Source organism: Pantherophis guttatus, chromosome 7 (assembly GCF_059756535.1).
Source record: "Pantherophis guttatus breed Tessera chromosome 7, ASM5975653v1, whole genome shotgun sequence".
NCBI classification, from domain to species: domain Eukaryota; kingdom Metazoa; phylum Chordata; class Lepidosauria; order Squamata; family Colubridae; genus Pantherophis; species Pantherophis guttatus.
The window spans coordinates 38,162,403-38,306,581 of record NC_142069.1 but is presented as its reverse complement, the minus strand read 5'-3'; the positions used below and the strand labels follow the sequence as shown (position 1 = coordinate 38,306,581).

The following is a 144,179-nucleotide window of genomic DNA, read 5'->3' as shown; positions in this document are numbered from 1 at the left end:
ACAAAGCTTATGGTGTGACATCACAATGTATTTTTCACCATTTTGGCTTCCCTGCAGTGAGAAATGGATGCTTATGTTCAAAGGTGTTGAAATAAATTATGAAATAAAAGCAAAGACACATGCCTTTTGAAATGTAGATGTTGAAGACATATCTACTGATAGACATGATCTGGAAAATAAAGAATATGAAACTCTAAAAGTAAATGCTATGGGTCAGCTTGATATTTGATGTTTGGGGTTGATCAAAGCTTAATTCATATTTTAGATCCTTCCAAAATCAAACCCCAGAGATCTTATTTCAGAAAAGAACTCCAAACTTGCAAAAATGATTCCTCCAGCTTAACAAAAGAATCTGTTTGAACATAGGCAGATGATGAGCAGAATTCAAAGCAGAATCCCAAAGTAATATGAATAAACAAAAGTTCTTCAGAGAATGGATACCGACTGAATGTAAAATAAGAGGAGACTTGAAAAGCATATTGAATTGAAATGATGAAAAAGGGCAAAATATAAGCAGGAACCTTTTTTTTTGTACCAGATTTATCCATCAGTCAAGCAAAATAGGTGGAACAAAATAAATGAAAATTTCTTCAGATGACAAGATGCTAGGTCATACTCTATGCAAATAAATTTAGGCATCAGATATAGCCATACATCCTCCAAATCTAAATAATTTTAATTTCACTAATAAAAGGGAAGTTCTGTATGTACAATGCAGATTTCAAAGTATGCTGCTCGGCACCTTGTTGCTTAACAAAGAGAGTGTCATTTAACAAATGTTGTTAAAAGAGAGTTGGCCCAGAACAAAAATGGACAACCTGAGATCCTGGGGCTAAATCTATTCTTAAACTATCCCTTGTGCAGCTAGATATTTCATTTCTTGCCAATTAGGGCAAAACAGAAATGTATTACATATTACATACCTGAATGAGGAATTGGCATATTAACTATTTTTTATTTTAATTTTAATTAAGCAAAGGAAATTAAATTTAATATTTGGCCTGGCACCATCCCTTACTTTTTGGAGTATAGTCCCAAATCATGTTACTGTGGTTGGCAAGAAAAGTTTGTGCCCCATGGTTTAGCTGGGGACAGAACTGAGTGCCAGGGTTCCAAGTAACACCTCCCCAACTAAAGAAACCCTCCCAGTTTCCCACAGTAGAAAATGTGGCAGGCCTGAAGGCCCATTGTAAAAGATGGCTTCCAGGTCTGACACTGACAGCTTCTTCACCACATATACTGTACTGTATATGCCTATATATTTAATTTGCCACACTTTTTAGGATAGCAGGTTTGTTTGATATATATCTATCAACTTTTCTTCTCTTTCTTTTATCTTGATGCTATTTAACAACCAGTTGAGGCAACATTTTTGGTTAATGTGCCTGAAACTGATCAGCATCTAGACTTGAAGTGTTGCTTCATTTGTGGCCTGGAGTTGTTTTCAAAGCATTTTGAACCCCTTTCATAAGTTTCTTTAAATCAGTGATGCTGCATGGAAAATCACATCTGTTCCGGGCTGCAAAACTTGAAACTTGATCTGAGACAGTTTTGAGTAAACTGCCTGATAGGAATCACTATGTACTCAAGCAGATTGTAACGAAGCCTGAGCCATCGCACGTAATCCTGATGAAACAAGTTGTAGCTTAGGGCTTCTTAAAGTGTCTCCAGGAAATATAATAATTGCATTTCTGTGAAGTTGGGAAATAACATTAATCAACAACCTTTTCCTTAAGTGATGAGTCTTTGGAAAAGAAAAATCAGAAGATATCGATAACAGTTAAACAGAACAGTACAAATAATGTATTTTATGCAGACCATCTTAAAAGTTCAAGAAAAAGTGAAGCATAGCGTAGAAAGTCAGAATGGTATAATAGTTAAGGTACTAGATTTGTAGAGAGGAAGAGCAGGTTGAAATCCCCTCTTGAATAATAAATATTTGGGACTGATATTAACTCATAGAGTTATTGTTGGGAGGGTAAAGAAAAGGTTGTCCTACCTACACTGCCTAAAGCCCTAATGGAAAACTGAAACAGAACATGTTTCTAAATATGAAATGCTGCACTGAGTCACATTGAATGAGGAAGACTCATAAAAGACCACCATTAAACTTTCTGTTTAATGGTGACCCAAGACTGGGGGATTTGGGAAAGAAGGCAGAGTTGATTCTTCCTTTAATTCAGAGGTCTTCAAACTTGGCAGCTTTAAGACTTGTGGACTTCAGCTCCCAGAATTCTCTATGCTATGTCAGCTATGTTGGCTGGAGAATTCTGGGAGTCAAAGTCCACAAGTCTTAAAGCTGCCAAGTTTGGGGACCCCTGCTTTAATTGATTCATTCTTGCATTTTATTCCTTCCGTGTGAGGTTCTTTTTCATTTTAAGAATCTGGCTTTGAAAAAAATCAGATCAGATGAAGATTCATGATGTGTAGAGAAGTATCAACTATCAGCAGTAAATATTAAGCAACCCTTACTTGTTGATTCCCTAGAACAAATGCTACCACTCCTACATAAGCATCTGGATTAGAATTTTCTGTTTACTATGAGACTCCTAATTCCATTTTAACCACCACCTAAATTTTGAAAACACTTTGTATCATTTCTGGAACCACCCAGTGGGAGACCAGGCAAATGACTTCACTGCCAGAATGTTTGCATTTGTCTTCCTAACTTACCTTTGAAGACAAGAAATACAAAAAACAAAAATCAGGCTACAGGTTTACCTTTTAAGTATAAAGAACCTAAAAGAAAGATCAGCAGCCATCCAATTTATGTTAATGTACATGTTTTAGGTGCTATTGAGCATGAGACATCATAATGTCCCTGTCAGCGTTCCAGAAAAACCCCAACTCCAAGTAAAACTCTGAAGCAAGCATTTTTCAAAGTTCTATTTACTAAAATAGGTAAACTGGCACATCTGGAAAAACCCGAATCTGAGAGGTCCGGGTTTTCCCTAAGTAAATCAAAACCCCCAAAACCGTCCCCTCACTCCTCAGTTGATCACATGCTCCAATCACCATCGGTCCCTTCTCGAGACAGCACTCTGACCCCTCCTTCTCCTGATGCAGGATCGGCCTGACCTTGACCGACTGGAAGAATGCTATTATGTCTAAAGACAATCTCTCTACAAAATCCCCCTCCTACTTTCCCACACATGAGAAGGTGGAAGCATGGAAGCTTCTGGCCTAAAATGGCTTCCAAAGCTGACAGTCCCATTTTTTTCCTGTGATTATATCATTCATCTTTCAGATGACCGCTATTTCTCTTTAAACCCTTGGTATCCAATTTAAAGCATAACTAAGTTCATCTGTTTTCAGATCTGTTTGAATGTCAGGACACTATGAGTAAGGGTAAATGTATGAGAATGGAGCTCAAAGAAGAGCAAGCCAGTATTTCTTCTTTTTAGTAAATAGATGAGCCCACAGAAAAGTCATCCAATTTGTAACTGTCTGGTTTCCTATCAGCCACCTCAGTTTTAGGCCTAAATATATATCACTTCCCATCTTTACAAAAAGAAAATAAATTGCTAGTGATTTTTTTTTTATCTTTCAGTGCCCGTTGTGGTAGTAAGCCTTCATTATTTTCCAAAATCATGTTCCTGTCTTAGCAACAATTTGACATTCACCTGGTCATGCCAAAAAGCTTCTATAGAGGAGTCCTAAGGATTGGGCAGGGAGGGTTTAAGACCAAAATAAAAACTCACCAAAGAAAATAAAGAATAACTTTTAAAGTATAAAACAGTGATACCATGCTGTTCTTAAAATAGAATTTGCTGTTTTGAAATAGCATTTCTCCACCCCTGACTATATAAACTACCAAAGGGATATATCAAAATTGCTTGTAGGTCTCTGATTTCAATGTCAGATCCACTCAAGTATAAGAATTATTCCTTCATTTGGAAGACATCATTTTTGGGGAAAGAATTTATGTGCAAGTGGAGAATTGATATTCTTAGCCATTTATGATATTGAGATTGCATTATTCTCAACAATCACAATCGTGAATATCTGGCACTCTGTGTATATAGCCCCTATGCAGAGGTTAACAGAGATATTCTACTGCAGCACAACAATCTTTCAAGTGCCATAATACTCTTCATTATTGCTATATGCAATTCAGTTCACAGTAGCCTTTCCTCGTGTAGGATTACTAAACCTGCAAATGTAATTACAGGAAGGCATTTGGCCTTCTGACCTGGTGGCATATCTTCACTCTCAATATTTCATCAAAATAAAAGTTCATCTGGACTGTACCTAAACAGTGTAAATTGAGTCCACCTAGGAAGCTATTCACAGGTAATCTTCCTTTAGCAACTGCCTCAAACAATGATCATTTGCAATTACGATGATGATGAAAAAATAACTTTGCATTCAATGCATACATTTATAATTTTCATAGTGTCTACCTGTTAGTGACATTCAGCATTACTTAGGTTAGCACACATTGACCTGTGCCTTACTGATTTTTTATCTCCTCCTTTTTTGCAGAGTGGAGAGATTGCTTAAACAAGATTTCTGTTCCTGGGGTGCTTTCTATGCAGTGGATCCCTAAATAGTACTAACTGTAAGTTTAAAAGCTCAGTTCTATAACCTTAAACCAGAGGTCTTCAAACTTGAAGAATTCAAGTTTCCAGCTATGCTGGCTGGAGAATTCTGAGAGCTGAGGTCTGCAAGTCTTAAAGCTGCCAAGTTTGAGGACTCTGCCTTAAACAGTTGATTGGAAGCTGTTTATGTTCAAGCATACATATTTTTGGACATATGTAAATCCTTTTATACAATTTTGACCAAAATAGGGTGGTGGCTTGCAGACACTCTTCAGTATTGCTTTCTGTGCATTAATAGAATCTATTTTACAAAATTGCTGACATAGTGTTCATTGAGAATTATATACCCACAGAATCAAATGAACCTGTGAATTGTGTGGTATGGGAAAATAGAGACAGCCCACCAGGAAAGTTCTTGATTTAAAACTTGCTGACAGATGCTATATCCATGACCACACATACTCATAAACACCTTGCCCCTTTGAAACTGAACCACTGCACTGCCCTAATAATGATCAGGTATAGTATGTTGCCTATCTTATTTATGCTTTGCTTCAACCAGCCACTTTGCCAAAAGTGCCAGTGGAGGTGTCTTCTGGGCATCTGAAGGTATTTAAAGCACCTGCTCTGATGTGGCTTGGCTTTGCTGAGCTGTCACTTTGCAAAGCAGCCTCAAAGAGGGCCTTCAATCAGGGCTCTGTTCCACGCAAAGTCCCCCGTGTGGCTTCCCCAGCTCAGTTTTCCAGCAGTAGAAAAATACCTTTTTATCCTCTGCTGCCTTTTAATTCAGATGTTTGCATTTGTTATGCAAAGTTAATTGTGAATACATTTTTTGTTCTTGATGTTTAGTGGTCATTTTAATAGGTGCTTTAATTGTTTGTTTATAGTTGTTTGCTAGGCTGTGTGAGGCTGGTGTTCTTAGTTTATATTTTTAGATATAATTTAGATAATTTAGTACATTTTCCACTTTGGAAAATTTACATTTGAAGGAAATATTTACGTTACAAAATAAACACTTTTTTAGGCCCACACATTTTTTTAATGCATACACTATATATTCAGTCAATGACTCTATATAATAATAAATCCATATTTATAAAATAACTCATGGAATTTGCAATGCCAGGATAACAGATTATAGAAACCAGGCCTGAATGGCAATTAGGTATATAGAGCTTTCTGTATCTGTGGATCACTTTCAGTTCTGATTCACATAAAGGTATGTTTTTCATTGAAATTTTGAAAGCAAATCCAAGAATTAGTATTGCTGGAGAGTATATGTTTCTTAACAGAAAAAGAATAATAGCTATAATAAAAAAACAATTCATTGTTTTAAACTGTAAATATTATTGATCTGATATGGTAATTAAATATAATTAATGTTACAGGTTTTTACTGAGGGATAACAAAACCTCTGCAGCAAATTTTATATCATGAATTACAGAAAAGTGCCTGGAGCCTGAGGTAAAGATTTCATTACAGAAATAAAAATAAATCATAATGCGAAATTTCTGGGAATCTATACATGGCGATGAAAATTGAAGTTGAGATGTCCTAACATTGTTTCAGTTTCACTCTATCAATTGAATTCATGCTTTTTATATGATTTTTTTTAAAAAAAGTGACGGAAACTACCAGTCCATAGTGCCTTGCCATAGAACATAAAATAACCCACGGATTTCATCCAAACCATTTTAAAACGCAATCACCAAGAAAAATGAGATTGAAGCTTAAATGTGAAATTTGCACCAGAGACAGTGCCACTGCAGGCTGTTTTGAAAGGATCTAGTCTAGTACCATTTCCCTGAAATCCGCGTGATCTATTGCTGGTATATGAAAACGCTTTAGGAAATTGGCTGCTACTTCAGACCCTAGCTCAGAGCAATCACCTCAGGCAAGGGATTTTATGGTTTCTGCTTCTTTGGTTTTTAAAAAAATGAATGCCAGTTCAATAGCAATTGATACCATTTTGACTTTCCCCATAAACGTAAACATATGTTAAGAGAGCCACAGATAACTTTTCAGCTCTTTATGGGTTTGGACTGAAAGTTGAATTAATAAAGTAGAGATGGCATGTAGAAGAAACTTCAAAGTTGTAGGGTAAAATGACAGGGTAAAATGTATAGTGAATATTGCCTCAGTTTTTTCTCTCTCTCTCTTGATCCTCTCATTATTATTGTCAAAAAAATTGGAACTCAGTCCAGATTGAGACCACTTGATAGAGGAATCTTAATTCTTCCCAGCTCATTTGTGTTTAAAAACATATTTCCCAGCTCCATGGTGCCTATGCAGTTATTTAATCCTCATTTATGCTTTGCTAGTTATTTTTTTTTAAGGCTACAAAAAAGTTAGGGGCTTTTTTTCTATCCATTGTCACATTCTGCTGATCCAATAAATTCACCATTAATGTTTTGGGGTTTGTTTGTTTTTTTAATTATGAAATAACAACAGGACAAAGGGCAGTGCCATACATCATTTCTGTATCATCTAGTTTGCCCTTCAAAGTCATCATATAAAAATCATAATTTAATTAATCATCAGAGATTTCTCTGCAGGGGCTTCTTAAATGAAACAAATGAATGACACCTCATAAACTGAAATATGAAACAATATAATTATACAATACACTGAAGAAACAATATAGTGGTTAACAGTCAGTTGTCCCACAAGGGGAATGATAGTCACAGCAGCACAAATGAAATATCATCCTTCACTTTTTTTACATCTTCTTTAGACTCCACTGATTCAGCTGCTAACAGCCTGAAGGAACTCTTGTCAGATTGACTCTCCCCTCTCAGAAACTAGACTTCCTCCATTTTACAACTCACAGTTGGAGCTGAGATATGGTGGGCATTCTTTAATAAATATGTCAAATATACTGTCTATTTATCTATTTATCTATTTATCTATTTATCTATCTATCTATCTATCTATCTATCTATCTATCTATCTATCTATCATATTTTTCCCCCGAAATATAGTGATAGAGATTTAAAATCTGAATATGAAACTGTACTGTAGAATCAAACTATACCTAGGAAGGAAAACAATTGATTACTTTCTAGGAAGAGAAAAATGTTTTGCCCCAGGTTCTTCAATAGCATTTACCAGCCTGAAACCTTTTAGTTGTGCTAGAAACCTCTATTCTATCCTGGGAAATATGGAAGTTGTAGTGCAACTAGCTGGAAGGCACTAGGCTGGATGAAGCTTTTTCTGAAGCAAGTGGGGTGGGGGAACCTTTAATACATCCTAAGTCTTCTGAAGAATAAACAGATGTAATTAAATTACATTTCAAAATAAATGATTGCAACTGTATTATTTGGACAAAACCACTTACAAGTCTGAACATCTGTGGCAATTTTTCATCTTGAACCATATAGAACCATGCCAAATCCTCTACCTGATTGAGGACTAATCAAATTCAGTGATCTCAGCTACCATAATTAAGGCTCAGTTTAAATCTTAGCTACCATATGTCGTTACAATGATATTATTTTGGTGTAACAGTAGATTGGTCACAAAGCTTGAAATCTTCAGGCTTCCTCCCAATTGTGATATATATGTTGATGGTTTTAAGACTTTACATAAATTTAGGGTCAGACCAAAGTAAGAACTTTTAAAACGTTATAGCCAAATATGGCATCTTCTGTACAACACCAACATTTGAGAAGCTTCAGTAGGAGAAAGTAGAATAAAGAATGCATAAATTGCATTATATATTGTGTCCTTCTAACTAGATTGGCTGAACAACTGAAAGCACAGGGCCATAATCAGGCATTGACACGGGGAACATAAAGCTGGAAGAGGGTGACGCCATGCACAGAGTTTGATCCCAATCATTCTCCATCCTCCATATATTCAGGGTAGAAGAGACATGTTCTTGTATTTGCTTATCCCAGCTCTCCATATGATTCTGGATGCAAAAAAGTAGCTTCCCAGATAGCACAAATGATACTTGTGGTAATGTATGTGCAATCAGTTCTTTCAGGAACTTTTGTTACACTGATTCCATTTCTGTTAGCACAACTGATTTCAATAGTGGATTGAGAGACAACAGCTGAACTCCTTGGTGTTCATGTTATGCAAACAGCCCTGTAGAATTCTATTTGACTCCATTTGCTATTTAATATCTATATGTAACCTATTATATGTGCATATTAATCAATTACTAGGAACTTTGGAGTTAATCCCCAAAATGCTCTTTGTAGCAGACAAGCAGGCACATTTGTAACAATTGGGTCACCACAATCATGTTGACCCAGATACCAAGGCTAGTAAGATAACCTGTCAGCTTCAACAGATGGACAACACAAATACTTCATTTTAAATTTTATAAATTATTGTTATATTATTTTTATGATGTGTGAGTAATCTACGGTTAGATTCATAGTCTAAGATTACTGAAAACTTAATAATTCAAATCCTAACAAAGGAACTAAGAATTATTAAGGTATGCTTAAGAATTATTATTATTTGACATGAACATCAAGCTTTTATATAACATTTTTGCTATTCCTAAATATAAGAATGCTTTACCTACATCACAGACTTCTGGTCCTTGAAGTTCTGGAGAACAGATAGGATGTGAACAAAAAACAAATAAGTGACTGAATTTCCATCCCACTGGAACATACTAATTTTGATCTTTAAAACATTTTATGACTTAGGACCAGGATACTCAAAAAGCATATGAACCCATTCATACTTTCTCATCATAAGTGAATGAAATTCTTTGCTCACAGGGAAACTCATGCATTTTTCCATCAAATAGTGGGGAGCTGGCCAGCGTTGAAGAGATTTCCATTAGTAGCAGGTGAAATACACCGAATAATTTTCACTACAGCACTAAGAATCAGTGAAATTGTTATTTTTTTCCTCCATCTTCATGACTTATGCAGGTTAAGCTTCTGGGGCTGAGATGGAAACAGATACAACAGGTACATGCATACAAATGAGTGTGGCATTTTCCACATACATGTGCAACCCTGCTCAAGAAATGCTACTGAAAATGTTTGGGGTAATAAATAACACAGATAAAAACCTTCAAGCAGCAATAAATAGAATGGAAGTCCAGGCTGTGATGCCTGGCAGGAGACAAGAGTTATTAATAAGTGCCCCTAGTTTTGCCTACAGAACATCAGAAGGCATGAGACAACTGTTATTTGCCTCAGCCTGTCCCTTCCCTACTTGGTAAACCGAAGCCATTCTTTTTGCTGCCAGATTTTAGTCAATGCAAAAAATAAAAAATAAAAATGAGCATATATACATGAAGGTTAGTAAAAACGAAAATAATGAAGATGTTTTAAAGAACTGGCATCTGCTCATAGAGATTCTGCAAAGCCAATGAAATGCTAAATGCAATTGATGAATTATTCATTGTGAATTACTCATTTCTCATGCCAAGCTACTTTGATCTAACTAGGCATTTTCATTGGAGAGCCTTTATAAGCTTTATCCCTAGTTGCTACTATTCCTTCCAAAGTCCATAAAATAGCATTCAGGGATTTTTTGGCATAACTATTTGCAATGTATTAATATTAGTTATTGATTCTGAATGTAGTATATAATGGATTTTTAAGACATAAAACAAGGTATACTTTGCTATTTTAAGTGGGAGAGTTTTTTCTATCTTGAAACCCCTTAAAGAGATTTAGCATGTTTACCTCAAAGTAAACCGTACTCTCTATAATTAGCTTATTCTCAGATAAGTATGTTTGCTGTCTTAATTGTTCAAAGGCATTTTTGCATGCTGGTGATATTTCTTGAGGCAAATGGATAAGAGCCGATGTACCCCTGTTGAACTCTGAAAACAAATACAGCGAACTACATTGTTTGGACTCTATAAAACTGACCAATTAAACTTGTGTAGCTAGATTTTCCTGCTAGGACTGAATCTTAATCTGGAGGAGCTGGTCTCGGGTGTAAATATTTCTAAAGGAACTCACTTTAAAGTAAGGGACATCTAATTATTATTCTTATAGTGTAGATGGTCAAAACTGTTTACTTCTTGATGACAGTGGCTCTTGAGCCACAAAATACTAATACTCTGCTCCTCTTCATTCATAAATACGCATATATATTGTGCATAATTTCTACTTACTTGGAAGAGTGTCAACTTTAAGCAGCCACATGAGAGATTTCATGATATAAATTTCTAACAGTTTCCATCAATCAATTATTCTGTCTTTTTTAATCAACGATTTGCTCTAAAAAGTAAGGGTCCACAATCAGCCTTCAAATCATTGTTCTCTGATGGTGACTTTTCAGTTGTTTCAGCACTTTCTCCAATTGAGTTAAATCTTAATGGCTAATAGCAATTGTGAGTAGATCTAAAATAGCTGGAGCCAAACATATAACATTCCAGCTTGGTTTATGGAGGATATTAATATTTGTCTTTATACAAGTAAGCCATCAGACAGAGCAATATATTCTATTCCTTGTAGTTCCACATCTGAATTTCCCAAACAGGTTGGGAACTAACGTCCTAGAATTCTCAACTGGCATCAATATTTGCTATTCTGGTTTAAAACTGGGAAAATTATAAGCTCAGCACAACTGCAAGATGAAGAAAGTTGTTTTAGACAACCCAAAGATTTTGTCCACACATTCCAATTTTCCATCAAGGCTTTAATGAATTGTGTTAGTACCTTGATAGTACATTAAACTCTAAATCCAAAATAGCCAAAGGATGCTTTATCTTTCCTAACCTGATCCTTTCACAAAAGGGTATAATCTTTGAAAAAGTTAATTTCTTATGAAATACATAAGGAGACAGTCACATGAAGAGTGTGGCCTTTTGAAAACAATGGACAATGGACAGAAACAAACTTGGGAGATTGACTAAGATCTTGAATTAGTGATTAATTTTTATTCAATGTCATTACTTTTTTTGTTGTCAAATGTTAAATGTAATGTAATATTCTTATTAAACTTTGAAGCATTTCTACAAATAGTCAGACATCTGGCATTGACTGTGTTAAGAGCCCTTGCTATCTTGTCTGAATTTCTATAAGGAAAATAGCAATCTTAGAATTCAGGATGGCATGTTAAAAGCTTAAAACCATTTCCTGTAAATGGTTACAGGGAAATTCATCCTACTGCAGCATTCATGTATAATTTTGCATGCACACTCAAACCCAAGTCTATCTTGATTTTAAGCATAAATTTGCAAGTTAATTTATTAGCTCTTTGGATGCTTTGGCGGCATCCGAATCAACCATTTTTCCAAATAATTTTAAATCATCCTTATGGAGTAGCTGTGAATTTTTAAACTCTTTTTTAAGCCAATTCATATCCAAGTTTGTCTTGTTCAAAACTCTTGACAATGGGATCAGTGATTATACAAAAAATAAAAATGGTAATGGGTCACCTTAAAAAACTGCACATTTAATGTCTTCCCTATTAGCCATCACCTTTTTTGCCAAAATTTCATTGAAGTATTCTTAAATTACAGAATACAGAATAACAGAGTTGGAAGGGATCTTGGAGGTCTTCTAGTCCAACCTCCTGCTCCAGCAGGAAACCTTGTACCATTTCAGACAAACGGTTGTCCAATCTCTTCTTTAAAACTTCCAGTGTTGGAGCAATCAGTGTTCTGATTGCAAAATGTTTCTGCACATTCAAAAACTTTCAAGAGCTTTCTTTTATCTTTATTCAGCAGCTCCATGACCTCTGGGCATGACTTATTCAATTATAAAGTGGTTCTATTGGGTTTCCTTGTTTCAGCAAATATATTCAGAAATTTTAAACCATTTGAGCCAGTACATCTGAACCTAAAATATTAATTACATATTAATACACCGAAGAGCAAACATTGTGGAATTTATTGATCATTATATCCAACAGTTTTAAATTATTTAAAATGAATCTAAGGCTGCAAAGTTTATGATTCTAGGAAACAGTTCCAAGCCTATTCACTGACTGAAATCAATAGGTATACCTCACTTTTTAATACATACATGCAAATGGTGAAAAATATATTAAAAATCATTGAATGGATGAACATAAACTGTTAATTCAAGAGTAGAAAAGGATTGATGTCAAACAGACAGCTTTGACACTTGACCCCTTTCATTTGTGCTCCTGAAGACACTAGTACCTTTCTGCTATTGTATCACTTCTAAAGTTTAAGAATGAAAAGATCTTCCAGAGATCTTTGGCAGATAGGCTAAAGGATTTCCAGGACCCCCAACACTCCCAGTTTCAGACATGCTCCAGAACCAGCACCAGGTCTACACTAAGTATAATTAAATTTCTCATACTAAAATGAAAAGAAATGGGGATGGAGGTGAGATGTGGGATGTGGAAGGGAATGGGAGATGGGAATGAGGAGGAGGAGGAGGAGGAGGAGGAGGAGGAGGAGGAGGAGGAGGAGGAGGAAGAGGAGGAGGAGGAGGAAAGAAGAAGAAGAAGAAGAAGAAGAGGAAGAGGAAGAGGAAGAGGAAGGGAAAAGATTTTTAAAAAAACTACAAGTCTTCCCTTCCATTCTGTTTGCTGGCACAGTTGTAATGTGATTTTGTAAATATGAAAGGGCAGGGTTTGCATTATGATATCCCAATGCACATTTTGTCATTCTTGCATATTGTAACTACTTGTCAATCCTTTGCCCTCTTGAAGGTTTGTTCTGTAGTCATTTGAGTTTAGATATAAGCTGAGAATTGGGCTCAATGATGTGTGCTTCCTCCCTGGCTAATTGGCTGCTCCTTAATAAACAAAGTAGACATAAATATATTCCCTCCCTTTAGCTGGTGAAAGAAAACCAAGTTTCTCCTGTGGAACTATAGTGTTCTTTTCAGATGTGAAGAGAGAGAATGAGAGAGACAATTCTGTCTAGAATCACTTGTTGCATCAATTCACAGCAAAAACAATTTCCTGATATTTTTCAGTTCATTAAAGTATGAGCCCAATGGAAATATGTTCAGTGCCTGTTAATTAATGCCCCTAACATAATAGCACATAAGAGAATGTCTAAAACAATAATAATTAAAACTGATGGATCAAAACAAGCTGAAAGATCATCTACTGGATGAGCAAAGAAAGGGAGGGAAGAAGCCCTATTATCTTCTGTTTTCGGCATTGCTTTTTGTTTATTGTATTGGTACAGCTTTTCCTAGACTAGTACTCTCCAGATATTCTGTCATCTCCAGGTAGTTTAGAGCTATGCTGCCTGAGTAAGATAGGAGTTATAGTCCATCTGGGGATCCAAATATCAGAACAAATTTAGCAACAAGGCAGCACTTGAAAAAAATGTCGAAGCTATTACTAAAGGAGCTATCTTACAGTCTGTCTTACACATGGATTCTGAAGCTAAATTCATTGCATTTCTTGTGCCCTCTGCTGACTGAATACTGCAATGGCATTTAGCAAAATTAACAATAACAACCCACAGTGGTGATCCCACTGATTATTGGCACACTGGGTGCCATACCAAAAATACTTGGACAGCATTTAGAAAATCTAAACATTGACAAAATTTTGTAATTTCTCAATTACAAAAGGCCATACTGCTTGGATCCACACATACAGTATACTACACTGATACATTACAACATTCTAGATTCTTGGGAAGAAGTCAGTGTTAATGAAGGCAGTTGAAGGCAGTGTGAAGAAGGCAGTGTGAATGAACACCAGTTAAAGAACTTGGGGCTGTGATTTCACAATATTATGTATAATAATAGGTAATAATAATCCAAGAAACCATTCTACCCAGGGCTGAAATGCTCCCGGTTCGGACCGGATCGCCTGATCCGGTAGCGATGGAGGCAGGTGGTTCAGAGAACCGGTAGCAAAAATCCCTGCCCCCACCCCATGCCCAGCTGAGCCACGCAATCATCAGAGGCTTTTTTTTTTTAATTTCTAAAAACATTTTTTCTACAACCTCTTCGGCTGAAAAATGCTTTTAAAAGTAAAAAAAAAGCCACTGATGATGGTGCGGCTCAGCTGGAATCGTCAAAGGCTTTTAAAAACTTTTTTTCTTCAACCTCTTCAGAGGTTGAAGAAAAAATACTTTTAAAAGCCTCTGATGATCCCAGCTGAGTTGTCTGATCAGCAGAGGCTTTTTTTCTTTTAAAAGCCTCTGACGATCCAAGCTGAGTTACTGATCAGCAACTCAGCTTGGATCTGAGATCAGGCAACTCAGCTGGGATCATCAGAGCCTTTTGAAAACATTTTTTACAACCTCTTCACCAAAGAGGTTGTAGAAAAAATGGTTTTAAAAGTTTTTTTTTAAATGGCCATGCCCATATTGCCCACCACCACTACCAAGCCACACCCACAGAACCTGTTGTAACAAATTTTAGATTTCATCACTGGTTCTACCTTATCAAATACATTCAGCTGTTAATACAAGCATTTGTCCGATCAAGTGAGAGAGAAACTAATTTGTTAAATTATTTTGCTGGCCAATTTAAATTAAATATTCAGAAAATACTTTAAATTGTAAAAGAAATGCAACACTTACAGATGTCCAAGGCTGTACAGTAAATTTTATATCTCTTATATTTTTCTGGGCTTTTTATTTATTAATAGGAATCTATTGTTTTAATTTTTATCTATTTTTTCCTGGGAATTCTAGAAAATATTTTATTTAAATAAAATTCTAGTTGAGAACTTTGGTCATAGGACATATTAGAAGAATAAAGAATGAATGACCTTCAGAATATCCTTCCTTGAAGGTTTTAAAGCAAAGGATGAAAATTATTGCTTTGGAAGTAATAGGGTAGAATTGCTATTTACCTGAGGTTTTTATCTTAGCTCTTATTCTATGGAAATAGGTGACAATCAGTTTGAAATATAGCATCTTTGGCCTGTAGTAGTACATCCTGAAAGGAATGGAAATCTGGCAAAAGGGAATGTTTTATAAGACCTACACGTTGTAGAGATACCATGTTAATCTTGCACACTGTTTATACTCATATCTGTGAACTGAGAAGCCAGAAGTTCCCCAAAGGTGTTGGTAGAGACACTTCTCTACCAACTTCTAGGAAGCATCTAGGAACCATCAGGCAAGTCTTTAAAACAAGAGAAGCTCAGAACATAGTTCTCTGCATGTTTAAATTAGCAAAGATGATAATTTTAAAAACAATTATAACCTGACGATGCTGGGAATTAGCTACAACAATTTCCACAAGTACTGCTTTTTCTATTATCTTTGCCATACATCACCTTATGTTTCATTTATGCTTAGTGATTTAATAATTTATATCTATTAAAATGTATAAACCACTGTTAGTGGCTTAATGTGTGAAGGTGAATAATTATGATTTATTCAATAAGTCATAGTTAAGCAAACTAGCATAGTTTAATGTGTAAATTCAATTCTAGGTTGTTTAACTTAATTTTTCCAGTTTCTACCATGCTGTTGATTCACATTCAGTTCTCAGTCAACTCTTACTCCAACTTTTTTCACAACTATTGTTCTTTTTCATGAAGCTACCATTCCCCTCCAAGGGCATCTGAATTTTGTTTTCTATATGAAGAAGATTCTGAATCAATGTTTCTCAGCCTCAGCAACTTAAAATGTGTGAACTTCAACTCCCAGAATTCCCCAGCCAGCATGAGTTGAAATTCACACATCTTAAAGTTGCTGAGTTTGAGAAACACTGTTCTAAATGAATGCAATCCATGGGGGAAAATATTCTGCAGGTATTATTTTTCAAACTGTGGGTCAGGACCTCAGATAGTGTTTGTGAGCTATTTAGAGAGAGTGGTCATTATTCTTTTAAAACCTGAATGATATAATGATATAAACCAGATTTAGTTATACAATGTATCCTTTTTCTTACTTCAGGGTTTTTATTTTATTTCTTTTTATTATTATTATTTCTTTTTTGGGGAGACAGGGGTTTACTATTTCTTACATTTTTTCTTACACAAAAATGGAATTGTGGAATGAGTACATAGATGTAAATGAAAAATGTATAATGCAGACCCTATCAGTTAAAGAATTCTGACTGGTGGGGTCAAAGACGAGAGCCTTCTCTGCCATTGCCCCCGCTCTCTAGAGCACTCTTCCCCCCACAGACAGGGAGGGCACTCTCTCCCAGCCTTTCAGAAAGGTGTAAAAACAGGATTCTGTTGCCTTGCTTTGGCTCGCAAAGAAACGTGCGCCTGTGGGACTGGTTAGTGCACTGGAAGCCCTCCCCCCCCCTACTTTTTAACTATTAATGTTGAATCTTAATTATTCTAGCCTCTTTTTAAAATTTTAATTACTGTTTTTATGCATTAATATTTTATTTGTACACTGCTCAGAGTTCCTCTGTGAGGGAGATGGGCAGTTTCAAAATTAGAGATAGATGATAGATAGATAGATAGATAGATAGATAGATAGATAGATAGATAGATGATAGATAGATAGATGATAGATAGATAGATAGATAGATTATAGACAGATAAATACTCTAATTGTTTTAAGTTTCATGCTGTCTGTTTCAGTCCATTTCTTTAATCTTTGACATTCATTTTGAATTTTATTTCTGCTACCATTTTTTCAGCCCAATTTTGTGACATCTCAGATTTAACAACCCTTCCCTCTATCTATTCATCAAAATAAATAATAAAAGTATTGAGGAATAGAGGAATAATTAATGAGAATAGTTTATACCCACCTTTTATCCCATTAGTTGCAATGCCACCCAGTGCAAAGCTAACAACCTAACTAATCAGAATGCCAAAGGGTATATTATCAAATGCTCTGCTGAAATCAAAAAATATTATACCAATAGCTTTACCACAATCTATTAAAGAAGCTACTGTTGGAAGAAATATCCATCTGGTTCAGTTCCAAGCCGGGAGAAAGACATTGTAAACATGGAGGCTGATTGGAAAGATGGTTTAATGATGAAGCAGAACCACCAAGTACATGGTTCTCTGGTGCAGCTGACCATGTGGAGTTGAGAGTGAGGGTTTTTTATACCTTCTCTTGGGCTTTCACTTGAGTTTCCTGTTTCTGTGCAAGAACATGTATTCTATTGGCTGTTGTCAGACTCTCAAGGAGCCATGTGGAGTCATGTTTGTCTGAGTCAAGTTTGGTTGAAGTTTGCTGGCTGATGCAATGTCCTTAGGATATTGTACAATGCAGTGAGCTCTGCTGCTAGATAATCCTATTATGTCCTGGAGGGTCATGTCTTAATCCCATCACCCTGGAGTTGAAGGTCTTTTGTCTTGTAGATAGGCTGGCCCAGTCCTGCTGGGGCTATTAAGAAATACTTTCTGTCTTTAAAAACATGTTTCTCCTTTAGGGAAATATTCTGGCTTTTTTAATATTTCTCAAAATATTTCATTCTTCTAGGAGGGGTGTAGCTTCCTACACTACCAATCAAAAACATGGCATAAAGTTAGTTGATAAAAACCAATTGACAAATCCATGCTGATTTTTTGCAAATTACTGTACTGTTTTCACAAACTGATCTTTTTGTGACTAGGTCTAACATTTTGCATGGTATCATTGTCAACCTAACTCCTCTATAATTCTCTGAATCCTATTTATTCTCATTTTGAAAATTACAGATAAGTATTTGCTTTCCTCTAATCATGAGACATGCCACTTATTCTGTTGTTGTTGTTTTTTTTAAAGAATATACATAAATTTTAGCCCAATTATTAGCCAGTTCCTTCACTGTTGTGCCAATAAATTTTGTCGGGGAGATTGAAATCATTCAGATTAAATCCATGTAGCATTAGTGAAGCACAGCTGCTCAGAGGGGGTGTGGGTACTCTTGCTGCACCTGTTGAAGATAAAGAAACTATGCCTTGACTGTGCTTGCACAGCTATCAACCATAGCGGCTATCAACCATAGAAAGGATCTGTTTGACCTAAGGAGGTACTAACAGGCTGTAACACAGTTGCTACACCCTGTAAACATTTCTTTTACATTTGTTTAATTCAAATGCATACTTGGCTCTACTTTTAAGGAATGCCAGCAAGTGCAGCTAGCATGCCCATACCCCTTCCAAAATTCATTTTATAGTACTTCCTATAAATATAGGAAGACAAGAGATAACCTTGCAAAATATCATATCATTCATAATTCTTAGGGGGTTAGGCAGGGGCGGGTTCCAAATTCTGTCACTACTGGTTTGCTCGTGTGCGTGTTCACGCTCGCACAGCACTTCTGCACATGCGGAGAAGCATCTGGGTGGGTGGGCGAAGCCTCCTGCCACCACTGCTACCGGTTCACCCAATCCGGTGCGAACTGGTAGCAACCTGCCACTGGGGTTAGGTAGAAATCTTCCAATATTTTTATTTTATTTATTTTATTAAATTTCTATACCGCCCTACTCCTGAAGGACTCAGGGCGGTGAACAGCCACAGAGTAAAACACATAAATACAAAAATTTAAAATAGAATAAAAACGAATTAAATAATTTGGCTGAACAAATTTAAAATACCCCATAATTTAAAAAAAATTAAAATTTTCATTTAAAAAGGGGAGAAGATTTAGGCCAGGCCAGTATGAAAGCCAATATGACTTTCTGATAGAGCTGAAAGGCGTAAGACAAAATCCATTGCAAAGCAGCAGCAGCCCCCATCTCTGCAAAGCAGTCCAAAACCTGCTGGGGTCCATTGTATCCTCAGCAACTGAGGGATCCAGCATTGCACCCCAATGTCTGTCTCCTGCAGAGATCATCTACCAGAGCAAAGCCATCTTCATGCCAAAGCTAGGCCTGAAATCAGACAGGAAAGAATTTAAATAACTCAGTTCACTAAGAGTTTTTGCCATGTTAATCCAGTGCATCTGGAAAGCATTAGGCTGGAGAGGGCTGTTTCACCACATGTATGGCATGGTTTTTAGGAGTTGTATTACAGAGCTGGAAGAAAGGTTGCCCATCCATTCCAATGGTATGGATTTGCTGAAGTAAACTGGGGAAGGAAGTATTATGGAAATGACAGGGCAGAGGATTTTCAGGCAGATGATAAAGCTTTTATTTTCAGCTTTCAACATCTTTAAATCTTAAAAGTGTTAAAAATCACATAACCACAATTTGGAACTCCCAGGGGGAAGCAGGGAACACAAATGGGCACTAAGATTTGCATGGAATTTGCAGGGTGCAGGTTTGTAGGACAGATTACCCTACACCTTTCTGAAAATGGTAGGTCTCAAAGGCATATGAAAAGAAAATAAACAGAGTATGTGTGATAAGTGGTGTCTGGGTAGAGAAAAACAGGCATGATGGCAATCATGGCAATGCAGTCAAGGTCCTGCCCCTTTACACATGCCTGCTGTTCCAGGTTAAAAGAAATTTAAAGATTTAAAGGACTTCTCTTCTAAATATGTCACAGCAAGAAGTAATTAATCTCACTAATAGCCTTTGGTTATTAATTCAGACAGAACAAAAAAAAATCTCTTCATGGGAATATTTCAGAAATCAGCACTAGATAATATATCAAATGCAGTTTCACAGCAATAAGTTAATAGTTAATAAGAACCTCAAAGCCAAAGTATTTTGATATAAGAAAACAAATTTAAATAATGGTTTAATGGTAGTACTTAACTGGGAACCTTTTGGAGCTGCTTTCCAAAGCCCCTTGCTTGGTGCCAATATTGATCTCAAACAGGCTCCCACAGCACCAGCAAACAGCTACCTACAATGTTATGTTTAATGGAGAACCTTTCTTTGTTGCAAAAAAAAAAAAAAAAAAGATAAAAGATTTTTAAAAAGAGTTAAAGAACACAAGGCAGACCCAAAAGAAGATGGAGACACAACTTCAAAGACACAATGCAACAACATTAGCTAACAATGTTGAGGCCACCAGAAGAGCAAGAATCACAACTTTGTATGTCCCTCAACACCTGAAGCAATTGGAGAAGGAGAAGGAGAAGGAGAAGGAGAAGGAGAAGGAGAAGGAGAAGGAGAAGGAGAAGGAGAAGGAGAAGGAGAAGGAGAAGGAGAAGGAGAAGGAGAAGGAGAAGGAGAAGGAGAAGGAGAAGGAGAAGGAGAAGGAGAAGGAGAAGGAGAAGGAGAAGATAATTCTTTGTTGCAAATTAATGCTTTCTCAGAAACTACAACTTGAAGCAAAGACTGGTTGAAACAAAACTATAGGGAAATCTCTAGGTATGGATATGTCAGGTATTAAAGGAGAAGATAAATGCTAGGAGAAAATGCATACCCATTAATTTTAAAGACCCATATATACAAGAACTGCCCTTTACAAACTGCTCCAGAAGGATACCATGATAGATGATACTGAATATTGTGAGAGTTCTAGTAGAACCAGAAGGACTGCATTGCCCTCCCTCATGTAGAGCCTGATTAGATCATTCACCAGCATGAAGAGCACTGTTTCCATCCTGTTCTTAGGTCTGAATTCTGACTGAAAGAAGTCCAAATAATCCACTTCCTGTGTATTCTGTTGCTGGATTCCTGTCAATTCTTATCAATCTTTCAATAACATTCCTTAGAACAGAATAGTTGGAGACTGAAATATGTTTCTCAAATATCACTGCATACAGAAAGGCCCTCTTTATGTATTTGCTATTTGTTTTTTGCTTGTTTCATTTATGTAGCTGCCCCTCTCACATAAGTGACCCTGGGTGGTTTACAATACAATAGATAAAAGCAATATAATACATAATATAATTTAGAAAACAATAGCAGCCAAGCATCATATATAACCATCAATAAAGCTATGTTGTGGCCTGCCGCAGAGTCAGACTGAGGAGGTTGGGGAGGAACATGGGCCAAGCCTGGGGACTGGGGAAAGCTCGGACGAGGGGTCTGAGTCGGAGGCAGAGAGGGACATAGACAGCCGTGAGGCAGAGAAACAGCTGGAGCCCATTCCCAGTGTGCACATGCGCAGAGCTGCCAGAAGACAAGAACAACTCAGAAAGCAGGATCGACTTGGGAGTAAAGCCACACCTTGGAGATGATTGGCCCCTCCCACAGGAAACAAAAGAGGAGCGAACGGGGAGGGGGCTTTTGCAGGAAACAATTCGTTCATTTGGTCGTTTCAAGAGTGAAAAGTTCTGTTAGTGATTCTGAGAGACTCTACCAAGTTTTGCCTTACTCTGCATTTGGAAACAAGTTACGTGGCAACTTGCCAAGCAAGATAAGGTGTGTTGAGAAATATTCCTTTGAAAAACTGTTTGGACAAACCTTTCTGACTGTGAATGAAAGTAATTCACAGTCGTGTAAATAAAAGGTTTTGCTGGGACCAATTCCTGCTTCCTGCTTTTTAATGGAGCCTAGGTCAGAACAAGCTAAGACACTCCTTGGGCTTAGGCCTGGCACAAAATCAAGTGTTTAGGACCTTGTGAAAGGGTTGAGGCTAACCTAATCTCAAATGGAATTATGTTACACAGGGCAGGATATACCACAACTTCTCTCAAGACAACCAGCAATGATCAAATGCAGAGATAGGAGAAGTCATGCTAGAATGCATAGCATCATTTCCTCAAAGACCAACAGGAATCCCAGGAAATATGGCAAGTTACTGCCCCAGACATTCCATCTGAACATGCTCAGGAGAAATTCAGGATCTAGTGAATCTGAATGAATTTATCAGCAAAATGCTATGCAAAATGGACACAGTGGGGCCAAGCAGAAGATCTATTTTGTCTCTTCCTAACAAAAACTCAGCAACTCTGACCAGTGCCACTGCAATGGGAGAAGATGTCAAGATACTCCTTTTCTCTTTCTGTCATTGTATATACCAAAGTTTGGCCTTACTTTTCATTTTCTCCACTACTTTTCATCTTTCTCCACTAACACTTCAGTCCTTCAGACCTCACTTCTGCCACTTCATCTTCCACAGTTCCTCAGTAAACCAAGATTAACAGAGAGAAACCCCTGGGGAGCAATACGATAAAGAGTCCAGTTGACCCCTCGTTGTTGGTGGCTAACCAGACAATCAATGAAACTGCTTATCAATTTGCTGTGAAAATCCCCAAGTACCTGCTGGAATCCATCCAGATGACAGATCATGCAAATAGTTTGCCCTGTTTGCCCTGCAAAAGTCCCAGGCAGCAGCCAGACCAGGGTATGATTTGACCATGGCTAGGCATTAATATTCTGAGGGACGCAGTGGCTCAGTAGCTAAAACGCTAAGCTTGTCAATCGAAAGGTCAGCAGTTCAGTAGTTCGAATCTCTAGTGCTGCATAACGGGGTGAGCTCCCGTTACTTGTCCCAGCTGCTGCCAACCTAGCAGTTCGAAAGCATGTAAAAAATGCAAGTAGGAAAATAGGGACCACCTTTGGTGGGAAGGTAACAGTGTTCTGTGTACCTTTGGTATTTAGTCATGCCGGCCACGTGACCACGGAGACGTCTTCGGACAGTGCTGGCTCTTCGACTTTGAAACAGAAATGAGCACCACCCCCTAGAGTTGGGAATGACTAGCACATATGTGCAAAGGGAACCTTTACCTTTACCTTTAGGCATTAATATTGGTATATTCTATCTCAATAGGAAAAAAAATTGACATCAATATTAACCTGCTTTCCTAAAACCAGAAAAAAATTGCCAACAATAAATGTTAAACAGGAAGAGCTAATTAGAATAGTATAAGGGACTGCAAAGCTTGAAAAGTCAAAGCCAATGAACCTTTGGATTGTAATGTAATACACCACCTAAGGGTGCAGTTTGACTCAATATGTTTTCCTGCATTGCAAGTGTGCTGTAACATTAATATCTTTATTTTCAAAGCAGTAACTTTGAGGAAATTAAGGTTGATTATCCATATGAACTAATGCTGGAATCCATCTGGTAGCTCTTCTGGGAAATTTTCAGTAATATCTTTACCACCACTTTGTATTTTATTTTAAATTATTATTATTTTTAATCCACCAGAGATGAATTCTTTTTGGCAACTGCTACATTACTTGGAGGTATTTCTCAGCAGTTGATGTAGCAGCTGAGAAATATTTCAAGGAAACTTTTTGATCTAGTACCTTTCTTTGAAGAGTCATGTTGGTATATGTTCCAAGCAGCTTGTCTAAAAAGAAATTGGCAGACTGTTTCAAGCCAGTCAGCTTAGGAGCTGCAATGTTAGACTTGTAAAGAGTTTCAGTTATGTAAAATTGCCCTTTGGTGTAAGTTTCCTGTGCTGTTTTCACAAAGGTGAGAGTTCACCAGTTTAATGTATTTGTCAATGTATCTTTCTTTGCAAAGTTCTTGCAGCAGCACTAATTGGTTTTTTTGGTGTACCATGGCTTCCTGAGACAAAACACAGCCTCTTCATACAGTAACCCTACATATTCAGTGCAGTCAAAATTAGATTAAGAAACAATGAAAGGTCCTAATGAATCCTAGGTTATTTTTCTCCAAGTTAAGGTAATCCTTTCTTGCTGACTGCCTTGCTTAATAACCAAAGTTACACCAATGTAAAAAAAAATATTTTTTGGCCAATCTTTGTATTTATAATTGTGTCATCATCCTACTGTAGTGTGATCACCATGAGTTGCTTCACAAGATTCTAACTTAATAGAAAATGTGGAAATAAAAAGAGCTGTGGTGGCGCAGGGGTTAGAATGCAGTACTGCAAGCTACTTCTGCTGACTGCCGGCTGCTTGCAATTTGGCAGATCGAATCTCACCAGGTTCAAGGTTGACTCAGCCTTCCATCCTTCTGAGGTCGGTAAAATGAGGAGCCAGATTGTTGGGGGCAATAGGCTGACTCTGTAAACCACTTAGAGAAGACTGTAAAAGCACTGTGAAGCAGTATATAAGTCTAAGTGCTATTGCTAAAATCATAAGATGTCTCACTTACTGACCAAATGAGAAGTAACATTGTAAGCCCATCGTGGTCATTGGATTTTCTGCTTAGCGACTATGGCACTTTGCATTAGAATCATCTCTTGAGACTGAAGGATGCCAATGTGTCAATGTGGGTGGAGGAAAGTGTTTGCATGTCTGCTATTTTGAACATTTTGCTTACTTAGGCTATTGCAGATGTCAGAAAGAGGTTCAGATCCAAGGATCACCTCTATCTGTTTATTCTCGTAATACAAGTTCATGTGAATTATTCACATTCATGTTCAGGGAAACTAATTATAGTTTTACAATAGTAATATCCCTAAATTTAGATTGTTAAACTACCCTGCAATCCTCAAGTGCCATCAAGGTTGCCAATCCAGCAAGTACTATAAAAGGGGCTGCCTTCTCTTCTCCTTCTTCCTCCTTCCTCCTTAGGAAAGGGGGTTGTCCTATGTCCTAGGAAGCACTTTCCCTCCCCCTCCCCTCCCCTCCCCACTGGTTGCTAAGTGGATTGCCTTTCTGCTTCAGGCAGCATTACATCCACTTGTCAAATAGAGGAATTGTTTGATGCTCAAAACTGTCCAGGCCTCCACTCGTCCTGGAGTTCATAATCTGCCCCTGGTATGGAGCTGCTCAGTAAAATATGTTGGCAAAGATTTTTTTTCTCTCTCTATTCCACATTCACCTTGGAATCAAAATCTCATACACTCTAACAAAACATTTTTAAGTGTATTCAACTAACACAGATTTTATTTTTCTATGTGCAACCAGCTTTTGAACTAGAAGTGCATCCATTGAAAATCAGGCACCGTTTTCTTCAGAGTTGCATCTAATTGTGCAGGTAACCAAAAGCAGGTCACAGAGAGAGCTAGTTATCTGCAGATTTATTTGAAAGTGAAAAGTGCTTCCTGTTTTAGCTGTATTATCAATAACTTGAGGTTTTGGTATACAATGATAAAAATCACTGAAAAAAATGTTGTTCTTTCTGCACTATTTTGGCATTGCAATTTTAAAAGAATTCAACAAAAAATGCTCAGATTTATAGACTGAAAAGTATTTCTCGTAAGGTCTGAATAGCAGACCACAAATCGGTTTGCTGAAGAGGTTTACTGACATTCTAAACAATTTTACAGAGGAATGAAAGTTTACTTCTAAAAGAAGATAGGTTGAATGGATGTATGGTGGTAGAGCTTGAGGAATGGGGCGCTGAGACAGAAACCTAGCAGAAAAAATAAGAGGATGGGAAACACTCTCTGGGTTTCTCAAGAGAAAGTAGGATACAATTCTAGATATGTTTCCTAGGGAGCAAGCCCTGCTGAAATTGACTTTTTGAACAGGATTGTGTTTCATGTGTTTCTTTGTATGCAAAATGAAGTACTCATGTTTTGTTCTTATTACAGTTCAGAGTCTTGGAAGTGGAATAATTAGTTATTATATTCTTTTACTTGCTCCTAGTGCCAGGATTCTTTGAAATCATACAAATGTACCGTAGGGATCTGGATGCATATCAGAATCAGAATAGAGCTGGAAGGGGCTTTAGAGGTCTTCTAGTCCAGCCCCCTGCTCAAGCAGATCCTATACTATTTCAGACAAGTGACTGTCCAGACTTTTCTTCAGAAGCACCCACAACTTCTGAAGGCAAGCTGTTCCACTGGTTAATTGTCCTCACTGTTAGGAAGTTTCCCCTTAATTCCAGGTTGCTTCTCTCCTTGATTAATTTCCATCCATTGTTTCTTGTCCTGTTCTCTGGTGCTTTGGAAAATAAATTGACCCCCTCCTCTTTATAAAGGTAAAGGTTCCCCTCACACATATGTGCTAATCATTCCCAACTCTAGCGGGTGGTGCTCATTTCCATTTCGAAGCTGAAGAGCCAGCACTGTCCGAAGACATCTCTATGGTTATGTGGCTGGCATGACTAAATGCCAAAGGCGCACGGACCGCTGTTACCTTCCCACCAAAGGTGGTCCCTATTTTTCTACTTGCATTTTTTACATGCTTTCAAACTGCTAGGTTGGCAGAAGCTGGGACACGTTACGGGAGCTCACCCCTTTATGCGGCATTAGGGATTCGAACTGCTGAATTGCTGAACTTTTGATCGACAAGCTCAGCATCTTAGCCACTGAGCCACTGCGTCCCCTTTGCTTTATCCCTCCTCTTTATAGCAGCCTCTCAAATACTGGAATACTGCTATCCTGTCACCCCTAGTCCTTCTTTTCTCTAGACCAGCCAAATCCTGCAACAGTTCTTTATATGTTTTAATATATCTGAGATGTATCACATATATATCTGAGATCTCAGAGCTGCAACCTGCCCCTGGAAGTTGCCACAAAATTAAACATGTTACTGTGATAGGGGACTAGTAACTACATGTTCTTGTTTTATCTCAAAAAAACAAATAAAAACGAGGTAACCTTTATATCTACATCTTATTCATTGGAAGGATGACCTGGAAATAAATGGCCTATATGTTGAGGTCTGGTGAAAATAGACACATTTCTATCCATTTAAGGAAGCTAAAGCAAAGGTCTGCTTTGTATTTCAACCTTCTTACTGGGATACAACAAATTACCTATTAGTCAGCAAGTTATCACTTGCAACACAGCTGTTTAAAGGCCATAAAATACTTTAGGCTATAAGATATTTCAACAAGATACCAAAATCCCTGTTTGGCTTGTGCATATGCAGGCATGCATGTACAAGTACACAACACTCTTACTACCCCCTCTGATATATAAATATGTACACAAAAACTCATTTAACTCTTGCTTTCTTTTCCTTCAAAGGTTTGACAAAACCTTTTATTTCTGAAGATTATGTTTGCTGAAAATGATAAAGCAATTGACACTGTTTATACTATCCGAAAGAGGCCATGAGCTATTACAGTTGTGCTTTTGGGCTCTGAGTCTTTTCACTGAACTACATTTATGTCATCTAACTCTCTTGTTAGTCCACCAAAAGGAACATGAGGTTGCAAAAGTAAACAGGGCTTTGAAAGTTTCTTTGAAGATCTGTAATCAGGATTCTTGGATTCTTGCTAATTACCAGTTAATGTGCAGTTAAGTGTTTGTAACTACCTTATTTCTTTTATGGCCCTACAATAATTGTGTGTTTATTGTGAAGGAAATAGGATAGGATATGCATCCATTTTATGTACCTATAATCACCAAGGCCTCCCACAGGGGACTAATGTGAACCCCCCAAAAATTGTTCAAATTGTTGGAGACCACCTAAGGGCATAACTGGGGGGGGGCATTTTGACGCATCAGGAACTGTCTTCTAGAATCCAACCAAGGACATGACAAAAATGGCATCACATATAGACTGTATAATCTGGGTGGTCTTATTCACATTGCCCTTATTTCATTTATGCTTCTAAATAGTATAATAAACAGTGAATGAATATGAGTATTATGCACAATGAGTTTTTGGTCATATGGTAAGTGCAAGTCCCAGTCCAATTATGAAGTCTCTAGATGAGAATTCAAAGGTCGTTCCAGGTTTGAAAAATGATAGAAATACACAACAGTTAAATAATGTGAAGGGGCTGCATTGCAAGATGTTTTTTGGACTATTAGTGCTTTTTAAAAAAATCCATCTGTCACGAATTGCTCTTTTAAGAAATTCTGACTACCATTTTTTTACAAATGGGTATAGAAAAGAGAAGTACAGAACTTAATACCATAGTAGTTTAATTCCTTTATATACATTTGGACAAATACTACAAGTTACCAAAAGTAGGATTCTGGAGATAATACTGCACTGTATGATCTATAGAGCCAGTCATTGTCCTCTATGAGGCTGTACCAGAACATTTTCTTGCTGGTGATCCAACTCTTTTTTATTCATTTCTTTATTTGTTTAAAGCATTCATATAGCTCTTCACCTTGAACCAAACTCTGGGGGCTCATTACCTAAAAGTAAAAAAGATATATATCAATAATACATAAAATAAAAATGATATATTTCAGTGGTGGGTTTCAAATTTTTTTACTACTGGTTCTGTGGGTGTGGCTTGGTGGGCTTGGTGTGGCTTGGTGGGTGTGGTTTGGTGGGCATGGCAGGGGAAGGATACTGTAAAATCTCCATTCCAACCCCACTCCGGGGGAAGGAAACTGCAAAATCCCCATTTCCTCATGATTAGCTGGGACTTGGGAGGCAGATAGGGGCGGGGCCAGTCAGAATTTTTACTACCAGTTCTCCGAACTATTGAAAATTTCTGCTACAGTTCTCCAGATCTGGTCAGAACCTGCTGAAACCCACCTCTGATATATACCAATAATGAACTTTAAAAAAAACTAAAACAAAAAGGATCTGTCAGCACAACTAAACTTTACCATGCAGCCCACAAATTCACCCTGTGTCACTCTCTCCCAATCCCAGTGATCAGAGAGAAACAAAATCTTAAGTGCTTTTCGGAGACACTTAAAGGAGTGGGGACAGCCATATCTCAAGAGAAAGGATACTCAAATTGAGCAGAGGCTACCATGGAAAAGACATTCTTCCCAGGTCCTATAAGAAGGCATCATTTAAGTGAAGAGACCAGGAGGGTGCCTATTCTACCAAATCTGGTGAGATGAGCAGATGTCCCTTTAGAGGCAGTCCTGCAAATAATGTTTCTGTTGACCACAAATCTCAGTTAAAGAGTTGGCATGTTATGAGGTAATATGGCAGCATGTATTTGCCCATTAACCGAGCTTTAACAACTTGGTATGACCTGTGAAGTTGTTTTTTTTCCTAGTTAACTGAGAAAGAAAGAATCACTACATAAAGATATTTATGATACTATCTGTAATGAGCATTGTTTATCAGCAGTGATCCTTTTTTGGTTGTTGTTGTTTTAAAAAGACACATTAGAAAAGATTATTGCAAAGGGGCCAGGACATGCTTTGCAAGATGTTGTGTTGCCATCTAGGGGCCAGTATACCATATGCCTTTCCAGCAGGAAAACAGCAGCCACAACAGATTTCAAAGTACACATTTCTATTCCCTTCTTTGCGCTAGCTCTTATGTAATCAGGAAATATGAAAGGAATTGTTGTAAATTCATCAATCCAGCTACATTGGCCTCTATCTGTTTGTTTTCCCACACAACACTCAGATACATGTGAAAGTTTGAAAGAAAGATAATTTTCTTTCTTTAGCTCTCCTACTATTTACAGAACCTCCTTTCTGGCCATTGCTACCATAGTACTGCATCTTCTCTCTCTGCTGGGTTTATGGAAATTTGGAAAGAAAGCATTAAAACAAGTATAGTCCTTAGCACACATATCCAGTTAATTCTGTATAGAAAAATAGAAGGTGCAATAGATGACTCCTCTGAACATTAGTTCTGGGAAGTAATGTTCAGAGGAGGTATGGGAAAAGCACCCAAGATTCATTTCCCAGAAGCAAAGAGGCCATCCTGTTTGCCCCCACAAGATAAATTGCTTTGTACCCGTGCTGTAGCATAAGGTTGCTTTCAATCACCTCCCCCTGCTTACAACAGCACCAAAGCCACACATCTGTAAAGAGATGTCATGTTTGGGAGGAAGTTCTAAGTTCTTTGGCTTCAGTATGCAGCCACAGTGGGTGATCCCATAACAATGCCAAACTTGGATTATATTTGGAGAACTGCTCACTCAACTCCCTGTGGTATCATCTGGCCAAAAATCCTGGCCAACGTGGACCGGAAAAGAAGACAGGTAGTACTACTCCATCCATTATCACACATTTCTTCTAATACCTACCAGCAGCCTCCAGCACCTACTGGCCAAAACTCTGGAAATGTGAATGGTTCCAGTGATTGATCTCTGACCCACAGTGGAATTACTTCAGGGACTGGGCAAAGATTGGAGTTGTGCAGTTGGAAGTGTCAAGAATGCACCAAATCTCTTTCTGATTCCACGTGTTTCAAGGATTCCCCCCAGTCTGCACCAAAACTACTGTATCTGACCTGGGAGATCCCTAGGAAGCATAGCAGGAAAAGGATCTGGGGAGAAAGGTTTGCAGGATCTCTTAGCTCCACATGAGATGAAGAATGGTAAGATCATATTTGTTAAGGGAGAGTGGTACTAAAAAGATAAATAAGTCTCTAACTATTCCCCATAATCTTAAATATTGTCCGAATATTTATCAGTGGTAAGAAAGGTTCGCTATATCTAGCTAAAATGCAATTTTTTTATTGGCCATGGCTGACTTAGATTTCTGGGAACTGATGTTTGAGAATTGCTGAAGACCCTCATGTTTCCTACTACAGTATGTTGTTGGTCTTACTCACCAGGTTTTATCCAACTTGGATTTTTGTTGTTTATCTCTTGGGCTTGAATAAACATTTTGGAAGCTCACATCTGGAGACAAGACTGGTAAATTTTCAAATAACTTTAGAAAATTAAATAATATGCCTAAGGAAATCTATATATTTGAATACTATGTATAAGGTAAGATAATGATTAAATCATTATCTGAGCTGATACGTCAGTGTCAAATCAATGTTAAATCAATGTCTGAGCCAGTTTGGTATAGGGGTTAAGGCGTTAGGCTAAAAACTGGGAAACTGTGAGTCCTACTTTAGGCACAAAGCCAGCTGGGTGACCTTGGGTCTCTCTTAGCCCTGGGACACAGGCAATGACAAACCCCTTCTGAAAATCTTGCCAAGAAATTGTAGATCATGTCGAGGCAGTTGCCAGAAGTCAACACTGACTCAAAAGGGAGCTGATAAATAAATTTTTTGCTTAGTGCTTCAGTTGAAAAAGAGCAAGAGCATTGAAGTCTAATCTCACAGGACAAAGGTATTTTTTTGTATTGGTTAACTATTATATTAATCATCAAATTCTGTGTGAATAACCCACCTGTGTTTTTAACAACTGAACAGACCCAAAAACATGACACACAATTAAAACCCATTTATGTCTTCAAACATGAGAAATGATCAATTCAATATCTGGCTGTACAGTGCAAGTGGACTTGTAATAGCAGTTTGTTTCAACAAAATATATGCTTGTCACCTTTAAGCATCAGCTCCCAATGAAGAGCATTTACACTCCAAAGTAATCAGACAATGCCATCTGCTGTTTTGGAAAGAATAAAATAATTGTCACCATTATGTAATTGCAACATTGCACATGTGGGGATGAAAGACAGATAGAATAAAAGAGTTAGAAGGCACCTTGTAGGTCATCTAGTTCAATCCTCAAGCAGGAGACCCTATACCAGTGGTGGCAACCTATGGTACGCGTGCCAAAGGGGGCACTCAGAGCCCTATCTGTGGGGACACTAGCCGCTAGACTCTCTCGCTCACCTTCCCACAAAACAAAGAAAACAAACTGTCAGTGCCAGACTCCTTGGCCAGGGTTACAAGGAAAACTCCCCACCTTCCTCCTTAAAAGTGGAACTTCTTCTTGAGGAATTTCACACGCTGCTCTCCTGCCTCCCTTTTATGCACTGCGGTCCTTTCCATTGCCTTGGTTTGGAGGAGGAAGCGGCACCCGAAGGATTCACACAGAAGGTCACCTCGAGGCTCCCTTTCGCTTTCAAGTCAATTCGGTGGTGGGGCTTTCCTGCAGAAACCGTCAGGAGCAATTTGGCTGGTGAATTGGGAAGAGCGTGACTGGGCTTTCCTCCTCCATGCCACTGCTCGCAGCCCTTGGGAGCAGCCGGGAAGCCCCTGAAAGCTTTGGGAGAAAGAAGGTGAATGCTCCATTTCCCTTTGGGTTTTTTTTGGGGGGGGGAGGGGGGAGGGCAGTGAAATAACAACTCTTCTTCCCCCGCCATCTCTCCATGTGCCCGGCTTGGCTCCTGTGTTATTCAATAGGGTTGTGCGGAGGAGTCCCAGTTATTGGTTAGCTGAAATACCCTCCTGATCAGTAATTTGATTTTTCCCCACCTGTTCATAAACCCGTCCTAAAAATTATCTGCAAAGCCTGAATTAAAACAGTTCATAGCTTGTCTCTAAAAGTCTAGGGTTCACTGCGTTCAATTACATACACCTCACCCAGAAGCCTTGACTCTCTTAACTTTCCCAAGTTCAAAAGCATGCCAAATGCAAACTTTTACCTTTCAATAAAAAGTTGTTTGTATCATTGAAAGCTCTGTTATTGTGTTTTTCTTTTAAGGCAAAAGATGTTGATGTATGAGTTGTTTTTTCTAAACTAAAACCTCAGTATTCAAGTTAAATTGCCATGTTGGCACTTTGCGATAAATAAGTGGGGGTTTGGTTGCAGTTTGGGCACTCGGTCTCTAAAAGCCATCTCCGCCCTACACCATTTCTGACAGCTGGCTGTCCAGTCTTGTGCTAAATATTTGACATTGCACATGGTGTTAAATAATCCACATGTCCAAGTCTATTCAAAAACATCAGTTAGGGGAGATGGTTGAATATTTTTCTGATTATTCACATGATATATAAGAAATACCAAACCTTTTCCTCTATCAGTGGGGACCTGCTGTGAAAAATGGCTTCCAAATTTAAGGAGTATATCACCCAAATGGGGGTGGAGAAAATCCAAAATCAAATGTAATCAATTCCTTCCCAGTATACCTAGAAATTAAGTGCATTATTTGTCCAGAACAGAAGTGCTCATTATACCACAAGCAGGATCAACAGACTAAAACAAATATAAATATGAAATGATTTTTACTTCTGGCTGAGATAACACAACTTTGTATACCTTTGTATTGTATTTATCTATTAATCACATTTATATGACCATCCATCTCATAAGAAATGATTCTGGGTAGCGTACAACAAACAACAAATATATAAAAATCATTATCAAAATATAAAAAGTTATATTAAAATGAAAACACTATCAAAATTGAAAATATACAAACACCTGGAAAGAGTAAAAAGTTTGGCCACAGTGGAGCTATCTAAGAATACCTCCAGTTCCCCGGGACCCCCAGGCCTGGTGACATAACCAGATCTTAAGGGACTTCCAGAATGATAACAAAGAATGGCACTAAACTGACTTTGGTGGAGAGAGAGAGGGAGAGAGAGGTGTTCCCATGTCATGAAGGGCTTTAAAGATTAAAGCAGCACCTTGAACTGGACCTGGAATCAAACTGCCAGCCAATGCAGCTTTGAGGAGTTGTGCGACAGCTCGTGTGCCCGGAAAGATGGCTCTGTGTGCCACCTTGGGCACATGTGCCATAGGTTCGACATCACGGACCTAGCTGATCAGTAAGTTCCCCAGAGTCAGTCAATCTCCCTGCTCTTTTCATACTGCAGCCAATCAGGTATATTAAATAAGAGAAAATTAATGTAATGTATCTGGAGTTCAGTTGCAATGCCCATAATGTATTGACAAATTAACTAAATTCATCAGTACAAATGGATAGTGATAATTGCCATCAAAAACAATTCCATTATCAGGAAAAATAAAATATTTCCAAATGTTAAAACTGTACTAAATACATTGCAACTGAAATGATATTCATATGAGTTTTCTATTCATGCCAAATTCCACCATATTCCATTATTTTTATTTATTTATTTATTTATTATTGCGATTTATATGCCGCCTTTCTCCCAAGGGACTCAAGGCGGTTTACAAAATGACAATTTCCAATACAAATCACAACAAGATAAAAATTAAAATCAACACCCCAATTAAAACAGTTTAAAGTTATAACAGTGTACACCCAACGGATCAGTTGAGTTGACGGAAGAGCCACGTCTTCAGCTCGCGACAGAAGGAAAGGAGGTCAGGGGCTGTCCTGAGCTCGGTGGGCAATCCATTCCAGAGGGTCAGGGCTCCCACAGAGAACGCTCTCCTCCTGGAGGCCGTCAGCCGACATTGTTTGGCCGACGGCACCCTGAGGAGGCCCACTCTGTGAGAGCGCATGGGATGATGGGAGAGCGGCAGGAGATGGTCCTGCAAGTACCCCAGGCCTAAGCCATTTTCACATGATAAATTAAAATTTGAATCCACAGGAGATGGGTGAGACAGTATTTATTATTAATACAGATCTCCAACATATAGACATTTAGATTCTTAGAAGGCATTTAGTTGACCACAAGAATGTCCTGGACATGTGGCAATATTTCCAGTGGTATCCTAGTAGAGAAGATAAGCTAATTGAAGAACTGAACTTAATTATACAGTACATCAGCAGCTGCATCAACTATGAAAAATTCTATTTACATTTGTATTTTGTATTTTACAATATTTTATAACTCAATAAAATGTTAAACTGTAAAAAGTGCCAAGTGACATATTACAGGGTTCTATTCTAGCTCTGAACTCTTCAACATATTCATAAATGACTTGGGTCAAGGGTTACAAGTATGAACATCAACTTTGCAGAGACAGTGTGAGCATGTGAGGAATAGCTTGACAAGCTGAATACTAGAAATGAATTAACAAGATGAAATTCAACAAGGACACATACAAAATCGTGGATTTCAAAAACAAAAACATGGGATTGATAAGGAATATATATTGGGCATAAACTGGAGCATATTTAGAGAAGAGCAGGGAAGAGGATCAAGACCTGAAAAAAATCTTTATGAGTAATACTGGAAGCATTAGGAATGTTTAGCTTGGAGAACTGAGAATAGGATACTCCATTGGATATATGTGTAACTTGAGTCCAGTCATCTAAAAAGCTATCATGTAGAAAAATGGACAGATTTTTCACAATTGCTCCAGAATACAGGATAAGAAAAATAAATTGTTTAAATTACAGGGAACTATAGTTTGGTTGGACATCGGGGGGGGGTGGAAATCTTAAACATGGAACAAACTGTCTAGATTCTACTTGACTGAAGGTCTTTAAAGATAGATTGGTTAGCTAACACTGTATTAATGTATACTTGTATTGGGCAAAGTATATTAAGTATATTAAGAATTAAGTATATTCAAAGCCCTACATTTATGATAATAAAATAATAAACAGAACTCCTGAAGGCCCTAATATAACATCTTAAGTGTTCTGAATAAATAAGAACATTATCACAACGAAAAAGTTATGAGAATATTCTTCTATCATCAGAAACTATCTTCCTTTCCAACCCATCCAGAAAGTTCTTTCTAGCCTCAGAATATCAGAAAGATGGAAAAGGAAGCATCTGTGGCAGGGGTGAAATCCAGCACGTTCTAACAGGTCCTGGAGAACCAGTAGCAGAAATTTTGAGTAGTTTGGAGAACCAACAAATACCATCTCTGGCTGGCCCCAGAGTGAGGTGGGAATGGAGATTTTGCAATATCCTTCCCCCAGGAGTAGGGAGGAATGGGGATTTGCAGTATCCTTCCCCTGGAGTGGGGTGGGAATGGAGATTTTGCAATATCCTTCCCCTGCCATGCCCACCAAGCCACGCCCAAAGAACCGGTAGGGAAAAATTTTGGATTTCACCCCTGATCTGTGGGTTGCAAAATATCATGAATTCTCTGAAATCAAAAGCATCCTGAATCTCTAAGATGTCCTCCAGGACTGACTGCAACCTATTCTTATTTTGGTAAATCCTTCTCTTTTTCTACTTCCTCACTTCTGTTCTCAACCTGAACCCAGGAGAGTCTTGAGTTTCCAAAGGCTGAATCAAAATCTTCTGATCAGGTAGAGTTGATCTGACCAAATTGACAGTGAAAAGGGATGTATTACTATCTTGGTGCTATGAGACAGATAAGTCTGTTCAAATTGTACATTTATTCATAGATGAATAGCACACTGTCTATCAAATCTACAATGTTTGTAGCAATGTTTCTTGATTTTTTTCCCCATTTATTTCTTCTCTAAGCAGATACCTGAAAGCAGATGGGAAAAATAAGAAACTGAGAAGTAAAAGAATTAAAGAAACATGTCTATAGGGCAAATATAATGAGTAATGTAATGTAGATCATGTTACTTTCTGTAAACTAGGTTGTTACCACTTCCCTTTTCACTGTTGTGATTAAAAAAAAATCCCTTGGAAACATACAAAGAGGTCAAACAAGTTTTTTTATTGTTTCTTTCAGAAAGAAGACTAGAGAAGCCAAACAACAAAGCACTACAGTTACATTTCAGGTAAACTCAACCACATTAAAAGGTAGTGAAACTGACTGGAGGATTCAGGCATTCTTCAAAGAAAATTTCTTGTAATGTTTTTTTTCCCTTTTTTCAGAGAAGACAACTCTGAAATAGCTGTGCATTTGCTGTTTAAAGTGTAAGTAATGAACTAAAGGATAATCAAACTATCCTTTCTAGAAATTTTACCTTCTCCTATTATTTATAAAAATGTTAATTAGATGTGCATGTTTTTTCATGTTTAGTTTTAAAGTACTTTTGAAAGACAGTGAAATTAAAATATTTTAAGGTGATGTGCAGTTCGATTTTATGAAAATTGTATTCTCTGTTGTTTGTATAAAACATATACAAATGATACACAAATGTTTTCCAAGGGCCAGCCTAACATGTTTTTTATCAAACCCTTAAGTTTATAAAAGTGCAAGAAATCTATAGAAGGAAAAGTACCCTCCGGGATTTATGCAATAAAAGTTACTGTTTATGGTACTTTTTATGGGACTGTAAGCTGTTGGTTTACATTCAGTAAACTGAAACAATCCAAGCTACATCATTCACACAGGGTGAATAATATATATACCGTAGCTACAGTAACAACGGAATGCTGTTCCAAAGAAGGAGGACCTTGATTGAAAAGGTCTTCTTGATCTGGACAAACGGAAACAATTGGGAGAATGTAGTCCTGGAGACATCCAGATCCCCAACCATTTTTTTCTCAAATTTGCATAGTTTTTATTATCCATTTTCAAATAGACATAAAAATGTACAATCACCAAAATAAGGGGAAAAAACACACAAATAAAAACACATTTTTTAAAAAAAATCTATAATTATAACTATATCAAGTTCATCTGATTTTTTAAAGTCTTTAAAAGGAAAAAATGGAATAGAATAGAATTTTTTATTGGCCAAGTGTGATTGGACACACAAGGAATTTGTCTTGGTGCATATGCTCTCAGTGTACATAAAAGAAAAGATACGTTCATCAAGAATCATAAGGTACAACACTTAATGATAGTCGTAGGGTACAAATTATACCAGCAACAAAATTACAGTCATACAGTCATAAGTGGAAGAAGATGGGTGATGGGAACGATGAGAAGATTAATAATAGTGCAGACTTAGTAAATAGTTGAGGGAATTATTTGTTTAGCAGAGTGATGGCAATCGGGAAAAAACTGTTCTTGTGTCTAGTTGTTCTGATGTGCAGTACTCTATAGCGTCTTTTTGAGGGTAGGAGTTGAAACAGTTTATGTCCAGGATGCAAGGGGTAGGCAAATATTTTCACAGCCCTCTTTTTGACTCGTGCAGTATATTTTATTTTTATTTATTTTTATTTTATGTGATTTGTATGCCGCCTTATCTCCGTAGACTCAGGGTGGGTCCTCAATGGAAGGCAGGTTGGTAGCAGTTGTTTTTTCTGCAGTTCTAATTATCCTCTGAAATGAGCCTGGAACAGGTTTAGAAGGGACAACCAGCACTCAAAGCAAACTGGTTCCCAATCTAACTTTTGAAGTAGAGGTGTTACATCAGCATCCATGAAGCCTAATCACTATTCTGGAGCAGCTCCAGCTTTATAAAGGATTTCAAGTGCAACCCATGTAGAGTGCATTGCAATAGTCCAAGTGAGAGGCAATCAAGGTATATGTGAGTAAGGGGAAGGTCTCCAACTCCAGAGAAGCTCATAATTATTCCTGCAGGTGAAATTTTACAAGGGCGTTTTTTGCTACAACTGCCAGCTGAGATTCACTTAAGAACCCTAAGTTTCTTGACATATAATTTTTATTAAATACATTTTATGAGTATAAAAACAATAAGCATTTTGAAAAAATGTAAAGTTTAGAAGTAAATAAAAGTACAAAAAAAGAAATAGTGAAGAAAAGAAAGAAAATAAAAAGTTATGAAGAAGCTGCTTCTGATTTTCTTAACAGCAGCTAAGTGCCCTTCACAAATATCCCTTTTCTTACTTTCCACAATCCCAAGGAGGCAGTGAGATGCTAGGCTCAGTATTTGGTTTGACAATCAAGGTGGGATTTAAATATTATTAGCAAATTGATAACATAAGCTTAGTAGGAACTATGTTTCAACAATAAAAATCCTACAGGAACAAACCCATATATATTTAACCCCAAAAATATTTATAATAACACATTTTAATTCTTAAAATATTTGCTGCACCTGTTGTTCATTCATTCTCTCTCTAAGGTTACAATATAATTTTCTTCTTTATATAGTCTATCCTTTCTATTCATCAAACCCATAAATCACAAGTTCATATTTTTCTTTTTTCAGCAAAATGTCCATAAGGGGTTTCCAGTCACTAATAAATATGGTTATTGTCCTTTCTTTAATCAGACAAGTCAAACCTTCTTTGCTAATTCTGTCATCTTCACCAGTTTTTCTTCCATTGTGTATATTTCAGAGCCTTTCCATTTTTGTGCATATAATATTTTGCAGCAGGAATCCCAAGTGATAAACTAGTTTGTTACAGAAGGAATCATGCTTCATCTTATCCAGAATTAAAGATACCATAACAATAGTGGTAAAGAGTTCTTTATGAAAAATTATTAAGCATTCAAATGTTTTGAAAATAAATGATAAAACGTATAGTTTTAAAATAACTGATGTTGATTATACAATTGAAAACATTATTCTTTTTTCTGTCCTATAGATTTATGCTTCATGATCCAGAATGGAAAATATGGACAGTGGATCTTCTCTGGACATCGATGAAGTAATTAACATGAATGAACAGTGCCATGTATTTAAGGAGACTGAACTTTGGAAAGAAAATGTGGATTTAATAGAAAAGAACAGCTTGGGAAATACCGTGTCCTCTTCCTATGAAATATCAGCCCCAACCAACATAGGGATAAAATTGGGTCCTGATAGCCTCACTAGGAGGCGGGGCTTGCCTGGTAAGTTGCATCTATTGAATGTGGAGCATGATGGGGCTGACAATCCCCCATATCTATTTGATAGGCATGCTCCAAGTAGGATTTCTACTTCTCCAACCTTGAGGAGGCTAAGAAAAAACACATCATCGGTTTCTCAAATAGCTCCACTCCACGACAGTGCTGAGAATATAAGAACAGACAAACAGATGCCACAAATCAACATTTTTCTTTCTATGCATCCAGAACTTCCTTCTCACCCTCAGCACTGTTTTCTCTCATCATCCTCTGGCATTTACTCAAATACAGTGGCCCAAGTACAACACTCTACGTCAGTTAATCCCAAAGCAAATCTAATAGATAACAAAGATGATTTCAGTGATACTCAAACAGTGCAGAACAGTAACGAGAACAACCCTTCTCCAGAATGTGAAGGAAACGATTCTCAGCAATATAGCCAGGTAAGTAATTTTTTTAAAAAAATTATCTTTTCTGAATTAGCGTACATTATAATTGTTCGACTAAGAGTCTCATATAATAAATCATGTCATTATTATTCTTAGATTTAAAAGGAATTTAGCACTGTTTGACAGCCTATTCCAGCCTGCCTCAACCTGATGTCCCATAAATATGTTGAAACGTGTCTTCTGTTTTCACTGGCTAGCATATTTTTTATAACTGAAGACTTGTAAAGGACACCGATTGGAACATCCTTATATAGTCATTTTCCAATTAACTTTGCATAGCTTAAATTAATTATTAAGCCTAAAATCATTAATTTAGGCTGAAGAGCTATCATTTAAATCAAATAATTTATATGACATGAAACAGTTAAGATGGTGCTAATCTTCAACCCCCATCATCAAATGCCATAGCCAATGTCAAGGAATGCTGGGAGTTGGCAGTAGAGTCTATAGGGCCATTTAGACTCTATTCACATATTAAGCGGTAGAAGGCTATTAATCGTAATTAATTTGTTTTTAAATAAAAACTGTTTACCTAAATGGATTGTAAAAATAAACATTTCCAAGAACCTAGGAATTTAGAATGTCATATTCATTTTCTGACATAGTTGTTCAGAGCAGGAAGCACAAATCCCATCAAACGTTTGTCATGCAGTATGGTTTATTAAATGGCCTGAATTCCAAAGATGTCAAATGCCATCTAAACCTGAGTTAAAAATGGGGAAATTATAGGGGAGTTTTGATTCCATCATGAAACATCCATGAACTGAACAGTCCTATCATTATGGAAAAAATATTTTGTAATAGCGTTATCAGTTTCCTCAGCCTTGCTATTTATTAGTCAAAGATGAACAGAATTATTTTCTCCAATTGGTTGTAATGAAAGAGAAATTATTATGTTATCTGTGGTGTTGATGTATTCTGTAATGCAAGCTGTGGCCCTTAAATATGTCCCTGGAAAACCTCGTTTCCTTTCTTGATGGTGGCAGGATTAATGTCCATCACACTTGTTATATATAAATGAATAGACTTTTTTTTTCTCTAGTTGTGAATATGCTATCACACAGGCACTATTTACTAGTGCAACTCAATACACTCAATGCACTCCAATTAAGAGTAAATTGGCAGTTTACATTGGAATACATTGTTGCTTGAGCACAACATAGAAAAGATGGTCAACTATTGTGCCTATGAGCCTCTTGAATCCAACTAGCTGGTTATGGAATGGTGGACTAAATATGTTCCTGGCCTGATTTTTAGGCCTTAAATGATCAACATTCCATTTTAGTTCTGAAATTCCATTTTTCATGTGAAACACAGCCATTAGTTAAAATAACTAACACTCAATGCCTTATTTTCTCAGGCCTTGGATTTACATAAATCTAGTAGGTATGTATAAACTTAATCTTGCTATTTTAACATCAACATAATATTCTCATGTTATTTCATGTTGAGAAGTAAGAGTGATATGTTCACTGCATCTAACAAAATCATTTCTGTTTAAATATAGGTGGCCAGGTTTTAAATGTTCCACTACTGAGTTGTTTAAACTTGCTCTTTTAACAACAGGTACTTCGTGTTTGCATATTAGTTCAGACATGCCCCGCTATATTTGTCTTTTCATTTTGTACTGTTAGAAGTAGCTGCACAATTGCATGAAATTGTTAACAGTTGAAACATCCCAAAGCAAAAAAGACTACTATAATATATATTTCTCCAAGTTTTTTTTAACCCTTGAATTACCAAATTGAAAATACATCTACAATTCAGATGACCTTTTCTCAACCTAATGCCTTTTGGATGTATTGGATTTCAGGTCAAAACAGATGGTCAATATTGAGGAAGACTATTATAGCTATTCTGCACAAGGCATTATACAAAGTCCATGTTGCTACAGATGCATCAAACATAGATTGATTCCTAAAATGTAAGATAATGTTAATGAACATTAAGGCCATCAAAGATTAATCAACCATGTTCGCTTATTTTACCTGTTAATGATAGAAGAACAAGTAGATATTTCAAAGTAGATCAACAATTGTTCAGTTATTTGATGTTTGCAAGTATAACTGTCTTAAAAAATAAAATTACCAATTCTATTTACATTGCTAGGATCTATTCCTTGCTTTCAGAAGACCATAATCTTTCCTCTCTTCCCTCTTTTGTTACATCTGGATAATATTGTTCAATTTTATAGCTTCTTTTAATAAAAATATTACAACAGGCTCATCCCATTAGGAAGGATGAAGTTGTTGTCACAAGGATCAGATTGCTTATGGCAGCAAACTGTTCAGGTTTCCTTTTTCCTTTGTGAGTGTTCTATTCTATTCTAAATATTTGATGGATCTTTTATCCTGAAGAGAATATATACTTGGCTTCTTTGAATAAAACCAGTCTGGAATTTGAGCAAGAAAGTTTTCATTGGCTAATATGATTTGGGTGATTAATTTTTTGGCCTGATCTTACAGAACAGAGTTAGATAGAATCATGCTCTCTGGAATCAAAAGACATGATAACTTTCTCAGATTTTGTGCAGAATAAATTAAAATATGCAAACTATAGTGGCTATACCAATCCTGTCGTGGTAGATTTATCAAACTCTTTGATTGATTCAATGATTTATGGTAAAATCTGTGAGGGAAAGCTATAATAAAACATGTTATGTAGATTCTCAATTTTGAGTTTATCATAACTTGTTTGCAACTTTAAAACACCATTATATTTTATCTATTTATTTTAATTAGATTTATATGCCGCCCTATCTCCATAGGACTCAGGGCGGCTCACAACAATTAAGATATACAATCTCAATCCAAGTAAGAAACATGTTAAAATACATATTAAATGCATATTAAAATATATTAAAAATCAAAACCCCATCAGTCCAGGCTGGGCAATTTAAACAGCCATGTTTTTAGTTCACGGCGGAAAGTGCGAAGGTCAGGGGCCAACCAGAGCCCCTGGGGGAGTTGATTCCAAAGGGTGGGTGCGCCCATAGAGAAAGCTCTACCTCTGGGAGTTGCCAGCCGACATTGTCTAGCCGACGGCACCCTGAGTAGGCCCTCCCTGTGAGAATGCACTGGACAATGGGGAGCTGTTGCTGGTTGCAGATAGTCCGACAGATATCCTGGGCCTAAGCCATGTAAGGCTTTATAGGTCATCACCAGGGATAACAGGGATTGTAATGTTTCCATATGGCTAAAGTGAAATATGTTGTTGTTACTACACTTGATCTTAGCCAAAAGGCCAAGAAGCGACAATATGTTGTTGTTGTTAATCGAAAGTCGTGTCCAATCCATTGCAACCCCATGGACAATGTTCCTCCAGGCCTCCTGTCCTCTACCATCCTCTGGAGTCCATTTAAGCTCACGCCAACTGCTTCAGTGACTCCATCCAGCCACCTCCTTCTCTGTTGTCCCATTCTTCTTTTGCCTTCAATCATTCCCAGCATTAGGCTCTTATCTAGTGAGTCCCTCCTTCTCATTAGGTGGCCAAAGTATTTGAGTTTCATCTTCAAGATCTGGCCTTCTAATGAGCCATCAGGGTTGATCTCTTCTAGGACTCACTGGTTTGATCGCCTTGCAGTCCAAGGGACTCGCAGGAGTCTTGTCCACCACCATAGTTCAAAGGCATCAATTCTTTGGTGCTCAGCTTTTCTTATGGTCCAGCTTTCACAGCCATACATTGCAACTGGGAAAACCATAGCCTTGACTATGCGCACTTTTGTTGGGTGATATCTCTGCTTTTTACTATGCTGTCTAGATTTGCCATAGCTTTCCTCCCCAGGAGCAAGCGTCTTTTAGTTTCTTGGCTGTAGTCCACATCTGCGGTGATCTTGGAGCCCAGGAAAATAAAATCTGTCACTACTTCCATTTCTTCCCATCTATTTGGAATTAGAATTGAGGAATTGAGAGGGCTGGATGCCATGATCTTAGTTTTCTTAATGTTGAGTTTCAAGCCTACTTTTGCACTCTCCTTCTTCACCCGCATCAAGAGACTCTCTAGTTCCTCTTCACTTTCTGCCATTAGAGTGGTATCATCTGCTTATCTGAGGGTGTTGATATTTCTTCCGGCAATCTTAATTCCAACTTGTCATTCATCTAGCCCCACCTTTCTCATGATGTGCTCCGCATATAAGTTAAATAGGCAGGGTGATAGTATACAGCCTTGCTGAACTACTTTCTCAATTTTGTACCAATCAGTGGTTCCATGTCTAGTTCTCACTGTTGCTTTTTGACCAGCATATACATAGGTTTCTCAAGAGACAAATAAGATGATTTTGTACTCCCATCTCTTTAAGAACTTTCCACAATTTGTTGTGATCCACACAATCAAAGGCTTTAGCATAGTCAATGAAACAGAAGTAGATGTTTTTCTGGAACTCCCTAGCTTTCTCCATGATCCAGCGTATGTTAGCAATTTGATCTCTAGTTCCTCTGCCTCTTCGAAATCCTGCCTGTACTTCTGGTAGTTCTCGGTCCACATACTACTGGAGCCTAGCTTGTAGGATTTTGATCATAACTTTGCTAGCATGTGAAATGAGTGCAGTGGTGCGGTAGCTTGAACATTCTTTGGCATTGCCTTTCTTTGAAATTGGAATGTAAACTGACCTTTTCCAATCTATGGTCACTGTTGAGTTTTCCAAATTTGCTGGCAAATTGAGTGTAGCACTTTTACTGCATCATCTTTTAAGGTTTTGAATAGCTGGAATACCATCACCTCCACTAGCTTTGTTGTTGCTCAGACTTCCTAAGGCCCATTTTACTTCACATTCCAGAATGTCTGGCTCAAGGTCAGTGACCACCCCATCATGATTGTCAGGGACATTAAGCTCGTTCTTGTATAGTTCTTCTGTGTAATTTTGCCACCTCTTCTTAATCTCTTCTGTCTCTGCCATTTTGGTCCTTTATCATGCCCACCTTTGCATGAAACGTTCCCTTCATATCTCCAATTTTCTTGAAGAGATCTCTGGTCCTTCCTATTCTATTGTTTTCTTCTATTTCTTTGTACTGTTCATTTAAGAAGGCATTCTTATATCTTCTAGCTATTCTCTGGAATTCTGCATTCAATTGGATGTATCTTTCTCTTTCTCCCTTGGCTTTCGCTTCCCTTCTTTCCTCAGCTATTTGCAAAGCTTCCTCAGACACCCATTTTGCTTTCTTGCATTTCTTTTTCTTTGGGATGGTTTTAGTTGCTACTTCTTGTACAATGTTGCGAACCTTCATCCATAGTTCTTCAGGCACTCTGTCTATCAGATCTAATTCCTTAAATCTATTTGTCACCTCTACTGTATATTCATCAGGGATATGATTTAGTTCATACCTGAGTGGCCTAGTGCTTTTCCCTACATTCTTAAATTTAAGCTTAAATTTTGCAACGAGAAGCTCATGATCTGAGCCACAGTCAGTTCCTGGTTTTAACTGACTGTATAGAGCTTCTCCATCTTTGGCTGCAGAGCACATAGTCAATCTGATTTCTGTGTTGACCGTCTGGTGATGTCCATGTGTAGAATCATCTCTTGGGTTGTTGGAAAAGAGTGTTTGCTATGACCATTGTATTCTCTTTGCAAAATTCTACCAGCCTGTGCCCTGCTTCATTTTGTATTCCAAGGCCAAACTTGCCAGTTATTCTGGTTATCTTTTGACTTCCTACTTTAGCATTCCAATCGTCCATGATAAGGACATCATTTTTTTGTGTTAGTTCTAGAAGGTCTTGTAGAGCTTTATAGAACCAGTCAACTGCATCCTCTTCAGCACCAGTGGTTGGGGCATAGACTTGGACTACTGTGATGTTGAATGGTTTGCCTTGAATTCAAACTGAGATCATTCTGTCATTTTGTGGATTGTATCCCAGTACTGCTTTTCCTACTCTTTTATTGACTATGAAGGCTACTCCATTTCTTCTGAGGAATTCTTGCCCACCGTAGACCATCTGATGGTCATCTGAATTAAATTCACCCATTCTTGTCCATTTTAGTTTGCTGATTCCTAAAATGTTGATCTTCAGTCTTGTCATCTCTTGTTTGACCACGTCCAGCTTGCCTTGATTCATTAATCTTACATTCCAGGTTCCTAAGGAGAATAGATCTTTACAGCATCAGACTTTCCTTTCACCAACAGATACATCCATAGCTGAGTGTCCTTTTGACTTTGACCCAGTCGCTTCACTTTTTCTGGCACTACTAGTACTAGCCCTCTGCTCTTCCCCAATTGGATATCTTCCAACCTGAGGGGCTCATCTTCCAGCGTCATATCTTTTTGCCTTTTAGTACTGTCCATGGGGTTTTCATGGCAAAGATACTGGAATGGGTTGCCATTTCCTTCTCCAGTAGATCACGTTTTGTCAGAGCTCTCTGCTATGACCTGTCCGTCTTGGGTGGCCCTGCACGGCATAGCCCATAGCTTCATTGAGCTGTGCAAGCCCCTATGCCATGACAAGGCAGTGATCCATGAAGGGGAAAGTGAAATATAACATATTCTTATTTTCCTAAACGGTATTGGCAATAAGAAAATTTACTGAGCTCTAAAATTATTTTCATTAAACAGTTCCTTAGGTCATTATTCATATCCTTATTCCTGCAATAGTAAAATAAGATTCAAGTTTTCAGAAACAGCACAAAATCTAAAAGGGGTATGATACATGTAAGTAAATCTTTGCATTTGAGTACAGAAGGAATGTATCAGTATTGCATCCAAGCTGATTCATTAGTTAGCCATATAGGTCTTTCAGACTCTTTCAGGCATATCACAAGGCAACCAGAAAATAGAAAACCGCATTGACATGGTTCATTGCCATAAGCCATTATTTCTTAGCTTGCAAGGAGTCTGCACAACAGTAGGAACAAAATTGTTATGGAGAGCTGCTATTTAAACATGCAAAATACATGTATTATACTGTATATTTGTACAGGGGTGAAATGCTCCCGGTTCGGACCAGCTCGCAAGAGTAGGTAGCGATGGCGGCGGGCAGTTCGGAAAACCAGTAGCAAAAATCCCTGCCCCCACCCTCCATGCCCAGATGAGCCGTGCAATCATCAGAGCTCTGACGATCATCAGCGCTCTGACGATCCAAGCTCTGACGATCCCAGCTGAGTTGCCTACTAATCAGGCAACTCAGCTTGGATTGTCAGACCCATTTAAAAGAAAAAAGTTTCTTTTTTTCTCCCCCCCACCCTCCCCCAGCCTCCAGCTTGCTTACCTTAGCTGCTGGTCGCAACGAGCTTGCTGTAATACCTGCAATCCATTGCATCAGCAAGCAACTGAATCTTCCTGCCTGTAATCAAGCTCATCGGTGAGCAGCTCTATCTGCAACTTTAAGACTTGTGGACTTCAACTCCCAGCAAAGCTGACTGAGGAATTCTGGGAGTTGAAGTCTACAAGTCTTAAAGTTGCCAAGGTTGGAGACCCCTGTTCTATTGGGTAAGTTTTTTCCCCTTTGGGAGCTTTAAAAAAAATAGTTAATTGGGATTTTTTTAAATTGTTCTTTTTTTAGACTTAGCCATTTAAAGTTTAGGAAGTTTTAAATTTAGCTGCTTTTATATAAAAATAAAAATAAAATAAAATAATATTTGTGCAGCTTTCTGAGATTTAGTGTGTTTCTGTAGTGTTTCACTCTAACTACACAAACACACAAAATATCACAAAGCTGTATGTGGAATTTTGTGTGTGTAAAGTGTGAAAGTTGGTTTTTTGGGCTTTTTGTGGTTGTGTGAGGTTCCTGCTTGTTGCAGGGGGCATTTTGGGTCTAGCACAGCTGCTTTTACATTGTGGGTGAGCCAGTTGTGTTGTGTTGTGTTGTGTGTGTGTAAAGTGTGAAAGTTGTTTTTTGGGGCTTTTTGTGACTGTGTGAGATTCCTGCTTGTTGCAGGACCATTTTGGGTCTAGCACTGCTGCTTTTACATTGTGAGTGAGCCAGTTGTGTTGTGTTGTGTTTTGTAGGTTAAAAAAGGGCAAAGAAGTGACATTGACTTGGCCACGCCCACCCAGTCACCTTATCACCAAGCCCTGCCCACTAATTAAGCCACGCCCACAGAACCGGTAGCAAAAAAATTCAGATTTCACCCCTTTATTTGTATTAATGGTACCTGTATTTACTCAGTTAAAAAACGTTTATATTTGTGTTGGTAAAATATGAGATGAAAATCAATGCAAGTCAGCCTTATAATGAACCAAGATATATTAGGACAGAGATGACATGGCTCCTGTATGATGGCTAAGCTGAAATTGTTTGACCAACATTATTTTCATCTAAGTCAGCTACCCCACAATGTTGATTGGGTAAATGTCGATATATTATTATACGATGTTGCTTGTTTGCTTCAAACTATGAATGTTGGGAGCCTTGGATAAAAATGAAATGAAGGGGTGCATTTTCTCCCTTCTTTAATGACAACTTTCTTGGAAGTAATTAAGCACCTTGTTTTTGTTTTCCTTGTAAACTATACAGGTTATCTGTCCGCAGGCATAGCTCAGTGGTGGTGAGTTTGCCTGGACTTGAGATGTTCCCTGGAGACTTGATGATATCAGACAGTGCAGCACAATTCCTATATCAATCAGCATCACTGCAAAACTCAGGTCAGGGAGGGAAAACTGTGAATTGGGATTTTAACTCAAAATAACTTCTGGGGTTTATATACTGTTAAATGTAGCACTGCAACAGCAGTTTTACATCATTGGCTGTGAAAACAACACCAGTCCCCATCAAAATGCTCTGTGCCCCAGACCTTGGTGGGAAAGAACACGATAAACTCTAAATGTGGATAACAAACCACAATTTCATGTTCGTATATAAATATTATGTGCAGACAATGCCCCCCAAACCCGCAACATAATAGTTCAAACTGAAGACCTGGTTTGTTCAGCATGCTAAGACAATGGCTTTGTTTCTAAAATAATTCTGAATCACAAACAAACATTAGTTTAATACATTAGACAAATCAAGATTAGTTCTCACAATAAATTAAAGTATGAATGGAATTAGGTTACCTCACAATACTTAAGTCCAGTCATCTATGTAGTTAGGAAGGTTAAAAACAGTCACTTGTTTTATTAAAGTGCTCTTTGCAGTTAGATTCATTATGTGAACACTATGACCCAGTCAAAAGTAAGACGGTTGCAAATGATTTTAAACACGAAAAACAGCACAATAAAATCAATACAAAACAAAAGAAGAGTTGAGGTGGCATAATAACAAACCATGTTTCAGTCATCTTCATCAAAGGCCAGATGAAGAGCCAGGCTTTCAGGCCCCTTTGAAACACCAGCAGGATGGGATCTCCGGGAAACCTCATTCCGGAGGGCAGGATGTGCAACAGAGAAAGGTGCTTCTGGAGTACTAATAGATGGCATTGCTAAATTGAAGGGACTCCAAACACATCAACCCTGCTAGATCAGATACTATGGGACAGGCAGTCCCTCAAGTAATTAGGCCTTATGCCAAGAAGGTGTTTGTAGGTAATAGCCAGCATCTTGAATTGCACCAGAAGCAAATAAGCAACCAGTCCAGCTTGCAAAGTAGAGGTGTTACATGGGCAAGGCCGGATTTTCCTATAGGCTAACTAGGCTTCAGCCTAGGGCCTCAAGATCAAGAGGGGCCTACATTCAAATTGTTAGCAAAATTAAAATTACACTTTCACTATAGGTGAAAGGGCCTCATAAGTGGAATAGCCTAGGGCCTCTTTTCATCTAAATCCAGCCCTGTACATGGGTATACTGTGGAGGCCCATCAGTGTTCATGTTGCTGCATTCTGGACCATTTGAAGCTTCCATATGATCTTCGAGATGAGCCACATATTGCTGGCAGGAAAAACATGCACACCAGATGAAGCTGTGCAAAAGCTTTCCTGACCATAGTTCTCATCTACTCATCAGGAAGGAACTCTGAGTCCAGGAACATCTCCAAATTACACACCACCCTCGAATGAAAAAGTGCCACCTTATCTGTGATTAAAGTTGGAACATCCCCAGAACTGGGTGGTCTAAATAACCACAGCCATTTGGTCATGATAGGATTGAGCTCTCTTGGCTGGGTTAGAATCAAAAGATTTAACGGGGTATCATCAATATATTGATGATGCCAAACCGCAAACTGATGGATGACCTCACCCAGCAATTTCAAGTTGATGTTGAAAAGGGGATAATAGAGAGTATTATCCTGCAGCACCTCACAGGTGAATGGCCTAGGAAGCAATGTTTCTCCCGCAACCAACACATTGCCAGTTTTCTTCCCTTTTCCTAATCTTTTTCCTTCTTTTGCTGAACACTGTTGGTTGGTTAGTGGAGAAGAGCCTGGTGATACAAGACCCATCTACCAAGATTTTCTTGGTGTAACATCTTGTAGGATACCAGACATGATTCCTGGAGAAATGGAGCTGTGGAGGGAATGACTCAGTATTCTCAAAATGACAATTTTTGACAAAGTTAGCTGTATGCTGCTAGAACATTGTAAATTGATTTGAATGGGTTAGCCCTCTGGAATAGTGTCCTCCCCAAAGGTTCAAATTTCTCTGATTCTGCTGTCCTATAAATGGGCCTTGAAGACCTGGTCTTTTCCCAAGGCCTTGGATCAACTGAGTAAACTATGTTGTATAAATAGGATCACAAAATCATATTTTCTACGATATATATTTTTGTTACTTTAACAATGCTCTTCTTTTGCTTCCATGCAATAGAATCCAAAAGGACATGGTGGCCATTTGCTAAAAAAGGAATTGTGAGTATTTTGCAAATTTTGCAGATTTTCCCTCTCACTCTCAGTTGATACTCTATACACTGAAAACCTGATGAAATTCTCTGTCGCAATATCTGCCCTCTGGAATATTATTTATGTTTTCCTGACTCCACTGACTTTTTAATGGGCCTTGACAACCAGGTCTTTTCCCTGGATTAAGTGTGCTCTTGAATGAAATTATATTAATTTGGCAGGTATGTTTGGTCACTTGGTAATGGTGGTTGGTAGTAGGGTGGGGTGGGGGTTAGATGGGTAAGTGTGGGTGTAGTGAGAGAGAGAGAGAGACAGGCGGAAAGAAGGGAGGGAAGAAGGGAAGGAGGGGGGAGGGAGGGAAGGAGGGAGGGAGGGAAGGAAGGAAGGAAGGAAGGAAGGAAGGAAGGAAGGAAGGAAGGAAGGAAGGAAGGAAGGAAGGAAGGAAGGAAATATAACAGTCAAACAGGCACACACCTAGTGTTCATCAATATGGTTTGAATTTTAAATTCAGATCAAGAGTTAGTCAACATATTATCTATAATGTATTATAAAATAGCAGGGAAGGGAAGCTGTTTATCATTATAGCAGCCCTGTATTTTGCACTGATATTCAACTTATATAGTATTTCTATAAGCTATATAAAGACACAAGCCATGCTACAGCAAGCCTTAAGTTTTCTTTCATTTTGTTGGGAGAAAGAAAGGTACACCCTCATAATTTAAGGAGGATGAATAAACTGTCATTTAATTCTTCTGCATGCAATACATTCTGAAAATATTCATTTATAATAAAAACACGCACAATATTTCCCTGTTTATTTTCCTATGCCAATGCTGACTAATATAGTAGATTGGTCTTCTTTATTTTTTTATCTATATTCCATAATGGTTGGCAATCACATTATATTAAAATTCATGTATCTTCTGGACTGCCTTCTTGAAGTTTGATCTTATTTTTCTAAAGGGAGACTTTATTGGGAAATGATCTGCAACCTTCCCTCTTCCCTCCAGTTTAAAAATATGATTTAACTTTTTCAAATTAATATGTGAATTTTTTTTTAAAATAGAATAAAGACAAACAAAAACAAATGGCTGAGCTGGAATATTGTCTCTCAACTCAAACCATTAAAATGTCAGAGTGTGGTGGCTACAAATTTCACAATGTAAAGGTATAATATTTCTTATCAGATAATGTTTAGCTACATTTGTTTTAACTTTGTACTTTGATTTTAACTGATTATTTTTCTCAGTGCAATATATAAATACCAGAGGTGGTATTCAGCTGGTTTGAATCGGTTTGCCCAAATTAGTAGCGGAAATCACAGATAGGCCTGCCCACCCACCCCGGCTCTATGCCATCCTATTTGGGCACATTTTTGAAGCTGGTGCATGCACGGAAGGCGCGCACACCAGCAAAGCACATACACAGAAGGCTGGTGCATGTGTGGACAGGTGCATGCCAGTGGTGGGTTGCCTCCCCGGATCGCACCAGTTCTATAGAACCAGTAGTAAAACTGGTGGGAGGCTCCACCCACTGACCCCGATGTCATCAAGAATGCTTCTGCACATGCGCAAAAGAGCACACATGCACACGAGCGAAGCGAGTGCACGCACACGGCCCCATTGTGAACCGGTAGTAAAGGTAAGTAGAACCCACCCCGGCGCACACACATTTGTGAACCGGTAGGGAAAGTAAGTGAATATCACCCCTGATAAATACTATTGATGTTATTTTATATGAGTTTTAATCCTATAATAAATATTCAACATATTGTATTTCTTATTTTATCCTGTGCCTGTTCACTGCCCTGAGTCCTTCGGGAGTAGGGCGGTATACAAATTTAATAAAACATAAACATAAACATAAACATATGACCATCAACAATCATTCTGGTATTAAAACAGCAAAGATCCATTTGAGAATGTATATGTATAAAGAAGCATACTGTATATTTGTATTCACAATTACAGGATAAAACATGGCATGAAATGATGAAGATGTATCAACTCGAGGCACAAGCCACTAGTGATCAGCTAGACACAAAGAAGAAAGAAGCTGTGTGGGAACTATTCACAACAGAATGCAATTATTTTCTTGATCATCTGTTGGTTCTCAAAATGGTATGCTTAAGTTTTTCAGCTTTTTTACTGCTTGCTGCTTAGCCATTCACCTGACAGAGGTCTTGTGAAACCATTTGCTCCATTGAGGGTGGTGTTCTGTAAGATAAGATATCAGCCATAGCAGGGATTGCTCAACAAGACTCTGGCAGTTTTTACAAACCAATTTCAAGTGGAATGAAGTGAATTGGAAAAGGATATCTCTAATCTAAAGCAGATCCATACTTTCTGCTTGGCCTATCAGCACTGAGGGCTGCTCTCTGTCATCTGAGTGCAGGAATGGATGACAATGTCCTCCTCTCATTCCAGCCCATGATACACATCCAGTGGTGGGTTGCCCCCAGTTCAGACCGGTTCTATAGAACCAGTAGTAAAACTGGTGGGAGGCTTCACCCACTGACCCTGATGTCATCGGAAGTGATCTGTGCATGTGCAGAAGCTTCTGTGCATGCGCAGAATGAAGGCGCATGCGCGAACTAAGCAAGCATGCACACGCAATCCCATTGCAAACCATTAATAAAGGTAAGAACCCACCCCTGCACACATCCCATATCTGTGTTTTCCAGTGTCAGCTCAGAACTGTGGTTTTGTGATGGGACCTATCTAAAGCGCTTCAGCACAGATGGTCTCCGGTGGTCCATTCTAGTAGCAGCCCATGTTCCATAAAATGTCATTCCTTGCATGCCCCTGCCCTCCCACTGCTGGATGCTTCCCTTGCAGCCATTTCATCCTGGATTGCTAGGCTTCTGTGTTCTCTGCTGGTGGGTAGTCGCTATTTTTAAAATAATCTTGACATTAAAGTTAATGATCCATTACACATCAACGACTCATCTTCAACCCCAGAAGCTTATGCTCCATTCAAGCTGCACAGTTCTGCAAAGCTATCCTTCCTTAGAAAACAAAAAGCTTTATATTGCAATGGAGAGACATGGCTATTTGTTTCTATAAAGCTGAACTCAGTCCTTTCTTGCTAAAGAGCTTCCATGGCACTACAAAGGAAACAAGAGTAACCAGTGCTCTGACCAGTGGTGGATTGCTCCTGGTTCGCACTGGTTCGCAAGAACCGGTAGTAAAAGTTTGTAATAGTTCAGAGAACCGGTAATAACATTGGCTGGCCATGCCCCAGAACCAATCCCCGGCCCAGTCGCCGCTCGCTTACCCCGACCACCTCATCAGAGGCTTTTTTTTTCCCTTTTAACAGGATTTTTTCTGCAACCTCTTCAGCCAAAGAGGTTGTAGGAAAAAAAATGCCTTTAAAAGCCTCTGGCGATCCCAGCTGAGTTGCCTGATCGTCAGAGGCTTCTGAAAGCGTTTTTTCTGCAATCTCTTCGGCCGAAGAAGTTTTAGGGGAAAAAATGCCTTTAAAAGCCTCTGGCGATCCCAGCTGAGTTGCCTGATCGTCAGAGGCTCCTGAAAGCATTTTTTCTGCAACCTCTTAAGGTTGTAGAAAAAATGCTTTTAAAAGTAAAAAGTAAAAAAAAAAAAAAGTTGGCCACGCCCACCCAGTCACATTACCCCCCCACCAAGCCACACCCACAAAATAAGCCACGCCCATAGAACCAGTAGTAAAAAAATTTAGAATCCACCCCTGGCTTTGACTATCATAATATAAGAACATAATGCAGGGAGAAGAGGACCAATAGCCTCTTTTAGGGTCAAAGGAGCTAATGTAGGGAAAAGGGTGCAAACATTTAGACAAACAAGGAGAATCATAGAAACCAGTAAGAAATGAACAATCCATGAAAGGAAAGAAAAACATTGGCAGATTGGTCATCACTGGTCCCGGTTGGTGGGGGTTGTTTTCCATGCATAGATAAAAAAGTGAGAAGCAGGAGAATGACCAAGCAGACCTTGCAATGGCCCTAGTCCAGGTAAATACAAGCCCAGTTCCATTACCAACTGTTGTAGTCTAGGATGGAATTTCTGACACTGGCTTAAGAAAAATATGTGTTAGATAAGTGGAAAGTATAACTCAGCATAGTGGATTAAGGAAAATTAATGTAATGATATTTTAGGAACAGAAAAACTCAATCAACAATCAGATACTTATATACCATCAATAATGTGATTTGCTTGTTTTTGGTTTATACAAGTGATATGCAAGTTCATTCTGTATAGCTTAGAGTTAAATGTGAACCAGACCATAAGTTGTTGTTCGACAATGCATGGTTCAAAAAAAAAAAATCTTGGCTCAGTATTATGTACAAACAAGGCCAGTCATAAAACAGAGGCTATTTTTTATGACCCTTCCTGGTTTCTTCAACACTACACTGCTTTTGTTTTTCACTTCTCCATTTACAAGCTTCCTTACTACATGAGAACTGAAACCCAGTTATACAAATACATTTGTGGGGAAAAAAGACTACTTGCATTTAGTTAAATGGGGAACTATACTTACTAGAAATAGCTTCCTCAAATGTAAGAGGAAGATGTTCTAGTAATGAGTGTTTCCAAAGAGAAATCTTCCTCCAGTAAAACTCAACTTTATGGATATATTCAGATTTCCTTGGCACAGTACTGGAATGGTTTGTCATTAGCTCAATGGCATTTGAACGAATGGAATGGCATTTCCACTTTCTAACAGGTTACAGTCTTATTTTTCTTGATGGTCTCTGATCCAATACTTAGTATTCAAGGCTTCGTTCCCACAGCATCTCTTATAAAGATGTGCAGTAGATAACCACCATCATGACTTACTGTATATAATAATCAGAAGCAATGAAGATAGTTTCATTATACCAATGCTTGGTATTTCAAAGAAAATGTTTTACTAAAACAGCATAAAACAAAGAATACGGGGAAAACATATGGCTTGATCTTATACATGCCTACTTCAAATTAAGCCATTTGGAGGGTTTAATCCTTTAGCTGGATTGTGAAATAATTGTCATTTCAACTTGGCAGCAATGCAGTACACAAGATTTCCAAGCAGTTATGAGCACATCTGTCTTGTGTTATTATAGGGGATTTGGGGAGAACTGAAGGGAATTGAGATGCATTCTCTAATATACAGGCATATATTGCAGGTCCTTGAAATGTAGTGCTATTCTTGAGATTTTTGGGTTATTTGGGGGATGGACAGAGCACAGTTTGTAATTTACTAATAGCTCCCCAGATGATCTGAAATAGTTTGGGCAGGGATCAGATATTCCCAGTCCTTTAATAATGGCAACAACAAAATGTCCCCACTCTCTTAAATTATAACACTGTTTTCTGACAGGGATAAGTTTATTTCAGTTCTAATAATCATAACTAATTCTTGACTAAAATTATTTCTGTCTAAATCTCTCTGTTTCCCCTATAAATAAATAAGATGATTATGATTATGATTTCAAAATTATAATAATTCTGAAATTCTAGTTTAAAAACAAAATAGTCTTTGAGTGAAATCTGAGCTCTGTTTTAGAACTATAATGGATTAGCTTCCTCAAAAGAAGAACTAGTAGCAAGGGTAACATTCAAGGATTTTGAAAATAAATTATTATCCATAAACTGTTGTTTGTTTCTTTGTTTTTCAAAGATCTTTATGGATACATTAAAGTACCTACAGAGCAAAGAACTCCTACCAGATGTGGATCCCGAGTTACTGTTTGCAAACCTGGAAAAATTAAATCAGGTGACAAGGAACTTTAGTGATAATAAAAATGTAGCTATACCAGAATTATTCATGCCAACAAATTAATGTAATAACTATAGCACTTAGGCTTATATACTGTTTCACAGTGCTTTACAGCCCTCTCTAAGCGGTTTACAGAGTCAGCATATTGCCCCCAACAATCTGGGACCTCATTTTACCCACCTGGGAAGGATACAAGGATGAGTCAACCTTGAGCCTGGTGAGATTTGAACTGCCAAATTGCAGGCAGCCGGCAGGCAACAGAAGTAGCCTACAGTACTGCACTCTAATCATGACGCCACTGTGGCACAGTAATAATTAAAGAAAAATATTATTGGTATCAAAATAATCCAATACTGCTTGTTTTTTAAAATATAAATCTCTGGAAAATTGAAATAGAAAATACAAGATATTAACTTTTCCAAAGCATTTTTTCCCAAAGTTGTGATTTAATTATAAAGTATGTTATAAAGTATGTTGAACAGAATTTGGAATCCTGGTCTGAGTGGTTAAAAACTGTGCACTCACCAAATCTAACATACTTTTTTTAATAATCATTCAAAACTCATTTTAGTATCTGTTAATAATTCATAGATGTGTCCTTATTTTAAGCAAGAGAAAGAAAAAAGATCTTGACATCTTAGCGTTATAAAAGAATGTCTTTGGCTCCCTGTCTTGGAACGATACATAAGATCCAGAAATATATTTTAATTTAATTTCAAAGGAACATTCATAGACGGTGCTACACAAATTCAACAGAGCAGTCCATCCACCCAACCTGGGCCCATCTAGAATTGCTCATCCTCAGTAATAAGATTTAAGAAAACGTTCCATTGAAAACAGTGAAAAGCTTTTTTTGCCAAGCCTAATTTGGCTGCCCAAGGAATGATCTGGAAAAACGGTCACAGTCACTTGTACCAAAACAAGCCAGGACAAACTCTGTTGCAGTGAAACAACTATGCTTGAGAATTGAGAATTGAAGTGGAAGAGAAGTACAGCAAGTAATGTTTGGGAAGATTAACAGGAAAAAATAGCCTTTTTTCTATGTGGTTGTGATGCCTTCCTACCAATTACACAGTGACATCCCAAAACATTTTCAAGCCCCAATTGCGGCAGATGAGGTGGTCTTTCCCTGCTGCACAAAAAGAGCTCTCTTCAGTTTTTAATCCCATTTATTTCAAAAACTTCAATGGAAAGGAATGTGGCTCATTTTATTTATTTTATTTATTAAATTAATATGCCACCTCCCCTCACTGATAAGGTGATTCGGGATGGCTTGCAAACTTTACAGATCCTCATACCGTGCATATCTTAAAGTCTAGTATTTGGTCCCAAATTAATTTTAAATAATAAATATATTCTTTGCTTAGGTGACTCTAAGTTTTGTAACCAGTTTATTTAGCACCATGGAGGATCATCTTCTTGGGCGAACCCCCTCCCTTGATTTCATCAGTGTACTCACAAAGGTAATAAGTTACTGAATACATTCCATTATGAACCTGGTAAGAAATGTTGGAAAGCAGAAACTTTAATTCTCCTAAAGAAACCCACAATTCTGTCATTTTAGTCTCAAAACACTATGATGTCACATATAAAGGTATTTTAGCCACAAGTGTTCAAAGTGGCTTCCTTTCCTCTAGTTATGATAATGTGTTTTTCCCAAGTCTGTTGACTTCTGGGTATCTAGAATATTTTGGTGCTCTTAATTTGGTGCAGGTTCCAAGTCTTTCGTCATTGTGGCTATGATGAGTAAATGGAAATCTGGCCTTTGGATAGGTCTGTTTGGATAACTATATACAATGCAAGACCATCACAGCAGTGAAATTTTGCTTTAACAGGCTAATTGGGAGGAAAGGTCTCTGTTGTTGAGAACGGTCCATTGAATGGGAGAATAGGGCATGGCAGTTTTATATGATTTGTGTGATTAAGTTGTGATGTGCATCATGCAAACTATGCTAGTTAAGTAATTCTCTGATTATCCAAAATATACAAATCACAGCTGAAATTCGGTCTTTATATGCAACGTCATTTGCAGAGGTGGTTTTCAGCAGATTCTGACCAGTTCTGGAGAACCGGTAGCAAAAGTTTTGAGTAGTTTGGAGAATTGGTAGTAAAAATTCTGACTGGCCCCGCCCCTATCTATTCTCTGTCTCCTAAATCCCAGCTGATCAGGAAGAAATGGGGATTTGCAGTAACCTTCCCCTGAATTGGGGAGGGAATAGAGAGTTTACAGTATCCTTCCCTGGAGTGGGGTGGGAATGGAGATTTTACAGTATCCTTCCCCTGCCACGCCCACCAAGCCACACTCACCAAGCCATGCCATGCCCACCAAGCCACACCCACAGAACCGGTAGTAAAAATTTCTGAAACTCACCACTGGTCACTTGCATTAAGTCTGGTAAAATGAGGTTTTAGGGATAGTTTCCTTTGTAAGCCAAAGAAAACCAATAGGTTCCATGATCCTATCCCTTTCTTGAGAAATACAGTAAATTTTACTAAAATCAATGGATCATCCTAAATGAATTTGCTTACTATTTTAAATCTTGCAATAAGACTGGATCATGCCCACTGTACTTTTGTTTTTGTAACAATCACGATCAAAGAACTAGTATTAATACATAGAAAGTTCAGCATCAGCATCATGGCTAGATAAAAATTTCAAGGCAATTTTTTTTAAAAAAAACATATGGATCAGTATGATTTGTACTCTACCAATAAGTGCCTAATATTTTGTTTATCTTCCAGCATTTCCAAGGTAACCTGTGTCAGAGCCACCAAATATATTGTCTGACGTACACTTCTGCTATTTTTTACTTGGAAAAACTGAAAAAAAGAGAAGATTTTGGGACCTTTTTGAAAGTAAAGCTATTAATTTTGTCTTTGATCTCTTTTACAGTGTTTAAATTGATTTCACTATGTCCAGAACAAATCACTATGTTCTGCCAAATGGCACAGCTAGCTCATTTTGGCTGATCTCAGAAGCTAAACAGGGTCATATCTGGTTGATACTTGAATGAAGATGACCAGGAAATAGTAGGGAGGCAAGCAAGCCTGGAAGGAAAAGTAAATATGTACAGAAGGCAGCAGTGGGAAGCCATCTCAAAATTGCTGCGAAGGGAAAAAAAAATGCATGTGTTTATGAAAACAAAAATTAGCAAAGTCAGACTTAACACAAAAAAGCTTTAACATAACAATGTTTTTAAGCCACATTTTTAAATGTTGAACACTTTTTCTATTTCTGTATTGTAACTAAAAGTGTTTTAGTTGATTGTTTTGTATAGTTGATTACTAAAATAATTTATTTTTGTTCAGTCAAGAATGAAGTCTTGTTTATATATTTCTTTTTTTACTATGTACTTATTTTTTCTATTCTTATTTCTATTTTTCTTTTTTGAATTTCCTATTTTTTTATTCTTTTATTGCTTTAATTTTTTTAAGTGTAATGTTTAAAAGTAATAGTATAAGAATGCTATTTAAAAGATTCACTTAAAAGTAGAATAATTTGCAAAGATGTAAGTTATCCAATAAATAATGTCATATTCAATTTAAACTTAAGAAATAAATGGTTTATGGTATGACCAATATCCATTCTGTTAAGAAATCCCATTGAAATTGTTTCCTAATGTGTCTTTTCCATCAAATTTAACAGTGGTGTGAGCGGAATAAAGAATGTAAGCGACTCCGTCTAGCTGAAATGTTAGTTGCACCTTTACACAAGTTGACCCGTTATCCCCTCCTGTTAAAGAACATTTGGAAAAATACAGAGGCAGCAGAGAAAGTTATCATTAATTCACTGAAGGAAAAGGTGGAAACATCAATACGTGAGTAAAGAAACTCAAAACATCAATGCTGCTTTGAGATTTGTTCTATTCTGAGTTTCTCAAAGAAATGTGCAAAAAGTTGTTCTGTGATTTTAAGAAATAAAATAGCAACGCAAGGTTGATGTTACTTCATTACAGTGTTATATCTCCACTGCCTCATTTCAAAGGCTATAATATCTTTCAGTTTTGGATTTTTTTTCTCTCTACACAAGCCTTAAATTACCTCTGAAGGCCTAGGGCAGTGATGGCTAACCTTTTTGCTGCTGCGTGCCAAAAGGGGGAGAGCACAGGGGGGGAGCGCACACGCATTGTCAGATATAAATGCCTTATTCTCCAATGTGTAAATAGTGTACAGACAGGGTATCAGGGGTTAACTTATTCTTCACTTCTTAATGTATTCATAATTCACCACTCCCACATATAGCTCCACCCATTGTATATATAAGGAGCTACCTACACCATTTCCCTCGCTTCTATCTGTGAATATTCAGTGAATATAGAATGCCTAATGTAAATAAAAGAATATATAGTTAAATCTTTAACTCTCCTTGATCTTATTGAGTCTGATCCTGAAAATATTGCAACAAACTGGTAGCTGAGGATGGTTAATTGACTCAATAAAAGGCTTTAAAATGTCTAAGAAAGATAGGCCCAACACCAGGGCCTACAGCAAAGAAATGGAAACGGAACAAGAAATAATCAACGAATCCACGAATGCAATTTCGAGAGAATCCGAAGAATACACCACTGAAGACGAAGAAATAATTGATGACCAGGAGGAAATCGAAATAGAAAATAACGAACTCAGGTCAGAGATATTAAAACTATTGAAAAGCCAGAAGAATGATGAAAGCCTCATCGCGGACCTCCAAGATATGCTAAAGAACAGCGGAGCAGCGAGAGAGAAAAACATCACCAACGAAAAACCCAAAGATCCAAAAATAGTGAGTAATATGACTGCGGAGAAAATCATCACAAAGAAGAAAAACGATGATCCCGCGCAAAAATTTGAATGGCAGCCATCTTGGTTTCAACCGGCCTCCAAGATGAACGAAGCAGAGCCAATCAGCAAACTCAATTCAAAATTTCTGGCGCGAAAAATATTATCGGACAACGAAAACGAAAAGGAAGATTCAAACACTTCAGAAGAATCAGAACCAGAAAGCGAGGAAGATCCAACAAAACACCAAATAAAATCAGCGATGAAAACGCTCTTTGCTGCATTTGGGCCAAAACTGAAAATTACTAAAAAGACACCAAAAAAGCGAACGAGCAAGCCAATGCCTCAAGACCTGCCCGCTCCCATCCTGACTACTAGAGCGCTGACGCCGGAACCCAGAGAGCCCTGCCGATACCGCCCCACGCCGCAGACCGAAGCAAGCACCAACGCTTTCAATAGAAGAGGAAGAACAGCCACCGTCGCCAGAACCCCCAAAGTCGAACCAGAGACCGACTCATCTGAAGAAGAGCAGAGCGAGCAAGCCGCAGTGAGGAGAACCTTCCACAACGACGCCGAAGAAGAAATGAGCATCGCGCATGCGCGAAACTACGCTGACGATCCGGGAAGACATGAACAGGAGAGAAGATCATGCAGACTCGTAGCGAGCATCCCCACGCCGTTTTGCAATTTTCTGCATTTACGAGACCACGGACTACCTCAGGTTGTAAGTAATGGACCCAATAATGTCGAAAATTTACCCAGTGACTTCCCAAAACTAAGGGTTGATGGCATTAATTTACAAGAATGGTATCAACAGCTCCAGGTTGTCTTTATGAAGGAAAACTTACTGTTTTTTATCACTAGTCCCCCAAAAAGACCTTGGACACTAAAAATAGATTGTTTACACCATAGAGCTTTTTTCTTAATAATATCTAGTGTGTCTCCTGCAATGTATCACAGCATTAAGCCAAATTTGACTGTTTCAGAAATTATTCAATGCATGTTTAATTTGTTTCACAGTGACAGTGTAGCCACCACCACAAGGATATCTAAAGACTTCTTTTCATCTAGGATAAAACCAGGGGTTTCCATAAGTGAACATTTAATATCTTTGAACAAAATAAGAGCTAAACTGCATTTGAGGGGGGAGGTGATTTCAGACCAAACAATGAAAAGTGTCATTATCAACTCACTTGACCCATCATGGGACAATTTTATGTCACATTTAGACACAATCAATCTAGGGTATTTATCCATAGAAAGCCTATCTAACAAATTGATAACAGAAGATAATTCTAGAAGAAATCGTTCTAACAATCACACAGAACATAAACCATATAGGAAAGTAGCTTTCCAAGAAAAATATAGTGGAACATTTAAATGTCATAATTGTGGATCCAGGGAACACAATAGAAGAGATTGCCCAAAATTCTTAAAAGAAAGATATAGATCAGAATACAGAAACAAATACGATTATAGACAGCCTTCCATAGAAAGGCATAGATATAGGAGCCCACCAAATCACAGAGAGAATAGAGGGGGCAGAGACAATTCAAAGGATAGAAAGTCTGGTTCACTGAATGGATTAAATAAACAAGACAACACTAACACACAACAAAGTGAGAACAATAATTGGCTTATTGATTCTGGAGCAACTAATCACACCACTAATAACAAAAGTATATTGTCTTCATTTGCAGAAGATAAATTTGTAATTAAGGTAGCTAACCAAGAAAAGGTTCAAGTATTAGGCAGAGGAAATGTAACCTTGCCTGGTTTAGGAAAAATAGAGGGGGTATTACTAATACCTGAAATACCTCATAACATATTAAGTGCCATAAAACTAAGCAGAGATTCTGACATTAACATTGTCTTTTCAAAAGGAAAGGCAACTTTGGAAAAGAATAAAATAAATGTAGGCACTGTGGTGACTAAAGGAGGACTACCTTACCTAATAACGAAAGAAAAATGGTTACATAACATTGATTCAAATATGGAAGACTGTATTGAAATAGATGATGAGAATGTTAGCAACAGTGACAATGATGAATGTAAAATATCTCATGATCACACAGATGCACACAACGATAAGAAGCCAAAGATAGGTAAACCAATTCATGATGAGTGTGCTCACATATTGCATAGGAAGTTAGGACATGCCAGTTTTCCTGTAGTGCAAAAAATGACTGAACACGCAGAAGGTGTTAAAATAAAGAATTGTGAAAATTATCTGGAATGCTCAGTATGTAAATCTACAAAACTAAAAACTAGTCCCAGGCCAAGAAAATCTACCAGATCAACTAACAAAATTTTTGATTTAGTACACATGGACTTAGTTGGTCCATTAACTCCATCAATCACTTATAGGAAACGTTACTTCCTGACAATAGTGGACGATTATAGCCGCTATGGATTTGTTTACACATTAAAACACAAAGATGAAACATTTCAAAAATTTAAAGAATTTTACAAACGCATAGAAACACAACACAACACCAAAATAAAACAAATTATGACAGACAGAGGATGCGAATTCATGTCTAAAGAATTCTCACAATGGTTAAAAGACAAAGGAATGTTACATTACACATCTAGTCCATTTTCTCCGTTTCAAAACGGGATTGCAGAGAGAAAAAATTCCACATTACAAACCATGATTAGATGCACATTGGAAGATGCTGGCTTAAGCAAACAATTCTGGTCAGAAGCCTTACATTATTCAAATTACACACAAAATAGAACATGGTCCAGCATTATAAATAAGACACCATATGAAGTGATGTATGATAGAAAACCAAAATTAGCACACATGCATATATTTGGAGTCACAGCAGACGTACACATACCTAAACAATTAAGAAGAAAGGGAGAAAATGTGTCCAGGAGACTCAGATTTATGGGATATGAGACTGGCACTAAAGGATACAGATTCATTGATAGTAACAACAAATTTATAGTCTCCAGAACAGCTGTGTTCCATGAACAAGCTAACTGGTCTAAATTACATCTTAATGAGATATTCCCAAATAAACATGAAGATACAAAATCTCATGAGAAAGGGACTATAGAAAAACAAAATATCAACAAATATAAAAACAAAACCAAAACTTGGACAAATAGCCAACTCAAAATAAAGACAGATACACTAACAAAAAAGGAAGCAAGATATTTGCATGATAACGATAGTAAACCCGAGAAAATCATTAGAAACACCAGAAATCAAATGCCAAATAAATACAAGGATTATGTAATGCACATGAATGGTGAAACAACAACACCCAATACATACGAGGAAGTGTTAAAACTTCCTCACGAAGAAAAAGAAAAATGGGAATTAGCAATGAAGAAAGAGGTGGAAAGTTTACAAGGACTAAATGTATTTACACCTGCATCTGCACCTAAAGATAAGACAATTATTGGTACCAGATGGATATATAAAATTAAGAATTTAGAGGGAGGAAATACTCTATACAAAGCTAGATTGGTTGCACAGGGTTATGCACAGAAATATCCAGAAGACTATACTGACACGTATTCCCCCACTGTAAGAACAGAGAGTGTCAAAACAGCTCTAGTGGTAGCTTCAGCACTCAATCTAGATGTATTCCAATATGACATACAGACTGCGTACCTACACGCAAAATTAGATAAAGAAATATACGTGAGAGCACCTCATAGTCCATACACAAACAAAAATGAGACTTGGTTGTTAAACAAGAGTTTATACGGGCTAAAACAATCTGGTAAACGGTGGTATGATTGTTTAGTAAAAGTACTTAAGACCATGGACTTCAACGCTACCACCGCTGATAATTGTTTCTTTGTCAAAAGGGGTGATGATTACATTGAATTTGTATTGATTTATGTGGATGACATTTTATACATAGGAAAACATAAAGAAAGAAGAGAAACTTTTGTAACTAAACTAAATGAACATTTCTCATTGAAATCTTTAGGCAAGGTAAACAAATACCTTGGTGTCCAAATTAATAAGACAAAAAGGGGATTCAAACTTACCCAGAGAGATAAGATCATAGATCTTTTAAATAAATGCAACTTAAACAATGCCAAGCCTTGTGATACCCCTATGCAAACTGACTTTCTAAGGAATTCTGATGAATCTTCTCCCGAGTTCAAGGACAATACATTTTATAGATCAATCATAGGTTCACTCCTTTACATATCTAATTGGACTAGACCGGACATCGCTTTACCACTCAATTTATTATCTAGGCATGTCAGCAAACCAACAATGTACCACTGGGAAGCTGTTAAAAGAATTTTAAGATATTTAAAAAGTACACTAGACTTTTGTTTAATGTTAGAACCTAATGATATTAAAGAACCAAAGCTTACGTGTTATGCAGATGCAGATTGGGCTGGAGACACCTCATGCAGAAAAAGCACATCCGGTTATGTATTCCTCTTAAATGACTGTCCAGTTTACTGGTACACTGGTAAACAAGAACTAGTGGCTACTTCAACAACAGAAGCGGAATATGTTTGTTTATCCAAGGCCGCAAATAATCTTGTATGGTTTAATGATTTAATTTCAGATGTCTGGAAAAAACCTGCTCTGCCTTTTGTTATGCATGAAGACAATAAAGCAGCCATTGAAATATCTAGATCTGATGCCATTGGACAAAGATCCAGACATATAGATATAAAATTTAAACATGTGAGACAATTATCTCAGGATGGATTTATTAAAGCAGTGCACTGCGACACTTCAGAACAATTAGCTGATATATTAACGAAGCCTTTACCTTCTAAACAGCATAAATACTTAACCTCAAAGTTGTATGTTTTGTATTGTCCTGAATCTGAATGTAACTGGTGTTGTGTAACGAATCGGCATTTAGAGGGGGATTTGTCAGATATAAATGCCTTATTCTCCAATGTGTAAATAGTGTACAGACAGGGTATCAGGGGTTAACTTATTCTTCACTTCTTAATGTATTCATAATTCACCACTCCCACATATAGCTCCACCCATTGTATATATAAGGAGCTACCTACACCATTTCCCTCGCTTCTATCTGTGAATATTCAGTGAATATAGAATGCCTAATGTAAATAAAAGAATATATAGTTAAATCTTTAACTCTCCTTGATCTTATTGAGTCTGATCCTGAAAATATTGCAACACGCATGTCCCCACCCATAATTCAATGTACCCTGCCCCCCACACACATGCACACACAACCCCGCTGCATGACCCCCGCTTTTGGCACGCAATAGTACAGTGGGCCCAGTAGGCCTGTTTTTCACCCTCCCCAGGCTCCAGAGGTTTTCTTGGACCCTGGGGAAAGCAAAAACAACCTTTCCCACACACACACACACACACACCCCAGAGGCCCTCCAGAGGCTGGAAATGGCTCATTTCCTGACTTCCAGTGGGTCCGGGATGCCCATTTTTCACTCTCCCCAGGCTGGGGAGGTCCCCAGTGGGACTGGAAGTCCCGAAAATCAGCTGACCAGCATGCATATGCACACTGGAGCTGAGCTAAGGCAATGCTCACATGTCCACAGATATGGATATGGGAACCTTTTTGTTCTGAAAATTAATGTACACATTATTTAATATTACTATTAGTAGTAGTATTGGACAAACTTACTGAAAAAAAATCAACCTATTCCAATTAAAATAAGCACAAGAAACTAAAAATCTGACAATTCCGTTTTAGGGTGTGTGTGTGTAAACATTCACTACTTTGTGTAAAGATTGCTAATGATCATAGTTTGCCACTATAAATGTTTATAGAGATATTATCAGTCATCAAGTCTTGACTTTCTGTTGCATATTTTTAGGGGATTTGGAAGGTAAAGTGAAATGGTTGGATAATTTTCAGAAATTTAAACAGCTTCAGGAAATTATAATTTGGCCTTCACTTTGGGATCAAGACAAGAGACAGTTTGTTCCTGAGGTATGCAATTTATTGATTATCACAGAAAATTTTATAGTATAGTCTTTAATCTTTCTCACCTAAGAATTGTCATATAAATGAAGTAAAAAATTCTAACCATTATCACATAGTGTGCATATTCCACCTTCATGGCAGGTAGATCACAATATTCAGACACAATATTGAATATGAAAGATTACCATCTGTTGATTATTTGTTTCAAATGATGTATCACAGTATGAACTATGAAGGTTGAAGGGTCTCCAGGCAAGTATGGCCTTGGAAACTCTTAAAACGAAAATCTTGTATTTTCACCCCTTCAGTCCCTCCCCCATGTTCCAGTTGCTCTTTTATAACATTTTTTTAATGTTTGAATATGGTATATCATAGTTATACTCAGCATTTTCATTTCTTTGGCCAGCCTCCAAGAGAAGAAAGCATGACCAGAAACAAATATGTGCGTGTATTGCTGAAGTCAGAATCCCTGATCTCATTAACAAAGCAGGGCTAAAGATTAGTGCTTAATAACTTTTTATTGTGAAGTTTGTACATGAGATTTTATTCTCGTAGCCCTTAACAGTATCATGGTGGGTCAGTTTGTTTTTTATTGACATCTACTTGTTATTTATTTTCTTTACATTTTCAAATAAAAATTCACTTATCTACTAAGTGGCCTTTTCTGGCTTCCTTTTCCCCCATCTTAAGCCTCTCAAGTACATGCTAAGAGATAATCCACATGAAAACATCTTGTCACCTACAAAGAGATCACTTGTTCTTGAAGGCCGATTGATACTTGCAGGTAAATACAATATTTCATATTTACAGGCATATTAGACAGTATGCAGGATGAAATAGCTTCCAAACCTCACGAAAGAACAGAAACAAAGTCTTAACAAAATAAGGCACAGAAAACATGTTATCCAGGTAGAATTTCTAGCTCATTTTTGTGTCCAATTCTGGATATTTACTATTTAATAAGTAAAAGTACATGACCATAGTTTGAAATCAGAGCATTAATCAAAGAAAACTAGGGCTTCCATAAATGCCACAAATGTTAAGTATTCAGAGATTTTATAAAATCAAGATAGCATCCCTCTTCATGGTTTGCAAAATCAAAGTCTATTACTTAGACATGACCAAGTGAATCTCCAACAGGTGTTCCCTTGCTTACATACAGGTATTCCCAGGATTGGTTCAGAGGTCTACTAAAGTATTAATTCTTGAGGAATTCTTTTGTTCAGCCTGTTATGGGTGCAACTGCAACTCCTTTCTCTTAGCCAGTTCTCTCCTATTATGGGACTGGGTTTTTTTCCTGATGAACAGGAGCAGTTACTGTAGAACTCTAGACTTGAAATCCATAGTGTGCCCTAAAGTTACTTCTGCTGCTACCAGTGCTTTGCAAGCATTTACATAATTCAGCCTTGTAGATACAATTGCAAGAATTTTTACATGAAGATCTATCTTTACATTGTAGTCCATACAGTACCACCGTGGCTGATATGAATGTTTAATAATTAAAATACAAATTTAATCTTTTTATACTTTTAAAGTTGTAGGGTATTAATAGGAAGGGGCTGTTTTCTTCCAATTTCCTCATACATAAAAGGATATTTTAAAATCAAAGATCTATTGGTTAGAAAACATAGATAACATACTTTTCAACTTCTTCCAAAATTTTCTGTTAGACCTGCCAAAATCAAGAAGTAGTGAGGAGCTCAGAAAATAGTTTTGTTTTTAATGTACCTGTATCATGGTTCACCTTTATTTGCTTTGCAGAATCTATGCGATTTACCGACGTCTATCTCTTCCTATTTGATGATTTGCTATTGATTACAAAACCTAACAGATATAAAAAGGTAACAAAATAAAAAAGGAAAGAAAGAGAAAAATAAAAATCAGCTGCATTTTTATACATTTTGACTTGTTGGGAACAGGAATTGTAGACAACTAGCAAAGCAACTATTTAATTATCAAAGAATTCAGAAAAGGACTATGGAGCTAAACTATGTCCTTTTGCAAAAAGCTACCTGACTTATTTTCAGAACTGTTTCATTCAGCACTTGGAATTGTGTCCCGTTTTCTTTTTTCTTCCTGAGACAGTTTCTGATAGAGAGCACATCTTGCTAACATTTACAAAGACATACCTTACCAAACAAGCCCATTGTTTGCTTATATGGAGGTATTACTTTTTGGAATGGCCCCCAACTTCTGTTGTCCATCTTAGTGCCATCCTGATCAACAACTTTCGAATCAGCAGGAACCAATCTTAAGAAGATGGAAAAATATAGATCAAAGAGATGGCAGATGGAAATAAGGAATTTGCAGCAGTCTAAACATGTCTTAGTATAAAGAAATCCCTAGAAATTGGGGAAAAACAGACCTACTGAAATGCAAAGACTCAGCTTAGCTGAGGAGGGAGGGAGGAAGCTTATCCTTGAAGATCAACTTTAAAGGAACAAAAAATACTCTTGTAAACCATACACTAAAGCCATTGGTTTATTCTTTGGTGAAAGTTAGTCTCCCAGAACAGAAGGGCTTTAAGGGTTGCCATGATACAAGGCAAGTCTTTGGAGGACCTGTAATACCTGCTTATGTCAACCATGTTTGTTTTTTGGATTTGGTTCCATACTTTCAATATCTTCTATTTCATTGTGCATAATAGTTATTACAGCTTGGCTGAAGGATATTGGATGGGAACTCCCCTTGGGTCTCTTCACAATAGGTAGTAAATACCTATTAATAACCAGAGAATGTTTCTGGCTTATGTCAAAAGCTATGCAAAGAGTGACTTGCTTCAGAAAACCACTAAGATGGGGCTAGCTGTAATCATGGTTTGTTGAACAAGGTATATTAGCCTGGTTCAAGCATAACGCTATGACAGGGCTGTCAAACTCCCAGCCCACAGGCTGGATGCATCACACGTCACATCCAGTTTAGCAAAGGGGGGAAATGTCCCAATACATCATGTGACACCACCGTGACAACATGAGTTTGACACTCCTATGCTATGATTTCTTGAGCATGATGATTCACATTTCTCATTAAGCCAAAAATAAAGAAACCCTATTATGGTTTAGCATGTTGTAGAAAGTAGACACTTGTAGTATAGCTTTTTTTTTTATTGCAAAAGTTTTACAATTACATTTTCACCCCATTTCCCCCCCCAACCCACCCCAACCTCCCCAACCACCCTAACCCTCCCAACCCCCCCCCAACCCTCCCCTCCCCCCCGGACTTCCATAGAATATAATCCATTCAAAACCCCCTTTTTATAAAACTTGAACCCCTCCATCCCCCATATAATTTTTCATCTTCACAAAACTCAAATATTTCTATCTTTATATAATACTTTCAGTGAAAAGCTATTTGATACTTCCTAGTTTGATATTTATTCTGCACATAATCTATCCACTTTTTCCACTCCCATTCATAAATCTCTTGTGAGCGATCTTTTAGATATGCTGAAATCTTTGCCATCTCTGCAAAACTGGCCATCTTCAAAGTCCATTCCTCGATAGTGGGCAAAGCTTCATTTTTCCAATATTTACCTATCAATAATCTCGCTGCTGTTATCATATACAATATCAACTTAGTTTCACCCGATGTAAAACCCTTAACTATACCCAATAAAAACAATTGTGGAGAAAATTGAATTTTTTTCTTCAAAACATTCTGCATAACCCACCAAATTATTATCCAAAAAGCCTTAACTTTCTTACAGGTCCACCAAACATGATAATATGTAGCATCTAAGCAGTCACATCTCCAACATTTTGGCTGAACATTAGGGTACATACACAATTTCTTAGGGTCTAAATGCCATCTGTAAAACATTTTATAAAAGTTTTCCCTCAAATTCTGCGACTGTGTGAATTTAACATTCTGAACCCAAATTTTTTCCCATGTTTCCAACATCACTGGTTCTACAAAATTTTGTGCCCACTTAATCATACAATCTTTAACCAACACTTGTAGTATAGCTTTTGATAGAAGCAGGAAATGGCCCTACTTATTCATATTAGTAGCTAGATTTATACATCAATTTCATATTCTTATTTCAAATAATTTTGTCTTTTCTTTTCCTTCCTCCCTCTTCTCTTTGAGCATGCCCAAACTTGTGTCAGTATGTTTCTGAGCTAGTTTCCTGTCTCCTTCCAAATTCGTTTGTTTCCTTTTCCTCCATTCCATCTGCCTCCCATTAATTGAACTATAAAGGTTAATTAAACTACAACATAAAGTAGAGGATTTAAGATGAGCTTGCTAGCTCTTCCTAAAGTTTCTATTTCAGTGGCAACTGTGGGCAACGATATCAAAATTGGCATCATTATAAAGCCCCTAGATCTTTTGAAGTATATGCACATAAATGCCAGGCCTTGCATCGCAACACTGTATCTGCAAACTTGCCATTTTTTACACTTGCCCTACTCCCACCCCCACACTACTGTTTATTCCTATTTATTTATCTCAGAGGATCCTTTTTCCTATCTCCTGCATTTAGCTACTTACCTTAATTTGAACCTTTCCTGCTTTCCCTACAACCATGGATTGTAAATATATTTTTCATTTCATTTCAGAGATTTGACTTGAGTTTAACACCTGCTTGTTCTTTCTTCAGTCTGGAGTTGCAATCTTTGCTTGAAGAAGGTGGTAACTGCATAGTACTTGGCCAGCCTATCCCATTAGATAGAATTATGGTAAAAAATATTGATTCATTCCATATCACAGGTATGTTAAATCTCTTTGCCAGAGATTTTATAAATTGTACATGTCATATACAGTATACAATAGTTTCTTGAGGGCCTGGTCATTTACATCAGCCCTCTTTAAAATATTTAGAAAACTTAAATAATGAACAGGGGTGTGAAGCTTTTCCAATAATGTCTACTTTCATTGCAAATCCTCTACAGTCATTGCATGTATGAAACAGTTTGTAAGTAATGAATAGACATCATACAATGCTGAACTACAGATGGATGTACTGTATTGTGGATTTGATTTTTAAAGTGTGCTGGGGAAGAAGCCAAAGTGATGAGACAAACCCACAATTTAGCATTGACATTGGTATTCATTGTTAAATCTAAACCATCTATTCTTACTGTACTCTTTTCATGTGAAAATGAACTTTTTGCAAAATAAATCTTATGTTATCTACTTTCAAATAAATCCAGTATGATATTTGAGTTCTCCACTTTCTATGTCCCTAACATATATTAATATGAAACTATTATTCACAACTGATAAGAGTTTTGATACCTCTATATACAATGCATCTGACTGTGATATGATTATTTTAACTCCTCAACATTTGATTAATTAAATACTACCAGTGTTATGAGCATTATAGTGATACTTCTATCACAAGAAATCATACTGTATATGTCTAAAAACAACTTCAACTCTTAAAACTGTAATCTACCATATTTTCTGGCATATAAGATGACTTTGTAACACAGGAAAATCATCTCAAAAGTCGGGGGTCGTCTTATATGCCGGGTACCCGAATCTGAGTTGCTGGCGCTGACCGATGACAGTACGGGAGCGCCGACAACATTGAGGGGAAGCTGTACTCCGAATTAGTTCCAACCTACAAGAGGCGCTCCCGTCACGTCATCAGTCAGCGCCAGCAACTCAGATTCGGGAAGCTGTGCCGATCTAGTCAAGGCTGCATGCTGCTGATGAACCCCCACTGATGGCGAGCCCCACCAGCATTCAGCAGCATGCAGCCTTGACTAGATCAGCTGAGTTGCTGGCGCTGACTGATGATGCGACGGGAGCGCTGGCAACATTGAGGGGAAGCTGTGCCCCTTCTTGCTTCTACGTCCCTTTTCTCCCACAGGCACTGCTGGGAGTTGTAGTCTAAATGCAATGTTAGAGATGGGCAGGATTGCCAATGAAACTGTACTCCTTCCCCACGAGGTATTGCTCTGCATTTCCCCACTCTTCTGGGCTCGCAGGCGAAGAGTGGGAGTGCGCAGTGCACTTTCCTGGCTTGGCGCCGATCCGGACGGCTGCAGAAGGAACTGGGCACCAGCTGTCATGTCTTTTCTGCTGTGTGGGGTTCAGCACCTGGGCGCCTGGGGTTTAAGCCTCCGGGCCGGCCCGCGCTGCTCCAGGATGTTCGCTTCGGGCTCCTTGGAATCGCCTTGGAATGCTGGAACCAGCTGGTTGCTGTGCAGAGCTTCCCCCAGGCATCCAGGGGGATATTACCAACGCTCCGACTTCCCCAGATGGGTGGGGCTCGCCATCAGTGGGGGTCAGCTGGGGAAGTCGGAGCGTCAGTAATATCCCCCTGGATGCCTGGGGGAAGCTCCGCTCAGCAACCAGCTGGTTCCAGCATTCAGCAGCATGCAGCCTTGACTAGATCGGCACAGCTTCCTGTCAATGTTGTCGGCGCTCCCATAGCATCATCAGTCAGCACCAGCAACTCAGATTCATGAAGCTGTGCCAATCTGGTCAAGGCTGCATGGGTGAAGGAAAAAAACCTGGTACAAAATAGCCCTCTTGCCACTACACGTAGCGTAGCCCATTACCTTGACAGGCAGATGTGCAGCCTGGCTCATAGGTATCTCTAGAATACAGCAACAATACATACAGTACAGAAACAGTACATACAGTACAGTATACAAATAGCTAACAGTCAAGACCCCATCATGGCACCACCAGCAAGAAGAAAGAAATATGAAGCCAGTTTTAAACTTAAAGTTGTAAACTTTGCCATGGAACATAATAACTGTGCTGCTGCAAGACAATATGGAGTAACAGAAAAGATGGTTCGGGACTGGAAAGCAAATGTAAAAGCATTAAAGAGTATGCCAAGGGGTAAGTGTGCATTAAGAAGGGGCACCCCACATTGGCCAGAACTCGAAAAACATGTAGCAGACATGGTGAATGAGCATCGCCAAAACGGTTATCTAGTGACACGAAATAAAATACGTTTGTTTGCACTTCAGTGGGCCAAATCTAACCCAGATCACAGCAACAGATTTAAGGCCACTGTATCCTGGTGTACTAGATTCTTGGAAAGGCATAATTTGGTACTGAGGCAAAAGACAAAAATTGCACAAAAATTACCTGCAGATCTTGATGCCAAAGTAAATAGTTTCCATCGATATGTAATAAAACAGCGCAATAAACATGGCTGTGCATTAAGTAGTATCGGAAATATGGATGAAACTCCAATGAATTTTGATATGATTGGAAATAAAACTGTCCATCCAAAAGGTGATAAAACAATTTTAATTAAAACAACAGGACATGAGAAGTTCAGTTTTACAGTGGTACTAGCATGCACAGCTGATGGCTCCAAACTGAGACCAATGATTATTTTTAAAAGAAAAACAATACCGAAACTAAAGTTCCCTGTTGGTTGTTTTGTACATGTGAATGAAAAAGGCTGGATGGGTGAAGAAGGGGTAAAGCTATGGCTTGATAATGTATGGAGCAGGCGACCAGGTGGACTTATTCAAAAACGTAGTCTACTGGTGTGGGATATGTTCAGGGCTCATTTAACTCCCAGCACCAAGCAAAGGCTTGCAAGAATAAACACAGATGCGGCAGTTATTCCTGCAGGATTGACATCGTTGGTACAGCCACTGGATGTGTGCCTAAACAAGCCATTTAAAGATCGCATTCGAGAACAGTGGAATGAGTGGATGGTTAGCGGTGAAAAGTCATTCACAAAAGGAGGAAACATGCGTGCTCCACAGTTGGATGTTTTGTGCAAATTTGTTATAAAAGCCTGGAATGATATTGATGCAGAAAGAGTAATCAAGTCTTTCAAGAAGTGTGGCATATCAAATTCATTAGATGGTATGGAGGACGACTACTTGTGGCAAGATGAAGAGGAAGCCGAAGCTGAGACCACACCATCTGATACGGAATTAGATCCATATGATGACTGTTTTACAAATGTATCACAAGATGTCATTGATGTACTTATGATATCAGATGACGAACAGGAGGATTTTGAAGGCTTTTAAAAGGAAACTGTCACGCCAGCCAAACCTGTAAAAATAGCTTGCAGTTATGATGGGCATTGCTGACTCGCCAGGGACTTGCCCGGCACTGGCTCTCTATTGTTATCTTCCTCCTATCATCATCAGTTCCAGTTCGGTTGACAGCTTAGAAAACAAACAGCATGGCAGCTCCCATGGGTTTATTGTCTTATCCTTCCTTTCAGCTTTAGAGTGAATTAGGAAAAGTTTAATCCAATTGCACTGTTTTATGTTTACATGTTTGATGACAAACAGCCTTATGTTTATAAGTGACAGTTTTCCTGCTAAGTACCTACATGTCATAAGCATTTTAATTAAAATTACCATATTGAAATCAAATCTGATTTTTTTAATTTTTATTTGGTGTGCGTTGGAAGAGGGGTAGTCTTATATGGCGAGTATAGCCCAAATCCTATATTTTAACAGGAAAAGTAGGGGGTCGTCTTATACGCCCAGTCGTCTTATACGCCGGAAGATATGGTATTTCTGCCTTGTATATAGAGACAGAAATATTTAAGGTCAAATATATGACATAGCAATAAGTATGCTTATAATTAAAATGGAAATGGAAATGGAAAAGCTAGCTTTCACATTCACATTTAGATTTAATATAATCTATTCTATTAATACAATCTATTATATTTGGAAATAGTAACTCAGACAGCTCTGAGATTAAATATCATCACTTATAAAAGTAGCCTTTTCTTAATATTGATAAAAATGCTAGCCCATTATTATACTATCCTCTTCACAGCAATCGAAAGGGATTCCTTTGATGATGAAGCAAGAGTAGGTATTAGCAGCAGAAGTGACATTACATGAGCAAGAACCAGTTAGGAGAAAATGGGATGTCCAAAGTGTGTGTGATATTGCATTTTAATTTCCTTGAAGAACTTTGTGCTTAGTACTCAACACTGATTTTCATGAATATTTTTGGAAATCTTGTTGTTGTTGCTGTTTTCTTACCACTTAGGGCCACTTTTTAGACTGCATTTACATCTAAACCTGAGCTATCTTTGTTTAGGAACTTACATGATAGGAATAAGACAGAGGCAAAACAATAAATGGGGGAAACCAACATTAGAGAGTAGAAACACCCATTGTCTTTGATGAGACCTATTTTTATGTATATATGTATTGCATCCTGGCATTCTCATCTCTTTCCCCCAATAAAAGACTTTAAGGAAAAAGAACCAGTTAAGAAATCTCAATGGATTAATAACTAATATTCCAAAATGGCTCCATGAAATTAACCCAAAAGTCACTGTTGCCTACTTTTATATAAAAGAAAGTTAGCTGACCACTCTATTGAAGTTATTCACTGCATGCACTGTACATCAGCAGCAGTTACATTTTCCTGTTACAAACTGAAAGGCAGTTATTTGTTGTTTATAGAGATCTGGAATAAAGCTATATCATGTTTCTCTATTTCCTTAGCTTTGGGACTACGAAATGCTTTTCTAATACAGCATGAAAATAGGTATCAACAGTGCATAGGAGCCTATTTACTTCAAGCACAAACAGAGGTATCCAAGGTAGGCATTTTTCTTTAGAAATGTTTCTTGAAAGCATAAAATGTATCCATGCTTATTGGCCTCCTTGATGGATGAAGTGGTACTTCCTGCCTTGAAAAAATTCTAGTGCTTCTCTCCTTAAGAGATGGCCCATATTTGGATCCAACAGTTTTCAGTAACTGTCATCTAGTATCCTTTCTTCTTTCTGGAAAAGGTTGTTGAGAAAATAATTGGTCTGTAGTTGATGGGAACTCTTGAGGAAATACATTATGTAGACCAGGGGTGTCAAACTCGATTTCATTGAGGGCTGCATCAGGTTTGTGTTTGATCTCAGGCAGCTGGGGTGGGTGTGGCTGGGGTGGGGTGGGTGTGGTCAGGGTGGGTGTGGCCAGCATGACATCACTTTTGTTGAGGGGGCACCTGTCATGACCCGAGTGCTCTGCCAGCGAAAACAGGCTCGAGAGCTCCATTTTTGGCTGCAACAGCCTCCTACAACCCTCTGCCAGGGAAAACAGAGCTCAGGGGGCCACGCATGGCTCTTGCACAGCCTTCCCAAGCTGCATTTTCGCTGGCAGAGGCACCGCGGGCCAGTCTTTTGCTATATTCAGGGGTGCCCCCATAGACCAGATCTAAGCACCCCATGGGCCAGATCCAGGCTGTGGACCTTGAGTTTGACACCCCTGATGTAGACCCAGTGTAGTCAGGTATGAGCCATGGTTTAGTATTGAGACAGCTTGGGTTGTCCTTGTAGATAACATTCAGAGAAAGGGTGGAAGTAGTTCATCTATCCGTGTGCTTCTTGAATTCTCAATGGTTTTTGATACTGTTGACCATGGTATTCTGACATGCGTCCCTGAGCTAGGGATGGTGAAATCATTTCTCCTCCTTTTTCTAGAGCCAGCTCCAATCAGTATTGCTTGGGGGAGAAGAAATCACTCTTGACCCCCTTTTGTAGGATGCCAGTTTTACTCTGTCCCCTTTTTCAATATCCATATGAAACTGCTAAGTTCAGTACCACCATCAATACATGGATAATGTGTAATTATATCTCCTGACCTTGGGCTGGCCAAGCTGTTAAGGTTCTGTCCCACTGGAGTCTGTGCCAGTTTGGATGGGGAGGAATTCACTCCTATAAAGACCAACTTGCTCTGAGTACTTGGGCCACTCAGATCTTGAGTTATTCATCTTTGACCTTGCATGGGATTGCACTTTCCCATGAGGATCTCAATGAGCAGGTGGCTGCTATGACCAGGATGTCCTTTACACAGCTTCATCTGGTACATCAATTATGCCATCCTAGATCAGAAAGACTGTCAGATAATCATACCCTGAATATCTCATGACTTGACTATTGTATGTTGCATGCGGGGTTGCCATTAAAGATCACTCAGAAGCTTCAATTGAGCCAGAGAAGAGTGGCATGGGCAGTGAAGACAATGTCTCAGTGTGCCATGTAGCACCTCTGCTTTATGAACTGTACTAGTTGCCTGTTTGGTTCCTGTGCAACTCAAGGAGTTGCTATTCATATAAACTCCTTTATGGTATACCACCTAATGTTTTTGTTGGTTTTTTGTTATTCTTGCTGCTTTTTTGTTCTCTTTTCTTTTCTCTTTTGGATGTTTTTATTTGTGAACTACCCAGTCATTGAAGTTAGGTGGCATACAAATTCAATAAATAGTAAAAAATTATTTAAAACGTTTGCTTTTTTTTCTCAGAAAACATGGATATCCCAGATGGAAACAACAATCACCAACTATATAAGAAGAAATAATCTTTCAAAAACTTCCTTTTTCAATACACTTGCTGAATCCTCTGAAATTTAGCTGTAACTTGTAATGTTTTTACTTTTTAAATATTTTTGAATATTTAAAGAAAATTTTTGAAATGTTTTCAAACCTTTCTGAAATGAGAGTATTTTTTTAGTTAGAACAGAGTTCAGGGGATAACTCGTATGAACATATGCAAACATCAATGTTACTACGATCTTTAGTTCATCTGCATTTATTAATAAACATAAATGGGGGGAAATCAGAATATTAAGTGCCATTAAAATAACATTCTTAACTTACCTTCGCGCTTAATTTTTCATCAAACTAACTACAATAGCATTATACTGCTTGTCAAAAAGAGAAGGCATCCCTAAGTGCATATGATCTGCCTAAAAATCAGTGACAATAAAAAAAAACCTGAAGATAACAATGATGAAGACAAAGCAGATGAACTAGTGAGAAAGAAAAAAAATTATAATATGCAATTTGACTACAAAAACTAAAAAAAAATTGTTAGAATCCATATGGTGTAGAGATTAATTTAATCATATTTATCATTTGTTATGATAAACTGGCCAACGAAGAAAAGGTACCCAGCAGAGATTTGCTGGTAGAACTTTCATCTAGGTGAAAAACCTTGATTCTACTTTTTGAGATTTTTAAATTCCAAAAAGAATGAAATGATCTAAAAGGGTGTCAAGTAAAACTCAAGAAGATAGATATTTAATAGCAGAACAAAGATCTTAAAAATTTCATATCGCTCTAGAGGCAGTGATTCTTCCTTTCTGCACTAAAGAGATACTTGGGCATAAAGGAGAAACTGAGGGCTTTTTTAAAGGGTTTGGTTTTTTTGGATAAAACTATTAGCAGATGGATTCATGATAAGGCTTTGAAATGTTTGTATCTTGGTTATCAGACACTGGAAGAACAGCTCATTTGCTAGAATTCATCTGTCATATTGATGACTGTAAAACAGAAGTGTTCTGTTGTAATGAATTAACAGGGTTTTATGGCTGCAAAGTTCTTCTGAAGCAACCATGCTAACAGAAAATGGAACAGAAATGGCACAGAATATGATTTATGTGTTTAGTAACAAATATATTACCATGAGTAAAAAGAACCTGACAGATATTTGACAACCAAGTTAACTGGAATTTCTCAAAGCCACAGGTAGAAATAACCTTATATATAGTGGCTTATATAATCTTATATAAATCAATGACTTTTGATTTATAAATTAAAATGTTGTTATTAAAGAGTTCATCAGATATTATTTATGAGTAAGTGATGTACTTGGTAGCACCTAAGTAACTTTGGCTCATTTTGAGAAGCTAAGCAAGATCCAATCAATCTGTTCTTTTGGATGAAAGGCCATTGGGAAATACCAACATTTAGGGGAGACTGAAAAGTGGGGGGGGGAGAGAAAATCTTGGATGAAGACAATGGGAAATCACTTTGGTATTCAAACCACCCATCATTTCAGACAGAATGAAAAGCTACACAAATACAGTATGTCCAAAAAGTTGTTAAGAGAGGAGCATGGCTGTTTTTAAGGTTGACTAGCAATATAGCACACATACTATTACTTGCAAAAGTAATTTGCAAAACATGCAAAATCCATTATAAATCTTCCATTATGAGAGGTCTTTTTATTTTTTTAGAATATAATGTATCACTCATTGTGTCCATTCATGCCCCTTAGCAATTAATAAAGGATGCTATGGGATGCTAGTCAAAAAATTGAGATGTTTTGGTGAAACTGCTACTAAAAATACTTTCATATGATTTGAACAACAAGACTCCGAACTAATTAACTTCCCTTATTGGCTCTCTAGTTCATAAAACACAGCCATTAAGGATATTGGTTCTACAGACTTTTATAGCAATACTAGATAACACATAACCTTTTGGATCATTGTTTCAGAGGTATTTCCTTACTGAAACAAAAGACCAAAGGAAAAAAGAGTGGATGAGAAAGCGACTTCCAATTTCCTGCCAGCTTGAGTGCATCTGACTGCTCTTTGGCAGCTGATGATGGGACTGGTCTACATGACCTGCAGAAAGCTAGGGCAGAACTGATGTTCTGAAACTCCAAGCAGCACTGAAGTGACCATAAATTTGCCAAATTTTAATCCCAGAGAAGTCATGGATCCCAGGCTTTGAATGCTTCTGTAAGTCATCTGAACTGCAAGATGGACAGCAAATAAATTTGATAAAATAACAATAAATAAATAAGTTGCCTCAAATAAGTTTGAGGTATCTTGGTTCAAAAATTGTTGCCCTGTAATGCATTGTTGCATCCAGTTATAAAGACTACAAGACACAAGAGTTTTAGTAATACACAGATTGAATTTTTTATACAAACTATTAAACCCAAAGAACTCAGTGAAAATGATAATCACTTAAAACAGCAATTTCCTAATACGGAATAAAGCAGTAAATTCAATCTTGCCACAGCCAAAATATGAAATAGTTGAAGCATTCCACTAATATGTGAATTGCAGATAAATAGGTTTGACATATACAGCAGATAGCTTTCCATACCAGGAAAAGTGTACCAAAACAGTAATTGCAAATGGTCTATTAGAAATTTCTAATTTTATTTTCAGCCCAATAATAGAATACAAAAGTAATATTTCCATAAGTATCCACCCATGGGTTTCATACAGAATTAGTGATTGTGGTGTCATTTTTCTCACTACTCAGCTTCCATCACTTTCCAAATGCAGAGTTTAGGAATTACAGTGTATACTGAACTAAACTCTTTAACATTATAAGGCACGACTACATGACTACAAGTCATAAACACACCACTCAAAGAAGGACTTAAGAGAATCCACCTGATAAAAATTGCCATGCAAGACTATCTAAAGATAATGTGAATGTAAGGATCCACTTGAAAAAGAAGTGCAATCTTATGTAGATAAAGCTACCTTAATATATGTGTAAATTTAAGATAAGCACAGAAATTCTTCAAGTCTAATTTATACAATATACAGACCCCACCCCAATAAACATTATGCACAATATTCACATCTGCGAGCAGAATAAACCAATAGTTAAAAAGAGGCCAATAGGACAATACAATTTGTGGCACACTTCCATTATAGCATAATAGCATTTGTCAATTTCTTGTCATGAGCACTGTAAATAGAGGCTAACTTAATGACATGTAAATATTAAGAGCAGCCAATGTGACACATACAGCTGATATAGATCAAACACAAATAGGAACAGTTGTATAATTTAATTTTTCTCCAACACTTACAGGTTTGTAGAATTAAAGGAACTCAAAGAGTATAGATTTATAATAACTGTAAGTTACATAAGCACACATACTGAAATATTACATTTTTGGTGAATCAAAATGTTTTAAAATTTGGCAGTAACCACAAATCAAACCTAACATCATAGTGAGGGAACCATTTTAAAATGGGCTCAAGTTGAGTGTTTTATCAAGAGGTAGTTAAAATGAAATCTTACATAGTGGCATTCTTAGATTGGGCTTTTTGTGTGTGTTTTTAAAATAATTTTATTACAAAAGTGATAAATCCTATACAAGCAGCATTTTGGATAGATTTCTATTACAAAATGTTTCTTTGTTTATTAACCTGATGTAACAATATTTTTTCTTTCTCTTTGGTGCAAAGAGTTTGGATTTAACCACATAGTACAATGTAGGTGGCATGAAAGCTATTCAAATCTGCCACACTAATCAACAACATATACTGTATTTGAAATTTATAAATTCAGAACGCCAATAACAAACTTTATTCATATGGGTTTTAAAGAGATCACAGGAGAAAAACAAATCTCTGCTGAATGGTGTTGCCTACCAGACAAACTATTTTTCTCATGACTATTTTCCTGTGGGCCTGCTATCAAATGATTATATACTGAGGCGAGCAGTTAATGTTAAATATGGACAGATTTATTCATTGTTTAACTCTTAAATGGAACTTAAAATAAACCACATCTAAGTTTTAAAGAAACAATACAAATACTAACTTTTCTGTTCTTAAGTAGGGAACTTCCTTTTCTGTTTATTGCTATGACCTGGAAATAGATCACCTAAATAAATTTTAATGTAATTTAATACGAAAACAAATGTTTATATAGGAACAATGAAAGCCACTGAGAACATGAAATGTGCAAAATTGCCAAGTCCACTTTTTCTATTCTTAAAATCAAGCAGTGCTGCTAAAGAATATGCAAACCACTTTAGTATACACTATGTATACTAAATTATGTACCTCTGGAGTACATAAAAATTATGAACTAAACACCATATGAAATTACTAGGGAATTGAATGAGCACTTAATTAAGAATGTACAATTTTGTAGACCAATTACTGCATCACTTCTTGCAAACATTTGTTCCTTCTCTTGCATATAGTGCTGGTTACACTAAAAAGTGCATAGTGCAAGTGACAATGCTATACCTTGCTCTTCCTGAGTTTTCAATGTTTAAACTATCAGATCAACCTCATTTTCTTTCTCTGGACAAGCTGAACTTTTATCCATGTGCGTGTGAATGTGTGTAAAACGTCTAGAGACTGCAATGAAAGCAAATCCCCATTTAAATGAGGAGCAGATAGTTTGCTTGTTTTTAATATCCTTTTTAAAATACTTAGAAAAAATGCAAATAACAGATACAACCTTGGAAAAGAATTCCTCCTTATTTTATACATAGGAAGCCATTTCCAAAATGACACCTGCTATAACACATACAAGCATCATCTTAAAAAAATATTACTTCCCCCCTGTGAATCAGTTTCTTTATATGTTAATTTATGAGATGAAGAGTTCCATATATAATTAATCAACTAAGCTAAATCAGAAGATAGCCCCAATAAATTCAGTTCCTAGCATGAATACTTCATATTTTATCTTTTTCCAAATTAGATTAAAGTGATAGTGAATAAAACAGGTGGATAGTATCTGAATTGTATCTCTGTTGTAGACTGTATGAATAGCTGATATAGAAAATTTGACCTCTGTACGTTATATTCATATTTGACCATTTGGACATTTTTACCTCATGCCGATTCATAATCTATTGATACAAAATTGTATAGTTCACAACTATTTTTTCTCCAGGATTTCAGACAAGAAAAAATGGTGTGTAAACCCTAGTACCGGTACCTGTGAATTTATGATTTGGAGATACAAGTAGTAGAACTAGAATATTCTACATGGAAAGCCCTCTCTGTTAATATATCTTTATTAAAGTACTTGTGTTACTTTTTTTCCTACTTCCATATTCATTTCTATGTCTACAGCTACACTCATCTCCCATGCAAACAGGTTACAAATCCAAAGAAAAGTTGATTTTAAATATTACCTTATATATATTTTACTAAACTAGATTTTACCAGTGCATTATTTTATAACACCACAGTGTGCATAGTAGTGTATGTATATCCCAATTTCAACTGAAACAAACATTGTTATCCACCTATTAGTTTAAAAACGGTAATTTTACCTAACTTTCAGATGAATAAAATATGACATTACTTTTTAATAAGCTCCATGATTAGGGAAAACAAGAGAAACTACTGAGAATTTAGGTTTCTCTTCAATCTTCAGCAGTGCCGAGTTTCATTCCAAATTTTAAGGAGGACAAAGATTTATAGTAATAATTAAAATGGGAACATGCACCCTGAATGTTCCCCTGCAATTCTTTTCATTGAAATTGTAAAATAATTAATAATTATCATAACTATGTATCTTTCAGTACCAGAATTTGCTATGCTTGGATCTTCCAGGCAATATTTCTTGTGAATAAGACAGAACAGTGCAAACATATTTAAATAGTACAAAAAATGTAAAGGAGCATAGGAATTTGCATATCAAAGATGATGTAGCCCAACTATTTTCAACAGGATGCAGCATATTCTTAGAGAAGAAATATCAGATCTACACTATAGTATTGGGATTGCTTTTCATTTTCTGTGACGTATATTGTACAGTGATACTATAGAAAAACAGCTTGACAATCTTGAGAGTTCAAGGCAGTTTCCACTAACTAGACATAATCATAAAAAGGAACTCACAATGAAAAATTAAGAAAAAAGAGGAAAAAACAATAGACACGGAAAGCTGCTTGTTTGAGGCTGTTAATACCTTATACATTTCTGAACAATCGTTAAGTTATACTTATGCAGCAATAATTGAAACACAAAATCCCTGCAAAACTGTTTAAAGGGGTTGTTTCTGAACCAACAAATTAGGATAAAAAAATACATTATAACTCCTCTATTTTAATTTTATTTACAAGTCATTGGAGACTTATAAACTTGACACAGAAGCTCTCTGACCAAAACCAAATAAGTCACAGATAATTTCAACTTCACAAGAAGTACAATTGTTTGACTTTAGCAGTTAAACACTATACTATAATTTTGCCAATTGTTACAATCGGTGCCCACCCAAAATAGTAGTCTGAGTATTGTACGAAGTGCATAACAGAAATTTTACTCTAGCATAACATGGAAGAGTTGTGAGTAATTATCCTTGTAGATCATTGAAACAAGTATCACAGACACGAACAGGTTTCTTAGAAGAAGGAGTTAAGGCATTCTTTGAGGAACACTCAGCACAGAAAATATTTCCACACTGTCTGCAGTGGTGCTGAAAAACAAAAAAAGAAAAGTTATGAACATGTGGCATATATAAACTTCATCATTGCTAAAATACAAGCTAGTATTATTATTTATTAAATTTATATCCTGCCAATCACACTATCAAAGAGTCTCTATTCCTAAACTAAGACATAAGCCATGCTTTGTTAAGCCTCAATGGCTATATTCAAAAAATACATTAAGCCAAAATTAGTTAAATCACATCACATTAAGGCTTGAATGCTTGCTTTTCAAATCATGACTAAACATCAAACATAAAACCATACATGGATATTTTTGATGCAACAATTAGCTTTGGTTTAGGATAAATAATAATTGAATATAGTTTGCAAGGAAAGTAAAGGTGAGCATGCATGTCTAAACTTGCTAACCATGATTTGATATTGCACAACCCAATCTACAATATTTTAAAACACTGAATTACTAATGTAGCATCTTAAATAACCAAGTATGTATACTATTTTTAGAAGTACATGTCTCCTCATTCAGCGACCATATTCCACTCCAATGACTTGACAATTAAGCAAAATGGTTGCTAAGGAAACATGTGAGAGAGCAAAAGAGCTGCTATGAAGATCACTGATTGCTACTGTGTCATTCAGATTTGTCCTCTGCCTTTTTTTTTTACCCCCTTGCAAGGTGAAGAGATTGCTTAAACAAACTACCTCTTCCTAAACTGCTTTTTTTCCAGCAGTGCAGCAATTCCCTAAAAGTGCAAGTGATAGTTCTGTAAACTTAATTAGTCGATTAGAACCCTCCCACCACTACTGCCTGAAACTGACCAGATCTTAAATCAGTTTTACACCAAGGGTTTTGCTATCAGGCATACAAAATTCGATCATAAATGCACACATTGCTCAGAAAATGATTGTTTATTACCATTTATTACTATTGTATTTGAGAATGGTCACTAACCTAATTAGTCAAAAAAAGAGAAGTTACTGTATTGCATGGGATAAATTTAAAACATAACAGTCAGTATATTCCAGGTTTTCTACTAAAATGTATTTCTTCGTTAGGATGACACTGGACTGCGTAAGTTATCTATATACACAGATATAGTTCAAAAGCAAGCAAGCAACAGTCCTATATTTAAAGTTTAACCAGACAATAATAAGAAATATTTTATCTTTCCTATGCAGCATTGGAAGTAGCAAAAGTTTCTGAAAAAAATCTTATGCTAATTTTGTTAGAATACATATGAAATACTTTTGTATTTTCATAAAATGTTCAATATTTCCAAGATCACAATCATCCATTTCCCATTCATGGGATGATTTCCCATTCAATGGATGATCACAATCATCCATTACATGCACTTGATATTAACAAGAGAGAAATATATCACTATCCAGGCTAAGCAGGTGCTGTCATCAAGTTTAAATGAAAACAAATGAAAACGTGACATTGTTAACAAACCTCTCATGTCACTGTGTCCAAAAGAAAATGTATACAGTATTTTAAATAAATTTGTCCCATGCTATCAAAGAAATAGGATATATGAGATTATTTCTTAATTTAACTTTATTAACACATTTCATTTCATGAAAATAAGCTTCATGATATATCCCCATGCATACATACCCTTCTTATTGTTACAGAAAAACCTTTTCCACAAGCCATGCAATTCTGAACTTCATTGTCTTCAGCCCATTTCCTATTTAATGCTTGCGTATGTTTAATCTATGCAAAAATTTAAGAAATAGATATCATGTAAATATAAAAAACAAAACTTTAAATTATATAAAAACTATGTAATCAAAATTCAGGCTGTTAAACTTGAAAATCATTTCCTCTTTCCCCCTGCCACTCCATATACTCAGAGCATTCTATATCCAAGTGATTGTTAGACCAGTAGAAGCCAACCCAACCAGATCATCGTATCTTGTTCAGGTACGTTGCTTACTTACTTATCTATGTAATATGAATAATAATACTAACATGAAATTACCAATTACTACCTTTCAGCATAAAATGAAATACCTGCAATGACTGGTTCTCTCTCCCCAGTTCCTGCATGGCTGCAGTTGTATCATCCAGTTTTCTTCGTGCATCCATGACTTTGCTTTGAAGCTTTTCAATTTCTCCTTCACTTTTAAGGCACCTGTGAAGAGGATAGTAAATAAGTGAATAATCTTTTAAACACTAAAGGAGGGGGAAGCGTATTCATAAACTGGGAATAATAATATCATCCTGATAATTATATCGTGAATAAATAAATAGCATTGAGCTGTTCTAAGAGCACTGTCCCATTTGTTAATTGTAATCATACAAAAATGGTTGACTGCAGCAAAAAATGCAGAAATTTCCACAGAGAAGAAATATTTCAACCCGGTCTCAGGTATCTATCATCTATTCTCTTTATGATGAAACAAATGCAGGGGTGGAATGCAGTAAACAAGCAAATCACTTGATATCCTTTCTATTAATAAGAAATAGCAACAGCACTTATACATATACCACTCCATAGTGCTTTACAGCACTCTCTGAGCGATTTAAAAATGTCAGCATATTGCCCCCAACATCTGGGTCCTCATTTTACTGACCTCAGAAGGATGTGTCAACCTTGAGCCCATCAGGATAGAACTCCTGGCTCTGGGCAGAGTTAGCATGCAATACTGCATTTTAACCTCTGCACCACAACTTTCATTAGTCTAAATATTTTGCAAGTTGAAGGAATACTATAGTACCGTGATAGCGAATCTATGGCACAAGTGCCAGAGGTGGCACGCAGAGCCCTCTCTGTTGGCACGCGCGCCGTCACCAACTGCTCTTCTGGTTTCTGAAGCATGCATGCATGCTGTCCAGCTGATCTTCTGGTTTCTGGTGCGTGCATGCACTCTGTCCAGCTGATCTTCGCTGGAGCCCCAGAAACGTGAAGGCTGGCTGGCGCTCCAGCATTGGTTTCCAGTGCATGTGCATGTGCATGCTAGAAACCCGAAGACCAAGTGGCCAGCGCGCACATGCACACTAGCCAACTGGTCTTCGGGTTTCCGGGGCTGCAGTTTCTGCATGCATGTTCCAGTTTGGGCACTCGGTGCCAAAAAGGTTCACCATCACTGCTATAGTATATTAGCAGCCTGTCAGTTTAAACCATCAATTTCTGTACTATTATTCTTGACATTCATAATATCCTTTTATTATCACTGTTCTATGGAAAACTGTTTCAACTTGGCTCCAACCAAAACACAAATGCATTTTGATTAACAAGAGAGACCGTTAAGATTTTCAAAGAGTATGTTAGTATTTTGCTATTCAAAGTCAAGCAGAATTTTGTAACAAATATAATTACATCAATAGATAAAAGTCATAAATGCAATATAGAAAGTTTAGAATTTCATGCAATCATCAAGCTGAATCTAGGATTATGAATTTTAGCTGTTATTTAGCTATTACTGTTTTGCTTAGCGTAATAGGAACCCATAGGATTTTTTTTTAAAGTGGAAAAAAATCTGATTTAGCCCAAATTACACAAAGTTCAACTTATAATAAACAATGGAAAGAATGTCTTTCCTAATTTAAAATAAACCACTTGAAAACATATTTAGCAACTTACCTTTCCAGCAATACTCTTCTCTCATCCTGATTGTTTTGGACAGTGGCTTCGAGAACTGCAATTTCTCCGCGCAGATCATCTATTTGTTTTTCTAGTTCACTAGCCCTTCTTTGGCTGCTTTGCCACTCTTTCTTCACTGTCCCTAGATTTTCATTCAGTGCTGTGATCTGCATATTGAGCTTACACTCAGCCTCTTCGTGGCTTTTACACTGCTCATCTTTTTTCTTGATCAAAGCTTGCTAAAACAAGAGAAACATTTCAATATAACAATCCTCTTTCCAACACCTCAAATGTCTGCTCGGTTATCATTCTAGGAAGAAAGTAACATTTTTGAAGAAAAGCCAAAAAAATGCATGTTCCTTTCTGTAGAGAAAAATAAATTAGTAGGGGAAATAACTGGTTTGGAACCTCAGTTGCCAATCAGAAGGGATTTTGTCCAACAAAAATATTCACTAGCTGAAGATTAAAAGTTTGACTTTATTGCTTTTCCTCTAACTAACTACTAACCCGTAACTAACACTTCCCACAATGTTTCAGAAAGTTTCAAAATTGGAGAGCAGGCCTTTTTTAAAAGCCAGTACACTGTGGAAAGAATAATTAATCAAGGAAATTACAGGAGAATCTTAGTTATTTCTTGGAATTCATCATTGCTTCAATTCATGCACAATTAATCAGTATCACAATGAAATGAACTTTTGTAGCAGAAATATTGTTTTAAACCAAGTGCTCCCTAGAAAAGCCTACCAGAATTTATTTTTGAGCCCATAACACATCAAGGATTTCATATACTTAAATCAAAGTATCTATAAAATGGATAAAGTATGATTGTACATTGCTTGATTAATAATTAAATAAATAGAATATGTGTTCCGTAAGCAATTTTGCCTTTTACTCACTGGCTGTAATATAAAAAGTAAGAAGAAAAGGGAATATTGGAATCTCTCCATTTATAATAAAATTACACATTATGGCTCTGCAAATCATTCCACGGATCACTTTACTCATTATGGAGATACACCTCTGGATTTGTTTCTAAAACGTACTGACCAGTTTTGTTTCTATCTCAGCACATTTCTTCTTCAATTCCCCTTCTTTCTTCTTCCACTGATCTTTCATGACTTCCTGGTTTTTCTTTTCCTGCTCCACAGCTGTACTAAAATTATCAACCTTTTCCTGTAGTTCTAGTTTCTGTTTAATCAACAGCTGTTTGGCATCTTTTTGATTTGATACCTCCTATTAAAACAAAAAAAACAAAAAAAAATTCAATTAAACTAATATATGAATCACACTTGGCCAATAAAGAATTCTATCTATCTATCTATCTATCTATCTATCTATCTATCTATCTATCTATCTATCTATCTATATTATATTATTTATTTATTTATTTATTTATTTGTTTGTTTGTTTGTTTCAATTTATATACCGCCCTTCTCCAATAAGACTCAGGGCGGTGAACAGCCGAAATAAAAACAGAACATACAAAATTTAAAAACAGTTTAAAATGAATTAAATATTTTTGACCACAATTTAAAACAAACCCAATTTAAAATCAATTAAAATTTAACCCAAAACTGTGCGATCAAGCCAGCCCGGCTAGTTGAAATAAATAAGTTTTCAGGGCCCGACGAAAAATCCGGAGGTCTGAGATTGTACGTATCTCTGGGGGGAGGTTGTTCCAGAGGGTGGGCGCCGCCACAGAGAAGGCTGTCCCCCTAGGGGTCGCCAGCCGACACTGTCTGGCGGACGGCACCCTGAGGAGGCCCACTCTGTGCGAGCGCACTGGCCGGTGGGAGGCTATTGGTGGCAGAAGGCGGTCTCGTAAATACCCCGGCCCTAAGCCATGGAGCGCTTTAAAGGTGGTCACCAACACCTTGAAGCGCACCCGGAAGACCACCGGGAGCCAGTGCAGCTCGCGCAGGAGAGGTGTCACATGGGAGCGCCCCGTCGCTCCCATAATCCCCCGTGCGGCCGCATTAATGAACAATACCTGAAAATGCCTTTCTCTTTGCAGAATTTCTTCTTTGCACTTATTGCAGCTATTGCTAAATTATGAGGCCCTCCTTGAAGTTATTCATCTCTCAGTTGGATATTGCAATGTATTCTATACTCTATACTGCCTTTGAAGATCAATTAGAAAATCAACTGAAAGCTATCACTTGTGCCAAGTGGTCAGCATTAGATTATGAGATACACTGGCTTCTTATAGTCTTTCAAGGGGCTGGTTATCACAAAAAAAAAATAAAAACGCCCTAGATGGCACAGGACTGAGTTACTGGCAAAAATGCCTTTTTCGAGGGTCGGCATGCCATTGGTTTTCTCCCTGAAACAATGTCACCTTTTGGGATCAAGGCAGTGTGCCTTTTCTGTGGTGGTGCCTACCTTCTGAAATGATCTCTTCCCTCTTTCCCATGGCATACAGTTGGCCCCAATCTTGCACACCCCTTGAGAAAGGGAGTGAAAACCTAAGAAAACGCTTAGGTTTTGTGATCAATATGATTAGAGCTCCAGTTTGGAAGAGTGTAATGAACATCATTCCCAATTGCCAATTAATTGTTAATATTTACATAGTTAGTGTAATATTTATTTTACTTGGTGCTGCTTATTTTGTTATTTTTTTACAGGTTTATTGTGCTACTCATAGTAAAATAGTTTTGAGTAGGGCAGCCTATAAATGCTTTAAATAAACAAACAAATGAACAAGCAACTAAGAAATGTGTAAACTTAGGCAGGAAAGAATTCATCGGAGCTGAAAAAATACTTATCAAAACAGCAGGTTAAAGAAGCTCATCTCAAAGCCAAGATCACACCTCAGTGCATTTAGGCTGCCTTATAGCACAATTCTGGAACAATGTTAATGTGCACTTTCCAAAGCCTTATACAATATAATCCTGATAAACTTGGAATGTTTATGACTTTACATACCTTCTCAAACTCTTGTTTGCAGAGTCTAATTTCATCCCTTAGTTTCACATTTTCTTCTTCCTGTTTGCAATTTATGTTATAGAGCTCTGAGGTTTTCGATTTTTCATTAAACAAATCTTTTTCTTTTAAATCCTTCAGAAAAAGTCAACAAGTATATTTAAAATATTCCTTCCTTAATAAATATGCATATTTACTCAAAAAGAAGCTACTACTTTCAATGAACAGCATTCATTCAAATAAAGTCAATGGATAACTGAATTTATATTTTCCACTAATCCCAATGTTATTTCTTAATTTATTCTTTTAATAGAGACTCTATACTTCCTCTTCCAAGAGATAAATACGATTATTTCATGTACTATGGATAAACCTAGTTATTTATGTTGCATAATTTATTGAATTGAATTTCAAAGATACTATGTTACTATTTGTTGCTTTGAGATTAGAGAACTAAATCTCTTGACTCAAAGAAAGATAATTATACAATTGATACAACTGAAGGCTAAAGAAGCACTTACTGAATTGATGCTAAGTAATATGGCTGTATTACTTTTATCCTTCTCGTTTGTTCCATTACTTTCTCTTATTGGTATCATCTTTATGATTATTATTACTTTGATATTATGATCATTATTACTTTGTTGTTTTGCATGTACATTGAGAGCTTATGCACCAGAGACAAATTCCTTGTGTGTTTAATCACACTTGGCCAATAAAGTATTCTATTCTTAATAGCCAAGAAAATTATCTTTCAAGATACAATACTTGAGTACTCTATATTACATGAACATAATACAGTTAGTATTGAAACATGACCATTCCTTCCAACTTCAACAACCAAAGGAAATATAATTTTTCCACTTATATTGCAGATAGATACGTATACACGTATATATCCTGTTCATACTATATATAGTTCAAAGGATTAAAAAACACATTACCTTATCTTTCTGTATTTCCTGTAACAACTTCTCTTGTTCTTTCAGTTGCTGTTCTTTTTTTGATAGGTCCTGTTCCAGTGCAGATCTTTTTGTCTTAAGTTCTTTGATCAATTGGTTATGATTACTAATTTGATTTCTATTAGAAATCAATTCTTCTTGAGCCAAAGTTAGCTTCTCTTCTGTAACCTAAATTGAAAGCAAAGAATCACTATCACTCCAGAGCTACTTCATGAGTTACAACTAACAATCTTCTTTTAGGTGAAAGATGAATAAATCACCTATATGAATTACAATAAAGGTCTATTAGCAAAGTATCACAAGAATATATCACTTTAGCTGACAAAAATGATCCACAAAAATATAACTACAAGCAATGCAAGAAAAAAAATTGCTGCACTAATACAGAAGGTATTTTTTCTCATTCAATCACTTGAGACTTTTGAAAACCCACCCTGCATTCACAGGTTCATAGACCATCAGCCATCAGTAAAATACAATTTACAACTTTTGAAAATGAAATCAGTTTGATGTAGTGGTTAAGGTGTTGGCCTAGAAACCAGGAGACTGTTAAGTTCTAGTCCTGCTTTAGAAATCAAAAACCGTCATGGTGACTTTGGGCCACTCACTATTTCTCAGTCCAGTTCGTTATCATTCTGATCAGTGAAATTGAGCTATGGGTCACGCAATAAAATATTTATTCTTGTATTAATTCACCATGCACAGCAAACAGCAAGTATATTTTCCCAGCAAACCTCTCTCCTATACAAGGCCTTTCCAACTCATGGCTGCATGCAGCCCTGGACAGCTAGTAAAGCGGCCTCACGAAATCATAAACTTTTAAAATTATTATGTGATTTATATACATTAACTATATTATATATTTTATATGCAGCCTAAAACAATTCCTCTTCACTCAATGAAGCCCAAGTAAACCAAAAGATTGGACACCCATGTCCTAGACAGTAAAAGAGTGATGGGAGAACTGATGCAGGATGAGACTTTATAACTGAGATAAGGAAAAATATGTTAAGAGATATGAGGAACAGAAGACTTTATATTCGTTGCCCCAACAATTTAATTTCTACCAGATCTTTATTTTACATAACAAACAATAGTTTAATAAAGGTTTTAAATTACATTTAACTAAAGAAGCTACAAATAAATGACCCCTATTGCTACTTGCTGGACTATTTAATTAGTTCCTTTAATGATTAAATGTATATTATACTCCAAATTCCAAGCTTTCTTCAATAACCTCCTTAACTATATTATAGCTTTACTAGGAAAGTAATGGAAAGGCATATATCAAAATTATTATTTGCACCTATCTTCCAGCAGATGGTGCCATTAGGCAATACTGTTGATCTTACTCTTCTAAGTTTATTATTTTTTACATTACTCCTTCAATTCAAGGGGTATGTCATCACAATATAATCTTGGCTGTGGGTGAGTATACATGTTTATGTGTTTACCAAAAAAAAAAAACACCTTACCATGTCAATTAAAGTCTCATAAACTATCACTAGCACTCATTAAATTAAACACTTCATATAGTCATTCCCAACCTCATTGCATTTCATCTTAACTGTTTATTTTAAAGTTATATTCCCCCATGTGCTGCTTTTTCTAGGTAAGCATGACCATAAGTGGTCATGGCAAGTTGACCGCAGTTAGTTGGCCACAGCGAGTTGGCTGAGATGAGTTGTCCGAAGCTAAAATATCTTAATGAGGTCTGGACATTTTGATTACAGAAAAAAAATAGAAAACTTGGGACAAGGGAAAATAGAATACATGGAGAATACATAAAATAAAATACATAGATAGAGTAGAATATGTAACATAGATACATAAAATAGAATACATAAAATAAAATACATGGAGGAATAGCTACAGTTGAATAGAAAAAAAAATGAAGTATAGGGATTTGGGACAAGTACAAGGATTCTTCTTTGAAATATGTTGTTAGCTTCAACTATTCACTTAAGTGCTAACCAAAAGAATCTTTTAACTTACACAATGCATACACTGAGAGAAACATGTGCAGTCCCAAAACATAGTCATATACCTTAAGGTCTTGCCGGATAGCCAAGATTTCAGATTCTTTACCATAAATATCTAGTTGAAGTTTTTCCATGTTTTCTTGAGCTTTTTTATGGACTTTCTGCAGTTCTGTTATTTTTTCCTTCTGCGTAGCAAGGACTTGTTCTGATAATGTTATTTGTTGTTGCAATTTATTTTCCAGTTCTGCCTAATACATACATGCACAAGATATATTTCTCTTATACACAGGAAGATAATTGGGAAAACAGATAATGGCTGGCTTGATCCCATCTTTTGGTTTTAATTCGTAATTGATTTTATTGGGGTGTTTTTAAATTGTGGGCCAAAACTATTTAATATCTTTTTAAATTGTTTTAAATTTTGTATGCTATGTTTTACCTTGGCTGTTCACCGCCCTGAGTCCTGCTAGAGAAGGGCGGTATAAAAATCAAATAAAATCAAAAAATATATAAAATAAAATAAATAAGATCATATATAAATACCATTGCATTCAAAAATTTGGGAAGCTCTGACCAAATTGTATCATCTAATGAATCTATGGGTGAACAAAAACAGACACAAACTTTACATGCTAGAAAGCTAAACATGGATTTTGTCTAATTTGCCTGCAAATTAGAATGAACGCTTACTATTTATACTCAATTACTGAAGAGGAAAGTCAAAATCTATTTTTTATCATTCCAGTGTGAGCTAATAATAAAAAGTTGGGCTAAAGAATCCTTCGTTTCCATAATTTTCTAGTATTTCATTTAAATTCATATTTGCCACTGAGCAGCAAATTATTTTCCAAGCATAACAACACAGTAAACATGTTAACAGACCTCCCTTAGTATACCTTGCTCTGAAGAATTATTTCATATGCCTATAAATGATACATGGAGGGAGAAATGCCTCCACATATTATGCTGTTGATATGATGCCACAGCATCAGCCAAAAATTATTATGAAATCATGTTATTATTATATGAATAAAGTTATTATGAAGCAACAAAATATTATACAATGTTACTGAGAGATTACAGGTATATGAATTTACCTTTTCTAATAGGGCTGTTTTTAATTCAGCTTGTTGTATCTCATTTTGTTTTTTCTTCTGATCGAAAGATTCCTTCAGTTCTTTTACCTTCAATTGGAGCTGTTGCTCATTTTTTTCTTTGTCTTTGAGAATACCCTGAAGCTGCAGGACTTGTTCACGTGCCGAATCAAGCTCTGTTGCTCTTTGTTTGGATATCTAAATATTGAAATATAGTATTACTTCAACACCATTGCTATTATGGCAATTATTATGCTTTGATAGAAAATCTCTTTTTTTTCTCATGTTACTACTTCATTTTTCTTAATACTAAGTACATATTTTTCAAAAATCCAATTATAATGAAACTCCATGTATTTCATATACGCATACCAAATAATTTAATCCCACAGCAATAATTCATAATTCATTTGAGAAAAAACTGTATATAGAATTAAGAGAAAATTAATTCTTCCTTTCCACAGAGTTCTGAATATAGCAATGCTACAGGTAGTCTGTACAACAGAAAGACTACCTGTAGCACAACAGGAAGTACAACAGTTCTTTTAATGACCATTTGAAGTGATTTGTGAAAAAATATTAAAACCATTTTTTACACTTAAAACCACTGCAGCATCCCCATGGTCATGTGATCAAAATTCAGATGCATGGCAACTAACTCAAAGGATCGTTACAGTGTCCCGAGATCACGTGATCACCTTTTGTGACCTTCTGACAAGCAGTCAATGAAGAAGCCAGATTCACTTAATAACAGTGTTACTAACTTAACAACTACAATGGTTTACTTAACAACTATGCTACAAAGGTTGTAAAATGGAGCAAAACTCATTTAACAAATGTCTTGGGCTCAATTGTGGTCATTGAGTCGAGGACCACCTGTATCTGAATGCCATAGGAGTCATGCTTATGGTCAACAATTAATATTACCCCTTCTTGTTTTTCCAGTAAGTTTTTCAGTTCATTCTGTTCTTTAGCTATAGATTCCGACTGTAACTGAAGTTGATGCCTAGCTTCTTGACAAGATTTTTCCTGTATAAAAATCAATATTTAATAAGAATTTTCTGTTAAATTATTAAAATACATTACAAATATTACTAATGAACTCTAACATCCTTTCAAATCAGTTTCAAGAATTCACACCACAGTTGAAACCACAAAGATGTAATAAATACAAATTGTAATCACTATGATTTTAAAAGCAAAACCTATGAGAGAGTGGAGCAAAAGTTGTTATGTAAAGAACATTATGTTTTACCAAGCAATAATAACATTTTCTTTTCAAAATAAGCTATGAATTTAGGCACCAAGATACACATGTAATAAGCAAAGTGTTCAATTAAGTATTTATTCACTACTTTCCATAGTCAATGCCATCACCACTAAGATATTGCTTTGAATTTTCACAGGTAGCCTGCAAACAGTGAAATTGGTTACATAGAAAATACTTTTATTTAAAATTCAGGACTCACAATTTCTGCTACAGCTGTCTTTCCTCTCTGTTTCTCTTTCTCCAATGCATCCTTTGCTTCTTCCAAAGATTTGTTGCTGTTTGACAATTTACCTTTGAGGATTTCAAGTTCCTTTAATAGAGTATCTTTTTCCAGCTTCATTTTCTTCAAATCATCTGTTAATGTTTGCAGCTTTCCATCTAATTCCCTGTGATACTTCAATTTATCTTGATTTAATTTCTCAATTTCTAACTTCAGTTTTTCATTTTCTTCTTCCTGCTTTAATCTTTGTTGGTTTACTTCTTCTAATGTATCACTTTTTTTCTGTAAATCTAATTTGGCTGTAGATATCCTATATAAATACAATGTATACAATGTATAAAAATGAAATTATTTCAAGTTCAAAATTACATAATTGAGCATTAACTTTTATATAAAACTTTTCAAATATTCAACATATTCAACAAACATCCTATATCTTGCTTGGTAAAGTTAATGCCACTATTTCAGTATTATTACTGAATACTGAATATTATTACTGGAGCTGCCCAGAGTCACCCTGTAGGGGAGAAGAGTGGCCTAAAAATGTAGTAAAATAATAATAATTATTATATACTAACAAAGCAAAAGACATTTTTATTATATATATATATATATATATATATATATATATATATATATATATATATATATATATATATATATATATATGTTTTCTCCTGAACAACAGAATAATCAGAGAAGCCATCGAGATAGAAAAACGCCCACACAGCATGAATAAACGAGATGATACCTCCCGCCTACCAGCTATTTGGAAACCTGCCCTTATTGACAAATGAGTCCCTAACACAAAGAATGACACCAGACCCACACTCACAAAAACCACACAGGATGTCACCACCACACATCCACGCAAAAAGCAAACTCAAACCCACACCGATGATGAGGCACGACCACAAACCAGAAGCCAGACCACAGCTGCATCATTAGCCACTTTAAAACCCTCCAATCCATACATGAAGCAAACGGACACGCACCATGAAGATGTGGCACAACCACAAACGCGAAGCCAAACAACATCAACACAGCTCACCAGCTCAAATCCCCCTGCAACTCAGACTAACCCAAGCACAACCAAGCCCCCACCCAAACAGAACACACCCCCGGTCAATCAGAGCACAGCCAACTCCCCATCCAATCAGAGCACAGCCAAGCCCCCGACCAATCAGAACACACCTCCACCTAATCAGAACACAGCCAAGCTCCCACCCAATCCCACACCACTGGCAGTTAAAAGGAAGGAACAGCTGCGATCATACATTGCTCCTAGAAGCACGAAGCCGAAAACACCACCCTGAAGATGACGAATGAGACTTCGTCGAAACATCGCCAAGACACTTCCAATTTTATGCGGGAGAAAACCCGAATACCAAAGACCTACATACAAACACCCGCGAAAACCTCAGAAAATATATATGTATGTATGTATGCATGTATGTATCCAAACATGTGTAATGCCACGCAGATTTAAGCAAAATGTATAATTCAAAATAAAAGTTATTAGTTTTCACTCCAACAAGGCAACAGAATACACAAGAAAAAAATATGCTAGAAAATTAGAAACTTTTAAAACATGGCTACAGCTAACAGTGGCACATTCAAATAATTTAACATACATTTTTCTCTCTTCCTCTAGTTGTTTGCTCAGTTCTGCAGCTTTGAGGTTCACATCTGTGCACTGTTTCCTTTGCTGCTCTAGTTCTTGAACAGCCTTTTCTTTTTGTCCCAAAACTTCAAAAAGATCAGTTTCAAGTTTCTGTAATGATAATTTTTAGAAAGCAGATAATTACAACAAAATGATAATGATATAATGATAACAGAAAGGAGATTACCTGAACCCTCTTTGGCTTTACTTATCTTCTCTCAACAAATATGAATATGGACAGTCAAAACATTTTGTTCTGCATGGGTCAAACTGGCCTCAGTAGAATATAAAACAATAGGATTTCCAACCTTTCTTATCCTAACCCCCTCCAAATTTTCAGAGTGGTATCCTTTTACCTAGTCATCTCTTCTGAGTAAACATTTAGTTATAGCATATGTCAAAAGCAACACCAGTTGACAATGACTACAAAATATGACCAAACGCTCAGATTACACAGTATTCCAAAGAAAACCATTTTGCATAAAATTATTAAGTTAAAAAAAGTCATTTCACCAATCAGTCCTTTGGTTCATGAAGAAACTGCAACAGGTTCACTGAAACTATTTTCTATTTTGCAGAGTTGTACTTGCATTCATTCGTTTTGTTATTGTTTTTGTCTTACTGGATTGGGCATGTATGCATGCTTGTTTGCATCACACAAATATCATTTAAATGTATGTACAAATTTCAAATAAGGCAATCTTTGCTTTCTTGCACTTCAATTTTTTTGTCAAATTTGCTAAAAGTATTAATTGTTGCTAATACTTTTTTGCAATTTCAAATCTCATTATTTAATTGTTCTTCCAATGTATTAACTTCAATATTTATAAAAACTTTTTTCTTGATTGTAAAGTTTCTCTATGAAGTTGATCAATGTCTGATTGAGTATAGAAATCTGTTTTCTAGTTTTCCTCACCCACTAACAGTTACAGTAGTAATAGTAATAGCAGTTATTACTCTGGTTACAAACTACAAATATTTTCCCTATCATTAGCACCAGAAATTTTTTAAACTTAAAACTACTAAAGAACAATTTAAAATGCTTTGGTAAAGAAATTAGAAGCAAATATTTTTCCTTTTGGTTCCTGCTGTTTTGAGTTTGATTATCCAGGCAGACAAAAACAAATACAGTCTTTTGTTGATCAGTGGACTGTTAGAAATATTACCTCCACCAATCTTGTTGACAGAGTCTGCCTGATGAACAAGTCAACTTCAGTGTGGAAGGAAGCAAAGTAAATAGAAAACACAGAAGAACAGGCACAAAAATGCCATTTACCGCAGACTCCATGAGCTTCCAGCACATTAACGCAGGCCTTAGCCATTCAATTTGGCCCTTTATGAACTGAATGCCTACAGAACTCAAAGAATACACAAGTGATACACCTTCTTAGTTTGTTACTGACTTGAACAGAATATATAATTAAGTTTCCTTAACATTCATTAGAAGATAACAATACTCCAGGCTGAATTAGCATAGGAAACAAAAGAAAGGACTAACTTGAGGAAACTATTTTCTCTTGCAGACAGACGAGAAAAAATCTCTGTCTAAAAGTAGCAAAATTCTGCTTCATTATGTGCAAGCTTGACCTACCAATGGTTGCCAACAGTCATTGTTGGATTAACTTTGCTTTGTTTGTTTTAGTATACGTATATTTATTTCTCAATGACTAAAATACATTATTGTCTTTTTTTTCTACTCTTTATTTTGACAATACTTGTCATCTTTCTTCTCCTATACAGTCTCAGGTTTGCCATTTCCTCCTATTTTCTATTTCTTAAGACATTCTTGCCATTCTGTTGTTTCTAGAGTGTGGGTTAAAGGGAGGTAAAAATCTCTCAAGAGTTGTGCAAGGTTCATATCTAGGCAATCGGTGAAGATTTAGGTGATCGGAATTTTTTCTATGGAGAAAGTTAGGCAGAGAAGCATCAATTTTTACAATTCTAAAAATTTGTGTTAGTCATATTCCAAATGAAAAATGAAAAAAGGCATATAAACAGAAACCAGCAGAGTGTAGCAAAAATTCTCTGTGACTTTTATGATCCAAAGATTGTTGCTATGGACCAAAATACATAACTGGTGCTTTTCTGTTATAGCAAGGATAAGAAAAACACGAATCTTTATCTTTCTTTCACACTTTCCACAGTTAATGCTTGGGTGGATTAGGGATGGGGAATTTTGGTAGATGAGAATGTGTCTGGGGATTGTCATGTGTGTTGGGCTTGGTCTCTGGGTGTTATGTGAATTTCGTTGTATGGGTATACGTTGTATGGGTATACTTCGTTGTATGGGTATACATACGACAATAAACTTTATATATATAAACATGATTTGACTTTTCTTGACTATCCTTAAGATTTTCCTATCTGCTTCTATGTGAAATCAGTTTCTGTTTGAGCTGCTCATTTCATATTTAATAATAACTATACTTTGCATCAGCTGTTCTACCTTTCTCATCACTTCTCCATATGGACACCAGCTACAATTGGAAATATGAACTAAAATAAATAAATAAATACAAACCTTATGCTGACCTTCCAGCTCTTCTGTTTTTTGCTCTAAATTAAGGTGCTTTTCTTTGTACTCTTTAAGACTGGATTCCAGCTGTATACAATATTCTTCTTTGTCATGCAGCTTGGAAGCAACTTGATCCAACTGAGTGCTGACTTTTGTTAGTTCCTATTAGCAATAATTTAAAAAAAAACATTTTTAGACAATCTAGTACAGTGACATTAGTTTTAAGTATGAAAGAAACACTTTACATCTGAAAACATCCAGTATATAAAATAAAAATTACTATGCTCGTCATGTAGTCAGCCAGAAGTTTAGACTCGCTTTGGCATTTTTATTTACTAATTCAGTCTTTCCCAAGGACCTGTGATAGGCAGGTGTGAATGCATGGTGATTTTAAAGGTACTAGTGCAGGATGCAAGCTGTCCCAAGTGTAATTTTGTAATTGACTGATAGGGATTTTTTCAGTGCCGATGGTGTTCAAGTGATACTGTAGAAGTTTTGGTGTTTAGTTTAGAAGTTTAGTGATACATCTATCACTATTGGTAGTATTTTGCCACTATTGTTTTTATATATGTGGATTTTTTATTTTGTGCTTTTCTCCATTCTTTTCTCTTCTGTTATGGTGTCCAGATACTTCCATGTCCACTATTCAGACTTTTACATATTTCTTATCAACAGTTGTTAAATCTGAGGTGTTATGTGGCAGGTGCTTGTCTGCTTGAATTCTAAAGTCCTTTAGCTTCATTTTCACTTCCTTTTGTCTTCAGTCCCACCAGTTCTTACTTGCTATATTTTAAACATTTTAAATGGTTTAACATTTTTAATTGTTGCATTATAGTGTTCTTTATAATTGGTTACTTGATTATTTTTATACACTTCCCAGTGTATAATATAGATAGATAGATAGATAGATAGATAGATAGATAGATAGATAGATAGATAGATATAGATATAGATATAGATATAGATATAGATATAGATATAGATATAGATATAGATATAGATATATAGATATAGATATATATGAGATAGATATATATGAGATGGGCAGCCATATAAAATAAATAAATAAATAATCTCCATCAGTGTAGTTAACTACAACATTTACAACAAAGGCAACATAATTTTTATGAACATCACTGTACTTAAAACAATAATTAAAATATAATTTAGACATGAGCTGTGTCAATACATATCACTAAAAGTCTGTCCTGATCTGCCTTTTAAACATATAGAATTCTCAGCCGGTAAGACCATACATAGCTGAGAATTCTGGAGTTGGAATTCACATATCTGGGAAGGACACACGTAGGATAAGGCTACGTGGAATTAACTCTTACAGAATAATTACCAAAAATTCACACAAAGATGTTCAAGATGTACTTTTAATGTAAGAGATCCTTGTACATATCCTACTTACCTGTAGAATTCAGATCAAAACCAATTATACTCTAAAAAAAGAAAGGCAGTAAATAAAATATATGTGCTTCCTGCCAATATGAACACAGGAAAATTCTCAGTAATAAAAAAAATAGTTTTTATTAGTATTTGCCCTTCATGGTTGCAGGGTCCACTTGTTTTTTCCCTGAACTCGCCTAGTTTTTTTATAGTGAAGATATCAATGCATGGTATGACAAGGGGGCTTGTTTATTAGCCACTTTGTCCCAGATCCTGACGCTGGTTTAGGCTTAGAGGAAGTCATCTAGCTGGCTTCTGTACCTAAAAAAGACTAGAATGTCACTCTTCTAGTCCCGAATCTTAATTCCTCTACCATGCTCATTCTCAAAAAGAACCATTTAGTTACATTTTTTAAAAAAACAAACAAAAAGATTTGTACTCCATCTTTCAACAGCCAAGCGGCAGTCCCCCCAAAAAATTCTCCCCCTAACATTTTATATTTTATTTAGAAATTATATATTTTAAATGTATCATTCGGGCTATTTGAGGTAAATATAAAAATAGCATCACAGAGTTACATATTTTAGATGATGATACATAAGATTGATCTTGTTTTAAATATATCTTTCTTAATTGTGAAGCCATAGTATGGGTCCTTTCTATTTCTCTCACCTGCTGTTTGTCTTGCAATGCATTCTGGGCAGTATCCAAATGGTTCTGAAGGTCTGCTCTCTGAGCAGCTTTTGCTGCCTCCGCTGACAGAAGCAATTCAGTCTTTGCTTTTACCTGACATTGAATTAAAATATATTCTCTTAATATTGGTAATATTACACAGTTGTTGTAATAACCTCAGATTTTCCTAGGGTGAACAATTTACTACGTGTACCACAGCATTATCAATGGATAGTAGAGAGACACAGATAAACAGATAGAGAGACAGAGAAAGACAGACAATGCTGTGATATACTTACTAAATTGTAAAAACTGAACCAAAATCAACCAGAAAAATTAAATATTGTACATGATTGAAAAACTACAATTCATTTATATTCTAAAATGTATTACCAATTATACATAATTTAACAAAAAACCACAAAATGCTTGACTTTACTGTTTGGTCATAGTATATTAAATTTGTTTAAAATTTCATCCAGATCTTTGATTCTAAACTCACTTCAAACAGAATTAAATTCATATTTACAAAGGTATATTTATAAGTCACCAAAATCTAAGCAAACTCAAATACAGTAGAAACCTGTAAGGGAATAAGAGGCTATGTAAATCAAGCTATGAAACTTTTTTGAATGGCACATCTGTATATCCTGCTCGCCCTGGCATGAAGACCACCTATTAACTATTTATTGAGAATATGGACAATTCAATCTATCCTGGCCCACTGTCTGTCTATTGCTTGTATAGACTATGCTGAGCAGTTTAATGGGGTGACTTGGCCACCTGAAAGTATTGGACATCTTTTATCTTCCCCAAGTCTTTGGCCACTGCTTTTCAGTGCCAATTGCCTTTTGGCAGCAGAAGAGTCTCCGATGTGTACAAAAAACATCTTTCCCATTTCTCTTCTATGCCTTGTCACTCACAGCAAGGAGAGGAGGAGGAAATTGCAGGTCATTGGGGTACCAGTTCTCCCAAAAGCAAAAAGACCCTCTTGACAGAAAAGAGAAAGGGAAGAAATGGGTCTTTTCCTGCCAGTTGTGCAATTTCTATGGATCAAAGAACCAGTAGCAGAGGAGCCACTCTTCTCTGTGTCTCCCCCAATGGATGGCAGAAGAAGGATAGGCAAGGAAGGATGGGAAGCGTATGTTTTTGGTATCAGTTAACCCATTAATAAAATGGTCTGATCTCATTCTAAAAGTCCACTTTCCTGCAGGAATGTTGTCACGGTTCCAAACCAAACCAGCAAAAGAAGAGGCCACACCGTGAGAAGAACAGGCCTCTTTACTGGAATCTCATCTTGGCACATGGTGAACAATACAAGTAAAAGGGTTTCTAGCCAGCATTACTGGCTTCTGCTAACCAGCTGGCTATACCAACTCAGCACGGCCCACCCTCCTGTTCCCGGTTATTCCCACTGGATCCCCAGCTGGCTCCAGCAAGAATATTTGCTCCCTGGCTGGCTCCAGAAAGTACTCTTCAGGCCTGGATGGCTTCTGAACCAACCACCTGGCTCCTCTCCCAGCGTGAGTCCCAACCCCCGACACCCATCTGTGCCCCCATGCACCCCCATCCACCTGCGCGTGTGTAGCAACTCCGAAATGGCGCCTTGCGGCAACTTTGAAAGGCACACTTTCTTGGACGTTGACAGATGTTACATACAGAGGCATTTCCCCTCGCTTTCAACACCTTGTGGAACACCTGTTCAAAGCTTAAACTTTCATATGTTTGTCTATTGGCCTTCCAGAAGACCACTGGAATACACCACCATCTGGTTTTTTCTAACCTAGTATCTATATATACCTTTTAAAAACTATAATGTAAAGTAACATCTTCAATACACTATCTTCTCAGTACCCTCACTGAGATAAAAAAAAACTGCAGTCATAATGAAGGGGATACTCAAGACCAAGATTTATCATTGCTTATTCCCCATCACAATGAGCTATTAGATAAAAATCTATTGAAGCAAATGTTTCAATAATCTTCTCACATCTGTGTTATAGAGACAAGAGAAAAACATGTAAACCCAAGGTTCACTCAGTGTAATTTCATCACAATAAAATAGTGACATAATATCCAAATGCAGCCAGTGTATATAATGCTTACAAATTTAAAACTTTCTGGAGCTTTAGCTTAATAGATACGTGTTATTGGGTTTGTTAAAATTAAATTAATATTCCTATCCTTATATTTTACATAAGTAAAAATATAAAGTTAGATCACCTGCAAATCAAGTTGCATTACTTTTTCTTTACTTTCACTTAGCTGATTATGTAGCTCGCTGATAGTTGTTTCCAAGGAAAGAACATGATCTTGAGATGCTCTTAAATGGGATTTCTGTTCCTGCACTTGCTCGTGCAAATTTTCTAGGGCCTGTTTATGGCTTTCTGATTGATTCTTCAATTTTTCTGCCAGATGTGTTACCTACATGCAAAATAAAGAAAAACAATGATAAAATATTGAAATTAAAACTGGCTGTGGACCAGACCTGATATTTTATGTCTCAAGATCTGGGTATCCTTGGCAATTTGTTTGTTTGTTTGTTTGTTTGTTTGTTTGGTCAAATTTCTATGCCGCCCACTCTCTGAGGACTCTGGGCGGCTTACAGCAAAGACAGTATTCTAAATAGCATATTGCCCCCAACAATCTGGGTCCTCATTTTACCCACCTCGGAAGGATGGAAGGCTGAGTCAACCTTGAGCCGGTGAGATTTAAATAAATTTCTTCTTCAAGTGGTGTCTGGATGTCTGTTAAAGATCTGGAATAAAATATTTCCTCTGGGACCATTCCAAAGGAATATTATCTGGAGAGACCACAGAGCCTGGCTTTCTGTCGCTGCCCTCATGTCCAAACAGCATTCCTGGGAGATTACAATGACCCCTCCATCACTGTGTTTTTGAAAAGCAACCTAGACCTAGCTCTTCTAGAAGATATTTTCAGATTCCTTCCTGCTACAGAACTATAGAACAAAGCTAGTTACTTCAGCTGGATCCAACAACTCTACTCACTATGCAGGGCAGTCCTGAATCCTTCCTTCAGAGAGATCAATCAAAATTGGCCCTGTCTGTTAGAATGAAAAATAATGGGAAAAGCAGCTTTGGTTTTTTAGCTTCCTTCCAAAAATTCTCATAGAAGAGTTTTATTCCTAACAAACTCACCACTTCTAAGCCTTTGTCTTGTTCCCGCCATTGCACCACATCTAATCTTAATGTACTTAATTCCTAGTGCAATACAGGTAGTCCTCGATTTACAGCAGTTCATTTAGTGACTGTTCAAAGTTACAACCGCATTGAAAAATGTGACTTATGACCATTTTTCACACTTATGATCACTGCAGCATCCCCATAGTCACGTGATTGACATTCAGATGCTTGACAACTGGTTCATATTTATGACGGTTGCAGTGTCCCGGATCATGTGATTATCTTTTACAACCTTCTGATAAGCAAAGTCAATGGGAAAGCCAGATTCACTTAACAACCATATTACTAATTTAACAACTGCAGTGATTCACTTAATAAATGTGACAAGAAAAGTCGTAAAATGGGCAAAAACTCACTTAACAAATTTCTCACTTAGCAACATAAATTCTGAGCTCAATTGCGATTGTAAGTTGAGGACTACCTGCAATAGGGACTTTAGGCAACAAGAAGTGACCCATCAAGTAACAAGGTACATATGTCACTTTTAAAATACTATCATCTAACAAATTTGGAATTTTTACTTTGAAAACTTCTTACCTGTTCCTGCAAACCATGATTCTTCTCCTGTAATTGATTTAGAACTGCTGTTTCTCCTTCACCAGCTTGAATTTTTGCATACAAGTCTTCCCTTTCTTTTTCTAGCAGAGAAATATTCTCCTTACTCTTTTGTAGCAGGGCTTCAAGGTTTTGGATTTTTTGATCTTTATCACCGATCTGACGTAAAACTTGCTCTAAATCATTCTTGGAAAGGGGGAATACAATCGCTAAATATATCTAGGATCATAATTTCTGCATACTATAATTAGAGAGAGCTCCTGGCCCCCTTTTTAACAAAAATAACTTGAAGCCACTTTTCTTCTTCATGTAATTAAATAGAAAGTTTAACCATGAAAGTTAAAAAGTACAATCAAAATAAAATGTTTGTAATGTGGGAACATACAAGAGAAAATCAGTTTGTTTAAAACATAAATTAAAGTTTATATTCATTTTTCAGAAAGAACGGGAAGAAGAAAGAGAAAAAGACATGATATATCTCTAAAGCCTACGCAAATGAATCAATGGTATCTGCCACAAATTCTTACTATCAAATAATGATACAGTGCTACGTATTATGAAATATATAGATTTGAAGGTCAATTCCTACTTTGAACTGAGCTTTAGAAAAGCAGTTGCCTATAACAATGCTTCAAAACAAAAATATGAAAATTCTGAGCTACTTGATATGTCATGCCTAATGAGAGTTCCATTAAATAGCGTAACAGTCCATTTCTAAATCATCAAAACTTGATTCTATCAAGCTCCTTATCTTGTAGTAGTAACTATAACCTGCATTTCAACAAAAATATTTGTTCTTGTACCGCAGGGGTCCCCAGCCCCCAGGCTGTGGCCCACTACCGGACCTTGAGCCTTTTGGAACTGGGCCATGGGAGTGCACACACATCCCTACTCGTGCAGCAGCAAACAAGCACATGCACACTCTCCATTTGTGCAAGCGCTTACTCAAATGGAGTACTTTCGCTTACTCAAATGGAGCTGCATGCATGCGTACACTTGTCCACCATGCATGTGAAACCATCTCCTCTCCCCTCCCCACTGGTCCGCAAAGCCGAAAAGGTTGGGGAACTCTCTTCTAGCACCACTAGGAATATGTTGGGCTTTTTTCTCAGCAGCAAAATTCTCTTACCTGGGCTTCTCGAAGTTTTGCTGTCGTACTTTGCTGAAGATTCTGCTGCTCTTGATGCTGCTGCTTCGTTTTGTCTAACTGATGTTGCAATTCAGTTGTATTTGCCGCTTTTTCCTTTAGCTTAGAAAAATAGTCACAGACTGTTGACTGAAAACTGACAAGCACAATTTAGTAGTTTAATAGTTTATAATTTACTCTAATACTGAAGTATTTTACATCAGATGCCTTTTTATTAAATTAGAAGTCGTGTTATATTTTTCCTAAAAGTAGTTTTTTTAAAAAAAATAATAATAATCAGTCACTTCAACAACTTTTCCAACAAAATCAAAATGTTATAATAACATTATAACAGTAGGTGATTGTTTCCTATATTACATTCAGCATTTTTCATTAGGAAAGATGCATAGAAAAATAAAATTCTGTTGTTTCTCATTATCAACTATTCTGAGAAAATTGTAATTTTTAGATACCAATCATTAATTAGGCAGCAAAAACAATAATCTTTATAATTCTTACATATACTCAGTTAAAGCCAGGCAAAGGTTGGACCTTTGAGAAGCAGACATTAAGCACTCCTAGCCTAATGATGAAGGATTAATACCCTGATCCATTATGTTTAATGAAGGATTAAGGAATTTTGGAAGATACATTTAATTAAAGCAAACAAAGGGAAGAGACAGCATGCAAGATGGAGTTTTCTGGTTACTAATTACAAAACACAAATTCAACTCAACTCAACCAAAATTATATTCTGCATATAATTCTTACCTCCTCTTCAGCACGTGAAAGTTTTAACTGAATGTCAGCCACTTGCTGTTCCTTTTCCATTAGCTTTTCACTAGATAGCTGTCTCTGCTCTTTTAGTCGGCCCTGTGCTTCCCCAAGTTGATGTTCTGTTTCCAGAAGTTTATTGTGTAACTGGAAATGAAAACAAGTTTCGTTTTGATGAACATGCCATGCTTTGTGTTTTTTTAAAAAACTACTGTGCTTGCATACAAATGGTATCAAAACATTCAGTCCTAGTAAGCTGTGGACAGCCACACACAACCTAGTCAAAAAGTCTGGTCCTTGGGATAACTCAGTTCATGCTTCTCTTCCAATCACAAATAGATTGCAACTCAAATAATGAGAGCAGCCTTATATTTTGTTTTCCCAAATCAATCCACTACAATATAAAAGTCTCTTCACTAATGATTGCAGACCTTTATCTAGTACAGTAGATAAAGTCTATTGGTCTAGTCTAGATAGCTGGACAGATGTCACACTGCTAGCTTTCATGCCCAAGGGTGAAGTTAAACCTGGATGGTCCAGTACCTTAACCACTACACATTGGCTCTAAGTTATTTGTATAAAACCGAAGTGTATATTTAGTATAATACATTTATATGACTAGATTGTCTTAACTGACTCCAAACCACAGAATAATGTACAGTTTTTTTTTTCTTCAGGCAAGCAAGTTAAACATGTGTATGAACTGCACTGGGAAGAGGGGAGCAAGTAAACACAGTCTGCTATGCTATTGTATCATGAGATCACTCAAAACATACAAACTGTATGTGGAGGTTGATTAATTCAGTTGGGAAAGCACTAAACTGGATAGATAAAGGGTTTTCATGTAGAGCTCTCATAGGAGATGGAAGGAAAAAGATAAAAATTATCTAAAAGACTAGCAGGAAAAGATTAAGGGTTTTGGAGACAGGGAAATAGCAAACTAACTGCTGGATTTATACAGTTTTGGACACTGAAAGAGCTGCAAGGGCCAAGATGGAGTGAAGATCACTGTAAGTTCTAAAGTGATGGGAAAATCACTGAAGATGGAAAAGGTCCAGGGTTCAAGGGATCATGTCTAACATACCAGAAGGAGAAGAAAGACTTAAGTTGATTCTGCCGGCCACAAGATTTTACCAGATAATAGTGATTAATGTTCTTGCTTAACTCTAAGGGGAACCTATTAATATCTATGTACACTTAAATATAGCTTAAGTCATGCAAAAACTAACATAGCAGAAAGCTCCAGAGGCAGAGAAAAAGTTAATTGCTAATTGGCAGAATAATTTTAGTCATAAAGTAATGTTCTGGTTTATTGCAGGTAAAGTGTCTTTGAAATCAAATGTAGAGGTAAGAGAGAGAGAAACACTGTTTCTTAATCTGCTTAAACTAAATGCTACTTTCAGGATTAGTTTTGTATGATACTAAGACTCTAAGACTGTTTTATTTGAGTTATGTCATTAATTTAAAACAATGGTTTACAGAAGGTATTTGCATGCTGTAGTTGGCCGTTTTCTTAAAAAAAAACTTTTGTTTCTGTCTAAATTATGAAAAAAGGTACATACAGGATTTCTTGGTCAATAAGTGAAATCAAACTTTATAATTTATTTGATTAAGAATGGATAAACTTAATTTTACCTGATTAAGCTCATTTTGAAGCAGTAGGCTTCGCTGTTCTTTTTCTTCCCTTTGTTGTTGTAGCTGCTTGTATTCTGCCTTAAGATGCTGGTTTTTGGCTTCAGCTTCTGACAATTCTTCCTTAAGTTTTTGGCTTGCTTCTCCCTTTTCACATAATTCTTTCTGCAATCTCTGTAATGAGTCCTCGGATGCAGACAGTCTTGCCTGAAGTTGTTGACAGTCCAATTCCTTTTGATTAAGAGTTGCTTGCAGATTCCTTTTACCCAATGATTCTTCATTTTGTCTCTCTTCTAACTGAGTATATTCCAATTCTTTCTTTTTTAATTTTTCCACTAGTTTCTAAAATTGAGTTGTATATATAATTAAGATTTCATTAATTTTAAATAAAATAGGCAGATGGATTAAAAATGAAAAATTAGTATTTTAATATAAAAACATGCATGACTACATATACCACTGAGGGCCCCAAAATGAAGTTTTCTGTTATTTTTCTTGTAATAAGAAAATATTCTGAGTTTGGATTTTTATTATTCCACTGTACTATCAAGAAAGACCTAAACTGAGAAAATGCCATTTCACTTTTCCTGTTACTTGCAAGCTCAGTTGCAGCCATAACCATGTGAGCTTCAGAACCAAAGATAATGTTTTTGCAAGTATATATAACTATATAAATGCTGTAAGAATAGAAAGTATGATACCTGCTGCATTAGGATCAACAGAAAAATACTGCATGATCTAATATAATGATATTTCATATCAATCCACGGTTTCTAAAGGGCTAACATCCCTGACTTGTTTTTTAAAATACATGAGTCCATTATCCAAGAACAGATCTTGGCTTAATTTTGTCATGTTAGAAGAGGAACAAGTCAATGACCTCAATAAGTAATATCAGAGGCTTCGTGATTTGTATAACTGATAAGACTTTATCTTTAGAACAGAACAAGATCATCAATCTATAGCTTTCAAAACACAAATAACAATATTTTTACCCGATTTTTCTGTGCAAATTCATTAACTGAAGTTTGAAGTTTCTGGATCTCTTGTACATATGTAGCAACTTCTTGCGGTCCTTTAGCAAGTTCAGCATTTAACTTATTAATGGTAGCCTATGAGAGGAGGGGAATGAAAAAATAATAATTTATAATTTTAATTCAACAGGAATATATTCCCATAAAATAATTATAGAAATCCATAACAAAAATTTATGTGTCATGAAAAAAGTCAAAGTTCTTTAAATATATACTATGCAAAGTGCATATGGAAACATTGTTTTATATAAATTCTTCAAACATTACTAGTAAAAAAGAGGAAAGAATGTCACAGTTGTATCACAAAAGCATGATTCCTGCTTGGTTTCTGCTATCTGCAATAAAAGCTACATAAATAAAGCAACTTTAACATTATGGCTAAGGATCAGTTACTTATATTCTTGCCAAATCCAGATCTGAAGTGAAGGGTTCCTTTCTCTATTTCAACTCAGATTGGCAGGAAAAATATAGTGGATGCCATCAGACAATATGTACCAGTAATTTTCCTGATCCTAGTAAGACATAATTCTGAAACATGTGTATAAAACATTTTATGACTCCTGTTAATATTATTTTTTTATAAAAGCAAGTCTCCTGTTCAGGGGTGAAATCTAAAATTTGTTACTACTGGTTCTATGGGCATGGCTTGGTGGGGGTGGGGGTAATGTGACTGGGTGGGCGTGGCCAACTTTTTTTTTTTTTTTTTTACTTTTAAAAGCATTTTTTCTACAACCTCTTCAGCCGAAGAGGTTGCAGGAAAAAATGCTTTTAGAAGTCTCTGACGATCAGGCAACTCAGCTGGGATCGCCAGAGGCTTTTAAAGGAATATTTTTTTCTACAGTCTCTTTGGACGAAGAGGTTGTAGAAAAAATGCTTTTAAAAGCCTCTGATGATCCCAGCTGAGCCACGTGATCATCAGAGGCTTTTGTTTTACTTTTAAAAGCATTTTTTCAGCTGAAGAGGTTGTAGAAAAAATGCTTTTAAAAGTTAAAAAAACAGCCTCTAGTGATCGCACGGCTCAGCTGGGCATGGTGGGGAGGGGGGGCGCAGGGATTTTTGCTACCGGTTCTCCAAACCACCCACCGCCATCGCTACTGGATCGGGCGATCCGGTCCGAACCGGGACGATTTCACCCCTGGTCCTCTCTTAAAGGACTTTCAGGGTCTCTTCCATCTCTTGTTAATTGTATTCTGTTGTTCTTTCTATGATCATGTGTATCCATCCCATCTGGAATGGGGTAGGATCTCCTGCCATGGGTCCAATGTTCCTTTCAACCTTACTATTCTACATTATATGTTTTAGACAAAGAAAAGTCTCATTTTAAATTTGAAAGCTAAAATTGTAGTTTTGTTCCACAAAAAGAAAGGAAGATATTAATAATGAATACATAAATAGAAATGTTTGTGTATATAAACAGAGTGGATAAACATATAAACAGAGATATCTATACATGTTTGTACATGCCAACACCTGGTGAAAAACCATTATATTGTACTTCTTAATGGTAATAAAGGATTTCCTTGTATTTGGTATAAACTATTTTTATTATTTTGTACATCTTATTATTTTAGATATTGTGATAGAATAAATTCACTAGGACCTAAGCACTAGAACCTACTGTTCTTTCCATCCATCCATATCTTTAAATATTACTTTTTCATGAGTTTTGAATATAAGGCTTGGAGAAACAAGTAAGGGCTTTTAAAGCACTTTCTTGTGCAGAAAGTGATATATGTGGGTGAATGTAGCACTTATTAAAACGTCAGTTTTGTAAGATATGTGAATGAAAACAGAAAAAAGAATTCCTGTATACCCTTTAGAAATCTAATGGTAGCTAGGCAACAATTTATAGTTGTTCTGAGTGCTTAAATAAAATAAATATATTAAAGTAAAGCTAGTATGTTGGAACATAACATAGCTTTATATGCTATATCATAACATGAACATAACTTTATTTTAAAAGTGAATACTATACTTGGGATTTAGTTGCAGGACAGATTTCAGGGTGAATGATGTGTAGTAGAAGGAGATAACGAGGGGAAAATATTATCAGTATGTACCGTGTTTCCCCAAAAATAAGACAGGGTCTTATTTTCTTTTGACCCCCGAAATATGGCCTTGGCCTTATTATCGAGGGGGTCTTATTATTTTTCAGGTGCAGGAGGCCCCTAAAAGTTGGCCCACATCCAGGGGGACTGATGCCAGAGCGCCGACCAGCTGCTTTGCTGGTGCTGCTCAGGCCGCTGCCTCCAGCAATCGTGGCAGCTTTTAATTTGTTTCCCGTGCAAACAGCATGAGGTGAGGAGGCGAGGCGGGGGGGAACAGTGGGGGAACATGCCCCACGCATACCTGTCATCCACCTGGAATGGCCTCACGGAGGCTGCTCCCACCAACTGTAGCTTGCGTGCCCCTTCTCTTAGTGGCAGCCGCAAAAAGCGGCCGCTAACAAACTCTTCCCAGCCCTAGCCCTGTCGACCTGGGGGGTGGTACTGGCACCAGAACTCCGAGCAGTGGCTGGTGCGGGCTGTCTATGCAGCCATGAAGTGGGATTGGCGTGGCCGGTTCTTGCCCGCAGCATTACCAGCGAGGATCAGGTCAGAGCCGCTGCCACCCGAGATCAGCAGCCCAGATTCGGTTAGTCGGACGCACCGCTGCCACTCGGGAGAAGAGAGAGGGGAGGCGCTGCGAGAGAGCCCATTTCTGACATTCTTCTCCTCCTGGGCAGCAGCAGCATGTTCAGCTCCCCGAATCAGGCTTGCCGATCTCAGCCCGCGAGGGGGAGTGGCAGGTGGGGAGGAGTGGGGAGGCAGAGAAGCAAGAATTCTGCCACTCAGCCAAACCCCAAATCTCCTGTTTGCCCTGCAGGCTCTTCAAGAGGAAGGCGATCGAGCCAGTCCGTGGCTTTTGCAATCCAAGCCAGCGCTTCTTCTCCTGCTCCCCTTTCCTCCTCCCCCACTCCTCACCTCATGCTGCACATGCAAATAAGTATTTGGGGGGGGGACTTATTTGGGGGGGGCTTATTATAGCACGTGCGCTCGAAAGCCCAATTGGGCTTATTATCCAGACATGTCTTATTTTCGGGGAAACACAGTAGATTCATTTGAATTACATAAACCCCAATGAACTGCTGTACAATAATGAAAAAGTGACAGTAAGAAAAAACAAAGGAAGTTTTAGAGTTTGAGTTTTCTCTAAATCTGACAGAGTTCTCATTATAAGATGCAAAGTGAATTCCTTTACTCTACAAAAATTCACAATTCAATTGTGCCTGACCACGACACAATTTCAAATATTAAAGACTCAATAAAATATAAGAGACTACATCTTTGTGGCTTATTGATTTATATGCAATGAGCTTACCAAAGACTGGGTCACAAAACTCCATTTCTTCTTTTATTAAGGGAGAATGAGCCTAAAAAGACATGTAACGACCAGGCTCTCATGGGCTATGCTTCCTAAACTACTGTCCTTCAGGCATGTTCATCTGCAACTTCTGTAAAGCTAGTTGGGAAATACAATCTCTTGCCATGAAAGCAGTATTTTGGAGAAAACTGATATGCACTTTTGGATCAGTCTTCTTTTTCTGATTTTCTGGAACTACATTTATCCAGCATTTTTGCAAAATTTACTTACTATTCCTTTCAGCCCTAAAAAGAGTCCTCATGTGGTTCATGAAACCACCTAACAAATAATAAAACAATTAAATCCCAAAAGAGTAGATCAGAATGTTTTGTTGCAAATTCATTAAGAACAGGCAAAATACAGATACTGATACCAATCACATAAAATCACTGGAAATCTGGCTAGTTTAATTGTGAGAATAGTTTGTAAAATAAGCGCAAAAAAAGGATTGGTGGCTTGTAAATACATGCACAAATTAGTTCCTATCTGGTTTGTTATTTGTTTGTAGTTACCTTTGAAAAGAGGTGTAAAGGTTAGAGTATTACCTCAAATTTAAAGACCTCCACAGAAAGCAGCCAAAAAAAAATGATGGGTAAATGAAAAAGAAAACAATGATAAATGTTATTTCAACATTAGACAGAATGTTCAATGGATCACTTAAATCAGTAGCGTGATGCTGATAAAACATGCACATTTAATTGGGACAGACGTCAGTGATTTTAAAGCCAATTTAGACAAAATCACAATTCTCAGCAGATTCTACATAAAAGCTGTATGATCAAAAGAAGAAAAATATACAAGTGTTGCTTTGCATTTTCAATCAGAAAATATTTCTCTTTGTGAATGACTAAACCTGGAATTAGAAGTAGAAGGGGTTTTTCCATCCTCTGCCTACCACAGGAATACAAATTATAACATCTCCTAGAGAAGGCTGCCTAGCTTCTACTTGTACAAATCCAGCAACGAGAAACCCAAACTTTGGTTTCAACTGCCTAATTATTCTTATTGTTAATGTGTTTTTCCCCTGACAGTTAATCAGTTATCCTGCCTGCTGACTTAAATCCAATATTTCATGTTCTATACTCTGCACTGATGTCAAAATGATCTTGGCACCCTTCTGCGTGAAGAACGCTATTACATTCCCCATTCTCAGACTTTTCAAAGCGAAATATGCCCATCTCTTTCATCTATCTTCATAGGACTTAGTTTCTCATCCACTGGACTAGTTCCTTAGCTGCACTAATTGACAGAAACACTTCTTTCAAGTAAATCACTTGCTTTCATAGATCTTCTCTTTGTAAGGGCTGGAAACAGAACACTTGCTAACAAAGACTGTATAGATCAGCTATCTCAGCCCACAACTGTCTCCCCTCAGGTGTCATTTTTTTTCATGTGAAGCAAGCTAACGCTCAGCCTGGGCAGATTTTTTCAGCTCCTAAATCTGAGAACTCAGACTAATCCTTAATGATTCCAATGATGCAGAATATGTCCGATTTCTATTGCTTCCTGCAGATATTTTCATGCATGGACTTGTTCCTAGAATTGCTTCTTCTGCCACTTTTATAGTAGTGCCATTTACTTTCTTCTGATGAATCTTCTTTCTTAGAATCTAAAAATTAGCTATCAGAGCTCCAATCCTCTAATTTTTTCATCAAGAACTTCTGGAGTTGCCACTTCTATGTTTCCATTTCCTCAGAGGTTTGGAAGCACACAATGTGTCTTAAACAGAGTTGAGAAGCAGTTAAGAACCACAAACCCAAATAAAGAGATTAATATTGCACTGACTTGGTCTACATGCTGCATTTAAGCAGAATGTATATTGATTCTGGCTTTGTATGCTTTGTAAATCCAGTGATTTTCTTTTAAAGCTTACATTAAGTGAATATAACCACTTTGGTTTATTTGGCAAAAACAGTTAATGGAAACCTCTGTTTTGTACAATCAAAAAGGCAAAAAGAAGCAGCCAATTAGGCACGATCTAATGATGTATCCATGAACAACAAAAATAATATGTTAAAAATACTGAATAAATAAGACAATGTATGCAGAACTCAAAATCTAGAAAGTTAACTTATCTAAGGATTTTATGTACCCTAACAACCCAATCAAGAATATCAGGGAGGATTATAATTGAATCATGTTACACTTCACATCAGGGTATAACAATGCAATGTAATATAGTATGTAATTACTGAAATAAACACTGCTGAACTCAATACAGATAGTCCTCAACTTATGACAACTGGGACCAGAACGTCTATTGCTATGCAAGGCAGTTGTGCCTGATTTTATAACCTTTTTTGCTATGATCGTTAAGCAAATCACCATGGTCATTAAATGAATCACAATCATTAAGCAAATTTGGCTTCTCCCATTGAGTTTACTTGTCAGAAAGCAGCTGGGAAAGTTGCAAATGGTACACATGTGACCCAGCATGCTGCAACCACTGGCAAGCACCCAAATTTTGATCACATGACAAGGGGATACTGTGACAGTCATAAGTGTGAGAACCAATTGTAAGTGATGTTTTTAAGTGTGATCATAATTTTGGTTATTGTATGAATGGTCATAAGTCAAGGACTACTTATAGGACTTACAAATAAGATATATTACAATTGAGTTACACAATTGTAATATATCCCTGAAATGGATTTTACTTTTATTTATAAATGATAAAGTAATGAGAAGAAAATATATCCCAGTTATTTATCATTTTAAAAAGTCCACAACTCTGTCTTAATGAATAAAATATCATGTTTAGCAAATTTGATTAAATATGTTTCAAAGCCAATGGCATAATTAATATGCAATATTTTCATATTCATTACCTATAACAAAATTGTACACAAGGACTTATTAGAGCTTATATACTCTTGAATGTTTGAGAGAAGTAAATAAAAATATCTCATTTTACTTAATGTAATATTAAATATATATATTAAAAATTGCAGAGCTATAAAATATCACCTTACAATTATTGTGTCATTACTGTCCTGTCTGACATAACACAAAAATAAATTCATGCATTTTAATATGCAAAATGCATGTTAATTTTGACATGGCTTCAGAACTTCAAAACAAAACATAAATTGAGTAAGATAAGTGAGTTCTAAAACAGGTTTTTTTTATAAGCATATGCCCACCTTCTAACTGGTAAGGTTTGATTAACGAATAAAAAAATGATCAAGAACTGAACTGAAACTGTCTTGAGAACATCCAAGATAATACAAATTTATATTTATGTAACTAGAGAATTTCCAAAAGGGAGAAAGTGTTATCTTGCAGCAAAAAGAGTTGTATTGTACCACCAATAAATGACTATCAAATTTTTATAATACAGCTTTCTACTAATACAACCACATTAAATTATAAAATTATGGTTCATATTCAAATGTTTTGACTAAATTCATTACCTCTGCATTTGTATATTCTGCTCTCAAATGATTGCATTCATCTTTCAGTTTTTCAGATTCTTTCTCACATTCCAAAGTCATCTTATCCATCAATGTTTGAACTTGGACTAATTCCCTCTTTAGAACTGCAACATCTTCTACCCCGGGTCTTTGAAGCTTTAGAAAAGAGCAATATAAAAATCAGTATAACAAAGTTCAGAATGAAACTATATTTTCAACATGGTTTATAAAATTACAGTGCAAAACCAATTTTGTATGTTTATGTGTGGAAATATATTTTCCATATTCCATACTCCAGTCTTAAAGCTACTTAATTTCATAAAAGCTGTTATAGTATACTCAAATATAACTAAAATACTTCTATGCTGTAGTTCCAATATTTTTTCTTAGCCTTCTGCAATTTTAATAAATTTTCTTGAGCTTAATTTGTTAAAATACTATGGAGCTAAATCCACTTTAACTACTTAGAGACATTCAACATCAATATTTTCAACTGTTGATTAATTAATAATTAATGATTAATTAATCGTAGGGTTAGCAGACATTGAGGGTATAATAACTTTTGAAAACCGTAAGAGTTTTCAGCAAAGCACATGCTGAAAAATCCTTGAAGTAGTTGCATCTTTTCACACAAACTAGTGAAAAGACAGACTGGATTTAAAAGTGTTCCCAATAGCTATTCTATGTGCCCATGAGCACATTATGAATCAAAGAGCTCCTTGTCCTTTGACTTGTGCACTAATGACAGTCTTACATAGAACAAAGGTCATAAATAATCCAGGACACTACCTGGATTATTGCAACACAAACTGGACTGTAAAGGAACTTTACATGAACTTTCCTTTAATGACTAATCAAAAATTCCCATTGATGCAAAAAAGCAGTAGTCCACTTTACAACTGTGCTGCAAACCCAGTTTGGTTACTAACAGGTTTCCAGGTTCAATTTAAAGTGCTGATTTAATCTAGAAAGTCTTACATGGGCTAAGATTTCTTGCAATTAGAATTAACCTGTCCAAAACTTACAACAAAGGAAAAGTTACTTATAGTTAATCACTTACTCTTGTGAAGTTAGGAGCATTGAAGACGTGAGAAGGTATTTGTTCCATTACTCTACAGCATCTACTATATGTTATGGAACATACACTTCTCCTGTATGTTTGACTTGCCCCAGTGGAAGCAACTGAAGGTAGATCTCTTCTGGAGGGATTTTTTAACTTCATTTTTCAGCTTAGTTAAAATGACGCTATCTTGTGGATTTTTTCCCCCCATTTTTATCTTATATGTTGATATGATCTTGATTGGGTTTTTTTATGTATAGTCCATATTTGACCGATTATGTATCATTAAGTTGATGTTGACTCTTAGCAATTACATATCTCATATACTGTGGACATTTTATCTTTTATTCTGGGTATTTAATATATATTTGTAATCCTGCCAAGAATCTTTAAATGTAAATTTCTACACAGTCCTTATATTTAATTTTATATTTTAAAATATTTTAATCAGTAGGAATGCACTTTGAAATTTATAAAATGTGCACAAATATAAATATAAATATAAATATAGCATAATTTATAAAACACATATTGCAAATTAACTCTAACAAAAGAACAGCAATAATTAAGAATGAGAATGGATAAATAATTGTCTAGTGACAGCAAGTTACTATTGCCATGATAACCAGGAAAAAGATGACAATGAATGGAAAACAAAGGATATTTCAAATTAAAGTATTTATTTTTAGCTTGGGAAAGAGACATATGCATTATTGTAGCCTAGAAGATGATTCTTTATTTTGCACCAGAAATAGATCATTATAAAAATAAATAACTTGTTTTTTAAAGATCTGTAATTTAAATGATCAAGCTGTAGGAATAATCCCTTTCCAATTAGACAAGGCATGATAAAACATGACAAGAATTACCAGCTCTGTGTTTAAATCTTCACATACACCTTTTTGCTTCTGTAACTCTTGTGTCAAATTAGTCACTTTCTGTTCTGCAAGTTCTCGAAGGCTTGTTTCTTCATCATATTTGGCTTTAAGTTCTGTTGTAGAGAAAGATTTTTAAAAAGGCGTTCCTTCAATTTAAACAAGAAGACGACACTATATTGTGCAATAAGTATGGACAACTTACCCACAATCTCAGTGGCCAGTTGTGCTGCTTTCTGTTCAAATAAGTCTTTCATTTGTTTGATATTAAATTTTTCTACTTGACTGTCTTCTAACTGCTGTTCTAAAGATTCCAATTCTAAAATAAAAAGTATGATTACTAAGTGAAACTGAAATAATATTTTATAAAAACAAATATAGACAAAAGTATTTTATAAAAACAAACATAGACAAAAGTTTCTCTTTTTTAACCAAGATTTCTTGAATTCTGTCCTGCCTCCTTTATTTGTCACTACTTAGAGCCCATCCTAATTTTGATGGTATATAGTAAGGAAAAGGAAACAAATTAGCAAAACAATCAAATGATAATAATCAAAGCCAAAATTGGCATCCTTGATCGATTGAATGAGGTCAAAACTTCGCTGAAATAAAACAGATTTAACTAATTTCCAGAATGACAGCAAAATGAAGACTGCACATATGGTACTTTCGAGGGGGGACTATTCCACAAAATGGGGAATATATAGAAGACCTATCATCTCATCCACACCTCATGTCTCTCATGAAGCGGAGGACTCTCAAGAAGCCTTCTCAAAATCAGGCAATCTGGCAAGATATTAGCTGTTATATCTTTCTGTAGGGCTTTAAAGGGAATGACCAGAGCTGTGCGACCCTGGGTCAATCATTCTTTCTCAGCCATAATCAGTATCAGGCTCTGCAGCAAGCCAACTGAGAAAAAAATAAAAGCCTTGTCATATCATGCATTGAAAGCTTTGTTGTATGAACTAACAAGCACAGCACAAAAACAACTGGACCCTGCAGTCAAAAAGGATAAACACTAAGAAAAACAACTATATATAAATTATGATGCACCAACTATTTTACAATTATTTGATCTGATAAAAATAGCAATTGTGATTCTAGTACTCAGTAAACGGGACACTGAAATCCTTATTTTTAACAACATCAATTAAACAGAAATAACTTCTACAACAGATAAGCAGTAAGATCAAGTTTGTTCAATAAAAAGATTATTCTTACAGAATTACTATATTAATTAATACATGAAAAAAGAATCTTCAACATTTTAAATTATTTAAAGTATTTACAATCAGTCAATAAATTATTTTATGGATAAACAGAGGTTTAATGAGAGATATTGATCAGTAAATCACTTTTCTGGACAATTATGTTTCATGAGATTGTGTTTTTTTTTTTAAGTTTGTCACCTGTAGAGGCAGCAGTTGCCAGACCATCAGGTTTGGATTCCTAAGGAAAGAAGGAAGGCAGGAAGGAAGGAAGAGAAAGAGAGAGCGAAATAGGGAGGGGGGGAAGGAGGGAGGGAGGAAAGAAAGAAAGAAACAGAGAGAGAGAGAGAGAGAGAGAGAGAGAGAAAGAAAGAAAGAAAGAAAGAAAGAAAGAAAGAAAGAAAGAAAGAAAGAAAGAAAGAAAGAAAGTTATGAGTGCACTTTGTGTTACAAGTTTCTAACCATTTGCATAATTACTGTAGAAAATAAAAATATAAGGATCTTAAACCAAGTTTTATGATTGAGAATTCCTATACTTGAGCACATCATTAAGAGTGATAGATCCTCTATTAACTAACATTACTATAAGGATCCATCATGTGTTGGAAGCTATAATTCACAATGCTGCTGTTTCAGACTGAATCCATTAAAATAAATGAAAACGTGTAATAAATCACATCTAGGAATGAATTACAAGTGTTTTTCCCACCAAACAATTTTCATTATGACATCCCAATGGGAGCTTACATTAACAAATCTGTTTTTAAATTATTATTTTTTAAAAAATCCTCCTTTCACTGTATTAGCAATTAATAGAAAGAAGCTAAAAGGTAAAGATAAAGATTTCCCCTGTCCAGTTGTGTCTGACTTTAGGGGGCAGTGCTCATCCCTGCTTTTTAGTCAAGGGAGCCAACATTGTTCGAAGACATTTCTGTGATCATATGGCCAACATGATATATGCCAAGGCACACAGAACGCTGTTACCTTCCCACTAAAGTGGTATCCATTTATCTACTCACATTTGCATGCTTTTGAACTGTTAGGTGGGCAGGAGCTGGGGCAAGTAACGGGAGCTCACCCCGTCACACAGCACTCAGGTCTCAAACCTGGGCTGTCAGCTTTCCAGCTGACAAGCTCAGCGTCTTCAACCACTGAGCCATCACGCCCCCTTACAAAGAAGATTAGCACAATTAGAACTAAGTCAGGCCACGTGCCTTACAAAATAGGTAATAATCTTCATTTCATGGTTGATTAAAAATGGCTTGTGGAAAGCTTGCTCCAAATATTTTAAAATAATTACTTGCTGCTTCTGCCCATGAACTTTTTCTAATTCTTTCTTCAGCTCTTCAGAATACCATCGTTCTTCCTGTAGAAAGACAGTTAAAAGAACAATATGAACTTGGGACTTCAATAACATTCTGATCTGCTTTGTAAATTGAAATAAAAAGCTGAATATACTCTCCCAACCTTAAGCGAAGCTTGCAGGTCTTGAAGTTCTTGCCTCAATAAAGTCATGTCATCACTGAATATAATCCATATTAAAAAGAAGGAAATATATATATTTAAATGTCTTAAAAATCACTGCAATTAAATTCAATTTATTTCTGTTAAATAATATATTTAAACATATTTTGATTAATTTTTAAAAATAAAATAAATTGTCCTCATATTAATCACCAAACATTAAAATAATTGAGAAATGTAGCACAATTTTAAGCATGCTCCCGGAGAGATAAATCACTATGACTATAATGAAACTTATTTCTTAATTAAATAAGACTTCGCCTTAGATCTATGGATTCATTCTTTCTTTTTATATTCCCACTCTTTTAATTTCAATTCAATTAATTTAATGAAATTAATATGTTGGTAGCATCAAAACATTTAATGCATTTTCATTTCTATAAATTAAAGCATAATTCTGAGGCCTAGCAAAACAAAAAAGGTTTAACTGTCTTCATGAGACAAATCTAAGGTAAATCTAAACCAAGATACTATTCAATCCACCATATAGTTTAAAAATAAAAGCTTTTAGTATTAGCAACCTTCTTTTCATTGAATGTATTTTTCTACTATAAAGTAACATATTTCACAATATCATCTAATATTCAAATTAACTGGTGATTAAAATGCAGTTACAATAAATTACTATTTAATATATAATAAAAAGAAATAAAACAGTATTTAGAAGCACCTTTTGGGGGTCATGTTAGATTCTCCTGCATGACTTGTATCAATACCAGAATCATGAACTGCTTCATAGTGTTTAAAAAGTTCTTCAGCTGATCCATGAGATTTCATACAAAGAGGACAAATAAATCCCTGAAACATGAAGCACAAAAAATTGTAACAATATTCATATTTATTGTTGGCTCTTTTATATGTTAACAGGTAATCAGAAAACTATATATCAATCTAATTTAGTGGAATGAAAATGAATGCTACCATACTAATTTTATAGAAGGAATTGTGATTACATTTTCTTTAGAGAAGCTTTAAATGCTATTTCATTTTCGAATGTAATTAATTACAACAAATGCCAGTATTGGGTTTGAACTACTAACAAAATGGCTTGATTTCCATGTACAATAATAAAGAATTCTAACACATTCTGTCAAAATGGGAAAACTTTCTGGTGTACATGGCCTGATCGTTTAGTACATACAAAATCATTCATTTTGTATGTAACAGCAAAGTTACATACAAAATGGCTCTCTTAAACCAGAATTATAATTTAGATTAGATTTTGAATTTCATTTACAACTCTAGCTTGAAGACAGAGTAAATAAAATATTAATCACTGTACATAATATTAAACAACTTCTAGAATACCTTGTCATTCCCTCCATCAAGTGAGTGGACAGTGTTCATCAACTCATTCAAGTGTTACCATTCAACTCAATGGCAAATATGTCACACTTAAATATTTTGGAACATTTATGTTTACATACTGTAGTGTGTGTGTCACTACAGTGTGTGTGTGTGTGTGTGTGTGTGTGTGTGTTTATATGTGTGTATGTATGTTATTTGATGATATGCAAACAATAGTACAAAAGTTCACTTAGTGACCATTCAAAGTTACAATAGCACTGAAAAAAGTGACTTAAAACCGTTTTTCACACTTATGACCATTGCAGCATCCCCATGGTCATGTGATCAAAATTCAGACACTTGGCAACTGACTCATATTTATGATGATTACAATGTCCCAGTGTCATGTGATCCCGTTTTGCTGACAAGCAAAGTCAATAAGGAATCCAGATTAATTTAACAACCATGTTACTAACTTAACAACTGTAGTGATTCACTTAACAACTATGGCAAGAAAAGTTGTAAAATGGGGCAACAGTCACTTAACAAATGTTTGGTTTAGCAACAGAAATTTGAAGCTCAATTGTGATCATAAGTTGGCGACTACCTGTATATGAGCTTATAAGATAGCATCTCAATTATAGATCCTAACCCAAATAGCATACTTGGAATAAAAGCATACTTGAGCTATTGCCGCATTTGTGGCATATGAGCCAAAATATGTCAAACTGATCAATATTGTCCTGACCATTATCAGAGGATGCTGCAGGTAAAGCATGTATCATAAAGGCTAGTAACCTAGCATATAGTACACATTTCTATCTTATTAACAAACATTATATAAAAGCCTTACCCAAAGCTGTGAATGGTTAGTAGATGTCAATATCTATTACTATTTGGTATTACTTGGCATGCAGAGGATTGCAACTTATGTAAAAGAATGTAAAAGAAATAATGGTAAAAGTTATGCATTAATGAATGATATGAGTAACTGATGTACTAAAAAAAGATGTACTAAATCTATGCGCTGTTTCAAACCATTATGACTCTAGACTGTTTTCACTACATAAAATGAAAAAATAGAATAAAATAAAATAAAATAAAATAAAATAAAATAAAATAAAATAAAATAAAATAAAATAAAATAAAATAAAATAAAATAAAATAAAATAAAATAATACAATTAATATAATCTTGGCACAAAGCGCAGATTTAACTGGGGCTAAAAAGAATGGGGATAATTGATGTGGCGACACTAGGAAATAATAGAATAGCAGGCAAATAAAATTGAGAAAAATCACAAATATCAAGATTTGAAAATAAAAATGGAAAGATTATGGCATAAACCAGCCATAATGGCTCCCACTGGATGTCATATACCAAACATATTGCACAGCACTTAGAATGGCAAAAATTTTATGTCATTAACAAATGGGTGTGCTGATTAGATCCACACAAAAGCTATGCTGGTTCATTAGATTATCCTAGGTTCTTGGACAGAACTCGATGTATACGAAGACACAAACACCAGCTAAAGAACTGGCAACTGTGATTTCACATTTTTGTGTATATAATAATATAATATAGCAGTAAAGTAAGTATCAGCCTTACCTTATTGACTCTGAAAGAAATTGTGAAAGGGTCTCCAAAAAGAGCCTTTACAACAGTGGTCCAAACCTTTCCAGTTTGGTGGCCCAGCGATGGGGAGGGAGAGGGGATGGTTTCGTACAAGCGGTATGGGGTTGGAGATTCCTGCTTTATAAGTTTGCAGAGTGCCCCAAAAATTCAATTATTCTCTCCTTGAAGGTTAAGCCAGTTCATAGAAATGATGCTCTAAACCAGATCTGGCCTGCGAGGTGCTTAGATCTGGCCCATGGGGCCGCCCTGGAAACGGCAAAGGACTGGCCCGCAGTGACCCTGCCAGCAAAAATGGACCTTGTGAGGGCTCCGTTTTCACTGGCAAAGGAATGCAGGACGCTGTCGCAGCCGAAAACAGAACTTGGGAGCACATTTTCGCTAGCAGAGTGCTCGGGCCACCACAGGCGCCCCTGACACAAGTGATGTCGAGCTGGCCACGCCCACCCTGGCCACACACACTCCAGCCCCGCAAGGTCAAACACAACCCTGATGTGGCCCTCAATGAAATCGAGCTGCTCTACACTCTCTGACAACTGAAATTCACAACTAAAGCTATAATCCTATATACTCTTATAGGGAATAATGAGCTAAACAGTATCAAACTTTACACTCTACAGTAAAGTAATGAATGATTAATATAGCTACTCTACTAGCCTCTGTTTTTCTAATGTATTTATTAAAAAATGAAACAGAAATAGTCAAATAAAGTATTTAATGCTAAATACTGGATCTTTTACCATATAATAAAGAGCATCAGGTATGATTTTATATAGTTCTACCTTGCACAGAAGTAAAATCAAGCTATATTTTTTCTAAAGAATCTGCTTATATTTTTTCAAAGAATTTTTTTTTCAAATGAACCAATCCAAGGTATATGATAAACAGGACTATTACATAAACGTTAATAATGTGTGAACTTAAAGTACTTAACTTCAATATTTCCACATTTAGCAATGAACTAATCTTTTAAGAGAAAGGATATACATTTTATTTTTTATAAAGATTGCAACTCAATCTGGCACATGACTAAATAATCTTATAAACTACATCATAATTACATTTGAAATATGAAAATCTGTTTAATTGATCTCCCCATCAATTTATTTTTATTAACAGAAACAGAAGACTACAAAGAGGGACACATAAAGCAATCTTCAAGAGAAATAATTGGCTCAAATATAGTAAGAGAGTTTTTGTTTTTGTTTTTGTAGCATGATTAAAAAGTAATACAGAATTAAGTTCCTCTCCATTCAGTAAAGTTTATTTCATATCATTTAATTTTGGAGATTTGTACCTTCAATACAATTCAAAAAAATTTAAAACCTTCAATATATAAAGGCAACCAATATAAACTATAACATTTATATTTATTAATTATACTTCATTTTAATGCTTAAAGGATATGTTTCCATATGTAACTTTGTCAATTAGCAATATCTCTACCCTCAACTCAAATATCTCAAGCAAAGCTTGACTTTATGTACTAACCTAATACCGGTATATGAATATACTATATATAGTATTACATATAGCAGAATTTTGCGACTATTCCAGCTGTTTTTATTCTAAAAATGTATTGTTTTAAACAATTTCACACAAATTTGGAATGCTATTTGCAAAAAAGAAATAAATTTTATATATTATACAAACTATTGCTCATACTACAGATATTCAAAAACGTAAGTGCAAATAAGTCAGAAGAAAATCATTATATCAAGCTGAGTTTTATATAAACAAAATAATAAATTATATTCTATTTTTAAAGGCCAACTTTTCAAACTACATCCATTCCACATAATACAGCAATGAACAAGAAAGAATACAAGATGCTAACAGTCTATACACAATTTAGCATTCACTCTCTTATGACAGAGAAAACTATAACCTTATATGTTCCTATCATAGATACTTTTCATAAAAGCTAAACTTAAAATCAAGGTGTTGGAAACCAACAGTCCCAGTCAGGAGGAGGTATCAAATGGGGAATTAGCATGGATACACAAGATATACAGATATACAAGAGAGCAAGGTCTGACCTCCCAAATGTCTCTGAGCCTTTATCTAGTCTTTCCCAGGCCAAAATGGGAAGAATCCTATGAAATTGGTACAGAAAATAAAGTAGCTAGTTTGAACTCTATGCGTCTGGGTATGATTGTACATGCCTGACACAAGCAACCGGAAAGGAGCAGCATCCCAGAACCAAATAAATTCCATAGCAGTGCAAGGCAGTTCATGAAACGTCTGTCTTCTTTTTTGCCTATCCCAATATTTTCATTCTGGCACTATTCAAACATTATTAAGTGCTGTTGTCCTTTTTATACACACTGGACAGGAGAAGCTTCCTGAAACAGTTGTTTTAGGTAATAATTTAAAATGGTAAGTAAACTAAATATAGTAGATATATTTTATAATGAGTACCACCATTTAAAATAATATTAATTTATTCTAATGTTTCAAATATTTTTAAATTTTCTTAATTAATCTAAAAACTGTTTTAAGACAGATACCCTGAGACATGCAGCCCAACAAAAACAAGAAGAAATGGGTAGACTAATGTACTCTGTATAGCCAAACTGTATTTATTTTTCCATTCCAGAAAGTGTCGGCTATTCTGCATCAAATTATTTAAAAATATATTTCTGAATAGTTTTACAATTATTTGTAGCTATATTGTTTATAAGGTAAACTTACAATCTTATAAACTTTATAAGATTGTAAAGTATACATTGAACTTCAAAACAACTTCTAACAGTTTGACAATCCAACTGATAGTTCCAGGTTGCTTCTCTCCTTGATTGGTTGATGATTATTTATTGGCTAAAAATTCATTTCTTCCCAGAGGGACTGACTCTTTTAGTGTTGACAGATAACTTCCCCTCCCCCTGGAAACAGGCAATAGACCACAAGCTGGGCTCTTATGGGTTCTCCCCAGCATTTTCAGTATCCCTAGGCTTTGACCAAGCTAAGGAAGTAGTCATTAATAGAATAAAAGACATGGAGTTCCATTCAGAAATAAATAAGTTGCCTCTCCATAGTAGGAACAGAATTAACCAGGGGGTGTGGGATCCATCAAGATATTTAGAGGACCTGATCTTCCCGAAACATAGAATAGCATTCTTCAGAGCCAGATTTAACATCCTCCCCTCAGCACTCCTCCAAGGCAGGTATAATAAGAACCCATTAGCGGAACAAGTAAGTATATGTGGCAAAGGAGAAGTCGATATCACACATGTTTATTGCACTGTGAGTTATACAGAGTTTTTAGGTCAATGCATATTCTCCCCTTATTAGAGAGATTACCAGGGAGAACAGGCAATTTTTATGTAGACTATCTCCTCCAGGATTTAAAGCAGGCTATCACACGTGCAGTAGCAAAATTATGTGCAGCTGCAAAAACCACAAGGAAAATTTAATTACAGAATTAAAGATGTTTATTGCACAAATTTCTTGTAGATATCTCTAACAATTTTTAGAGAATCTATATTTACACTCATACTTACACACTCTCCCATCATGTAACCAAGGGTAAGAGCCATACAGTTTGATACCATGTATTTTATTATTATTATTATTACTAATATCTTTTAACACTATTGTAAACAGTGATAATTTTGTCTATTGCTAGTCTGTGACCGTAATAAAGTTTATTATTTGTGGCAAACCCCCTTTTATGAAACAAAAATACAATGGAAAAATCCTTCCTTTCTATGGACAATAATGTCTGGAATCAACTTAGAGTAAATAATAAGTAAAATAAATGGGTAATATAAAAATGCAGTCTACTATTGAAATGGCTATGCAGGCAAACGCAAATATACCACCACAGATAGTTTCTGAAGAAGCTGAGTTTTTCAAAAGCCATGGCTACACTAATACTTCAAGGTGAGATGTTTCTCAGGTGACTGCCTTTGAGAAGCAGCTTAATAGTTAAAATATTATTTTTTCACTACTGTTATAAGCAGACGGGGAAAGCAGACATGTTTTTGGCAACATTGCTATCAATGGTCAGATTATTTATTTTAAAGACCAATTATTTTATTCTAGAGTATCATCCTGTGTATCATAATGGGTATCTCTATTTTTTGCTATATATGCCATTAACCTTGGCAATCATGCTCAGATGTTCTGTTTAATTTTATTTATTCTAGCCAATCTATATAGTTTCCAGACATTTTGCATTACTTCAGACCAGAAGACAGATACATTTGATGCTGAAAATATATAAAATTTTCTGACATCTGTTATGTAAAAAGGTATTTCATTTTGGTTTCTTCTACTTCTAGCTTTCAGGCTTAATCTGCCAAAAACTAATTACAAAATAAATATGTCAAAGCAGGATTAAATGCCATACAAATCAATATTTATGCAATATTGTAAGATTACAAAAGCACTTGAATTATATTCTGAAATAATAAATTCATACATTCTTGCAATATAGTACCTCTGAAGTACTCTCATTGTTGATATCCACTGCATTTCCAGGGACTGCAGATGAATCCGACTCAGAGCTCTGGGATCCAACCCTGCCTGGAGTCTGAAAAAAAGAGAAAATATAATATATTATCACTGTCAAATTGCCTTGCTCTAGGGACTACTGGCAGCAGTAAATTTATTCCCATGGATTCTTCTGATTAGGATTATTCACAGGTGTAGGAAGTAACAATGTAGTGACAATTAGTTTGCATAGAAGAAGCCAAATAAAATAACTTTCTTGAGGCAAAGTTGCTAAAATTTTATTTAAAGAAGGCATACAACAAAAATATCCACTACCAGTAACTGCTTCTCTTCACATATATTTCCCTACAGGAGAATTCTATATGTAATGTGAATATACAGATATACCATACAGTGTGAATCATAGGTTTAAGACAACAACTTTCTTTGACTACTTGCTTATCTAAATACTCCAAGTTGCATTTTTAAATACATATACTGAAAACTGAACTTTAAAAAAAAAAAATCAACCTTCAGATCTTCTACTTATCTGCTCAATTTGTGATATTCTCAGATATAATATAGTTTATATTTTAGCAATCAATTAACAGAAAATAAAGCTGACCTACAAACTTTCAAATTACTGTATGAACTTTCATCGATATAAACAAACATCCACAACTCCCAACTAGGTCCCAGAAGTTGGGGAAGAAGGTAGGAAAAGATTAGTTTACTGTGCACCATATATGTACGGGACTTTCTCCTGCCTTCTGTTCACATATTGTTCGCTGATCTGCACATATACTGCTCACTTTCACTTATGTAACATAAGAACACCACTCATATTTTTATGCTTGTTTGGTCTTACAAACAAACTGGACTTTGAATAGCCTTTTAGTGTTTAACCTGTCTGTAAGTAGAGGAATGTTGTAAGGTAAATGAATATCTGAGTCTTCAAGAAAGTTTTATTTTAATTAATAAAAAAAATAATTACAAAGATTCCATGGAAGAAGAAATAATGGAAAATTCCTAAATGGGTGGGTTTTAAAAGGAAAAACTAAAAGTACAATTATAAAGAAGTCTAATGAGAAAATGGAGAACAGCAGAAATGGCCAATATGGCTATATAAAAAGTCCTATGAAGATATGAAGACCAAGCCTCCTTCAACAAGAATATATTTCACCATGTAAATATGAAGAAAAGGATGAAACGTCAGGACTGAAGCTTGAGTCATAGAAATATGTCACGGAATACATATTTAGTTTCAAAAGATTTACACTTATAGGCTCAAATGAATTTGCTGATGGTTTGAACTTTTATGTATTATCTTCGAGAAATCCTGGAGAATAGCTGATATGCAGATGACTAAATAAAAGGAAATATTGCCCCTAACTTCAGAAGGTGGGAAGGGAGGATTCAAGAAACCACAGATCTGTCAAAACACTGTCTGGGAAATTTAGAAAAGATAACAAGATTAATTTGTAAGCCCCTTGAAAACAATGCAGTAATTACTAAAAATCAGCAGAGATTTGTTAAGAACAATTTCTGTTCAGACTGGTAGGATAGCCACCATTAAGATGAGTATTCTCCCCAAATTAATATATTTGTTTCAAACCACACCAGTTAGCATTGACAAAAAAAAAAATTCGGATCTAAACATGATAGTAAGGAAATTCATCTGGGGAGGGAAAAAGCCGAGAATTGCGTTACATTCTTTGCAGGAAAAAAGAAGTAAAGGTGGATTTGGGCTTCCAGTTTGGGAGATATATCACAGAGCTGCTAATTTAGTATGGCTACAAGAGTGGGCCACATTAAGAAATAAAAGAATTCTACAATTGGAAGGGCATGACCTGCTAAGAGGCTGGCATGCCTACCTTTGGGATAAAGGAAAGGGGGCAGGGATATGTTTCCACTGAAACAAAATTAGAGATACATTAATGAAGACATGGAAAGAAATTAGGTGTAAACATTACTTTAAAATCCCAAAATGGATCTCTACAATGGAGGCAATGATCTACCCAAACACAATAAGCAGAGAGAAAATGTTCACATACCAAGACATTCTAGATAACAGTGGTAACCTTAAATCTAATGAGATATTGAAAGAGCAAGGGATTCATATAGATTGGTGGCCCTATTTACAGATAAAATCCCGATATAGGAAAGATAAACAGGAAGAAGGAATAGAAGCAGATACAAATAGTTTTGATAAAATATGGTTGGGCAATGAGAATAAACTATTAGCTAAATTATATTCCTACCTGCTCGAATATGACAGAGAAGGAGAAATACTTAAAGACCAAATGATCACTTGGGGAAAAAATATTGACTCAAAGATAAACTTGGATGATTGGGAAGAAATATGGAACAGCAATCTTAAATTGACAAGAGCAATAAGCTATAAGGAGAATCAGTATAAAATGTTGTATAGATGGCATTTAGCACCATCTAGAATTGCAAAGATCTATCCGAATGCAAGCCCCAAGTGTTGGAAATGCGGCCACCATCAAGGTACCTTCTACCACATGTGGTGGACGTGTCCAGAAGCGAGGAAATTCTGGAAAAAAATACAAAAATGGATCCAAGAAATATTAAATGAGGACATTAACTTTCTGCCTTAAATCTATCTCCTGGGAGCGCTAAAACGAAAATTTGTTAAGGAAAAGAAATATCTGATTATTCATATTGTCACAGTTGCTAGACTCTCCTATGCCAGTTGCTGGAAAAAGAAAGGATGTCCAACTGAGGAACAAGTAGTCAATAAAGTATTGGATTGTGCAGAAATGTGCAGATTAACGTATGTGTTAAACGGAAAGGAAGACTCAGAATTTTACACGATTTGGGATTTGTGGTATAGGTGGTTGAAAAATAAATGCAAAAGTTAACTTTTATTAGGACAATGTATAATTACTAATTAAATCTATATATTATTGTTGTATTTAATCTTACAAATTCACGTATAAATTGTATAATACTTAGATAATTGATTAGATTCCATATTTGTAAATATACAAGATGACTACACGTTGCCGAACCGTAAAGTTTGAAATGTAATATATTCTTTATTCAATAAAACTTCATAAAAAAAAAAATTCTGTTCAGACTGCTATGAGGAATCATCTGTTGTAGGTTCTGCCCATCTTGTACAGACTATTCATATACTTTAGGTCCCATTGATTAAACAATGTCATCTGACTAAGTAGGCCTTCTCTATCATCCTATCTGCCCTATGGAATAACCTCTCAAAAGCTTCTAATCTGATCTTATTTTTAAAAAAAAACTTTAAACCACTTTTCCCCCATGACATGGAATAGGGTGGATCACACCCAGATTGGGGAAATGTTTTGTGTAACAGAATGTGTTGTTTTGAATCTCCATATTGTCTCTTTATTTTGTTGTTTTTTATTCTTCTAATCCGTTTTTAAATATTGTATTCCACCCAGACTTGCCATGGAGTAGGTTATCTTCATAAATTACTTGATAATTAAATGAATGAATAAGGCCTTGTCAAAATAACTCCATCCCATTTTTATTAAGTTCACTTTATTAATACTTATGGGAATGCTATATCTGTATTGCCAACCTAGTAGCACAGGTGTATATACTGCTCCATAGACTTTTACAGCACTCTCTCAATTTCAGCACATTGCTCCCAACAATCTGGGTCGTTTTACCAACCTTGGAAGGATGAAAGACTGAGCCAACCTTGAGCCGATCAGGATTGAACTCATGGCTGTGGGCAGAGTTAGCCTGCAATTCCACATTCTAACAACTGCGCCACCACAGTTCATTAGTCACAAAGTGGCTGCAAAAGTGGGAAATCCAATTTTAGACAGCAATATTAAAATACATTCTGAATTACAATTTGTTCCTTTGTTGACCCTATTCGTTCTTCCGAGGTGATTAAAATGAGAACCCAGATTGTTGGGGGCAATGTGCTGACTCTCTAAACCACTTAGAGAGGGCTGTAAAGCACTGTGAAACAGTATATAAATCTTATTGCTATCAGAAAATCCTTTCTTAATCTTAAATTCAATACCCAAACAGAGTATGAATACAACGGGACTTTATACTCTTGGATGTCTGTGAAGTTAAGTATTATTTTCTAATAACAATTCTTCAAGGTCACTAGTACAGAACTTTTCTAGCTCTACTATCAAAAATTCTTTAACTGAAAATACCAATATGAAAGAAACTGCCATTGGAACATAATTTTATTACAGGAAATATACATTAAAATATCTAGGTACTATTAAGTACACATAAAATTTTATGCTAGAAACTTTTTTATGTTATAGTAATCTTTGGATAAAGATGGGACCAGGAATTCTGCTAAGCGCAATATCCTATGACCTCATTGACTTATGACGGTAGTTCCAGTTGCAGTCATTAGGCGAATTGTCACAGCCATTAGACATGACATCATGTAATCACTATTTGTGATCGTCTGCCAGTTTCCCATTGACTTTGCTTGTTAGAAGACGGCAGCAAAGGTTGTACATGGTATCACATGACCATGGGATTCTGCAAGTATCATAATTGCAGGCTGATTGCCAAGTGCTTCAATAGCGATCACATTACTACAGGGACTCTGTAGGCTGCAACTTCAAGGACTGTCCATTAGTCTCCTCATTCAGCACCATCATAGCTTCAAATGGTCACAGAAAAAGTGATAGTGAAGACTACCTGTATTGTATGAGTGATTTTATTAGTACCATAGATTACCAGATTATTAAGCGAGTGAGTAAACTCACCAGTTACTATATATGGAATACTATATATATCAAATATAAGTTATCAAGATATGAAAAAAATAAGATAAATATAAGAACCAAAAACAATTACAATACAGGGGCAAATACCAGAAAGATATTTGACAACATAGAAATACAATATTTATTCTTCTGCTTGGATCTATGAAACTACAGATGACCAAAAAGTGAAATTATAAGATCCTACACATACACACTCTCTCTCTCTCTCACTCACTCTTCTGTGACATTTCTTGCTTCTCAATGTTTATCAATGTTTATGAATGGTGGTAAGACAGTAGATGACAAATGATAAGACACAAAGTGCACATACTGTAATGCGAATCAAAGAATGCTAGTACAAGTTCATATTCTGGAAATACACAGGAATATGAATCATGCCATCTGCATTGGCAGTTCTCAAAAAGGGAGGAGCATTAATAGCTACACAACAGAAGTAACTTCTCACTCGATTCTAGAAGAATCTTCACATAGGGATCCATAAACAGAGAAAGTTAAAAGAAGGGGTGTAACCGACAAAACTTGCATTATGACTTAACAAGCAAATTTTGTATTTATGTACTTGCATCAGACACTGAAACTCATGTAAATTAGGGTTTGTGTTGTTAAGTTACAACTTGCACTCCATCCACATGGCTTTCTGAGGATGCCTATAAATGTTCCCTATTGAACAGAGTGAATACTTACAGAATTTCAAAAACTGATGTTCTGATTTCAGAGTTTCTCAACCTTGGCGTTGCTGGCTGGGGAATTCTGGGACTTGAAGTCCACACGTCTTCAAACGGCCAAGGTTGAGAAACTCTGGATTATATGGTAAGGAAGTGTTTCAGCTGTGTAATCTTTTAAGGAACAAGACAGAGAGCATGAGTATCCCACACATCTAAGTTCTATCTTCCCAGAAGTCCAACTATAACAATACAGCCCCTAGGCATTGTTTACATATACAATTTCACAAATTCCATCCACTCCATCTTCCATTCTGTATGAAAATTTGCAACATTCCTTATCTTTATTCCACACACACCCGTCTTTTCACCTTCCCTGATGCATATTTCAATACAGCAGCAAAATGACTTTAAACAAAATCCATCTCTTGTTAAAAGTACAGGTACTTCTGTTTTGTCATCAACGTGTATCTGAAAAGGACCATCTGAGGGAAGACGTGCAATACACAGAAGTTATGTGAACCAAATGTCCAACAGCGCCTACAATTGTACAGAGCTCTGATCCGCTGCTGTGATGAATGGATGTATGTTTGTCTAATTCATAGAGCCACCAGTCTCATCAAACAAGCGACTCTAGAAAGAAACGCAGGAACGGCCAACACCCTCAACAGAAACAGCCCAACGACAGTTAACTCTGCCAGGCCTTGGAGCAACATTCAGAGCCCGCATCCTCCACAGACGGAAAAGTCTGTCTGTTCCAATCTTCCTTTCCTTCTCCCCGTTTTCCCCTATCCAAGATGGAGTCCCACAACTTCTCCCGCCCGCCTCTCTAGCCCCAGTTTATGGACGATCCCACGGGAAGCCTAATGCCGCCCGCCCTCCATCCGCAACTCCACGCCTCTCCTTCGACACCAGTCTAGCCTTCCCGTCCCCGAGAGACCCTATTGCTCCCAGCCAGGCTTCTCTCCCACCCTCGGCCACGAAGAGCCAGGGGGGAAAAGGGGGCCTAACGGAGAAGGGCCAGAAAGAAGGGCAGTCGCAAGAGCAGCGCTGCTGCTGCTCACTGGGAAGAGAGGGAGCGGCCAGCCCCAGAGGCCTGAGGGAAGTCAGGCAGGCAGCTGGGTGTCAAAGCGGCCACTCGGGTGCTGGGCCGGCTACAGGAAGTGCCGCGGCGCCTCAGGCAGCCAACCCAAGCGCTGCAACAGGGAGACCGGCGCGCCGCGGCCGCTGCCCCCCTTACCCTCTGTAAAATCCTCCTCAGCATCGCGGCAGAGGTCACGTCCCTCCAGGGAGCGACGACTCCAGCCTCAACGCGGCCTCCCCAGAGCCATCTCCAAATCACGGGCTGCCCCCGCCCTCCCGCTCGCTCTGGCCCGACTCGTTCCGCCGCTCCTTGTCAAGCAGGGAAAGGCGCCGCCAGGAGTAGGGCGGGGAGACGGGGAAGGAAAGAAGGGCGGCCGAAGCCGCGAAAGGGAGGCGCGCCGCCCGGCCTCCTTTCCTCCGCTTTGGACTGGCGGAGGTGGGGCTTCGCGCTGTCTGGCGGAGAGGCGGAGCTGTCGTCGGTCGGCGTTTGAGTCTGGTCCGAGGAGCGAGGGCGGATAGCGGGTGATCGTGGCTCTCAGTTCGTTCTGACGGCGGGTATCGCCCTCGTCTTCCTCTCTTCCGCAAGGCAAGGCGGCAGCGCCTCATCTCAGCTTCTCATCGCTTGTCAGTTGCAGAGTTTCCCCAAGTGACTCTGGCCACGTGTCAAGTGCATCTTTCCAGGCATGACTGCCGCCCCATCCATACAGACTGTACTTGACGTTTAGCTCTTCTGGGTCCTTTGAGAACGGATTCTAAAAATACGGCACTCTGAAGGAAACCATTCAGATGTCCTCGTGATTTTCCAGGCTGGCCCACTGATACGGGTGCTGAAATAACCCTGTCGAAAGCTGAACGTTTTTTTCAGCATCTCCCACCACCCCAGAATGAGCCTCATTCTTAAACTCCAGAATACAAGGGATCGCATGTAACATTGTCTTGGAGGACTAAATATTATTTTAACGTTTAGAAGCTTAAGAATTCCAACAGCAATTTACAGTATGCTGCAGTTAACATACACATACAGTGCAAATACAGTCATTGACTGTAACAGGATATACTCCCCCAGGATCGCAACCAAAGAATTATATCTATGGGAAATAGTAAAATAACTACTTAATTAGCCCGACCTACAAAAAACAATAAAAAGTCAATTCAAGTGAAAATAAATAATCTTATTAAGTAATGTTCAGCTCTATTCTTTTCTTATTCTACAGGTGAAACTCGAAAAATTAGAATATCGTGCAAAAGTTCATTTATTTCAGTAATGCAACTTAAAAGGTGAAACTAATATATGAGATAGACTCATTACATGCAAAGCGAGATAGTTCAAGCCTTGATTTGTCATAATTTTGATGATTATGGCTTACAGCACATGAAAACCCCAAATTCACAATCTCAGAAAATTATAATATTACATTAAATCAATAAAACAAGGATTGTACATAGAACAATATCGGACCTCTGAAAAGTATAAGCATGCATATGTACTCAGTACTTGGTTTGGGCCCCTTTTGCATCAATTTCTGCCTCAATGCGGCATGGCATGGATGCTATCAGCCTGTGGCACTGCTGAGGTGTTATGGAAGACCAGGATGCTTCAATAGCAGCCTTCAGCTCTTCTGCATTGTTCGGTCTCATGTCTCTCATCTTTCTCTTGGAAATGCCCCAAAGATTCTCTATGGGGTTTAGGTCAGGTGAATTTGCTGGCCAATCAAGCACAGTAATCCCATGGTCATTGAACCAGGTTTGGCACTTTTGGCAGTGTGCGCAGGTGCCAAGTCCTGCTGGAAAATGAAGTCAGCATCCCCATAAAGCTCGTCTGCGGAAGAGAGCATGAAGTGCACCAAAATCTCCTGGTAGATGGCTGCGTTGACCCTGGACTTAATGAAGCACAGTGGACCAACACCAGCAGATGACATGGCTCCCCAAATCAACACAGACTGTGGAAACTTCACACTGGACTTCAAGCATCTTGCAGTGTGTGCCTCTCCATTCTTCCTCCAGACTCTGGGTCCTTGGTTTCCAAATGAGATGCAAAAGTTGCTCTCATCAGAAAAGAGGACTTTGGACCACTGAGCAACAGACCAGTTCTTTTTGTCTTTATCCCAGGTAAGACGCTTCTGACATTTGTTGTTCAGGAGCGGATTGACAAGAGGAATACGACATTTGAAGCCCATGTCCAGGATCCGTCTGTGTGTGGTGGCTCTTGATGCACTGACTCCAGCCTCAGTCCACTCGTTATGAAAGTCCCCAATACTTTTGAATGATCTTTTCCTGACAACCCTCTCCAGGCTGCGGTCATCCTTGCTGCTTGTGCACCATTTTCTTCCACACTTTTCCCTTCCACATAACTTTCTATTAATGTGCTTTGATACAGCACTTTGGGAACATCCAAATTCTTTTGCAATTACCTTTTGAGGCTTTCCCTCCTTATGGAGGGTGTCAATGATGGTTTTCTGCACAACTGTCAGGTCAGCAGTCTTTCCCATGATTGTGATTCCTACTGAACCAGACTGAGAGACCATTTAAAGGCTCAGGAACCCTTTGCAGGTGTTATGGCTTAATTAGCTGATTAGAGTGGGACACTTTGAGCCTAGAATATTGAACCTTTTCACAATATTCTAATTTTCTGATATTGTGAATTTGGGGTTTTCATGAGCTGTAAGCCATAATCATCAAAATTATGACAAATCAAGGCTTGAACTATCTCGCTTTCCATGTAATGAGTCTATCTCATATATTAGTTTTACCTTTTAAGTTGCATTACTGAAATAAATGAACTTTTGCACAATATTCTAATTTTTCGAGTTTCTCCTGTATAAGGATTAACTTTTATTGTCTGTGGAAATGCTTCTGATGAGAAAGAAGAAAAGAATGTAATTAACATTTTACTAACAAAAAAAAATTGTTCATTGGATTCATTGCTGTTTCTCTTTTGATTGGATCAAACTATAGATACTATCATATCTATTTTTCTATAGTTTTAATTCATCTTCTGACAGAACAATTAATCCATTAAACCATAACAAAGGCCTGTATGATTCAGCCTTTTTTCCCAAAGAAAACGAAGTTTACTATTAGACTGCAAACAATACAGGGATAAAGTCTCTCTTGTACCTCCCCAGCAGGCTGCATCGATGTCTGTCTGTCTGTATCTTATATCCTGAATATCTCAGTACATTACTACTACTGGTACTACTAATTGGTGGGATGCATACAACAGCATATTGGAATAATACTGAGCTTTGTTTGTACTCTTTTTATCCCTTAAAAGATAGATAGATGATGCCAGTGAGAACTAATTATGCCTCTGTATGGCTTAATATTTTGAAAATCAAGGAGAAAAAACCAAGATATGTCTACCCAGAGGACTTGTGGTAGAGGAATTGGCTCATTTTCATTCTATGAATTCAGCCCTGCCATTACCATTATGAATAATTTGTCTATTCAGTACAGTAGAGTGGCTATGGGACTTGCTTAATGTGTGTGTGAAGACTGCAATTATGACTAGCAATTGGAAGAATCTTTGTTCACAGTGGTTTCTGTGGGTGGGGTACTGTAGGAGTCAGGCTGATGTCCAGAGCAGACTGACACTACACCCCACCCACAAAGGGATAGAATTTGCAGCACTATGTTGCAATACTGCTTTCATCATTCTGATCAAAGTGGTGAGTTTCTATGGAAGTTGCTGATTATTCACTAAAACAGGAGAAACATAATAAGAATATATTCAAAAACTATTCAGCATTAATTTGTTGCATATACCTAGGAAAGTGTTTGGCACTGTACAAACTGAAACACTGAAAAGCATAATGAGCAACTTTTAAGGTCTATAATGCAACTTTATTCTGGGCAGGGAATCTGTAAAGTATATTTTTGTTTTTCAACAGATCATTGAGAAATACATGAATATTATGAAGTTTAATAGTACATTTGCAAACTTAAAGAAATCATATGATAAAATGAATTATATAATGTTTTCCATTAATGTGGAGAAATACTGAATGCTACAAAAGTGAATTTTTTTTATTTTTTATTTTTTTATTTGATTTATATGCTGCCCTTCTCCGGAGACTCAGGGCAGCTTACAATGTGCTAAGCAATAGCCTTCATCCTTTTGTATATTTATACAAAGTCAGCTTATTGCCCCCACAACTGGGTCCTCAATTTACCTACCTTAGAAAGGATGGAAGGCTGAGTCAACCTTGAGCCTGGCGAGATTCGAACCTGCAGTAATTGCAGGGTGCTTTAGACCATTGTACTACCAAGGCTCTTATAATATTATAAGATATATTATTAAAGTAAGCATACCTGAGAATGCTTACTTTAATTGTTGTTTACATGTTTTATTTATTTAATTGAATCCCATATTTACTCTTTTTACAAATATTCAACACACCTTTTTCCTCCTATTTTCTCCACAACAATTCTATGAGATGGGTTGGGCTGATGGAGAGTGACTGGCCCAAAGTCACCCAGCTAGCTTTCATGGCTAAGGCAACACTTGAAGTCACAGCCTCCTGGTTTCTAGCCTGGTGCCTTAAGCATCATGGCTAAATTGGAGCCCTGGTAGCGCAGCAGACTAAAACACTGTTATTAACATCAGCTGCCTGCAATTACTGCAAGTTCAAATCTCACCAGGCTCAAGGTTGACTCAGCCTTCCATCCTTTCTAAGGTAGGTAAAATGAGGACCCAGATTGTGGGGGCAATAAACTGACTTTGTATAAATATACAAAAGTATGAAGGCTATTGCTTAACGCATTGTAAGCCGCCCTGAGTCTTCGGAGAAGGGCGGCATATAAATCAAATTTTAAAAAAATTACTTTCTCCTAAAAACATTGACATAGCATTGCAATGAAACTTTGTGCTTTTTTAGAGTAAATCATTAGGAACACAGCCCTACTTCTTTTTAATCACATGGTGACTTACATATGGAGGATTACAGTGACACCAATGAAAGGTAAAAGAATTTTTTTTCTTTACTATGAAAGAATTGGATACTTTACTGTGAAAGAATTGGATAAAAATGCACAATGGATCATTATTAATTTGCCTTAGCTCTGATTAAATAGCTGATAGTGAAATTTACAAAAGCAATAATTAGACACCATGCAGTGTAATCAAGTTCAAAATATTGGAATATTTCACAGATGATTCAGAACAATTATACCCTGTTCATACAAATATGAAGAGAAAGAAAAGTGTTTCACAATTAATTTGGTTCATGTTACATTAGTAAATATTAGAATAGATGAACTTATATCAATATTTTTAAGATTTAACCTTTAACTTCATTTTATTTCTAACTGAAAGATTGTAGAAAACTGATTGGGAGCCATGCTGCTGCAATGGTTAGAGTGCAGTATTGCAAGCTAACTCTGCCCACAGCCAGGAGTTCGATCCTGATTCAGCCTTCCAGCCTTCTAGGGTCAGTAAAATGAGGACCCAGATTATTGGGAGTAATATGCTGACATTTGTTCAGAGAATGTTGTAAAGCACTGTGAGGTGGAATATAAGTCTAAGTGCTATATAGGCCTATCTAAAATTCAATTGTGATTCAGTTCATTTGGAAGAGAGAATGAAATTAAGTTTTTTATGAGCTACTCAGTAGCTAATCATCACATTTGTATTGCTTTATATAGATATGATTAATTGAAATTACTGTTATTAAAAGTATAGTTATTCATTGTACCATTCAAGAACAAATGTTCACTGGATGGTTTACAAGTAAAAAATAATAATAAAGCCATAAAATACAATTAGAAAATAAAATAAAAAACAGCACAAGCCAGCAATGTTTTTGGAAAAACAATAAGAAAGAATAAGAAAAATATAACAAAACTAAAAGAATAATAAAAATATGTAAAACCTAAAAATATTATTGTCTCTTGTGAGCCATCTTGAAAAATCTACAGGCTAATACCTAAAGTTTTATCTGTTGATTATTTTTTTATTATAATGTATGATAAAGTATATAGGAGATGGTGTGTCAGACCTGCCCCAATCTGATCCCTTAGGGAAGAAAAACCCTCGATTCCATTTGGTTGACGTGAAAGGTACTTTTACTAAGAGGTGCTGATTGCAGTAAAGTTAGGCGGAATCTGAGTTTCCCGCACATCAATACAAAACTATTTCCTTCATTCCCATCCCTCTCCTCATGACCAGTCCGACCCCAACCAATGCAAGGCCACCAGGATGTTTTGGGAATACTGAGGTGTTTGGGCTGATAATTTTCCACACTCAGGGCAAACAACCTTGAAGATGCCTGGCATGTACCAGTCCCATGTTGATCTGCTTTTCTTCACCTATCATTCCCCCTCTCAAATTCCCACAAAAAATGCATACTGGTTTATTGCCCATTTGTCCCCCCCCATTCCTCCCCCCCCCCAAGTCCTTTGATGGCAGGACTCCAGCAAGACACCAAGCTGAAGATGGTGGACCTGACATGGTAGCTTTTATATTGTAAATAAGAAATCTCTTGGAGAAAATTAAAATTGTTTTTTCTTGATTGGTTCAATTTCCTCCAGTAATTTGGGAAGAAGTAACCATCCCACAATTTCCCAAGCTAATATTACCCTAGCTTGACTATTTCCTCTTTTTTTAAACTTAGCAGTATAATCATCATTATCTCGCCATCATTTGGTAGTTGTCTATATAATTAGACATTAGAAAAATGTGGATTCAGCATCTGAATCTTCTATCTGAATCTTATAAACCCACAAATTCTTTATATATATATATATATATATATATATATATATATATATATATATATATATATATATATATATATATTGAAGGCTTCAATTTTCCATATGTGTTTTCTTTTATTTAAGTTTTTATCAGGGATGTATTTAATCAAAATCTTCTACAGAGGCCAAATAAAGGTTATCATATGTTTTTTTCAGTCTCACGTTTTCTTAATATTTTCAAGAGTTTGCAATAGCTTGATAACCATTATGTCTTTGGCCATTTAGTGCACTGCTCTTTCCAAGGATGCAAATCTAGAAATAATAGAGATATTTATGGAAATGCTATATTAGTTCAGCATCTGGATGCCCCGAAGGAAGGATCAATAATTGCAATGGCAGACAGAGTGTTTTAACCCAATCCAGTATAAATGATAAAAAGATGTTCTTTCTTTTGTGCAAGTTTGTTGCAAGTCTGATTTCTCCTGCTTTTATTTATCACGCTACAGTACCTATCTAAAAATATTCTACTGTTACATTATCCAATACATCAATCTTCTTCTCATATACACATACTTATATACATACACAGATCTGAAATGGCATTGGAACTAGAAAGCAAGAAAGAAACCATCTCATTTTTGACAATACTATAATGGGTGGGTAGGTGGGTTATGTATGAAAATTCTATGTCATATGGCGGTACCTGCTTCAAAGGAAGTTGCCTGGATAGCTGCTGCTAGAAAAGGCAAAACTATCAACTCAAAGAAGGATAAAATTATTTGCACTCTAGTGTATATTGCAAATCCCTCCTGAACATCCTGTGCTGACAATTTGGCAGCAATTCCTGTGATTGACATACATGGCAGATTTCTGGCTTCGTTTTGAAGACATCCAGTACCCCCGTATTTAATAATAGACACAATGCCCTTGTCCACAAATCACTACATCGACTAACACCTGCATCA

General features: G+C 36.6%; 2 protein-coding genes across 4 annotated transcripts; one reads left to right on the top strand and one right to left on the bottom strand.

Moving 5' to 3' along the window:
- Positions 1 to 36,193: 36,193 nt before the first annotated feature.
- Positions 36,194 to 79,214, top strand: PLEKHG7 (pleckstrin homology and RhoGEF domain containing G7). The gene is made up of 17 exons (XM_087874013.1): positions 36,194 to 36,347; positions 38,877 to 39,560; positions 40,927 to 40,952; positions 48,009 to 48,136; positions 50,233 to 50,273; positions 51,331 to 51,432; positions 52,235 to 52,384; positions 55,902 to 55,997; positions 57,368 to 57,463; positions 58,743 to 58,856; positions 59,647 to 59,818; positions 66,570 to 66,685; positions 67,370 to 67,463; positions 68,441 to 68,520; positions 71,239 to 71,389; positions 76,096 to 76,193; positions 77,888 to 79,214. The coding sequence occupies exons 2-17, from the start codon at positions 38,898 to 38,900 to the stop codon at positions 77,993 to 77,995; spliced, it is 2,235 nt and encodes a 744-aa protein (XP_087730139.1). The 5' UTR covers positions 36,194 to 36,347; positions 38,877 to 38,897; the 3' UTR covers positions 77,996 to 79,214.
- Positions 79,215 to 84,402: 5,188 nt separating this feature from the next.
- On the bottom strand, positions 84,403 to 137,148 carry EEA1 (early endosome antigen 1). 3 transcript variants are annotated; one of them, XM_060694629.2, is made up of 29 exons: positions 136,679 to 137,148; positions 130,009 to 130,101; positions 123,313 to 123,440; positions 122,586 to 122,640; positions 122,419 to 122,484; positions 121,320 to 121,359; positions 120,116 to 120,229; positions 119,905 to 120,026; positions 117,976 to 118,131; positions 111,122 to 111,238; positions 110,130 to 110,468; positions 108,492 to 108,641; positions 107,724 to 107,843; positions 106,577 to 106,780; positions 105,060 to 105,260; positions 102,837 to 102,950; positions 100,776 to 100,931; positions 98,226 to 98,365; positions 96,571 to 96,901; positions 96,029 to 96,130; positions 95,105 to 95,299; positions 94,073 to 94,255; positions 92,008 to 92,193; positions 91,067 to 91,198; positions 89,189 to 89,374; positions 88,142 to 88,380; positions 86,569 to 86,689; positions 86,170 to 86,268; positions 84,403 to 84,574 (listed from the first exon to the last, which is right to left on the bottom strand). In XM_060694629.2, the coding sequence occupies exons 1-29, from the start codon at positions 136,700 to 136,702 to the stop codon at positions 84,452 to 84,454; spliced, it is 4,236 nt and encodes a 1,411-aa protein (XP_060550612.1). In that variant the 5' UTR covers positions 136,703 to 137,148; the 3' UTR covers positions 84,403 to 84,451. The 3 variants fall into 3 exon arrangements, with proteins under 3 accessions (XP_060550612.1, XP_087730136.1, XP_087730138.1); XM_087874010.1 differs by having other exon boundaries at positions 129,991 to 130,101; positions 136,679 to 136,945; XM_087874012.1 differs by having other exon boundaries at positions 91,067 to 91,126; positions 129,991 to 130,101; positions 136,679 to 136,945.
- Between the last annotated feature and the right edge of the window lie 7,031 nt (positions 137,149 to 144,179).

What these genes read in the sequence shown, in the direction of transcription:
- EEA1 (XM_087874010.1), bottom strand. Translation starts at nt 136,702, where the DNA reads ATGCTGAGGAGGATTTTACAGAGG. An exon ending in AATTTGCACAGAAAAATCGG is followed by an intron (nt 110,469 to 111,121) that starts GTAAAAATATTG and finishes ACTCAATTTTAG; the next exon opens with AAACTAGTGGAAAAATTAAA. An exon ending in CATTGCAAGACAAACAGCAG is followed by an intron (nt 100,932 to 102,836) that starts GTGAGAGAAATA and finishes TATTGCTAATAG; the next exon opens with GAACTAACAAAAGTCAGCAC.
- PLEKHG7 (XM_087874013.1), top strand. Translation starts at nt 38,898, where the DNA reads ATGGAAAATATGGACAGTGGATCTTCTCTGGACATCGATGAAGTAATT. An exon ending in CATTTGCTAAAAAAGGAATT is followed by an intron (nt 50,274 to 51,330) that starts GTGAGTATTTTG and finishes TTTTTAAAATAG; the next exon opens with AATAAAGACAAACAAAAACA. An exon ending in AAAGGTGGAAACATCAATAC is followed by an intron (nt 59,819 to 66,569) that starts GTGAGTAAAGAA and finishes GCATATTTTTAG; the next exon opens with GGGATTTGGAAGGTAAAGTG.